Source organism: Diceros bicornis, chromosome 4 (assembly GCF_020826845.1).
Source record: "Diceros bicornis minor isolate mBicDic1 chromosome 4, mDicBic1.mat.cur, whole genome shotgun sequence".
NCBI lineage: Eukaryota > Metazoa > Chordata > Mammalia > Perissodactyla > Rhinocerotidae > Diceros > Diceros bicornis.
Window position 1 is genome coordinate 2,967,890 of NC_080743.1, and position 125,887 is coordinate 3,093,776.

Sequence of the window (125,887 nt, forward strand, 5' to 3'; positions counted from 1 at the left end):
CCTTCCATTTGGGGAGGAGCGGCGGATTTCACTTTATAGGGGATTGGCTCCCGGGGGAGGGTGAATCAGAGAGGCTCCACCCACTTCACAGCAGGCCCGGAGGTAGGCGCGCGCCTTCTCCCTCCCTGCGGATCTGCCCGGAGGTGGGCTGGCGCAGGGGAGGGCCTGTCCCGGTCGCTTTAAGGGGGAGGGCCGAGCGCGGCCCCGAGAACCGGCCCTGCCCCCGCCCAGAGCCGCCGCAGCCGCAGCCCCGGCCGCCCCCGGCCAGAGTCCCTTCGGCCAGGAAGCGTCGCCACCATGGTGAAGATCGTGACGGTTAAGACCCAGGCGTACCCGGACCAGAAGCCGGGCACGAGCGGGCTGCGGAAGCGCGTGAAGGTGTTCCAGAGCAGCGCGCACTACGCGGAGAACTTCATCCAGAGTATCGTCTCCACGGTGGAGCCGGCGCGGCGGCAGGAGGCCACGCTGGTGGTGGGCGGGGACGGCCGCTTCTACATGAAGGAGGCCATCCAGCTCATCGTGCGCATCGCCGCCGCCAACGGGGTAAGGACGCGGGCCGAGCCCCCCGCGCCCCGGCCGCGCGCGCCCGCTGCTCGCCGGCCGCCGCTCTGCGCGGCCCCGCTCTCCGCCCCGGGCTCCGCCCCAGGCTCCACCCCGCTCCCCGCGCCCGCCGGGCCCGCCTGGAGGCCCCGCGGGGTCGCCGTGCGCCGGAGGGTGGCCGCGGGGCCCGCGGAGCTGCGCTCCTGACCCTCTGGGCGGGGAGGCGCGGGCGGCCGGGCTGGGCTTGACCTTGGGCGGCCCGACCCTCCGCTCCTGCTCCCCCTCCCCCCCTCCGCTCCCCTCCCGAGGCCTCTGACATTTACAGTAACCTTTCCCGCCGCTGAAGATACGGTTACAGCGCGGAGCGTAGCCGCCTTCGCCGGGAAAGGTTACGCGGCCGCCGCCTTGCGGGACGCCCCGCGCATCCCGCCCGGTTGCCTGCCATTCTCGTCCGGGGCGGGCGCTCCTGCTGGCTCCGAGCCGACGCCTGGGGGCCGGGCCGCCCGGAAAGGGTGCAGGCCCGCGGGGCGGAGGGCAGGCCCGCGGGGGGCGCAGGCGGCGGCCAAGCCTCGCTCCCACCCCTCAGGTTGCGCCGGGACGGAGCCCCAGCCCCTGCGCGGCCTGGTGCCTGGGGCGCAGCTTTGAAAAGGCTGGTCTTTGCCCGGTGGTGCTTCTGGATGGCTTCCACCGCGGGGCTGGAGCGGGCTTTTCCTGAGAACCGAGGCCCATGCCCGGGGCGCTCTGATGCAAGCAGTCGTGGCACGCCAGGAAATTAGTGCAACACCGTGGTTCCGCCCCCGGCTAAGGATCGTTAACTGACTGAATTGGGCAGGTCCGCTCAAATAGGTGAAACTTTGAGTAGGTTTTTCAGCAAGCCTGATACACGAAATTGGGGATTTATAAAATAGGTAAATCGGGGCTATTTGTTCACTCACTTTCCTAAAATATTTTCTAACAGATTTTTCAAAAACATGCCCACGTTTTCTTTGTGTATTTAAAACAAGATTTGACTTACTCGTCTAGAACGTATTCCCTTTATAATAATTGTATTCGTTTTAGTAGTGCTTTATCTATCGTTCTTGATGGACATATCGAGTGCCGTTTTGCCCCGCCCCATGAGAAGCCCTTCGCTTGCTGTCTGTTCGTCTTCCTGCCCCTCTATGGGGTGGATGCTATTACGGGCGTCTTCCAGTTGCCAACGAGAAAACTGAAGCTTAGGCAGGTTAAAGAATTTACAGGAACTGCAGTGGCAGCACTGCGAATCCAGGACAGACCTGCCAGTTCCAAGAACCTGAACAGCTTCCGAGATGAGGGGACCCTTAAATCTAAAGATCTGTTTTCCAGTAGTCTCCAGAATCTGAACGGGGCCCAGCCTGCTGCTGCCTCCCCGGGTCAAACGTTTATAGGCGTCAATAAGAGCAGATTGTCTGGGTTTGTGTTCTGCACGTCCTGAGTTTTCAGACGACCACAGATCCCTTTGAAAGAACAAACAGTAGCTGTTTTCTGTTAGATTCCTTCGTTTCCCTGTTATTACCTATCTAAATTTGCTTTCATTCATTTGTTCAGCAAACACCTATACCATGGACAGAGAAATGTGTGGCGTGAAAAGGTGATTCAGACGCAAGACTCCTTGAGGCGCTTATGGCATAGTGGGAATTTTAGGAGTCCAAGTGGAAAATTGTCCATTGGGAGTAGTGTGGGGTGGGAAGGAAAAAATTAGTTAAGACTAAAAAAATATGTTCTTAAAACCTCATTGCTTTCCGCCTTTTAGCGGTCTTTGTAAAAGTTGTCTGCTTTCACCATCCCTGATTTCTCACACCCGTCCACTCGCCACCTTGCTGCCGTCTGGCTTCTGCCTCCTCCACCGCTCCGCTGGTACTGCTCTTGCCGAGGTTGCTGATGACTTTTGGGTCGATAACCCCATTGAACACTTTTTAGGCCTTATCTTCCTCGACCTCTCTGTTGCATTGGGCATGCTGATTTTGCACTCTTGTAAAGTTCCCGTCCCCTGCCTTCCTCGCTCTCTCCTGAGTCTACTCCCACTTTTGAGAGTTCCTCCATGACTGCTTGGCCTTCCCACGCCCTGGCTTCCCCAAGGTTTCTGTCCTCATCTTGCTGCTCTGATTTTGTTCTTTATCTCTCTCTGCTCACCAGGGGCTTAAATATGCCGCCCGCTCTCTTCTGGGGTGCTTCAGTGCAGGTAGCATTCAGAAAGCTTTCCCCAGCAACCCAGCTCTGCGGCTCTCCTCCCCCATGAAGTGCTTCTTTCCCCGCAGGTAGCTCTAGAATAGATTAACCAAGTCCCAGTGCAAGTATCCCTTTACACATGACACTCCCCCACTAGACAGTAGGTTTCTTTGACAGAGTCTGTGGTTTATCGGTATCTGCCTACCTAGGACAATGTAGCGTTCAGTGAATCCTTGTTCCATTGCCCCGAACTGTGAGTTGTGAAGTGTGTGGGATACACTTTAAATTAAGTGTATCTCAGCACTGAAGACCCGTGTAGAGTTGGTGACCAATAAATTTATTCTCATTGAACATTTATTATGTGCTTACTTGTGTCAGACGTGGTGCTAAGTTCATGAGATACACACTGTTCCTGCTCAGGAAATAGTGAGTCTGGAAGGGACGGTAGACAGGGGCAGGCCAGGTGTGTGAGGTGTTACAGCAGAGGTATGTGCTGGGTACCAGTGGAGCCTGCGGGCCGCCCTGGGGCAAGCACGGTGAGGGGAGGGAGGCTTCACAGAGGGCTGGTCGCCTGAACTGAGACGGAAAGGAGGAGTCGGAGTCCTCAGGTGGGTTTGTTGAGGGAGGAACTCTGGGCAGAAAGAATAAAAGTCAGAGGAGTTGGAAACTGTTCTCTTGGGCCAGTTACTTAATTTCTAGTCCTTTTTCCCATTTGTCCGTCAAGGTTGGAAATGGTAATATTTCCCAGAGAGGCTCTTGTGAGGATTGAATGTGACATCTAAAGTCACCTGGCAGCCCCTTGTCACCTGGAAGCTGTTGGAATGACGCCTGTGGGGAAGCCTCAGGTGGGCCTGGGCCAGGGCTTCCGTGGTCAGCGCTCTGCTGCCCCGGGGACACTGAGTTAGTCACAGCCACCTGAGGAGATGTTAACCCCTCTTCCCCACCCCCATAGGTGTCAGCATTGTCTCTCCCCTTCCTCGGACCCTCAGTGGCCCCAGCCAGTATAGAGTGGTTCTGCGTTAGTCGCAACGCCGTTGGGTACAAGTGGCAGAAACCTACCTTGGGTTAGCCCAGGTGAAAACAGGACTTATGGCCCCTGTTACAGGAAAGTCTGGGCGACACCTGGGGCAGACTCCTTCGTTCAAACCATTCCTGGTCTCCAGAATCACTCTTGGGCCCAGTGGTCTGCAAACAGCCAGTTTAGGAACTGGGGAGAGTTCAGACTCACAAGTAAATGAATGTTTGGATATTTTGAAAGATAGTTTATCTTCAGCAAAGTGAGATAAATGGCTTCGTGGGGACCTGTGAGTGAGCGGGTTTTCTTTCATTGGTTCACAGGGTTCTTGCATGGTGGGTTCCTGTGTTAAACCTAGGGACCCTTCTAGAGTAATGTTATTTTCAAATAAGTAAAATAAAATACAAAGGATTACAAAGGGAATAAAAATTATATTGAAATACATTTATCAAAGTATTGGCCAAATTTGTGATATAGCAAGATGCTTGCTTCTTTCTTGACACATTAAATCACAGGATTTAGTGGAGAGTCTGGTATGGTCTGACTTGAGTGATGAGTGTGAATGGTACTTTGTGATAACTATTGTCTGATATGAAAATATCTGTGATTTCTATTGCTGATGAAGCCCCAGGCGGTAGTAGTATTAGAAGTGATGATAATAATGATGATTCTGTGGTTTGTTGTCAACATTCATAATGGAAGGAAATGCTAAATTTCATCTAGAGGTTAATGAAAATAAAGATTTTGTTTGTTTGTTTTGCCATTCAAATTTGTGGACCCCATTGAATTCTACCCATGGACCTCTTCAGGTTGGGGGGGTGGTCTAAGGATCTGAGTTAAGAACCCCTGAGCTGAACAGAGGACCCCCTTTCAGTGTCAGGTGCTTCTCCCACCAACATGGGCGTCAAATACATGATGTGAGATTAAGGGTTTCGGGTTCTCAGACCAAACCAGACGGGCTTAAGTGGGGGAACTCCACTGTCTCCCACTTGGGGTGGATCGCTCTTTTCTGAACTTTCATGAGGCCCTGCTGCAAACACAGGTGAAGGGACCTGTTTCTGGACACAGTTCTGAGAAGGAAATGGAAGAACACTGGGCAAGAGGGGGAGCGTTTGGGACTCCAGGCAATTGGTGTTAGGTGGGGCACCTTACTACCCTTACTTAAAAGCTGATGTCCTTAGGTCAGAGACGGCTTGGCAGAGAAGCATCTTTGGGTCACTTTTTAATATGCTGTAACTCCCATGTTAAAAAAAAAAGTCCTTTAATTATGATGGGCTTATGAATGATGGTGCTCCCCTGTTTACACTTCCTGATGTTGATTGGCATTAAATACCAGGATGAATAAGCTATTGTCCTTTTCCATCCAGGATTGTGCAATCTTTTGGGGGAGATTAGACACAAGAAACACACATGCAAAGAACTTAGTGCTAAGTTCAGATAAGGGAGAGAACAATCTGGATTGGGGGAAGAAGAGAGGGAACTTGAATTGTGTCTTGGAGAGTGGATAGTGTGCCAACAGAAGAGGGGACCGCCTTCAGCAGAAAGGTAAGGTGGAGGAATGGGTAAGACTGCTTTTTACAGCCGGGCACTTAGCCACTCAACAATCTTTGTTACGTGAAATATTTAAATCAGATTGTTTGGGAGCTTCTCTTTCTTGGCTTCACAATGCTCTTGCTAAAAATGTTTTTTCCTTTTTCTTTCTCTCTTAACCAAATCTAACGCCCAGGGAACATTAAAGACTAAAAAGAAAAACATTTTCCCTTTTCACAATAAAGCTTCTTTGGGTAAACAGGATTTGATAGGGAAGAGTGACTCATTAATTCGGTAAATGCTTATTGAGCACCTGCTGTGTGCTAGGCCCTGTTTTGGGCCCTACGGGTACAGCAGCGACCTGAACAAAGTCCCAGAGCCGCAGGGCCCTAGGAGGGAGAGATGATGGATGGATACGTGTATCAGATAAACCCTTGAGGAAAGTAGAACACGGTCAAGGAGAGAGCAGTGGAGGGTGGGCTGCTGTTTTTAGTGCGCTGAGTGGGAAAGCCTCTGATGAACCTCGTGTGAGCAGAGACTCGAGTGAAATGAAGGAGGGAGCCATGCCGATGTCTCTGTGAAAAGACTTTCAAGCAGAGGGAAAGTTAAATATGAACGATAAAGCGTTTAGTCATTTCACATTGTACAGTTATGTTCCAAATAAACAAATGTACGAATTTTCATTGTACAAAGGGTCCCAGTATACATATAGTTTAGTATGTTTTATATATAGTATATTACAAATGTTACTGTATTGTAAATTTATCTTAAGATAATAGGTATAATCAACATTGATCAAATATTTAACAATAAGTTTGTTTGCTCTCTTGGACTTGAGGAGGAAAAACTTTTCCTCTAACCTTAGGTTTTTGTATGAAGGCCTGCAAATTAAACTGACAAAAGACAGATCAGCAAGAGAAAAGATAGATTTTTATTCATGTTTTTACAGTGTTTGTGGAAGTTCACAGAAAAATGAGACTCAAAGAGGCAGTTAGAATTTGGAGTTTATATACCATCTTAATAGGGGAAGGGTCGGGAGAAAAGGGCATTTATGGAAAAAGAAATGACTTTTAGGAAAGAGAAATGAGGCCTTAAGAGAATGGTTGGGGGAGGTAAGATAGTTTTATGATAATATCTGTTTAGGAGTGGTGCTGAGTCAATCTCCCCTGGTTTGAGAACCTCTCCCAGGGAAGGGATTTGTGACAAGTGAGGAGGCTCTGCTTTTAGGCAAATAAAGGAGTTCGGAAAAATGCCTATTCTCAAACGCCTTCAGCTCAGAACAATTTTTATGCCACAGTGCCGTCTTCTGGACCCCTTCGGACTTTAGAAGAGCTTTCAGGAGGGTGATTTGCATGGGCTACATCTTTAAGCAGTTAAGCAGGAGAGTTTGAACTGATCCATCCGTTCTCCCTTGAAGTCTGCACAGACTTATCCAGTCCTTCTCTTGCTCTTGAAGCTGTGCTCGAAGTTGGGAGCCACCTTTTAAAAATAGCTGCTGAGTGCGTTAAGTAATCGAAGGCTCACCGAGGGCTTCAGCTGGGAGGATTTGAGGCTTTTCTCACTGGTATCCTCAACGGGGAAAATCTCAAAGGGGCGGTCCCACAGGGTTGTTTGGAAAGGGTGAAAAGAGTGTGCCTTTGCCTTGGGGTATGCAGATAGGTGTTGAGTGTGTGTGTGTGTGTGTGTGTGTGTATGTGTGTGTTTTAACTTCACCTGTGGGAAATCCCCTTCCCAATGCTTCTCCCAATCACTACCCAGCTGAGTCCCTGAGACATAATAAGCTAGAAAAGGTTAGTCGAGCCCTGAATGAACAGAGTGGGACCGCCAATCAAGTCATGCCAGTAAAGATTTGATCATGAATCCGAGACACCTTGAACATTATGTTTTCATAGTGGAAACATTTTCTTTCCTTTTTCCTCCTCATGAGTACCCCAAAGTGTTTCTGAAAAGATGAAATGTGACAGACAGGTGCTGTACAGAAAGATTGGTCTACTTGTCCAACCTGCTAGTGAGTGGTGGAGTTGGAACCAGGACTCTAGTCTTCTGATATTTCATCCAGTTGGTCTTTTCCATAAATAAGTATATCCCAAAGCACGTAGTTCTAGGGGTTGGATGATATCCTGGTTAAAAGTTTGGGAAAACTGCATTGGGCAATGTTAAGTAGGACTTTTCGGAGCTTTTAATATACAAAGGAAGTCCTGTGAGTTTGCGAGAAGACCCCAGGACGATTTTGGGAAATACCAGTTTACACCACCCCGGGTTGGTGTGACCGTCCATAAAATATAAGGATCTTCCCAGATTCCAGTTGGGCTTCTTCCTTTTAAACTGTTGCTAATGGCCTGCAGGGGGGTGAGATCTGTTTTCCTGTAGATATAAACCGCACGGCTCATTTTGGCAACTAATTCGTGAGTCTGTCTTTGGTTGCTGTTGGGCTTGACTGATTCAGCCCGAGGAGTACTCCCTCGGGCCACCACATGGTCGGACTCCAGGGTCAGCATTTGATTCTGATCGAATATTAGTCCCTTACACTGAGCTCCAATGTGCTGACAGGCGCCTCTGCTGCTAAAGAGCGAGTGGAAATGGCTACTCCCTGTGTGAGTCCAGTGGGCTTAGTCAGCCTGGTGAGGAGCCATTTTGGGGCCACACCAACCAGTGTGTCCCTGGGGGGACCTCAGGATCAACCTGTCAGTTAAACGGAACTGTCTCCTGGGATGAAGCAGAGCAGAAGACATGCCCAGTCCTCACCCACCTGGGACTCACAGTCGAGAAGGTTTGTGTTGGAGGCGGGTGGTTACAGGCAAGCAAACCATAACTGCTGCCAGATCAGTCAGAGAGTGACGGCGAGAGCAGACAAGAGGTGCTCCTGCTTCAGGCAGAGGGAGCACCGAGGTGACACCCATGCCCAGACCTGAAGGTGAAGAGGCGAGAAGGATGTTCCAGGCGGAACCAGATGAGAGAGAGCATAGCAGGTCGCAGAGGGAGGCTGGAGACACCCCAACTCTGTATTTCTGTTTCATATCGTACAAGAAGCAACCATGCTAAAGACACCTCGTGTTTTCCATTTTACAAGATACTTTGCGTGCATTGCTTCATTTCCTGTCTACAGCAGACAGTTCAGGAGTCCCAGGCCCACGGTCACAGCGTCAGGAAAAGAGACTGGGAACTGCCCCTTCTGCTCCTAGATCATAAGAGATGTTACAGTGGAAAACAAGACGGACACCCCAGGACCATGTTCCAGATTCCAGGTTCGCAGTTGGGAACCTGTTTGGGGGTGGAACCCGATTGGGAGTGGCCGAGGACACTGCTGGTCCGGGTGAAGTTTTAAGCAGTGACTGAGCGTTTGGAGTGGAGAAACGTGCAGACCTTGCTACTTGGATCAAAGCCACTTTTCTTGCTATTAGCTGGATCACAATGTAAAGGAAGAGGCAAATTCCACATCAAGGCAGGACTGTTTTTCTTCCTTTGATGATTCACGTGAAAAATGAAAACTGGACCAGTGGAGTATAATTCTAGGACCAGCTGGCTGGCCTCCCTTGGTTCCATGGGGGCAAGTCATTAACAGTCATCCAGTTAAGAGAGGGAAGTCACATTTTATCATTGGGATGGGTTCTTGGGTTAGAGTGGAAGGTGAAACTTTAGTATAGTCAAAATCAACCTTAAAATCCCTTAGGAAAGTACCACATTGGCAAAATGTGTAACGCAATATGTATGTTTTTAAATTCCAGAGTGACACTCAGCACAGCAAGCTGCTTATACCTTGAGAGGTGTGTGGGGAGTAAGAGTGACCGAGGGCATGTGGTCATTGAGTGAGATGGTGGCAGAACTGCCCATGCTATTTAAATCGCACTCTTCCCCCTCCTCTCCCAGTCGGTTATATATGGTTAATTTGTGCAAGATAGATACTTGTGTGATGTGGCCACACTGCAAATTCCTGCTGCTGCTCAAGAGTTGCGCACATGAGAAGCATGGCACTCACAGTTCAGCACATGCGATTCGGAGCATGATGCCCTGTGGCTTCTACTGGGCCTGCATGGGCATCTCTGTTAGAGTTCCATGTCAAGGCCTGGCCTCCCGCTGTAGCTCAGTTTTGGCTGCTCTGGAAGATGACATTTTAAGGTGCCTCCTGAGGTGTATTTGATGCACACCACGTAGCCTGTATTTTAAGTCCAGTAATTTATACAAATGCACGCGTTCAGCATTGTAACAGAGACTCAGACCAACAGTGGATTAGACAAGAGAGAAGTGTTTCTCTCTCTTGTGGAACAGTCTGGGTGTAAGCAGGCCAGGACTAGTGGGTAGATCCATGGTGTTGGGACCCCACCTCCTTCAGTCTGGTGGCTCTGCCGTCTGGAAGGTGTTGTCCTTGCCTGCCTGGCTGCAGATGGCTCCTCTCACTACATCCACATTTCCGCCAGGGGGCACGGGGAAAAGATGGAGCCAAGTGCTTTAAACAATGTGGGAATTGCACACCTCCCTCCAGCTCACAATCCATTGATTAGATCTTCCATGCAGGCCACACTTACCTGCAAGAAGGGCTGAAAAGTGTAAACTTTATATTGGGAGGTGTGGCCAGCTAAAAATAGGTGGTTCTGCTACCTTAAAGGGAGGGCAGCTAGAAATCTCTGCCATGGGCCACCTCTTTGGCCACGCAGAAGACCATGCCTGCTCCTCTGCCCACCCATGAAACGCATCCCTCTTCCCAGGGGAGGAACCCCACTTTCCTTCCAATAAATATGTATGGTTATATAAGCAGAGCAGTCACCAACCGTAGTGTTCACACTCTGCTGCTGGCGGGGGTGCAGACTCCCCGCCCTGGTAGTGGGCCAGGTCCACAGTGAGCCGTGTGCCGCCCTTTGGAGAAACTCGCTTGTTTTCCATCCTCATGCTCACTTAGTGCTGGACACTGGGGAGGAGGTCCGGAGAGCCCTTTTGGGAGCTGTGCGGCTTCTGCATCCTGCTTCCTGCTGGTGAAAGTCGGGAGGTGGAGGGCAGGGGTTTCTTTTGCAGACCAAGTTTATGGTTTCTTTCAGTATATAGTTATTTCAAAAGCTTATTAGGGTTCTGGCCTGTTCTGATCAGTTCCAGGTACTGAGAACCATGGTGAAAGTTCTCATCTAGACAGTTTTGAAGCCTGAAAACTTGGGCTTTGATTTTCTGGCCTCTGTGCTCTGTCCCTCCTCTGGTTTCTCCATCCCGGATGGCCACCTTGAGACAGTAGGAAGAGCGGGGCTGGGTGAGAAGGCAGGATCCTTAACTGGATCTTTGCGAGTGGCTAGTTCCCATTGTCTGGTGGGAATCCTGGGAAAGGTGTGAGGCCACAGCCTTCTCTGCTACACCTGCTGCCTCGTGTATAGCCACTTCAGCTTGGCCACGTAAACAGTGGTCGTCTCAACTCTGCAGTGCTGCACATCACTGGACATGGGCAACATGGTTTGCGGGTCACAGTCGAAGAAAATGTCCCTTAGCGTATCTGTCACCTCCATTTCTGTCTGCAGACTGACTAGTCCTTGCCTGAGCTCCTCTCTGTGTTGTGGCAAGCAGCAGAGAACAAACACTCATGTCTCAATTCTCCCGGCCATTTGCCTGGAGCTGCAGGTTTGATTGGCCAGTGGTCTGCCTTCCAGGGTAGCAGTGGTAACAATTTTTGCATGGCCTAAAAAGTATGCCATTGCCACATATTTTAGATTCTGTTTTGGTCCAGAATACCAAATTTTATCATTAGTTAAAATGTAGATTTGGCTGCTATAACAGAGTTCCAAAATAAGTTACTTAAACAAAATAAAAGTTATAGTAATAGAACCCTTTCTGTAACAGACTGGGTGTGGGCAGCCCAGGGCTGGTGTGGTGGCTCTGTTGTGTAAGGGGACCCACGTTTCTTTTCCTCTGTTCTCCGCCTTCTCTATCGAGGTGCCTGTATCTACATGATCCCAGATGGCCGCCTACCACCATATGGTCATTCCAGCCACGAAGAAGAGGAAGGAAGGCACACCTTTCTCAGAGACTACACATAATCAGTTCCACTCATGTCCCTTGGCTAAAACGTAGTTTGAGGCCTCCTCTAGCAGCAAGGGAGTCTGGGAAATATCAGTGTTATTCTGGGTGTTATGTGTCAGGCCAAACATTGGGTGTGTCAAGCTAAATGAAAGGGAGAACTGATGTTGAGGAGCACCCAACAGACCTCACTGTCCTAAACATGGTTTTCAAATTGGGGGAAAACCACTCAGTCATTTTCAAGTGATAGAGTTATGGAGGCAAGACAAACTTAATTTTGTATACGTAACTAGATTTTTGAAAGAGACCTTGACTATCATGTATTCCAACTGCCATCTTAGAAAAGAACCAGGCACAAACATTCCCATTGTGGAGGACTTGTTAAATAAAACTACTTTATTGAGATATAATTGACATACCACACAATTCACCCATTTAAAGTGTACCATTCAGTGTTTTTTTAGTGTATTTACAGAGTTGTACCACCATCACCACAATCTAATTTTAGAATATTTCTATGACCCTAAAAGAAGCCCCACGTGTTAACAGTCGATCCATCTTGCCTTCTCTCTCTGCCTTCTCTCCCTCTCTGCCTTTGGCCCTAAGCGACCCCTAGTCTACCTTGGATCTGGATAAAATTGAGTGGGTGGGTCTGTACATGGACTGAATGGCCGGTTCTGTTTGCCAGGCAGAAGAAGTTACATCTGGCAAGGGAGGTCCCTAGAGCATGAGAAGCAAAGGCAAAGTGTTGAGTCAAGAGAGGAATTAGTGTCCCATTCTTCTGTGCGCACCGTCCTGAGCCCCGGAGACGCAGAGTTGAAGATGTCCCCATTCTCAGGGAGCCTCAAGTTGAATGGGGAAAGATTGACACAAAAAAAGACAGTCTGCACTAGGTATTGTAAGAGCTGATACCCAAGAAAAAGAGATGGCTGTGGACGCCCAGAGCAGGGGCCAAGCCCCAGCCTCAGGGTGGGGGCCGGGGGCTGTGTGGGAGGGGTGGTATGGCCAGCAAAGGCTTTCTGCAGGAGATGAGTCTATTTTTCTCAGCAGGCTCCTTTTCCAAAGCAGACCAGGCTGTCAAAGAAAGGGGGACAAATTTCTCTAGGAGAACAGCTTCTTCCTTTCCATGAGTGTAAGCAATCAGATTTCTTTTTTTTACAAGCATATTTGAACTTATATATCCAAATGAGTATTGTACCTGCCAAATCGCCACTCTGGGAACCGTATACTCACTCCAGTGATGCATCTGGTGCTCAGAGCATTTTGAAACTCCTCTGTGGCAATGATTTTTCAGCCAGTCAGCTTATGGGTCACCTAGGAAAACCAGTCACATTATTTTATAGTCATGCCTCATTTTTCACCTAAAACGATGTAACAAGATTTGATCACCTACTTTATTCATTAGACATGGCTCCAACCAATTCTTGTCTCTTTCCAAAGTTCAAATCTATTCTCAAAGGATGGAATTTGTTATGACTGAAGACTTTGAAAGAAAGTGCCACAGACTGTAAAGACAGTTGCCTGAAAAAGAGTTCCAGAAATGTGAGCGCCATGTCAGCTTGTTTGAATGAATACGTTGGTTCCCAAGGTGATTGTTCTGAAGGAGATAACATTCATTTAGATGAAAATCCTCTGGCACGACTGTTTGGAATGTTACCATATTTTATACTGTTGAGGCACACTGCCATGTGGAGAGGGTCTTAGAAGACAGTTCATGCTGAGGGGGAGGGACTCTGGCCTTCTGCCTTCCTTCTGCAGCCTCCGGGGTGGCCTGGGGGTATGGTTCTTTTCCATTCTGGTAAACATCTGAACGTGCTTTGGTTGGGCATTTGGGAACTGTACACGATGGGAAGGTTTGTTAAAACACAAGGAGACAAGACGGCCCTGACCCGGGGTGAGAGTCTTGTCAGCTCTTAGCCACAGAAACCAGAACCTGGGTGTGAAGCCTGCGCCCACCTGACTCCGAGAGATTGTCCCATGATCGCAAAGAGGCCCGGAAATGGAGCTGGGATGGCACAGTGGGGTGGGGACAGGGAAAGGTCTTTTGCTTCAGTAATAAAGCTGTGTTACAACGCCTCCACGGGGCCCTTGAGAAATGCACTCTGTGGAGAAATCCTAAAAATGAAGCAGAAGGGAGATGAGAGCAGGATCCACCGGGTGGATTGGGAATGAGGTTGGTGCCTGTCATGAAAGGCAGACAGCCTCTCTGGGCCCCACAGCCAGCGCCAGGCCCTCCGTGGTCAAATCCAGGAGAAAACACTTATCCCACAGCTCACCATGGCCAGTGCCCATGTGTAGATTTAGTATAGAAAGAGTAATAATGGTGTCTGCCTTGACAGGGTCATGTGAGGGTGAAGTAGAATTCATGAAGCTCTTATCATAGTGCCTGACACTGTGAGTATTTAGTGAAGGGAAGATTCTCATGATTTTAACTATGATGATGATTCCAAATGCTGAGGCCTTTGGAGGGTGGTGGGGGCGGGGCTTCTTCTGTGTCTGCCACCACCCCCACCACCTACATGTCCTGTCCTGTCTCCATCCACATATTATTCCTTGAATTTGGTCTGTGGGACAGAGGGTCACAGTTGCTATTAAGTCCCAGTCACAGGCCCATTGATTTGAGGCCGTCACTTTGTTGGAGTCATGAACTAGCAGTTGAAGATGGATAGTTGAAGATGGATATTTTAGGATGGATCTGTGGAGTGGTTACCTGGCCCAGGTGGGAAGCTGCAGGAAATGTAGGCTGGCGTGGCTGTAAACCTGGCCTGTATGGATTTGCTCATACACAAGCGCTGTTGAGCACTCTCTGTGTCCAGGCACTGTGTGAGGTGGTGGGGGTACAAAGATGAATAAGACGAAGTCTTTGTTCTCAGGATGCTTGTGCCAGGAGAGGAGCATCTGGAGGTAGTTAAAAGAATATGGTGCAACTACTAGCATATTGGTTTCCTGTGGCTGCTGTGACAAATGACTACAAACTGGGTGGCTTAAAACTACAGAAACTGATTTTCTCACAGTTCTGGAGACCAGAAATCTGAAATAAGGTATTGGCAGAGCTGCGCTCCCTCTGAAGTCTCCAGAGGAGAATTCTTCCTGCCTCTTTCAGCTTTTGGTGGCTCCAAGTATTCTTAGCTTGTGGCTGCATCACTCCAGTCTCTGCCTCTGCCTTCACATGTAGGCCGCCTCCGTGTGTCTGCCTTCTCCTCTTCTGTCTCTTTTAAGGACACTTGTTATTGGATTTAGGGCCCACTTGGGTAATCCAGGATGGTCTCATCTCGAGATCCTTAACTTAGTTACATCTGCAAAGACCTTCTTATCAAACAAGGTTGCATTCATAGGTTCTGGGTGGACATATCTTTGGCGGGGTGGGTGGAGATGGCAACCGATACAACTGTGTGAGAGAAGTTCAGGGGGTCCTGGGAACACAGAGGAGAGCCACCCAGCCACACCTTGAGGGAGAAGGGAAGAACAAGGATGTCTTCTCTTCCCAGATGAGGTGATTTTGGAGGCAAGTGCAGAACAATAAAGAGGAATCAGAGTGAAGTGTGGGTGGAGGTAAGCCAGTCCCTAGTCTAATGCAGAGAGTAATGGGTCTGTTGTCCTACTTCAGTCACACCAGTGGTAGTAAGTGACAAGAAGATCGCAGAGCTCCGTAACCCACAGGGCTTCTGTACACCGGACGCAACACCACATGGAAGACAGGCCCCTTGGCGGCCTGAATCTTAACAGGTAACTGTGGTTCATAGTGATGGGTTGGAATTGAAGATTTTGGTTCAAATCTCAGTTGTACAATTATCATGTATTCTGCTTAACTGATCCAAAGCTCAGTTTTCTCACTTGTGAAATGGGATTAATTCTTTTTTTTTTTTTTTTTGTGAGGAAGATCAGCCCTGAGCTAACATCCATGCTAATCCTCCTCTTTTTGCTGAGGAAGACCGACTCTGAGCTAACATCTATTGCCAATCCTCCTCCTCCTTTTTTTCCTTCACCAAAGCCCCAGTAGATAGTTGTATTCATAGTTGCACATCCTTCTAGTTGCTGTGTGTGGGACGCCGCCTCAGCATGGCCGGAGAAGCGGTGCATCGGTCCACGCCTGGGATCCAAACCCGGGCCCCCAGTAGCAGAGCACGCGTACTTAACCGCTAAGCCACCGGGCCGGCCCAGGATTAATTCTAATATCTGCCTTTTCAGAGAGTTTTATGAGAATTAAATTAAATAGTGGACATGCAAAGGTTTTGGGAACTCTAAGGCGCAACCCAAATGTGAGTTGTTATGGTTGTTTTGAAATTCCACTGTTACTTGGGAAAGTCACCCCACTGGACTAATTTAAGCCTCCTGCCAAAACAAACCTCAGCATGCAGTTTTATCTAGCATCTTTCAAAGTCCAAAACTCAGATGTGTGCTAAAGAGTAACCAAAAAGTAGAGATATCATGCCATTTTGAGGATCTTAGTGGGGTATCAAAATTAGCTCTTTTACATTAGAATGTTGTTGCAGTATAACTTTTGATGTCAGACAGACTTGAGTTAGATTCTGGATATGCTGTTTATTTGCTATTTAATCTCGGGCAAACTGCTTAAACTCTTGTTTTCTATACTCGTTTGTAAAATTAAAGTAACATGTCACAGAGGCGTGTTTAGGGAATAGTAAGATAATGCATAGGAGATTACCTAGCATGATGTCTCACACGTAGCCATAGTAAGCAGGTTGCCGTGCTGGGCGGTGGGGATTGTGATGGGAAATAAGGACACTTTAAAGTTCTCTTTGCTAATCGTCCCCCAGCCAGCCCCCACCTTCTCAGTTTCACTTCTCTTCTTCCCAGCTTTGCCAATGACCCATCAAGATGCTCCACACCTGTCAGCCTATAAATTTCAGAACAGAAGTGTCTGTCTTTTTTTTTTTTGCTGAGGAGGATTCGCCCTGAGCTAACATCTGTTGCCAGTCTTCCTCTTTTGGTGTGTGGGTCTCTGCCACAGCATGGCCACCAAAGAGTGGTGTAGGTCTGTGCCTGGGACCCGAACCTGGGCCACTGAAGCAGAGTGCGCTGACCTTAACCACTAGGCCATGGGGCCGCCCACAGAAGTGTCTTTCTTTTTTTTTTTTTTTTTTTAATAATTTTATTTATTTTTTTTTCCCCCAAAGCCCCAGCAGATAGTTGTATGTCACAGCTGCACATCCTTCTAGTTGCGGTATGTGGGACGCGGCCTCAGCATGGCCGGAGAAGCGGTGCGTCCGTGCGCGCCCGGGATCCGAACCCGGGCCGCCAGCAGCTGAGCACACGCACTTAACCGCTAAGCCGCGGGGCCGGCCCAGAAGTGTCTTTCTTATAGAGAGTAAGTGTTTTACGCCCAGGGCCTGGGGTGGGGTGGGGGACCTTCTCTGTTTAACTTTAGGTTTTCAGTAATGTATTATCGGCCTGATACTCAGTTATCTCATCTCAAAAGGAGGCAGCAGCCAGCCCCCAAAATAAGCAGAATTGTCCTTGAGTAGCTTAAGTCCCAGTCGCAGTGTGCGGTCTGCCCAGGGGGGTTCTAGGGTAGCGGTTCTGGTACGCAGTGGGTCGGGCCCACTTGCTGCAGCAGCTTCTCCTGAGCGGTATTTGGGGGGATGCTTTCCATCCCTCCCACGTTTATTGAGCATTTTCTCAGTGCTCAGTGCTGGGCTGTGCATTTGGGGCAAACACAGTGCACCAGACCGTCTCCAGCTCCCGGCGGAGCTCGCCGTCCTGTGGGCCTTACAGGTGCCTCCCTCAGTGCCATTGGGAGCCCTGGGGGGAGTGTCGGGGAGTGGTCAGAGGAAGCTTCCGGGGGAGATGTATTCGAGCCAAGTCCTGAAGGGTGATGAGAAGGAAGCCCGGAAAACATGGAGATGTTCTACGTAGAGGGAGCAGCGTGGGCAAAACCAGGAGGCCGTTGTGGAAAGTGAGCCCACAGGCTTACACCTGAAAATGGAGCTCGTCCCAACTCCTGCCCGGCAGGAAGGGGGGCAGTGAGGCAGCCAGCGATGAGCGAGCCCCACACTGGTCCTCACCCTGAGCCTTGCTTTCTGTTATACACAGGCCAGTCTAAGACCCAGTCTGAGGATTGTCTGTGCGAGTCTTGGGGACTTTGGTTAGCAAGCCTGAAAAGCTATTTATAAGGGGACCGGGTCACAGTATTTGTCCAGTAACTCATGCCGGCTCTCTCCGTTTGCTGGGACTGTCTGTCTTCAACCAGCAGAGGACGGGACACATAAGCGCCTGTATGTGACCTGGCATTTCATCAGGGCAAGTCTTTAACTTGGATTGTTGATCCAAATCCGTGTTGTAGAAGGAATGACATACAGGTCACTAAGTTAAATGACACATTTACAGACAAACATTTAAGAAAAAACAGACGTCCGGTCTCACTGTGCTGTTTCCTGTAGCTTAGCTCTCCCTCTGCAGGGGAGAGTGGAGGGGCTGGGATGCAGGGTTGGCGGGACCCCCTTTTTCTCCTGTTTGCTCTGGCCTCCGTCTCTCTCACTCAACTTCTTCTCTGTCCCACAGTTCAGTGCACTTTCTGGAACAAGCACCATGAAGACCTCTCTGTCTCTCTGCTTATAATTACCCAGGGCTCCCCTTGGCAGTGGTACAAGCTTTTGGCTTCAACCACACAGACTAACCAGCTGGACTAACCAGCTCTACTTCCTTCACTATTGCAAGTTCTAGTTCTGTTCCTAAGTGTTATTGCACAAGTCTGTGTGCTGTAAAAACTACCTAAAATGCCAGTTCTCAGGCGGAGGGCACTGTGTTGCGAATGCCTTGTGCTTTGGGAAGTTATAGTTGAGGTTGGTCTCAGGAGGGACCACATGGTTGACTACTACCTGCAAGAACTCGCCTCTGTTCATCAACCAGAGTCACAGGGTCGTTTAACTCTCTCACTTCGGCAGGGTAGCCACTCAGACACGTATTGATTCTCTGCTGTGTGCCAAACTTCATTCCAGGTGCTGGTTTGCGTGTACCACGCCATGGCACAGACTTTGTTATTTAGTGAGAAGAACCAAACACTCTGGGGCAGCAGTGTGTGGGGAGGGGTCTCACTCAGACCAGCCACCCTGCTGCAGAGGGATCCGCTGTCCCTGGGGGTGGGCTTGCCTTTTCTTTTAAATTACTCGTCGTATTAGTTTCCTAGGACTGCTGTAACCAAGGACCACAAACTGTGTGGCTTACAACAATAGAAATCGTCCTCTTACAGTTCCGGAGGCTGCAAGTCCAAAATCAAGGTGTCAGCAGGGCCGTGCTCCCTCTGCAGGCTCTAGGGAGAGTCCGTCCCGCCTCTTCCAGCCTCAGAGGAGGCAGCAGCCGCTGGTGCAGCCTCACTCATCTCTGCTCCGTCTTCACATAGCGTTCTTCCCCACGTGTCTCCCCATCCCTGTAAGACCCCAGTCACTGCATTCAGGGCCCACTCTAGTCCAGCATGGCCTCATCTTCATTTGATCACCTTTGCAAAGACCCCTTTTCCAAATAACGTCACATTCACAGGTATCTGGGGTTAGAAACTCAACATACTGGGTTTTTTTGAGGGAGGTGCACAATTCAACCCACAACACCTGTGCTCTGTCTACCAGGTGAGGCGGGTTGGACAGGCACCAAAGGTCTATACCTGGCATGTGGGCAGTATACCTTTGGAAGTCACCTGGAATCTGTTCTCTCTTAATTCTCTCCAACTTCAAATGAGCTTGAGCATCCACAGGAGCCATAGAGCCTAATGGGAAGCATGAGCTTCGGCCTTAAAACTGACGTTGAAAGCTGCCTTCCCAGTTTACTAGTAGTGAAGCCTTGAGCAAGTCACCTGACTTCTCTGAGCCTCGGTTTCCCCGTCTGTAAAATGGGGATGGTGGGAACACCTGCATCAAAGGGTTGTGTACAAGCCTGCACGAGAACCTACATGTAATAGTATGCACTGCGCTCAGCCCTTTTTATGGTCTCATTTCATCTTTTCAACAACTCCTAAGAGATGGGTATTTAGACCTCTGTTTTTCAGATGGGGAAACAGAGGGTAAGTGATTTGCCCAAGATCATCCAGATACTAAAAATGATCAAGAGTTGGGATTCAAACCCAGATTTCCACTGTGCTGAATTCCTCAAGGTAGATGGTTTTAATAGAGTTATCTAGAGCTATGGTCTGGGGGCCCAAACTTTTCGTGTTGAGGTCCAGCATTTATTTTCCTGCAGCCTGGTTCTCACGTAAGCCTTGAGGCTGAGAGAGAGAGCCCTGCGGCTGCCCCTCGGAGCCCCTGTTCCTCCGGGGAATTCCCACAAACCATGCTGAGTGGAGAAAATGCCCACATTTCTTTAGATCGCTGTTTTAAAACTGTTGTTTATTGAGTGTTTGCCGCTCACATGGCCACAGGTTACAGTAACAGGCAACATGGTGTGACGGTGACGGTGGGCTCTGGGGCAGACTGTGGGGTTCAAGACGCATCTCCACAATCCCAGCTGTCTGACCTTGGGCAGACAGCATGAGCTCTGTGTCCCCCAGTGTCCTCATCCCTAAGATAGGGGCTGAGATCCTGGTCTTGATCTTATAGAGTCATTATGAAAACTGAGTCAACGCTGGGAAAGCCCTGGAACCCTGCCCCGCAGGGAGACCTGTGTGAGTTTCTCCTGCTGTATGACAGCCTTTAAAGCAAGTGCCATTGTCCCATCTGACAGAGAAGAAAACTGAGGCCAGAAAGGCCATACACAGGCAGGAGGTTGTGCCTCTCTGCCTCCAGAGCCCTCTGCTCAGAGCAGGGCCTGTCGATCCCCTTCCTCCACCTTTCCCTGCCCATCACAGACGTTTAATCTACACGCAGACCGACCATAGCACGGATTCTCTCCTGCCTGGGCTCACCTGCTTTGGAGATCATGGGAGATGTTAGATGGATGTGATCAGTCCTTGTCAATAGCTCTTTCTATTTTGGGGAGTTTGGATAACATTTATTGAGTGGCTACAGTGTGGCCGGGCGTTGTGATAAGCACTTGACATGGCTTTCCTCCATTACTTTCAGAACCTTTCAAGGAAGTTTTACTGTCCCCGTTGTACAGAAACTCAGGCTCACAAAGACCCCATAGACAAAGACGTCCCTCTGTGGCCACCTTTAATCACTTCACAGCTGGACGTCCTGGTTCAGGCCGTGTAACTGGAAAAATCCTTAATGATGAGCCAGAGAATATCCTCACCGTTCTTCTCCTTCTTAAAAGCCCAGAATCCCGCCACATTTTAATTATTTGATGAAAGCGGACCCCTGTCTGCCGCCACACTTCCGGGGGCGCGGTTCCCATTGTATCCAGTGAACGCCCCGGAGTTGTACGATGCGCTGCGGCCCGGTGGCACGCCGCCTTGTGAGGCTGGGGGAAGTCGTGCTTGTTTGTCCATTTTCCACCACAAGAGGGAAACATACAACCATGAATGCTTTGAAAATAAAGCAATTCTCCACACAGACCTCTTTTTACCGAAGAATTTTAATACATAGTTCCTGGTAATAGCCAGAATATGGGAAAAATCCTGTTAGCTCCAAATGAATATTCTTCAGGGATTTAAATGAAAATTTTCGTGATGATGCTCTAAAAACGAAATGAGATAAAAGATACATATAAAAATTTTATGTGAACCATTCAAATTGTTGTTTTTGTGGGTCAGATGGTTGAATGTGGTAATTTCTCATGAGACGGGAGTCCTCCTCACATGTGCTTCATGTATGAAGGGATCCTTAAGCCCTGTGCATCTTCAGGTTGGAGAGAGAGTTTTTAGATTTAACCACACAGATTAAGAATGGCCTTGGTGGAGATAGGAATGCCCTCCATAACTTCTCTTCCTCCCCTGAGTGCTCAAAGCTCCCTTGTGAGCTCCCAGATTAGCATTTTTTACTCCATTTTGTAGGGATTTGTTGACATATGTATCTCTTCTTTTAGACAGAAAGTTTCTTGACAACTTGAGTCTGTCATCTTCCCGTGGTGCATGGTGCCTGATGAAATAGATGCCATAAGTCGGTTTATATAGTAACTGCTGGGTATGTGATGGGTAAACAGATGGACAACAGACTGACGGATGCTAAAGGATGCGCATGCTCTGAGGCAGCCGTTTTGTTGTTTTTAACTTCCAAATATGCTTCAGGCATCTTTGAACCTGGGAACCCGGAAGCCATTGGTCCTTGTGATTCTTCTGGCCTCAGACCTTCTTTATAGTTCACTGCAATTTCTGCTCTTCTCTAAAGGACCTTCCCTAACTGCTAGACTGCGTAATAGATAGGTAGGAAACACAGCTGCATGTTTTCAGATTGGTCCAGGGCGATAATAAAAGCTAACACGCAGGTTCACGAGGCGCGAGAACCGCCAGTGCTCATTAAGTCATCGTGTCTTTACACAACAAACCTATGCAGTCGGTGCTATGTCCTCTTTTGTTTTTTTTTTTCACTCTCCTTAGATGCATTTTTTGAAAAATTAGGTATAATTGACATATAGCATTCTATTAGTTTCAGGTATACAACATAATGATTCGATATTTGTATATATTACAAAATGATCACCACAATAAGTCTTAAGTAGGTACTATTTTCAATCCCCAATTTAAAGATGAGAAAATGGGGGCACCAAGAGGTTAACTACTTTGCCCAAGGTCACCCAGCTAGTCAGCAGTACTCTGCCTGTCTCCTTGCTGTTGACTGAGGTTGTTCAAAGGGAGGAGGGGAAGAGGTTTCCACCAAGAGGACTAAGGATAAGGCTGGAGAGGTGTCTCCAGAAGGCCAAGGATAGGGGGAGACAGGAGGGCCAGGCAGCTCCTCTCCGTCTCTCCTGTTTGTCTCAGAACATCTGCTTCGTATCCTCTCTCTCTGCTGACTCACCGGTCAGTGCAAGTAGGTTTGTTTTGTGTTTTGGTGATCTTAGTTACAAACTCATTTATTCAAACTCCTATGAATATTTCAAATTTATAAATCAAATATGTTTATTTTCTTTTTAAATTCTTAGTCTAACAAGCAAAACTTTTGAAGTATTCACGTTCTCGTATAATCTAATGATGCCAGCAAGCACTTGCGCAGGGCGTCCCGTACCAGCCCTGGTTTGGCAGGTGCCTGTACATCACCTCATTCAGCCATGGCTGCAGCAGCAAGTGAGGAAGGGGGACTGCTGGTCTCCCCACGTTCACGGATGAGGAAACGGAAGCACAGTGAGGTCACATGGCCAGTGACTGGCAGAGCTGGGGTCCAACCCTGTCAGTCTGGCCTGAGAGTCCATTTCCTGAGATACTACAGTAAACTGCCTGCATCTGATGATTTAAACTTATAAATATGGTACATTCAAAGTTTTCTTGAATGTTCCAATAATGTTTATAATGTTGATAAAATTCTCTTACCCTCTTGAACTTGACGTGCTAAGTCAAAACAAGTTACTCAACTACACGTTATAAATTGGAATTACAAGGCTAATCTCTTAGATAAACTAATATCCCAAATTCTCTTAACATACTTAAAATACCAAATATACGTAGATTTCCTCCCAAACTTACTGCAAAAATATGAATACTGTAAGTTTGATTTATTTTATTATCTGTATACTGCGAGTTTGATTTACTTCATATCTACACTTAATTCTAAATCTTTCTGTGTTTAAAAATGCCCACTTTAAAACCCCTCCTCTCACCCCAAGCAGTTAGGAGTCACCTTTCCAGTTGAATTGGGGGTGATGTTGTTGGCAGGCCAAGGTGCGTGTGGACCGGAGAGCTGGCTGTGGAACCACCCCAGTCCAGACGCCCGGGCCAATAGGGAGTCTCTGGTGGCTTGTGTTCACAGACCACGTGCCCTAATCGTCATGTCTCGTGAGTCTACAGCCTCTACCCTCTTCAGAAGGTTCATCTGACCTATTTTCTGCTTGATTCTGTTCTGAATTCTTTGCCAGTTCTTCCTCTTCATCAGGCCCACAGCTCTTAGAGATGTCTAAACGATCCCGAGTTGGATCCTGCATGGCTCTCATGTATTCTCACGTATCGTCTGGCTGTCCATCACAGTTCTGTGGATAGTCTCATGACACGGCTGTCCCTGCCCTACAGCTCCTGCATTTACCTGTCTGCCTAGTTCAAGAACTAACCGAGTCTGACTATACGCTTTTGAGTCCTAATTCTGGATTCCTAGGAGAGAAAATAGGATTGGTCCAGCTTTGTTCAGGTGTGCATGCTGGTGATCCTGGAGTCCACTCTGGTGGGATGGGGTAGGGGACAGTTCTCAGAGAAGAGAGGGAATGAGTGGAAGACACTATGTGGAGAAGGGGTCAGAGGAAAGAGAGGTTGTTCAGGTAGTGTCTTCATGTTGGAGGGAAGAAGCCCAACAGGGCTCCAGCTGGCCCAAGGACTCGAAGTTGAAGTCCTGTAGGAGGCCGGCAGAAAAGCAGCTCTGGACAAGATCACCTTGACCAGAATCCTCAGAGCCACCCCAGCTGAGAAAGGAATCCTTTTTGTGAGCCTTGGTTAGTCTCTCCTTCTCCAAGCTATTCGATGCACCACTGGTAGCCAGTCAACTTTCCGAAAGCATATTGGTTTGTATTCCTCCTGCTAAAAAATTTCCATAGCTTCCAGTGCCTACAAAATAAACTTTAGCGTGGTTCATGAGACTCTGCTATCTTGCCCCAATGATTTCTCCAGCCTCACCCCGTCACTGCAGCCTCTTGACAGCCATAGCCCTACATGCACCTCCTGGACAGCACCAGGCTACCTCGCTGTGATGGCTCCTCTTTGAGAGGAACTTCTGAAGAACAAAGGTCCATCCACCTTCTTTCTACCTCCATCTCTGCTCAGAATGTGAAAAAACATTCATATCTTCACATGATTTCCTAGTTCGCTAAGGCTTTCATGGACATTTGGTGAGGTCATCTTCACAAAAAACCTTGTGAGCAGGTGTTGTTACCCCACTTTGGAGATGAGGAAATTGGGGACTGAAAGGGTGAGGGGCTAATGTTTACTGATTCTGCTGCGTGCCAGACAAGCACTGAGTGTTTTCACATGTTACGTGATGCAGTTCTCAGAACAACCGTGAGAGCTGTCCCCATGTTACAGCTTCAGTTCAGGTAAGTAACTTTCTCAAGATTGTACCTCTCTTACATTTTAGACAAAGATCTGAGCCCTGGTTGTGTCTGGCTCCTAAACCTGTGGTCTTTGCACTATCCTGCAACGCCTAGCCTGCGGCCGGCGATTACCACGTGTTTCCGTTCTGTTGGTTGGAGAAATGAATGACTCTTTCCCAGCTATGTTCAAACGCCCCGACACTCAGGGGCAGGCACCTGCAGCCGTCGAAGCGCAGGGCCTCAAGCTGGGGCCTGCTGATCCCGGCTGCTTTTAGCCCAGTTAGTAGCTTTCTTTCGAGTGCTTGCGCCTAGAGACGGGGTTGGAGGTTCTGTCCCCTGTGCCCGCTCCTGTGGCATTTACTGAAGATGAACTCTTGGTGTGAAGAGGGGAACCCATTCAGACCCCAGGGCCAGCCCTCACATGACCCCTGGGACACAGTAGTTAACTACCCAATAAATATTTATTGATGGAAAGAAAGAATGAATAAAGGAATGGCAAGTCTTCAGTTTCTGCTGTCTTCTACTAGGAAGGTCTTATTGCGGATCACAATGGGAGCTGGAGTCTTTGCGAGGCCGGGAGCGAAAGGGTTTGTCGTAACTCTGCCATTGTGAAATTGATTGGACCCCAGACCAGCATGAAAGTTCTTCGTCTGAAGGGAGTAATCCTTAAATCTCCCGTATGGTTTAAATGTAATTTGTGTCATTGTGAAGGAGTACTGGCAATGCAGGCGAATTCATGAGGCCAAATTGGGTTCGCTATGCTCGACAGTAGCGTTTCCGAAGATGAAGTTCAACCTTTGCTGGAGAGCTAAAACAAATGAGTTTCTTAATAGCGGCCCCACTTAGTCTGAGCGTCTTAGGAAGCTTAATGTTTTAACGCCTCTTCTTTTTTACCGCACTTCACAGTCTATCTAACATTGCTGCTTCTGGTAATATTTTTATATGGCGTTGACTTCTATAGTGTCCATAAAATTATGTCTCAGGCCCATTTTTAGAATAGAAGCTTTTTTAGGGCAAGGATTATCTTTTTAGCTTAGCTTTGCAGGTTGACAAACACCATGCCAGACGTGTGTAGTTGCTGAAAACCTTACTCTCTGTTTTTGGGTACAGAACTCTCGTCTGGAGCCTTAGATTTGGTGTGCACTCAAACTGCTGGGTGTTCATGACGTGTGCAAGAGCCCTGAGAGGTGGGAGTCTTCCCCAGTCCGTGCCCAGCTGTAAAACTGGTCATACGCAGGAAAGTGCGAAGGTGCGTGTGCCCACCGGATATTCCAGAGAGGGGGCTCTGGGTTCACTGTGACCTGACTCCACAGGTTAGACGTGTATGACTTCTTGATGCTCAAACACAGCTGTCTATTTCCATTTGTGTAAAGCAAATTTTTACATGTGAAGATGTCCTACTGGGGAGGTATGTTTAAAAATCTTGAAGTTAGGAGGCAAACAATCAACCCCAAGAAGGCATGTCCAGTATTTGGGAAGTTGAGACAGGAAGAGCCACCATTGTTAAGTTCACAATAATTCTTTGTAAACTACTTTAGAAATTTTTTTATAACCTTTAAGAATCAGAATACTTGCATTTGGAATACTTTCTGTCCGGTCAGTGTTTAGGTAGTTAGAAACTGGTGCTAGGCCCAAGAGCAGACTTAATTATGGAAAAACGTAGCTTTTACAACAGTTACAGTGTGAAAAAAACAACAAGTTTTGTTCACATGAGCACACACCGATAAGCTGAGGTATTCCAGTATCTGGAGGGAAAAAAGTAAGCATTCGCCATCCTTTGAAACGAGGTCTCTTGGATCTCATGCTGCAAACGAACCCACTTTTATGCTTATATTTTTTGTGTTGAATATCTATTTTGAATTTGCATAGTTATGCCTTGATGCTTCATAATTTCTCATTTTATGGCATTGATTTGCATTCACCATAAACTGTAAATAAAATAAATAAATGTATGGAAAAAACCCCAACAAAAGGTCACTCTCCTAGTTCCAGCTTCAGAAAGAACTTTACCAAGGGAGTGGCAGCCCACCAGCAGAGAACATGCTGGAATGTGTGGCAAAGAAGCTTCGATTGGGGATGCCAGAGCACCCTGTGACAAGTGCCCCTGAGTCTTCCTGGAATTTCAAGATCTTGTTAAGAAAACTCCCAATTATGTGATTGGTTGCTCTGTTATTCCCAATGAAAAGATTATTGGGTTGATATTTCATAAATCTGGATCTATTATTAAATATGTCAAGACACATATGCTGGCCTAATTTGCAGGCCTATCTAAAACCAGAGAAAACTTGGTATTGAACTTAATATGAATTAAAAAAGAATACATTTGTAGTAAGTTGAAAAACAGTGGGTGTGTAAACTACTGTTACTAAAGCAAGCTTACTTTGTAAATTAATTTCTAAAGAATTTTAGTTTTAAAAACTAAATAAGAAGCAAAAATAAGCTATAAAAATCAATTGTCTTTTGGCCGACTGGTTTTCGACTTAATGGACGTGTCTTGTGAACTGTTTTAATGTACGTCTCGAGGTCGTCCCTGCGCGTGGCCAGCCCCGTTTGTCGTTTGAGGAGCCCAGGCTGTCTTGCCAGTGGCCCGTTCTCTGCTCGTGGGCCCGTGGGTCCTGCTGGTCCTGCACAGAGCAGCCCCGAAACACGGGCGTTCTTGCCTCGGAGGGGCAGTCTGCTCCTTCCAGTGCCTTTCGCTTTCAGACCGTGCTTGACAAGCTCGTAGAAGAATGCTTAGATTTGGTTTCTCAAGGGATTATTCACTTTTCCCTTGGAAACCTTGACTTCTCTGTGCACGTCAGACTCCCCAAACGTGTGGTGTAACTAGTCCTGGTTTACTGTTTAAGCATGGCAACAAGTTCAGCGAAACCTTCACATTGGAGCTTCTTCGTTGTTTTTTTTGTGTGAGGAGAACTAGCCCTGAGCTAACATCTGATGCCAATCCTCTCCTTTTTTTCTTGAGGAAGATTGGCCCTGGGCTAACATCCGTGCCCACCTTCCTCCACTTTATATGGGACGCCGCCACAGCATGGCTTAGCAAGCGGTGCGTCGGTGCGCACCCGGGATCCGAACCTGCAAACCCCGGGCCGTCGCAGCGGAGCGTGCGCACTTAACTGCTGCGCCACCGGGCCGGCCCGACATTGGAGCTTCTTAATTGGCAACTTCTGCTGAATCAGATAAAGAACACACACGTACGCATTAAAATAGATAATTAGGGGCCGGCCCCGTGGCTTGGCGGTTAAGTGCGTGCGCTCCACTGCTGGCGGCCTGGGTTCGGATCCCGGGCGCGCACCGACACACCGCTTCTCCGGCCATGCTGAGGCCGTGTCCCACATACAGCAACTAGAAGGATGTGCAGCTATGACATACAACTATCTACTGGGGCTTTGGGGGAAAAAATAAATAAATAAAATCTTTAAAAAAAAATAGATGATTAATAAAATCTCAGGGATCAAATGGGAATGGATATTACATTCATTCACGTAGAATGTTTTTAAATGTCTCAGCTTCTTCAAATGTGAAGAACTTTAACTGCTTCACTAAAAATGTTTTCTTAGGGCCAGCCCTGGTGGCCTAGTGGTTAAGTTCAGCTCATTCTGCTTTGGCAGTCCAGGTTCGGTTCCCAGGTGCAGACCTACACCGCTCGTCTGTCAGTGGCCATACTGTGGTGGCGACTCACACACAACATAGAGGAAGATTGGCACAGATATTAGCTCAGGGCGAATCTTCCTCAGTAAAAAAAAATACATATTTTCTTAAAAGTCGAGTCTATTTAAAACTGAGAACATGAAAACACAAATTTAATCTCATGTTCATACTATTTTTCCAAATAATAATTGGATCAAACCTCATGCACTCAGAAAAACATACTTTCCCCTCTGTTCTGCTTACATTTTCAGGCAGAGCTGGTGCATCTTCATCCCCACTTTTTTGTAAGTTCAGGGGGATGACCAAGGTCTTGGTCCTCCAGGGTGTATTTGTAGCATCTGTTCTTCTAGAACTGAGTACTATTTTGTTAATTCTTTGGTGGCCAATGAATAAATCTATTCTGTTAGGTGATGTTTTTTTCTTCTAACTGGGATTGCATGTGGGAAATAAAAAATCCCTTGGGTATCAAAATGACAGTGATGTAAGGAAAGCAGAGGTAACAGATCCCGTACTTCCATTTTAAGACTGACCTTTAACTTGCTGGATAGCGTGGAACAGCTCAAGCTGCACATGGCCTTCTCAGTGACGAATGCCCGAGAGGCTCAGTTTAAGGGGAGTCAGGAGCGGCGAGAGCCACTCCCGGTGTCTTGTCTGTGAACCTGCTTCTTGGGACCGCACTGCCCCGTCTTCGCCTGGGCTCCGGGAGTGGAGCCTGGCAGCCCTCTGGTGTTTGTAACTGAAGCCCGCTGCTTGCAGCGCATTCTGCAGCCATCTCCACCCTAACGGAGAAATGAGACAAAAATAATTGAAGGGTATTTGGCTTGGTTATGTGGGCAGAAGTGTCCTCATCAAAACAACTTTGAAGATCTGCTTTAGGCGTGGGTGTGGGGGTGTGTGTGGCCCTTAACTTTTTCACAAGGGGCGACAACAACCAGGAATTAACGCAGCTTCCTTGTTGAGAGTGAGTGTCCAGGCAGGACCACTGTCTTAGCTACTCAGACGACACTGGTGCAGCTTCAGGTTGGACGGACTATTTTGGGGACTCTTGACTGCTTTCTGGACACTCTTGCTGAGCCAAGTTTTGGAATGAAAGATGAGTGATTTTGAGGAATGGATTTCTGGGAAATACAGAAAAATGGAAGAAGGTCCTCTCCCTTTGTTGACTTTTGCTACAGCTCCCTACTATGACCAGAAACCAGGAACTAGTGGATTACGGAAGAAAACCTATTGTTTTGAGGAAAAGCCGTGCTATCTGGAGAATTTCATCCAGAGTATATTCTTCTCCATGGACCTGAAAGATCGCCAGGGGTCCTCGCTGGTGGTTGGCGGAGATGGGCGGTATTTTAATAAATCGGCGATAGAAACAATAGTGCAGATGGCGGCCGCCAATGGGGTTGGTATACAATAAGTATTGTTATGTTTCTGGCTCTCCACAGAACCTCTTAATTTTGCAGAAATAGATAAAAGTACAAAGACGTGTATGTTGTATACACCTCAATTCTACTAACATCCAGTTAATTTCCTTGTGACTTCAGAGATGGTGTATTGTGATATTACTCCTGAAATCACATTTGTCACATTGGATGTGGGAATGTAGGTTCAGCTTCTTATGTGTTGTGCTCTGTGCCTGTTGCTTAAAAAAGCACCTGTTGCTTTTTAGACATTTGAAGTGCACCTCTGCCTTAAGCTGTCTTATGTACATTCTAACTGGTTTCGAGGGGCACCCTGTCCTAGGTAAGGAGGCTTTAACGAGGAGAGAGAGGAGGACTTTGTTTCCTTTCAATGGCTTCCTTGTTGAAGTGCATCGCTTGTCAAACAGGAATACAAAAGCCGCAGCGTGCTGCTGTTTGTGGACCCTGGTAGTCGTGCAGTAATCCCGGGAGGGGCTTGGAATGTGTTAGGTGTGAGCCTTCCGAGAGGACCTGTTACGGGGACCTGCGTGTAGTGACCTTGGACACAGAGAAGCCGTGTGTGAGTGAATTTGTGCAGCAGGGTAGAGATGATAACTTCTGTAAGACTGTAGTATAAGGAGGCTCTGCTACAGCTCTGCATCGTGAAAAACTGTTGGCAGAATTAACCAAATCAGAAGGAATCTTGCACCAGAAAGCACTGATTTTGATAATCTAACAATTTACAGAGTCCCACTGGTTTACAGGAAGGTGGCCATCAGGACATTGCTGTTTTTGCTCTGAAAATTCCTCTGCAGGACCAAAAAATATATTTTTTAGTGTTTTAGATTACACTTAGCAATAATTTGGAGCACACAGTCCTTCAGTACTTGAAAATTTAAAAAAGATGTTGTATTTCCTTTCTGGAAGTGATTCTGGTTCTGAGAGCATAAATTTAGCATTGCAACCAAATGTGTTGGGCATTCATTTTCAGTCTATTTTTAATAATACGCCAAGCAGGTGTGATTGCAAAAGCCAAATTAAAAAAATAAAGCACCACAAATTAAATTGAGAAGGGTCCGTGGATCCTATTGTTTATCATGTAAGGTTTCCTTTACACCCAGGATCAGAATCTGAATGCCTCTCACGTGAAAATCGCTGATAAAGCACTCCAATATGAAATTATTACGCAGCATACACATGTTTAAGATAAAATGTGGCATGCTGTAAATTTCACCTTGGAGGAGAGCTGTACAGGGAACGATATTAAGATGCTTTCATCTTTTGAGAGAGAACGTGTGGAACATTATTTCTCCACATATATCCAGACTATTGAGTGGATCTGGGACACTGTCCCCTTTGCTGTGATGTATTTGGCTTCATTTCATTTTCGTCTGGAGCTGAAGGATGTGGAAGAGGTGGTAGGAATGTGTAATTCAGGCAGACCCTGCAGACTCCCTCTTTACGATCTGAAGGTTTGCTAAATAATACATTTGAGTGATAATAATTGACTAAATGTGGTAACTGCCTATTTGTCAGAGCTGTGGCAGCACAAGCAATATTTTCAAGTGTTTTCAAGGACATTTCTTATTAAAAAATAGTGTTGCATTTAAAGCAGTCATGCTACCCAGCTGAATTACTTAAAACATTGAGTGGACCACTTTAATCTGATAAAACCTATCAAATCCCATATAGTTTGATTTCTTCTTTTTCTAACATGTCCTAAATCCTGACCATTTTAACATCTCTTTGATTGTGGGCAGGAGTCAAGGGAGGAATCTAAAGGAAAGCTAATTGATTGACGCAGGTTTTGGTAGAAGTCAGTGTTCCTTCCTTCCCTTTGTCAGTACCCCGCTCCACCCGGGAGCAGTTCCTGCAGAACTTTTTAGCCTAGTGAGCTAAATGGGGATTGTTTCATTTCTTCTCTTTAGTACGCTTTTACCTGGTGTATTTATGAATTATGGACTATAGTCTGCCTTTGTTAGAAGTTTCCCTGTGTTTTTATTTGCATAGCACTATCTGCATTTACAAGAAAATTTAATGTGCAAGATATGACATTGGTGGGGCCCCATTTATAATACTCATACCTCATTCGGTCCCCAGAGCTTAAATTTAGTGATACGTTTAGAAATGAGAATAGAGCCTGTGTGTATGACTAGCAGGGCAAGGAAAATGAAACTTTTTTGTGTGTGAAATATAAAAAAACACCAGGCCCGATTTTCAATTAAAAGGAAGATTTTAAAGTTTGCTCTCTGTCATGTTTGATATAAAATGTTGGGGGACAGTGAGGTATCCAGCTTGGTAGCATGACATGAGTGTGCAGAAGGGAGTGTGGGAGAGGAGAGGGCGGGAAAGGCTGGTGACTGAGGGACTCGCAGTGCCAGGCTGGGAGCCAGGAATGATTTGTCTTTTCTTTTAATTTTTATTTTTCTTGATAAAGTATACATAAAATAAAATTTAGTGTTTTAACCATTTTTAAGAGCACAGTTCAGTGGTATCAATTACGTTCACAAAGTTGTGCAACCATCACCATTATCCATTTCCAGAAATTTTCATCATCCCATCTGAAACTCTGTACCCACTAACAATAACTCCCCATTTTCACCTCCCCCCAGCCCCTGACAGCCTCTGTTCTACTTTCTGTCTATGAATTTGCCTATTCTATGTACCTCATGTAAGTGGAATCATACAATACTTGTTCTTTTCTGTCTGGCTTATTTTACTTAGTATAGTGTTTTCAAGGTTCATCCATGTTGTGGCATGTATCTGAATTTCATTCCTTTTTAAGGCTGAGTAATACTCCATTGTGTGTATGGGCGGTATTTTGTTTATCCATTCATCTGTGGATGGACTTTTGGGTTGTTCCCACCTTGAGCTATTGTGTATAATGCTGTTATGAACATGGGTGTACACATTATCTGAGTCTCTGCTTTCTTTTGTGTCTATACCTAGAAGTGGAATTTCTGGATCATATGGTGCAGGGAAGGTTTTGGGTAGAGGAGGGACACAGTTAGAACTGTGATTTAGAAAGGTGAAATAGGTGGGCCTGAGTAGGGAGGATAGATTCAGCCAGGGTAGAGAAGGGGGAGTCGGGGGGAGAGAGGAGGGGAGACTGAGTCAAGAGCTGTCACAGTGCTCCAGACATCCTTCAGGGAAGGAGGGTGCTGTCTCCCTAATATCCGGCCGAGGGGTAATATTCCTGAAGGTGATCCATAGGAAAGGGTCTGCTCCAGAAGGGGGTGTTTTGGCTGGCTGTACCTCTTCTTGGGCTCAAGAGAAGGAAGCTACCGTGGACTTCCCTTGCTCTGTCTCTCGACTTCCTTTCTTACTCTTTCCCCTGGTACAGTCCCCTCAGTCTTGGCCCATCACTGACTGCACGTCTCACCGTAAGGAATGGTAGAGTCCAGGGTGACTTAGGTGGCAAAGCTTGATATTCATTTATCAGTCTCCCCTTACACACCAAATACGTATAAAATCTAAGTGAAAGTCGATGTGCTTGATGTGCAAATAGAGTTTCCAGATGACTGCGCCGGCCGCTCTGGCTGGGTCAATTGCCATCTCTGACCCCCTCCTGTTGAAGTTATGAACTGCTCAACCACAGACTTTTATGTTCTCAGCAGAACCACACGCGGAACCTGATGGAAGGGTGAGATGTTACTGCTCCCACTGTATTGAGTGAGGAGGTATCAGTGCTTTTGCCAGCTGTGGCCACTAATTTGCCGTGGGACCTTATCATGTCATCTGTCTCGGTGTCCACCACAGCGCCTTTCCGTCAGTGCTTGTTATTATTGCCAGTGGATGAATGAAGAAGGAGTGAATGGGCAGGATCATGGTAACTCTGGACCTCAGCTTCTTCATCTACACGCTGGTACTTGGAGGAGCAAATGTGAGGATGAATTGAAAGTGCTGTGGGTGCAGAAAGCACGCTGCAGCTCAGCAATAGTCATTAATATTGACTTCACACTGTCTGCAGGTTCCTCTAGTCTATACAGGAGCCTACTTACAGCTGGTCCTGTGAGTGGTCCTACCTACAGCTGGACCAGGTCCCTGGTCCTGAGAGAGGCAGGACATAACAAATACATTAGTGTCACAAAAGTTGTTCGGAGACAGACGCGTGAGAGCCAAAGGTGATGGAGTGAACCAGCTGCTTGCCGGGAGGTGGCTGGCAGTGGAGGGTTGAATTATAAGGCAGTCAAGTTTTCAGTGACCTTTGGGAGGAGGCAAAGGAAACAGTCCCAGAAAAACTTTCCCAGGGAATCCAGGATCTTGCTGGCATTTTCAACATTAGAAACACATCTTCCACATAAGTCATTTCTTCAACCATGTTTATCTTGGGTGGGGCAAAAAGAAATAACAAATGGAAAATTTAAAAACATTCTTGTCTCTTCTTTCAGAAGGGAGAATGGAGGGAGGGCACAAACTCCTCATTGTATAAATCTTTTTATGTAGCAGTCACATCTTCTCCAAGGATATCAGAGGAACTTGCTTCTTTTCCAACTTGGGTTATGTTGAAATGGATATAAATTGCTATCATTTTAGTGAGGGGAGATTTAGGCACTGTGCTGATACCATCTGTGAGAGGGGAGGTGAGCTAAGAACTCAACAGAAGTACCCACTCTGGCCTTTCCTGTCTGTAGGTGGTTCTCACTGGTGCCCAGTAATAATTCCCAGCATTCCCTGCCTCAGCCCAGCAGGTAACCTGGGTCACCCACCATGGGTGGATGTGTCCAAGCTATGAGGGACCCCACTATATCAAAACCCAAGCTTGACTGGAAACATACATTTATGAGATATATTTTGTAATATTCTTCATGTAAAGTTTGCCCTTTTTTACTTTTTCAAACATTTTGATTTACAAAAGCCTTCTCTTTGGGTTAGAATACCTTTAACTAGTTAAACTTACGTCTTCTCTCTCAATGTAGATTGAAAGTATGATTGAATTGGATAAAAATGTGGGTTTTCTCACAATTTTTTTAGTGTATCCAAATTATGAACCTGGTCTAGAAAGGCTCTGGAAACAAGAATACTCAACGTTTTTTTGCCAGAGCCTTACAGACCCCCAGATCATACACTGTCCTAAAGCTACAAAGTCCAAAAACTGTCCAGAGGAATGGCTTTGTCAACAGTGCTGATGCTACTTCAATCATAATGTTATTCACAACAACAATAATATTCTACTTTAATATAATAACAACAACCACCCACGCTGTAGACGTTCATTACAGAACATCTTTTCTGATCCAATAGACCATCACTTTGTCCATCTGCCTGTTCTAGTGTTTCTGTGCGGTAGCTCTGCATTTGAAGTGAAGTGTGTGTTCTGGATTTCTCTCCTAGATTGGTCGCCTGGTTATTGGACAGAACGGAATCCTCTCCACCCCTGCTGTGTCCTGCATCATTAGAAAGATCAAAGCCATTGGTGGGATCATTCTGACAGCCAGCCACAACCCAGGAGGGCCCAATGGAGATTTTGGAATCAAATTCAATATTTCCAATGGAGGTGAGTTTGCATCGTTTTGAGGATATGTTATGTTCAGTAGGATGAACCAATCACTGAGGCCTTGGGAGGCCAGGGTTCTGGTTCTGATCCCTAGCAAGGGGTTCTTTATTCCCTTTTGGTGAAAATGAAATGCTTCTCATGCTGCTGTACCTGAATGTGCGGAGCCATGCTTGGATGGTCATTAACATAATATTTTCTTTTAGAAAATCCTGATACTTTGCTGCTTGAGTGATGGAGTGGCAGATGTGCTAGTGAAGAGGAATTGATGAGTTTCGTGTCCTTTCTGTGTCCCTGTCAGCTGCACAAAATGACCACTGTCTGCCGTTTGGTTTCTAGGTCCTGCTCCAGAAGCAATAACTGATAAGATTTTCCAGATCAGCAAGACGATTGAAGAATATGCCATCTGCCCCGACCTGAAGGTAGACCTTGGAGTCCTGGGAAAGCAGCAGTTTGACCTGGAGAACAAATTCAAGCCCTTCACAGGCACGTTGACTTTCCTCCCGTCCTGCCTGCTCCTAGTTCCAGCTTGAGCGATTTCCCTCTGGAGGTTTCAATGACGTGGGTCTGCAGTCTTGGAACGCTTGTCGTCATGAGGCTGTGCGTGCCTGCGTTAGCCCGTCTGGAATGGGGTCTGGGAGTCTAGAGACCTGCACGCCTTGGGCCCGGCCAGGGCTCAGCTGTGTGACCTTGGGGAAAGTCATTTCTAAATCTCAAGGCCTCAGTTTCCACACCTGTGACACAAACGGCCTTGACGAGAAGACCTATAAGATGACCTTCATGGCTAACTTTTACTGGGCTTTTATTATGGGCCAAGCTCTTAGATGTGTTACCCCATTTTATTCTCGCAGCGCCCCTGTGAGGGCAGCACTGTCGGACTCACTTTCTCCAGATGAGGAGACACAGGCCGACCGAGCCTGAGTATAGGCTCCAGGTCACATAGTCAGCGTGTGGTGAGCTCAGGTCAGACTCAGGTGTGACTCCAAAGCCTGGGCTTTGACTTTTTTATTCCTGCATAATATTCAGTGAGGTCAAATTAGACCGTTTTGGGGCTAAATTGAAACTCCCTGTGTAGGCAGTGGTGGTAAACATTTTGTTGTTGAATCCCAATATGTTGAATTAACAGTAATCGGTGGAATTATGTTTATCAAGTTTTTCGTATTAATAAAGCGAGGATGAGAGGGTTGGCAGTGAGACTGCGTTCTAACTTTGCTCTACCCTGTATCTATCCTCTGGACTGCGACCTCATGCAACACGTGTTTTGTCTGAACCTACCCATCGAGAGCTGACAGTCACATCCTAACCGAGAGAGATGGCTCTTTGGTTCATCTTGAAGACATTCTTAGGGTTTAGGAAACACCAGTAGAGAATTTCTTAAACTCTTAGTGTTTTGAAAATGTTCACTCCCCTGAACATCCACAACGACAGAAATACTAAGTTCTCATTTGTTTTTTTCCTTTAGCAGTGCATGTGAGGAGTGATTCATTAAAAAATTTTTTTCCTACGTTTTACCATTAAGTCTTGATGGCAGTGGGCCTGGAAGAAGGGAGGGAGAGGAAAGTAGGTGTTACATTTTCTGTTATTTATGACACCAAAATGCATTTCTCATGGACATGGACGGGGAGTCGATGTGGCAGCGTAGCAGGGCCCACCGTCAGGCAGCCTCCATCGGAATGCCCTTGTGCCCCATCCCGGCCGGGTGGGCAGAGTGCTTGACCTTTCTGACCTTGAGCTCCCTCGTCTGTAAAACAGCACTAAGAACATTTACCTCTCAGGAAAACTGTTAGTATTGAATAAGAGATCATGTCACAGCCCTGGCATGTTGGAGCGGCATGATAATTGTCCTTTCAAAATAGCTGCTGCGTGTTTACAGCAAGATAATCATTTCAAAGGATAACATTTCTCAATGTGTTTATTTCTTCCATCTTTTAATGTTCCTTGTTTTCACAGTGGAAATTGTGGATTCGGTGGAAGCTTATGCTACGATGCTGAGAAACATCTTTGATTTCAATGCACTGAAAGAACTGCTTTCTGGTCCAAACCGGTTAAAGATCCGAATAGATGCCATGCATGGAGGTATGGAGCCATTTCTCTTCCATTCCCTCCTCTCAAAGACATGAAGCTGGGGCTGGCCTGGTGGCATAGCGGTTAAGTTCACGCACTCCGCTTCAATGGCCCGGGGTTCGCTGCTTCGGATCCTGGGCGCGGACTTACTCACCTCTCCTCAAGTCACGCTGAGATGGCATCCCGCATAGAAGAGCTACAACTCTACAACTATGATACACAACTATGTACTGGGGCTTTGGGGGAAAAAAAAGACAAAGAAAAAAGAGGATGATTGGCAATAGATGTTAGCGCAGGGCCAATCTTCCTCAAAAAAAAAAAAATGAGCTAATCCTTAAAGAAAAGATATGAAGCTGCTCTCTACTATGTGTATCACGGTGCTTTAACAAGCCTTTTCTTAAGACTCTCTCTGTTTGACGGTTTTTAAACAGTTATTTGGCAACCATTTCAGAGCAATATTGGTGCAGATAAAAATCTAATTGTGTACAGCAAAAATGGCAGAGGCATTCCTCATGGTAAGGTAGCGTGAAGGTCGGTGTCTCCACTTTAAGCATCATGTTCTGAGTAACATGCAACAAGTTTTTGTGGACACTTCCTCCCCCTCAGAAGATATCTTACATTCTTCCTAAATGCCTCCATCTGTTTCCGAGGGGGGCCGTCATTTGCTAGATGTGGTAAACACGCTCCTGAGCCCCACACCCCCTCTCGCCTGCCCCCGCAGGCACCTTTTCTTAGAAGAGAACAAGAGCACGCTGTGGATGAAATTCAGGAACAGCAGGGTCTGTGTCTCTCCCTCTTCTTCTGTGGGTTGTGGCCAGGTCAGTGGAGACGGCAGCTGTCATCGTGAACCAGAACCCTCATTTTCTTGAATGTAGGAATATAGGAATTCTTGAGCACTTCGGTTGTTTATTGGCTTTGTAATAATTTAGAATTTTAGAGTTCTTGAGTGGCAAGGATTCTCCTGGTGTTGGGATCCAGCTGCCTGCCTGTGCTTGAACCCTTTTGATGATGCTGTCAGGGCCCCTGCTACACTGCAAACCACGATTAGAAAACCTTCTCCTGGGGGGCTGACGTCTTCCGTCCCTGGAACCCAAGTTCTCCCCTTGGTCCTAAGTTGCCTCTGGGGTCCCACAGAACAGGTCTGCTTCTTTATTCAGACAAAAGCTCTTCTGTCCTTTCAAACCATTCAACAGACCGGTATTGAGTGCCTTTGACGTATGCTTGGGGGCAGGCAGGGACTCGGCAGACGACTTCCTTCAAGGAGCTCATGAGGTTTGGGGAGGTGAGGTAGGAGAAGACTAACCACTGCCAGGCCGCACAGTGAGGGTTACACCGAATTTCAAGTGTTTTCTTTGTGGTGGGGAAGAAGGCCTCGTTTGCGTGAGTGTCGAGAAAGGTTTCCTGGAAGAAGTGGCAGCCAGCTCAGCTTTTACGGAAGAGAAGTCTAGGGTGGTGGAAGGTCAAGTGGTGGTCGTCCCAGCCGAGGCAGTGGCTGCAGCAGGTGGGCGAAGACTTAGAAACAAGTGTCCCGTTAGGGGAATGAGGAGAACCTGGGCTGGCGTGGGCTGCGGGCTTGTGATGGGGTATTCGCAGGGGAAGGTGGCCACGAAGTGGACGTCTCTCCGTGGGCCTTTCCGTTCCTCGAATGCCTCGCTTTCTCAGTTCCCTCACAGCCCTGGCTGCCTTGACCTCGTTCTGTCCTTGGCCCCCTCCACCTGTGGCCCTAATGGGAGACACATGTTCTACACTGTTCTGACCTCTGCGGCATATGCGGGTGTCAGGACCTTCCTTGAAGGAAGCGCATTCTCAGCATTTGAGATGAGTGTTCCTGGTGGTTATACTAAATGTTACCATAAAGTATGGGGCTGGTTTTTCCCGTTCGTTGTTGTTACTGTTTTTTGTTTGTTTGTATTCTTTTACTCAAGTTGTCAGAGAGCTGGAGAGTGTAGAAGGACAAGGGCTCTGAATGCCAGCGCCCACTCCTACGAGCTGGATAAGTTTAGGTGAAAGCTTCATCTTACAACTGCCAGTTGGAGGCGATAATCACGATGCCAGCAGTCACAGCCTACGTGCGGTGCAGCTCTCTGTGCTCCATAGCTGTTAACTCGCTTAATCTCACATCATCCCTGTTAGGCCCTACTATTAAATCCTCATTTTGCAGATGGGGTAGACAGAGGCACAGAGAAATGAAATAACTTACGCAACGTCGCACAGCCAGTGATTGGCAGAGCTGGGATTTGAACCCGGATGCTGTGGTGACAGAGTCCAGGCTCTTAGATGCTAAGCTGTGCCACCTCGTGGGCCTTTTCGAAGGATGAGTGAGAAAGTGGTTGAAGGGCACCTGGCACAGCTGTGCAGTGGGGCCTCCCTTCCTTCCCCCACTCTTTCCTTCATCCACCGGCCCCACGCTTTCTAGCCTAATCTCTCGTTATTCCTCCTTGTAAACTTTTCCACTCCAGGCAGACTTGTCCCTCCACTAGCCCCTGGATACAGTTCGCATGGTCTCATTGTTGTTCATGCCGTTCTCATTAGAACTCCTCCACCTCATCCCCCGATCCTCACGTACCTTAGTAAGTTTTATTTTCTGATTCTTCATTTCGTGCTTTATGTAGTTGTGGGACCGTATGTGAAGAAGATCCTCTGCGAAGAACTCGGCGCCCCTGCAAACTCAGCCGTGAACTGCGTTCCTCTGGAGGACTTCGGAGGCCACCACCCTGACCCCAACCTCACCTACGCAGCTGACCTGGTGGAGACCATGAAGACAGGAGAGCATGACTTTGGGGCTGCCTTTGATGGAGATGGGGTGGGTACAGGTGCACTTAAGTGAACTCGGATGCAGGCCAGGCCTGATCCCACAGAGGGGAAAGGTGGGCTGCTTCTGTCAGACCCTCTGGGCCTAGTGGTCCCTCATTGCACCTGGGGTCAGGGCTCATTTACTCTTAGAAGACCCTCTGGAACAGAATCCGAGTCCTCGAAATGTAGCCCAGGTATTTAATTGCAGACATTCACGTGTGCTGGGAGTGGCAGGGTGGTTAGGGCCTGGTCGTGATGTGATGACTGGTGCCTCAGGAGCCGGTGGGTTCTTGATACTCGTCCTAAGGTAGGTTTCTGCTCTCAACCAGCAGCTGGCTACTAATTTAGTTTCTGGAAAGGGTTTTGGACTTATCCCCATTCATTCCTTCACGTTAGCTGAATGATGGAACTTTAATGAGAGAATTGACCTTTATTCCTTCTCTACGATTAATACCAAACTGTATAAACAGCTGACATTCCTCGCTCACTGTGATCGCCCCTCCCCTCTGGGAGACAGGTGGTGGTTCCGGAGTTTGGAAAAGGTCTGGGAGGTTCAAGTCAGCTGGCCGCTGGAGGGAGAGCAGAGTGTTCGGCCCAGAAGTGGTATTCGGCTTGCTCTTAATTCAAAACAGTTTCAGCCCTTGGGCGTGGAGGAGCCGTTGGCCCAGTGGTACTGTACGGATCCAGGAGAAACAAGATCCAGTGTTCAGAACCCAGTATGAATACATGGACCAGTTTTGAATTTTATAAACCCCCATGTAAGATAGTCTGATTGAAAGATCTTCCTTTGAATCCCCTTCTCCCAAAGGATCGAAACATGATTCTGGGCAAGCATGGCTTCTTCGTGAACCCCTCAGACTCCGTGGCTGTCATTGCTGCCAACATCTTCAGCATTCCGTATTTCCAGCAGACCGGGGTCCGTGGCTTTGCACGCAGCATGCCCACCAGCGGGGCCCTGGACCGGTAGGTCTCTCTGTTCCCTTGGCCCTCCCCGGGCCCTTCTCTGTGCCTGGGACACTCGTCCTCTCCTTTCAGCCAGGGCATCTGATGCATAGGAGGTGCTGAATAAGTGCTTATGTTACGACGGATGGGTGAGTGTGTTTCTGGATTAGATGTCCCCCTATTTCCATAGCACCGTGCCCTTCTCCATCCCTGCACTCACCCACCGACCTGAGTGCCTGCTTCCTTGACTGTCTGCCCTCCTTGACTCTAACCTTCTGCAGGGAAAGGACTGTCTTATTCACCGTCCTAAACTCTGCCTGACCATAGTGTGCCTGGCACATAGTAAGGCAGACATACACATCATTTAAAAAATGAATGACTGAATGTTAATGAAGAAGTGAGTGGCTGGCGTTTGCGTTGTAGGGAAGACATGATTCTGGAGAATCCTCTCCTTTGGCAGTGTGCACAGAGCTTGGGTGAAAGAGTAGTTTGGAGTAAAATCATTGTTTCAAACGAACTTTCAAAGAAACATTCCTCATCCACCCCTCCTCGGACACCCATGCACACAAATACTCACTTGTCCAAAATCTACATGAACAGAAGGCTCAAATAGTTAAAAAAAAAATTACATTCAGTTCTTATGAGAAAGAAGGCACCCAGTGACAATAGACAGTTGATATCTCTGCTTCGCTTATCTGTTTATTTGTATCACCTCATTTATATCTAAGACAAATAAAAATATAAGTAATAGATAATAAATGAGGAATAAAATTAATTAGGACATGTTGGGTACCCAGTGAACCTTTGCTGAAGGAATAGATAAAGAATGAGTCAAGGAATAAAAGTAAAGATCAGAGAAGAAAGCAGAATGTGTATATCTAGGCTCTTAGAATAGTAACTCGTGTTTATTGAACATGACCTTGTATTAGACAGTAAGTACTTTGTATGTTTTAAGTCATTGAACTCTCAGACCAGCCCCATGAGGTGAATGCTGTATGTGACCCCACTTTACAGGGGGGAAGACAAAAGGACGAAGAAGTTAAGTAATGTGCCGGAGGTCACCCAGCTGATAAATGGCTGAGCAGGATTTGAACCCAGAACCTCTGCTCCCCACCACAGGCCATGCAGTGGTCTCCTAGTGTGAGGTGGGGTGGGGCGTGTCACAGAATCAGTGCTGGCTTCACTTCAGCTGACAAGACAGTGAGAACTAATGTTCATACAGTGGTCTGTAGTGTACACGGAGCCTTTCCACATTCACCATCTCAACTGATCCTTATTTTAAAGAAGAGGAAACAGAAGGTCAGAGAAGTCAGCAGTCTTGTCCAGGACCCCACAGCTAAATCCGCGCTAGGATTAGAACCCGGTGCTTCTGCCGGCTCTTCCTACATCTGCATTTGTGAGCTGGCTTCCACCACGCTATTGTGCGTGAGACCTATCAGGTCCTGGAATACCTTCTGTGTCGTCCAAGAGCAGGTGAATTCCAATTTCTGGAAAAATTGATAATCCACGTATAGAGTCACAACAGAAATACCTCATTACCCAGATAAAATTTATTGTACTTCCAGTTTTCAAAATCATAAATTAATTTTCCTCAGATATTAAAATGTAAACATGACATTGTCTTACTAGCAATAAGGCGAGGATTCTGGAAAGGAAACCCCACTACAACGGGGAATGAAACGTAGGTTACTTTCCTGTCAGAGGGAAAGGGATCTAAAAAAAGGTTTTAAACAGTCTAAAGAATATGTAGGGAGAAGTAAAAGATGTGTTGGGGGGACCAAGGATCAGCATGGGTGACGTTGGTGCAAACGGGAGGCCCCACGGGCACTGTCCTCAGGGCCTTCTGGTGAGCTGAGAGGAGCACGGACGGGCAGCCGATAGCGGGCAGTCGGTCACCCTGGCTGTGTGACCCTCGGCCGATCACGTAACATTCTAGACCTTGTTTCCTTCTCTGTAAAATGCTGACCTCCTAGACCCAGTATCCTCTGATTCTGTGATACAAGTGCATCAAAACATCCTTTTGCTCTTTATAGAATGTAGTAGTTGCAGTCTGTATCCAACACACGTGGGCTTCAATAGCCTGAAAAACAGCCTGGCACATTTTGCTACTATTGCTTCTTTTAAAATATTAAACTCAGTGATCTGAATTAATTCTTTCTTTCTCTACTCCTCCCCCCTCCTCTGACTCCACATATAATAGCCCATTGTGCATAACTTTTCTCTTACAATATTCCACCAATCTCAGAATTATGTATTCCTCTGAGCAGTGCTAAATGAGACCCTTGGTTACAATAACGGTTGCTATTTTCCATCTCTCACATGGCTATACTAACAGTCCTGTTGTGACGTAACTTTGATTTCATGCCTTCGAAGGGTGGCTAACGCTACAAAGATCGCTTTGTATGAGACCCCAACTGGCTGGAAGTTTTTTGGGAATTTGATGGACGCAAGCAAACTGTCTCTTTGTGGGGAGGAGAGCTTCGGGACCGGTAAGTGGGCAGTCCTGCCCAGCCGTTTCTTCCCTATAAACACGCCTTGCAGTGAAAGCTTAGATGCTAGGGCAGCACTGAAATAGCATTGGGAGCTCATGTGTCCTAATCAGGACACAGGTTATTTATAACAGCTCTGATGACGTGGACACATTTTGAAAAACAGCAAGTGTGTGCAGCCACGGAGGGCTAATTTTACTTCCCAAGGATCCCATCTACCGAGACAGGAAGTTTGAGGGCCTCCTCGGCAGCGTGGTCGTTGAGTCTGTAGGGATTAAACAGAGTGGTAAACATAGTTTTCTTCCCTCAGTGGTCAAGGAAACCTTTATAAATGTTTTCATTTCTGGGAAGAAATACAGTGGAGCGAGTCAGTTTTTCATTTTTCTTGAAGAGGAGGTTTCAGCACAGCATTTAATCTTTCTCTTTAATAGACCCAAGTTTTCTATAGCAACAAATTGTGATTTGTTAGGGTTAAATGAAGGAAGACCATTAGGGTGGAACTGAGTTGGGAGAGGATCAAGAAATTAAAAATATGTCCTTGTCCGTGAGGACGTATGTGGAGGTTGTGGTACAATGCAAGAGTGGAATGTGGGATGCTTTGGGAGATGTCCCAAGACCCCTAGACCCCACTTCTGTGCCGTCCCTCCTCTTCTCTGACTGTCCCAGTATTGACCTGAAGTCCCACCTCCATGGCCTTCCTGATTACCCCATCCTACCCACGTCAGTCTCTCTCTTTATCAAACATCATTCAGGCGTGTAGCCCTCCCCCACCTGTTGGTCTCCAGCCAGGTTGCAAGGTAATTCATGGCCACATTTCTTGTCCTGTCAATAGTCTCTCTACCCAGTATTTTGAAGTAAAAGGATGAGTCTTCTCGGTGCTTCAGTACTCTGCTTCTATCCTTTAGTAAAGAAAAGAAGATCAAAACCAGGCATTCTGTCAGCCTTGCAATTGAGTTGCAGTTCATGTGGGTTAAATAGAAGAGAATCTTGATTTCATTTCTCTTCCAACAAGTCTGGGAGTGGGGTGGGTAGAATGAGTTGGTAAATTTGAGACACCTGTTAACAAAGTTCTAAGCAATTTAATATCCTTGAGGGAGTGGCAGTACTCCTTGGTAATGAATTGACTTGATAGCATTAGAGGGTATTAAGAAAGACGGGTGAGTCTTGGGGTTGAACAATGTCCACAAAGCAGGCTCGATGACTTCCCAAGGTTCTTGTCCTTTGGTCTGAGCATACGAGGCCACTGCTTAGTCCTTTCTGACCTCGTAAAACATGGATGGTGCCACGTAATTCCGTGGGATACTGGATGAATGCCCAATGAACCTGTGAGGTGGTCTCCTCCCATGAAATCCCTCCAGCGTTATCCTGTGCAGTGATACTTGTCCTTCTTCTTTCGGGGTGAAGCTGTCTTTGAAGGCAGGCACCATGTCTTAACCTTTGGTTTCCTAACCTCGTGTACCTGTGTCAGTGCTGAGCCTAATGAGAAAAGAAAAGCCTAGAACAAGGTTTCCCATGGTGTTTGGGTGTGTGGAAGGATACTAACTCCATGAGAGGGTTCGGGGTTCAATGAAAATTGGGAGACTTGGGTATTCACAATGATATTAGCATTTGAAGATTCCAGAATATTCGACTGTAAGGAATCCTGTTTGTACAGTTTTACCTAAGCATGGTTCACTGCATATGTCCTTTTCTGGTGGTCTATCCAGTAACACCTGCCCCACAGACCCGTGTGGGGAGCACTGGGCAAGGTGGGTCCGAGGCCTGGAGCCAAGAAGGAGTCCCCGGTGTTGACCGGCTGGGATCAGCCTGAAGACGGGACAGCCCACGCTGCTCCCCTCTCGCCTGACAGGCCTTCAGATGCTAGCGGCAGCTTGCAGGTCCAGTCCTCTCCAGGCTACCCGCCCCGAGTTCTCCAGCTGTCCCTCGCTTCACCTTGTCTGTGTACCCAGCACCAGCTTCTAGGTGCTTCCAAGTTCACCACTGCCCCTCGTAGAAGATCATGTCCGGAACTGAGCCCAGATCCTCCGGGACTGACCTGACAAGTAAAAAGCAGATTGAGAAGATTATGTCTAGAGAACTGGGCACTGTACTTTTCTTGATAGAACTTTCAATTATGTTAGCTTTTAGGACATTTCATAATACTGTTTAGCCCAGGTAATGTTGCGGATAATAAACCTCTTTAAGTTTTTACTCGAGGAGCATTTGCCAAGAAAAGTCCCCCATGTTACATTTGTGGAGTTGACTTCTCTGAACCCAAGTATTAGACTTTAAACTATTCCTTGTTTAAGTTTCTTCTTGTTTATTTATTTATAAACCCACTCAACAGACACTAAGTGCCAACCATGGCTTTATCTTCCTTCTCATATCTTTCACATCCAAAGAGAGAATGCATCATGAGAATAATCCACAAGCTCTTTCAATCTCTCTTTGAAAAAAGAAAATTGTTCTGTAATGTTTCTGAGATAAACATTTTAAAAACCAGGCTGCCTAGCCAGCGGTCTCCACGGCTGTGGATGAGTGCCGCTGAACTTAACTGCCCTTCTGATCTCCTTATTTATGGGGAGCTCGTTTCCTCTGACTGTGTCCCTCACCGGCGAGTGCTCCCAACGGTTCCTTCACCGAGTTTCTCAGGGTGGACATGAGTGATTCTACAAGCTTTGAAATATTTGAATTCTGCAGCTTAATTGGGTACAGGGTAATTTATTTCTGTATTTTTCCAGGCGAGAGCAGAGGCACTTTCTCAGGAAAGCCTCCCTAACCTTCCAGGGCGGGTCAGGTCCCCTTGTTATTGGGGTTCATGGCACCACACACTTCTCCTTTGTCGCACACGTTGCAGCTGTAATTTTACAGTTATTTGTGATTATTTGGTTAATGTCTGTTGGCTCCATTGGACTGTAAGTTCCATGAGGACAGGAGTCACGTCTGCCTAATTCTCCATTGTATCCCCAGAGCCTCCTGTAAAGCATAGAATAGGTGCTCAGCAAACACTTGTTGAATGAATGAGTGAACACACTATTCACTTGGCACCCTCCATTTAGACCAACTGAATCCTGGTGTTGGAGAGGAAAGGACTTTAAAAGCCATTCCATATAATTTCCTGTGTGTTGCTGGACTCACAGTTGACCATCAGTCTTCTTCTGCTGAAACACCCACCTCGGTGGGGAATTCCCACCTCCCCTCTTGCAGCAGTCTGGGACTTGTGGGGACTCAACACAACTCCCACTGCATAGTCCAGTGCTGGGGACTCAAGGTCTTTTTGAGAGGAGATGAACTTTTATAGAAGAAAAGGAGAAGTTTACTTGCAAAGAGGTGCAAAGGAGTCAGCCTTCAGAGGAACGGGCTCACCAAGTAAAACAAACCACCAGCATTTAAAAGCACAGGGCATAGTATTACTAATGTTCCCAAGCAGACATGAGTCTGTTCGTGGTGAAGAAACGGCAGCTGTCCCGTGATTATCGTGGCCACAGAGGCGAGGACACGTCCGCAGACGTCAGCATCACAAATGCCAGGGAGAAAGGTGTTTTGTTAGACACTCGGAAATGGGCACCAGAACTAGACGGGGGAACCTGTTATTTTTGGTTGATCTCATGGTGCAAAGTTGTTTTTCCCCCTAACTGTGGATGACGATGTACGTGTTTATACACAGTGGGGGAGGGCAAAATGGCCAGTTTTATCCCACCTTGAACTTGTTGGGAAATTGGGAAGGACACAGAAAGTGAAGTCACTGGATAGAGTAGAATGTCACTGCTTTTGAAACTCTTCCTCAGGGGATGGGGGGTTTGGGAAGAGGGATGGGAAACCAGATTGAAGATCAACTTAGTGTCACCAGGAAATATGCCAGCAGATTGTGATCTGGTCGCGTCTAGGGGTCAGCAGTATTTTTTCCTGCCCCGTCTTTAAAAGGTCCTAGTGATTATGCATCTTATGGGAGTGATAACTTGAAGAAGGGCAGATCAATGCTTTGCAGATTTCTTTTCATTTTAATTTCTTATAAAAGTCCTTCATGTTTGTACTTCTTTTCATCAACTCATTCCTCAAAGTTTATTGAACTTCGACAGTATCCCCAACACTGTGTTAGGCTCAGGGGACTCAGTGTGGGGGCGCGACCTCCCTGTGGAGGCTCCGTGGAGTCCACATTTGGGGAAGGAGGTCAGACCCTGGCCGGGTAATTAGCAGTGTGCAGAGTGATGGAGGGCGCAGTGCGGGGGCTCTGGGAGCCTATCCTCAGGCACCTGACCTGGTTCTGGGGTGGGGGTGAGGTTTTCTGTCTAGTTCTGCCCATTCTAATCTGCATAGCTCTTGAGTAAATTTTCCTGTAGGTGAAGCCTCTGCGGGGAGGGTAGAGCATCCCGTCTCTGGAGATTTCCCAGACAGAATACGCCAATGGAACTAGGCTGATGTCCTGATTAGAACTAACTCAGTTAACTGTTACCTGCACGTCTGTCTCCCTCACCCATATGTCTGTGCTCGCCTGTGCGGCAGGTAACCTGTCTTATTCATCTGGGTATTCTCGCATGTGCTTGGAACGTGGTGGGCACAGATTCATATTTGTTAAGTATGAAATGGAGTTGGGGTTAAGACACAGTTCCTGCCCATCAGGCGCTTACTCCCTTCCTCCAAAGGAAACAAGGTTCCAGCGGCAGTCACGACGCAGTGCAGGATTCATTGCCAAATGGAAAGTCTGGGGGTTGCTGGGGGAGAGCCCCCTGAGGGCTGGAGTGATCTGGAACACGCTGCCTGAGGAGCTTACCCTTCCTTTCAGAGTGAAGTCATTTGTGCAGTGGAAGCCACAGAGGACAGGACTGTGGACAGAGCAGGTCTGCTGAACCTCCTGCCAGTCTCCTGGGCTCTGACCATCCTTTGGGCGAATCCTTGAGAGCTGACAGTATGCCAGGCACCAGCTGGGACACACTCATAGTCTAGGGCGGGGTGAGAACAGACAGGGTCTGACAGAATAGGGGTCAGAGCGGAGGGCAACGAGGAAGGTGTGCTGGATGGCGGAGTTGAAAGGAACTGCAGGCTTGTAGGTATATGTGGAGTGGAAATTTCCAGGCAGCCAGATCAGCATGTTCAGGAGACTGAAGGAGAGAGAGGGATAGGCAGAGAAAGAGACGGAGACAGAGACCGACAGACAGACGCTAGTGATTCTAGAAAACTCCATGTTGCTCTTTTTCAGCTGCCACGTCTGCATTCGCAGACCTGTCACCTGGCAGGGGCCCGGGCACTGCCGAGATCCCCATACCGAAAGATGGAACCTAATCCCTAAGCTGTTAGCGTGTGGCTCACTCAGCAAGGGTTGACATTTTTCTTGGCTGAGACCCGGAGTGTGTCCTGACTGAGCCGAGTTTATACTTGTCACAAGGTGCTGATGAGGCCCAAGCAAAGCGACAGGTGTTTGAAGATGCGGAAAGGACAGCATTCCCATGCGCTCAGTTGGTTCCTGAGCTGGACCAAGTATGAAGAGACCCCTGCAAAATCTGGCGCTGCCTTTGTGTCAGCCCCGGCTGGTGCTGCTTGCTGGCAGTGTCTCCTTTTTCTCGTAGTTAAGTGAGCTTGGCTGCTTTCACTTTTTTTAAATTCAAAAGAATGATGCCAGTAATTCATATTCATAACAGGAAAATTAGATAAGGAAGAAGAGAAAGCACTGTAATCCCACTGCCCAGAGAAAAGAGCATATTGGGTTATATTTCATTATCTTCCCCAATATGTACAGCTAAGGGACGTTATTTTTGAAAGCTTAATAAGGTAGTGGAAAGTATTAATTTTCCCTAAAAGTTTTCTATTTTTCCCTTATTAATAGTATCTTGCATCTGTATAGTACTTAACAGTTTATAAAGTATTTCTACTCTATCACAGTAAAGTCACAATTGAGGGAGACAGGTAACATTATTCCCATTTTACAGTCAAAGAAACTGAGGCTCAGAGACGTTAAGTGACTTGTCCAAATTCAAACAGCGTTTAAGTGACAAAGTCTCAGATTCAGGTTTTCTGACTCTTAAGTATAAAGCATTTTCCATTGAACCACAACTGCAAAAACAGCAATAGCTTTAGAAACACATACACACAGCACTGCCCTTTTTTCATTAGTAACTTGTCATCGTTCATCAGAACCCTAAAGAAAATGAGATTTACCCAGATTTCCTGAGTATTAGGCAGAGTCATCCAGAGTTTTGATACATCCACAGTGATTAGTGAGATTAATCAGAATTTCCAAAGAGGCTGGGAATGTGCCGATGGGGTAGAATGTTTGTTTATGTTATCCAAGGCAGATAGAGAGTTTGTTTATAATATTAGGTGTGTGATTTAGTTATCTGCAAGTAACTTGATCAGAGTTGGGTAAGATTTTTAGATTTTATTTTCATTTCCACATAAAGGAAAGCCAAATTCTTTACTTACAGCTGGAAAAACACAAAGGAACAATGCCCCCCCCCATGCTTTCAGTCTAGCCTAAAAAAAGAAAAGAAAAAGGAGGAAGAAACCCTAGGAGAGCGCAGACAAATAATTCCAAGCTGTATATTCTGTCATGAATTCTCAATATATTGGGTAAGCTGCCAGGCCCTTGCTTCTCAGGATGAACTATTGCCAAAACATATCATCATTTGCAAAAACTGTAAGGATCAGAGAGCTAACTTTTTGTTCCTTGAGATAGCAGGAAAGGCAAGTAAAAGTCCATAGATATAAAATAGGTAAACATTTCCAAAATTTGTTATATAAAGCGCTAGAAGTATTGCCTACTATCTATGGTTTTGCCAGCATCCAGGACTGTTTTTCCTAAAAGCAATATCTTACTGAAGAGAAAATCTTTTGAAAAAAAAAAGTTGTATGTTTTTATGAACCAAAAAGAGAAAGAGAAAATGTTGGAGTAGATTAATTCGTTCATGCACTTCTTCGCTATTAGTTATTTACCACATCCCATGTGCTATGTTAATCACCAGACTTAGTCACAAGGATAAATAAGAGATGCCTCCAAGAAATGCACAGTTAGTGAGGTGAAAGGCTCGTAAATAGATGATTGAAGCTCAAGGAGGATGACACTGCACCAGATGCTTAGAGTGGTTGCTGTAGGAGAAGGAGAAAGTAGCTCATCACTGCCCAGGGACGCTGGGCGCTGGTCTCAGAGAGGACGTTTGAGCTGGGTGTGAAAGGATTAAGGGGAAGTAACAAACCTACCTCATGCCCACTGCATCGCCAGCACTGTGCTAGATACTCCTGACAGTTCTAAGGAGACCAAGACCCCGGGGAGGTCGAAAAGGGCCGACGGGCACGTAAAGAAGTCAACGTGTGATAATATGCAAAGCACCACGAGAGAGAGGCGGTACCGAGTCCTACTCGGCAGTCGGAAAGTGGAGCTCAATGTCGGCTGCTTTTTTTTAAAATAGGAGGTTAAAGGGAAAAGTGTGAGTTCTGTTCCACGTCAGGCTCTTGGGAAAGGGTCTCGATGCATGTAAGCACCTCCAGAGGAGCCATCTGGGTATTTTTGTACAGATTTTAGCAAGGACCTGAGCAGCAGGCAGATGAGCCATGGTTTCTTTAACCAAATCCCCATTGGTTAAAGAAAGATGTCCTGGGACTGGGGTGGCTGGATCCACAAGGAGGTCCATTTCTCAGGTTCGATCCTGTTGCCAGCTTGCTCTGCCGCAGGCCGAGCCCTCCCTCCGCAGCGTGCTGGGACCCCACACAGCTCCTCCCATGCGAGGTGTTCTCGGTTTAAACCTGTAGCCCTTCGTCAAGCATGTAGCGGTTTCTTATTGTGGTCTTACCTTTAACTTGTCTTCTTAAAAATAGTGCTGGCTTTTTATCATGTTCATCAGGTGCCTGTGTTTATTCTTAGGAGAATTGCCTGTTTATGTCCTAGGCCTGTTTTTCTGTTGAGGTTTTGCCTTTTTCTTATTAATATATGTGAGTTTTTTTTCTATATTGAGTGTATTAAACATCTACTTTATGTGGCAAATGTGTTTTTTAAAGTTTGCCAGTGGCCTTTTAATTTTATCTATGGTAGTTTTGCTGATAGAAATGCTAATTTTTAACTAGACAAATATATGGATTTTTTTATTTGATGAATTCTGAATTGACATGTACTTGCCATCTCCAATATTTTAAAAAACATTTGTCTGTATCTTCTAGTATTTAAAAGTTTTTAATTTTTACATTTGAATGTATAATCTCTCTGGAATTCTTTGTGGTATGGAATTTTATAGGGAAAAAAACTGAATTTTTTTCCAACTGTTTAGCTAGTTATCCAAATACTATTTAAAAAGCAGTCTGTTCTTTTCCTGCAGCCTTGAAGTGATACCTTTGTCATGTCTTCAAGGCTCATGTGGGTTTGGGTCTCTTTCCAGATGCTCACTTTTGTTCCATTAAGCTACCAGACTATTTTAATTATTGAAAATTTACAGTGGTGGTGTTCTTGTGCTGTTTGTTTATTTAAGATTTATTGTGTTTTTTCTGCTCACAGTCATACTTTATAATTGATGTATCAAGTTCCACCAATTATTCCACAGACATTTTTATTGACGTTTGCCTTCAATTTCTAAATTACTTTGGGAAGCATCAACTTCTTTTCAGTATTATGTTGCCTTTTATTTAATATGTGGTTCCTTCCATGTGTGTATTCAAGTTCCTCAGTGAAGTTTGATGACTCTCTGGGTTGGGTCTCCAAGTTTACTGTTGAGTCTGTTCTCAAGGGTTTTGGAGCAATCATGGTTCTCACAGCTGCTTGTCGTCCCCGACCAGGTTCTGACCACATCCGTGAGAAGGACGGACTCTGGGCTGTCCTCGCTTGGCTCTCCATTCTCGCCACCCGCAAACAGAGCGTGGAGGACATTCTTAAAGATCACTGGCAAAAATATGGCCGGAATTTCTTCACCAGGTGAGTCACAGCCTGGCCAAGGCACAGAGGAAGGCGGGCAGGTAGGCAGAGAGAACTCGCACGCATACAGACTTTCCTGTCTTAAGTGATAATAAAACCCTAGTTCATCCAGCCTCTACCAATTGGGGGTTTTAAGATAGTTTAGTCAGGGTCAAGATGAAGTCAACTTTTATGTTAGCCGTAAAGAATGAGGCTTAAAAAATGTAGTTAACATATTCAAAAGAATAAATGTTTTGTAAGCCTTTTAATTTTATTTATTTATCTATTTTTCCCCCAAAGCCCTAGTAGATAGTTGTATGTCATGGCTGCACATCCTTCTAGTTGCTGTATGTGGGATGCGGCCTCAGCATGGCCGGAGAAGCGGTGCGTCGGGATCCGAACCCGGGCCGCCAGCAGCAGAGCGCACGCACTTAACTGCTAAGCCACGGGGCCGGCCCTGTAAGCCTTTTAAATGTGCCTGTGAGGTGGACATAATAATAGTGTTGGATTTAGATTCAGAAGAATGGATTAGAATTTTATTTCTACCCCTAGTATATCGGAAAGCCCTTTAACTTCTCTCTGTGCTCAGTTTTCTCATTTGTAGAAATGGAAATAACAGTCCAGTTATGAGTGGACTGAATGAAACATGAGTCTGAAAGTGTTTTACAAACTCTAGGCACTAAAAGTATGGAAACTTTTTCTGAAATTATGGAAACAATCATGCCTAGTCTAAATCAACTTTTCTGAGTCATTAAAATAGGTCCCTAAAGGCAGTGTACTTGTCAATACTTCATTCATGGCTTCAGTAAACATTGACTGTGTGTGCCTACTTTCTGCCAGGCACTGGGATTCAGCAGGTTCAGAATACTTAAAATACTTAGTCATTCTTCTTTACTCTGCATACTTCTGTTTTTAAGAAGCATTAACTTTTTTTTTCCAGTAGTGCTTTTCACTAATTTCACTTTGCCTTTCCCCCAGTAAGTGTGAAAATCTAACAAGATTTTTCCTAGACCTCACAATTCTAATTATGGAAAGAAAATATAAGAAAAAGGATATTAGATAAATTATTTATCTGTAAGAAATGTATAGGTGTAATTTCTCTGGACTTCAGTTGCCTTTTCTATAAAATAGGTGAGTTTGACTAGAGAAGTTAAAAAATATATCTCGGATTTAATAGTCTGTGATCTCTGGATAGTCAAGAAAGAATTCAACCTTAAGCAACATGGTCTCCTTATCAGAATCCTTCTACCAACTTTGGACGAGTTCATTGCTGTCTCCCTCCCTCAAGTTATTCTTTTGTGGAAGGCGTAAGCAGTATTGGCCACGGGGTCCCACACAATAGTCCTGGGTACCAGGGTGAGAACCTCCACTTCGTAAGAACCAGAAAAACCTGGGAACTCTGAACAGCAGCCATGAACTCTCTGGAGCCTAGAGTATCATGAAGGCAGGACCGTGTCTGTTTTTGTGCTCCCTGGTGTCCCCAGACACCTTGCTCACAGTGACGCTCAGTAAATACGCTTTGAGCAGCTCAACGAATGCGTCGACCAGTGACTGGGAGCCGAGTGGAATGAAAGGTTGGGAGGGTTTGTTCAGAGAAAGGGTCACTCTTGAATCCGTTGAAAGTCTCCATCTAATAACCGTTTTAATATATTTTTAATAATTTCAAATAACTTCACATTCAAACTTCAAATAATTTCAAATTTCAAGTATTACAAATAAAGTCCTTAGAGCCTGCCTTTATGGCGTTAAGACTCCATTATACCCTCCGTTTATTTAACAAAAGTGCTAGGCACTTCTGCACGCGCACCTCGCCTCGCGTTGTTTCATGGCAGCAAGTAACAAAACAGTTATGGATAAGGCAGCTGAGATTCTGAGAGAAGCAGCAGCTTGCCCCTAGTTGCAAGTTTGTAACCAACCGAGGCTGGATTCATAGCTCGTCTGTCTGATTCCAAAGCCCAGGTTCATTCCATTATACCCTCTGTGCCTCAGATTTATAGAGCATTTCCCTCGGACACCCAGAGGTCACTGATATACAGCCCAAACACCTGGCTGTAATGTCTTGCTGTTGATCGTTTTACCTAGCGGAAAGAGCTGGCTTAAGGATAGGGGACCCTGTCCTTGATTCGTGGAATCCCGGAGCAGAAGAGGTTGGCCTTCATTCCCCGGTATTTCTCAGGTCTCAGAGGTGTCATCTTGCACATATCATATTTGTTTCACTATGGCAAATAAATATAGACTCTGCTATCTTGAGCCTCTGAAAAATAACTCTCTCAAGGGGGTGCGTGCCACTAGGTCAGGAAAAGCCACCTGTGAGAGTCTTGAACCTCGTAAGAAAGAAGTCAAGAGCAATTCTTGGAGGAAAAGTAACAGTCATAGAATTTCATTGTGAGGCACTTTTTTTCTTGGCCCTTTCACACCCACACCGGGCCTCCTCTGTCAGGTGAACCCAAAGCACTTTGGACCAGAATCCACTCTCCCTGAAAGGAGATTTCAGATTAAAGAGTTGGGTTTGGCTCCTTCAGCTGCTCAGTGAGCACTTGGCCTTACTTGAGGAAGCTCCTGTGGGGACTGGAACACTCCTTGGCCAAAACCTTGGCAGCCTCAGGCGGGCCCCAGATGGAGAGCGGTCCCAGCGTTTATCCCGAAGAAGCTCCCGGAGTTGGAAAGAGAAGGGCCTGAGTCGCGTGCTCCCTTCTGCAGAGTTCTCCAGAGATAGCACTGCTTCTAATCCTGCCTCCTCAGGATGTGGCGATTAAATGTTGGATAGTGTCTCTCTAACGCCTTTGAAACTTCTAAGAGCTTTATTCAGCAGAAAAGCCGAGATGGGAGTTTGCTGCTTATTCAGAAGCTCCTAAGCCTTCCCTGAAATCCTCCAAACCCTTCCTTTCATGCCTGGCCTGCTCCATCCCCAGGGGCGGACAAGGCCGTCTTTTACCAGTTTCTTCTGAAGTTAGATTTGGGGGGGCGAGGGGGGGCAGAGACGGACAAACAACATGAAGACAGTGCTGATACACCTGGGCGTGGTCTGGGCCTCAACTCCGTGATTTCTTCCAGGTACGACTACGAGGAGGTGGGAGCCGAGGGCGCAAACAAAATGATGAAGGACTTGGAGGCCCTGATAACTGATCGCTCCTTCGTGGGGAAACAGTTCTCCGAGGGGGACAAAGTTTACACCGTGGAGAAAATTGATAACTTTGAATACAGTGATCCAGTGGACGGAAGCGTTTCAAGAAATCAGGTAGTGGGGCCAGCCTGGTGGCGCAAGCGGTTAAGTGTGCGTGCTCCTCTTTGGTGGCCTGGGGTTCACTGGTTCAGATCCCTGGCACGCACCGACGCACCACTTGTCAGGCCGTGCTGTGCCAGGCGTCCCATATAAAAAAGTGGAGGAAGATGGGCATGGATGTTAGCCTAGGGCCAGTCTTCCTCAGCAAAAAGAGGAGGATTGGCAGATGTTAGCTCACCGCCGATCTTCCTCACAAAAATAAAAGAGAAATCAGGTAGGAACAGAGTTATGTGTATGTGGGAGAGAGGCCTCAGAGCTTCATCTCTGAAATCTCAAGAGAAAAAGGAAAAAGGCCTCTTGGGCATTTCTCCTCTGGTGCCTGTTTTTTCTAGGGTGGCCGCTCTCAGCTGGCTTTCTGCTGAGTCACACCTGCCTCGCACATGTCGGCTAGGGAAGGCTTCTGCCCTGGGTCTGTGCGCTCCCCTATGCCCTCGTTCTGGGATTCTTCACCTAGACTCCAGGGGCATTTTTACACCCTCCAGAATTAGATGCGAGATCCATGTTGAGTGTCTGTGCAGAAAGGAGCCCCAGAATCTCAAAAAGGGGGAGAGCTGCTGTCTTAGATATCATCTCCGCTCTTTTCTCTCAGGCGGTTATAGCAGAATGCCAGCATGAGAGTGGCATTTCAGAGACGTTTGTTTGATATGTTCTCACTTCTAAAAAAGAAGGAAAAATGGACAAGCCATTCACAGACACGTTAACTGTTACTATCTGCGGGGTGTGATCTGCAGCCGAGCCTCACCCAGCGCTGCGGGGAAGACGTCACAGTTGAGAAGGGGGACACTGGCTGGGTGGGGACAGCACTGTCGGGGGTTCCCTCGGTGGGTGCCAGGGACCAAGGCTGCAGGCCAGGCCAGCCCTCCTCCAGGCTTCGCACAGGCACCCAGGGCCCAGGGTCCTCTCTCCTCTGGTTCTGTTGCTGCAGAATGGCTCACCACCTGTAGCCGAGACACGGAGACAGTGAAGAGGGACGCGAAGACCTGCTACAGCTTTCCAGTTTGCTTTGTCCTCATGGTCCCGGATCTGTGGCCTGGCCCTTCTCAGGGCATCCGACGGGCTCTGAGGAGATGGGCTGCGGGATTTATCTGAAGTCTCTCTGGGGAGCAGGTGGTGGGTGGGTGGATGGAGCAGGGCCACAACGACCCTCAGTGCCTGGGTCTCCCTTCCTCAATGTCCTAGCACTGTGGCCTCTCTTCCTTATGCCTTTTCACCACCTCTGAGAACTCGGGTCCAGGTGGACAACTGTAGATTATGTCTGAGAAGAGTAGAAGAGGAGTGGCCTGGGGTGGAGGCGGGAAAAGAGGAGGGAGGGGCCCAGGGCATGGCAGAGCAGAGCAGAAGTTTTGTAGCAAAGCCTTCAGGGAGAGCATCCACGAGGAGGGAGGAGCGGGGAGGGCTGCGTGTGCCCGCGTCCTCCTAACCCCGGTGCTGCCCGCCGCGCTCTGGAGGGAAGAAGTCAGCAGCGCCGTGCTGTAGAATCAGAACGTCTGAGTGTTACATGGAAGACCAGGTAGGAGGGGAAATCTTTAGTGGTGAATATAGCATCTGCAGTCAACTGGAAAAAATTGAGAAGCTTCAAGTTGAAACTGTGGGAGAAAGAGACCAGCCCTGGAAGTTTCTAGAAAGCAGGAAATGGTCAACGGGAATGAACTGTATCCTCCCCGTGATGACTAACTCCAGAATGTGCTCTGATTTCACCTGCCGTCTTCACTGCTGAGTGGCAGGATTCAACACTGGGTGGGTTTGGTGACCAAAAGTAGATGAGGAAGAATGTCTTTCCTTCTGGTCGGCCTTTAGCTTTATGCAAAGTGCTTCATTTTATTGAAGAATTGACAAGAGTCATAAAGACTGAAGGGTCCTCATAACTGTCTTGCACAGCTTTCTTCCCTTAGGCTGCGGAATGTCTACCCGGGAGTCCCCACCCTGAAGTCCCCTGAAGCAAGATTATTGAGGACGAGAGATGCTGCCAGGGAGGGAGGGAAGGAGAGGAGGGGGCAGCAGAGAGGGGGCTGGGGGCTTGGCATTCCACCCACAGGGACCCCGCTCTGAGTCCGCACGCATCGGAGGGCGGGGATTGATCACTGGATCCTGCCCGATAGGTCGGGAATAGCCTGTCCTTCTGGGGCATGTGGCCTCCTGTTCTCTGTTTGAGGCTCTCCATCGGTGTTTTGTGAAGAGTTCTTCTCATCTGCCTGAAACCTCTTCTGCTCTGGTTTCAGCCCATTCTGTCCATGTTTCCCTCCTGATCTGGGGATCCAATTTCTACACCTAGTGGCTTATTTATTTATTAAGCTTCAAACTGGAATGGTTCATCCATAAATCACAGGGAAGTGGGGAGAGGCGGGGAGGGCGGCCTGGTGTCCTGCAGCCTCCCGTGGGATGAGGTTCTCCACCTGACGCAGGAATGCTTCTCCCCATGCGCTCAGCCCCCGTCAACGGGATGCAGTGACAGGTGACTCAGGGCAGATTCTTGGGGCTCAACTGCTGCCGTTGATCAAGGATCTAATCCTCTGATTGATCGAATGTGGATGAAATGAGATCTCCAAGTGAACCTCTTGTCGTTTTCCAGCTTTCAGTCTCCCTTCCAGCATGTGAGGGAACAATCTCTGCTTCTCTTTCCAGGGCTTGCGGCTCATTTTTGCAGATGGCTCTCGTATAATCTTTCGCCTGAGTGGCACTGGGAGCGCGGGGGCCACCATCCGGCTGTACATCGACAGCTATGAGAAGGACATTGCCAAGATCCACCAGGACCCCCAGGTAACGCCCAGCCCTGTGCCCGACTAGTTCTTCCTGTAGGAGGGCAACAGTGGTTCCGCCGAGCCCGTGTGGTCACAGCCATTGCTCAGATGCCCAGGCAGGAGGCTCGCTTTTCCCCGTGTCTCTGTCTGTTGTCCTGACAACAGCAAGAGCTAACGATGGTCTGAACACTTGCTGTTTGCCAAGCTCTGTTCTAAACCCATTACATGGATATACTCATTTTGTTCTCAACTGAGGTGGACTCCATTGTTATCCCTACTACACATGGGGAAACTGAGGCACAGAAAGGGGAAGCAGCAGTTAATAAGTTCATACACCTGGCAAGTTCACACACCAGATTCGGGATAACCAACCTTTTAGTCAGCCTCTCACCTGGTGTCCTATCTGTCGCTGATCATTGGCCACTTTGCTTGTCTGACCACCTGCCCCACAGAACACAAGCTGGTTCTAGACTTGTGGAGGGGGGAAGAGACAGTTTCATGGCCCAGCAAGAAGTGTCTTTACGGGAAGGTCTGTGGCCTTGCAGCCTGGTGGTTTGGGTTCCCAGCCCCACCCAAAGAGTCTCTGGAAGTGTGTCAGATGAGGAAGGACCAGGGAGCCAGGGGTGGGACAGAGAGCTCAGAGGACAGCCACCCAAATGGAGGAGCCAAGGGGAGGCAGTGACGCACAGGGGAGTTTCCCCTGTGCGTTCCTCACAACACTCGACTTGGCAGGTGCCTCCCAAGCAGAGCTCCGTGGCCAAAAAGGTGTAGAAGTGTGGTACGTTAGCCCTTCTTGACGATTCACAATCCACACTGCACCTTGAACACGTGGAGTAAAGATACCTGTTTAAATAGCATTTGCTGTATTTATTTTTCCATGAAGGCTTTTTTCTTCTGACACCTAATTAAAACCTGTGACACTCATTTGGAAACCCCTGAAATAGTGATTTTGAGCATATGTTTTCGAGTTAGAGAGATGTTGTTTTAAATTTGGTTTCCGCCACTTAAGAGCTGTGTGTCCCTGGGTAAGTTGCTTCAGTGTTCTGAGTCTTGGTTTCCTTGTCTGTAAAACGGCAGAATACTACCTACCTCACAGAGCTGGTACAGGGATTTAGGGAGACAACAGATGCAAAATTCTCAACACTGTGCCTGGCATAGAGGATCAGCTTTTGAGAAAGAGTGGCTCTTACCGTTGTTTTTATTACAAGAAGAGGGAGGTGAGAGGATGCTTCACTTTTAGTGTTTCCGGTGGCCGGGCTCCAGCTTTAGTCATCGGCAGACCCGTGTTGTGTTATAGGCACCCCTAAAACTTAAACCAAAGGCAGCGATGTCTACACTGTAGACCCGGGGAATAATAGGGCAAGAGGAAAGAGGAAGAAAGTTGTGTTTCTCTGTCTTAATGCCTGGCACTTGGTAGATGCAAAGAATGAATGAAAGACAAGTTTCTTCGGAACCATAGTCCTCAGGAGGTGGGAGGGCACCTACAGGTGCAGGTGCCCAGGTGTACCAGCATTCCAGCTGGCAGAGCCTTCCCCTCCTTGGAGCCGCTGGGCCTCAGCACTTTGTGGGACTGTGGGAGCGCAAGGGGAGTGGCAGGTGGGGGGCTCAGCACGCAGAGCTGGGTCTCCAGCCCTCACCAGGGATGCTGTGTCAGTGGAGATCTGGGTGAGGGAGAGCAGCAGGGCAGTGGAAGATGTGCTACTCTCTGCTCTGCCCTTGAGTCACTTGGTCACATCACCTCTGGGTATCAGTTTCCTCATCTATAAAATGGGCAGTTCGATAAGTAGTTTTCATTTTTTTTAATATTAAAAACATTTATTTAAGCAACCGCAGAATTGTTTTTTTTTTTTTTTCCCTTAAGTGAGAGGTAGATGGGAAGGCAGTATGGTTGCGTTTTGGAAAGATCTCTTTGAGTACTGTGTGGGGAACACATTGGAGGAGGCAGAAGTGGACGTGGAAGCACCATTGTTCCAGGTCAGAGGGAGAACATTGGTTTAGCAAGATCTCGGCGCTGGGCTGGAGAGAGGGGTGCTGCTGAGCAAGATTTAGGAGGGACAAGTCACGTGCTCGCTGACAGATTGGATGAGGGGAATGCGGGAGGAGATGGTGTCAGGGGTGACTCTCAGTTGTTCATTTGCTGTACCTGATAGACGGTGGTGTCGGCGGTTCGCTGAAATAGGGAATGCTGGGCGAGGGTTTGGGGGAAGGAACATGCCTCTGTTGTTAGGTGTGAAGAGTTGGAGGAGCCTTTGGGAAGTGGGCACAGGCGTCGGACATCTGGGTGTGGAGCTCAGAGGCTGGAGCTGTGGATCAACGTCTAGGGAATGTGATGGAAAAGGTCCTCCTCCTTATGTCTCCCTCAGGTCATGCTGGCCCCCCTTATTTCCATCGCGCTGAAGGTGTCCCAGCTCCAGGAGAAGACGGGGCGCACTGCACCCACCGTCATCACCTAAGAAGACGGGCCAGACCGGTACGTCCCTCCACGCCGGCACCTCCACGTCAGCTGATTGAAGAGATGGACAGAAACGGGGTGTGTTCACCCAGGCTTTTAGGATGAGGTTTCCCACCCACCGGTTGATGATGAACGGCACGTTGTCCGGGCACCGCCTGCTGAGAAGCCCCTGGGAAAGAGGGGAAAGGACCCGGGGGCGTAGAGGCATGTCAGTCCGTGTCGTGCCCTGCTGCACCGGGCCGTGTGGTGCTCGTCTCCTTAGCACCCGTCTGTTTACACGGCAGTGGAAGCCGCAGCTTGAGCCTCAGCTGTGAGGCCGTTTTTCATCCTTGGGATGAAGTGACAGCGCAGGCTCCCTCCTCCTTGGCGATCCCTGTCTCCCGTTTACTGTTTACGTGTAATCCAGCAAAATACGGTTTCTGGTACCTTCTCTCCAGTCAGTTCTTTCCTCAGAGTGAGACGTACTTGTCTGCAGACCTGCCTTGTTTTGCAATGGAGTCCCGTTCACACAAATATTTTCGGGATATTAAAGCAAAATAAGCTACTATTTCTTGATGTCTTTTCTTTCTTAACTACAAAATGCTCTTTTGATTTCAGAAAGAAAACAGACTTTTTTTTTGAAGAGGGGGAGAGTATTGTATTTTGTTTTGATGTCCTCGCAAGAAAACAAAATGTTCTCTGTGCTACGTTTAAAATCCTTAGACTCAAGAATTGTCATTTCAGATCTTAGCAGGGCCCACTGAGCCCTGAATCCCTCCACGGTAGATAAGTTAAGCTTGACGTGGTTAACTTGGAATGAGGGAAAGGAAGATGCTTTTCAGGAGATCTGAGAGAGCAGAGCACTGCTGTGATGCAGACGTCTCAGAATCCAGCAGCAGGATTACTGGAATTTGGCTGGAAATCTTGAGCCCATTGGCGTCTTATTCATCTTAGAACATTTATATTCAATGAGTGTGATATAGTGGTTAAAAGTGTAGACTTAGGAGCCAACAGATCTGAGTTTGAATCCCACCTGAGATCTTGAGTGACCTTTGAAGACCATTCTCCTCATCTTTAAAATGGGGCTGACGGTGGTGCAAGCAGTTAAGTGCTCGCACTCTGCTGCGGTGGACCAGGGTTCACCGGTTCGGATCCCGGGCACACATCGACACACCACTTGGAAAGCCATGCTGTGGCGGCATCCCATATGAAGTTGAGGAAGATGGGCACGGGTGTTAGCCCAGGGCCAGTCTTCCTCAGCAAAAAAAGAGGAGGATTGGCAGATGTTAGCACAGGGCTGATCTTCCTCACAAAAAATAAATAAATAAAATGGGGTTGAAAATAGTTCTAGCTTTATAGAGTGGTTGAGAACATTCTGTGAGTGGACCTGTGAAAAGCAGTGGCACCGTATCTAGTCCATTGTAAGCTGTCAAATAAGTGGAAACTAGGATTATGTTCGCAGTATTGTTTCTAGATTTTATTTTATTTTTTTTTAAAGATTTTATTTATTTATTTATTTTTCCCCCAAAGCCCCAGTAGATAGTTGTATGTCATAGCTGCACATCCTTCTAGTTGCTGTATGTGGGACGCGACCTCAGCATGGCCGGAGAAGCGGTGCGTCGGTGCGCGCCAGGGATCCAAACCCGGGCCGCCAGCAGCGGAGCATGCGCACTTAACCGCTAAGCCATGGGGCCAGCCCCTGTTTCTAGATTTTAAAGTAAAGGAAAAACAAAAACCGTAACACTAACATTTGTAACACATTTCATGGTGTGCAAGGCTCTTCCACAGAGTCACTTGCCCCCTGGGCCATTCCAGAGAGGCAGCCTGCTGTGCACCCTCCCCACCCAGAGAGGAGTCCCTGTTCCAGATGGCAGGGTCTTTGTCTGGGGTGAGATTTCCGATGTTGCCCTTTAACAAGGGAGCCAACCCAGCAAACACAGCGGAGCTTCGGCGACAGTGGGACGGTGATGAGAACTTACTGAGCATCAACCCCACACCAGGCACTGTTCCAGGTGCTCTCCGTGTGCTCTTGAATGCTCCCAAGAACTCGGGGAGGTAGGCACTCTGAATGTCCCCATTGTACACATGAGGTCAGTTAGTCACCCAGGGTCATGGCCCTGGAGAGTGGTTGACATGCCCCGGGCAGAGCCGCTCCAGCCTGCATGGTCTCCTGGTACGTTGTATCGCCGCCTCTGCTGACCGGCTACTTCTCACAGGTGCAGAAGGGTGTTCAGGTGCCCCTGTGTTGTGCTTATGAAAGGTGACCCTGTGGGCCTGGGTGCCAGGGACTCGCTTGGTTTTGGCATTGTTGCCCCCCTCCCCGCCCCAGGAAACCTGCTCTCTGGGGTCTTGGTCAGCCAGGAGACACGTGTTGACCCACATTGGGTGTGAGCTGCCGTGGGAAGGAAAGGATGAGGAGCACACGCTGCTGCCCTCCAGCTGCCTGGAAGACCAGCAGATCCCCACAAACAGAGGCCTGTATGGGAATCGCGCCTTATGCGTTGTGTGGCTAAAGCCTGCTGTTAGGATCCAGATTTTCCAAGCACCTATTCTGTTTCAGATGTTGCTAGATGCTTTCCAGTAACCTGCAAGCCAGACATTATGATGTCCGTTTTAGAGTTGAGGCAACTGAAGCCCAATGGAAGCGGAAGCGTTTTGCACGAGTTCCCAGCTGCCGTGTGCTGGAAGTGGGATTCTGACCCAGAGTCTCACTCGCTCTTCATGACCATTTACTGCCCCCATGTGTTGACCTGCAGACACTCCCAGGTCTGTGGCCCCTGGAATGGCTTCAGAAATTTCCTCCTCGTCCCTCATCGTAATTCGGCAGGTTCCCTTGACCCCACTTGGCTACAGGTTTGGAGCTAAAAGCTCAGGGGAGGAAGAGGGAGGGGGTGGGGCCGTGGGGGTGGGGGTGGCATGGGTAGGGGCCGACTTCCTCCCTCTGTGGCCTCCAGAGAGACCCCAGGAGTGCCAGGGGCGGAACCCTGAGAGGCTGGCCAGGCCCTCGGCCAGGCCTCCCAGCCTCCCAGGGTTGCTGTGGTCGTGAGTCAGGCCTGCTTTCTGTGGGGTGTGGTGAGGATTACAGTGAGAAAATTGGGTTGGAATTGTTTGAGGCCCAACTCTGAAATTTCGCTTTTCCCCACGTTCTTGAAATTCAGCTCTCATTTTGGAGAAGCGGTTTCCTGTTCAGGGATGTTCCCAGACCCAGAAAATGGCCAGGCTCCCAGGGATGGGCCCTGCCCCCCAGAGAGTGACAGCTCAGGCCGAGCTTGTCCCCGGCCAGGCTTCGGGGTCTTGGTCCCTCTGCCTCCTCTGCCCCAGAGTTCATCCATACTCTTGGTGTTGACTCCTTAGACAGAAGTTGGCCTCACGGTCTGAGAATCCTCCAGACACGTATTACAGTGTGTGCGAGACACACCCCTCGTGTTTTCACGTTCTGAACTCCCAGCAGAAGGGGCGCCATGCGAGTCGTCGCAGCCGTCTCGCACGGTCACTGCGTCCTGCCTGGGCCAGCAGAGGCCTCCTCGTGGCCTTCGCTCTTGCCCCCTCTGACCGGTCCTCCACGTCACTGGCTAAGTGCTCGTTCAGATCCTGGTGTAGCCTACAGGCCATGCAGCCTGCCTGCTGCCCACCCACCAGCCCCTCTCCCTCGGCTTCCTGCCTCACGTTCGATGCCTCAGTCGTGTGGAACCCCCTGCAGTTCTCGGCAAACACCGAGCTCTCGAGTCTCCAGGCCTGTGTACCTGCTCTTCTGCTGCCCACGTCAGCTTTCCTCTCCCCCTAGCTCCTCCTTATCCCTCAGGTCTCAGCCTAAACATCGTTTTCCCCGAGAGGCTTTTCCAGAGCCTCCAGTGGGTGGTTAGTGCTCGGGCAGCACCTCCTCATGGCACCCACCACACTCCGTGTTAACAGCCTGCTTACCTTCCATTTCTCCTCCTCCTCTGACCTCCGAGAAGGCGGGAACAGCCGCCTTCACCAGTGTTTGCCCGGGATCTAGCCATGCCCGGCACGTGGTAAAAGTTCAGTGAACAGTCTTTGGGAAGAGGGAATGGAATCTGCTAGCTGGATGGCAGTGGCTTCCTTGCAGTGACCCCCCCAGCCTGTGAGGTCTCATTGTCTTCATGTTGCAGGTGACAAGTCAGTCGACCAATTTTCACAGCTAGTGAATGCCTAACTGACAGCTTTCCAGGTTGACAGTGATAAAACACCCGGGAGAGAGGGTCAGGGTGACACTGGCGGCAGGTGGCAGAAATGTGTCATGGTCACTTTGAATAAAACTTGGTTTAAACGTTAAACGTGTTTTGTCTCCCATGACTACAAAAGTTAATTGTGGTGTGGTTGGGGAAGGTTCTACCAAATTAGCTTGAAGACAGAGGAGTTATTTCTCTTCAAGGATTAGAATCAACAAAGCCAGGACCAAACCTGGGAGGCCCCTCTGAGCAGACTCATGGAAGGACGCCAAGATGGGGCAAGGCAGGCACACGGCCCTGGGCCCCCACTGGCCGGGCACGCAGCATATTCTTCTTGGCTCTTCTCAGTTCCTTTTATCAGAGCAGGAAGCATTTCCACAACTTAGCGTGTTGTTATGCAAAAGAAGTGAGGTCCCTGCCAGCAGAGCACGTCTCCTGTCTGTCTGCTTGTCCTGTGGGGACTTTTGAGGGCTTTGGTTTGGTTTTCACCAAATGTGGAAGCTCTCCTAGATCTTTTGAGTTGGATTTGTGGGTGTGGGCTAATAACTATTTTCCAAAAGTGTGTCTTCTGTGATTCACAGCGCTGCTCTGCGGTTGACAGAAAGGCTGGTTGAGAGGAGCCATCTATTTGTCTTTCCTGACAGTGCTGTTACATAAAAGCTCTGTCTCCACTGGTTTCTGACGTCATTTTTGTACTGTGATAGGAGGGCTATTATTATCCCAGATAAAGAAACGGAGATGCTGAGAGCGTATGTGGCCTGTGCAGAGTCTCACAGTCACAATGAAGGAGAAAGCAGGCCCACTGCCTCCACCGAACCTTGGTGTTTGGGGTTCTTTTTCTGGTTTACCACTGCTGTGTAACAAAGCACCCCAAATCTAGTGGTGTTCAACTTTCGCAGGATCTTATTATGCTCACAGATCTGTGGGTCAGGAAATCAGACAGTCCCCGGTGGACACTGTCTGCTCCACAGTGTCGGGGTCCTTTCCTGGGAAGACGGGAACAGCTGAGAGTGACTCAGATGCCTCAGGGCTGGAATCACCTGGAGGATCCCAGACCAGAAGGCTGGGTTCCGCCAGGCCTGTCGCCTGACCAGGACCCCTCCATGCAGCCTGAGTTTCTCACAGCATGGTGCTGGCTTCTAAGAGGGAGCTTTCCAAGAGCAAGTGTGCCGAGAGAGCCAGGCAGGGGCTGCATTTCCTTTCCTACTCAGCTTCAGAAGTCACGCAGCGTCGCTTCTGCTGTACGCAATTGCCTATGACCAACTCACTCAGGCCAGCCCAGACTCAAGGGGAGGAGAATGCAGAGAAGCATGTGAGGTGGGAGCTCTTGTAGCCATCTTTGGAATATAGTCTGTCACAATTCTTTTTTTTTTTTTAGATTTTATTTATTTATTTTTTCCCCCCAAAGCCCCAGTAGATGGTTGTATGTCATAGCTGCACATCCTTCCAGTTGCTGTATGTGGGACGCGGCCGCAGCATAGCCGGAGAAGTGGTGCGCGCCCGGGATCCGAACCCAGGCTGCCAGCAGCGGAGCGCATGCATTTAACCGCTAAGCCACGGGGCCGGCCCTGTCACAATTCTTAAATTAGTATTTTTCCCCCAGTAAATATACCGTTCTGAATCATGTGGGCATAAGAATGAATTTAATTTAGAAATTATTTTCACCAAGAGCATCCATTTGTCAATTATTGAAGTATAGACACGTGCTATCATCTCACATTCCATGCCTGTGACAGACGTTTCTAATCAATTGCAGCACTGTTTCTACTAAGCCCAGACAGGGCTCCAGAAACCCTGATGAAATGCGCCAGACAAGAACCGTTAATCAGTGGTAGTGGGGATGTGAGTGAAAGCTTATTTGCTACTTCTGAGGAATATTCCTACTTTCTTACTTTTACAGATGATTAACATTTCACATATGGTGTGAGAGCCTATTTGAAAATCAACCAGTCAATCTGTAAACTGATGAAAAAATCTGTGCCCAACATGGAGAAAATTAATGGTTATCGTTAGATGAAATAAATCAATTGATTTCAGACACAGTACAACACATATCAGTAAAATAATTTTACTGACTTTTTTAAACTCAGAAGTGAGTTAGATGCTGATTTCACTGTTTTAAGGTCGCGGCCTCTGCTTTTTTCTCTTCGGCTCTTTCCATCTGCTGTCTTGCAGCCTTGGCCGTGACAGTCCGTCACATCTGGCGCCATGATTCCTAAAAAGCTTGTATAGCACTTTTCACAGCACTTCAACTTGCTTTCTTTCATTTAATCTTCACGACTGTGCTGTGAAGTAGGTAGCTTTGCAGTAAACATGACCTTTAGCAATCAGATTATTTGCCCCAAATCATACAAGTCACTAATAATAGTAATACATATTGATCACCTGTTAGGGACCAGATACCGTTTAATCACTTTACATGCACCGTGTCATTTAATCCTTATCACAACCCGAAAATGGGTGTTATTATCTCCATCTTACAGTTGAGGAAGTGGAGGCTGTAAGAGATTAAGTAATTTGCCCAAGTTCGAAATTAGCAAGTGGTGGAACGGAGATTCAAATCCGAGTCGATCAGACTATACAGTCCAAGTAAAATCTAGAACTAGAACCAAGACCTCAGTTACTTCCTTTGGGAAATAAAATTTTATTCAGATCTAATTTTTCCAAATGATTTTGGCAAGATGCACTGATGATAAAATTTGATGTATAATTTGATGATATGTTTGATCGATGGGTGGTGCTGGTAGGAGGACATAGTGACACTGATCCCTGGGGAGAGGTCAAAGCTAGTTTAAAATAGAAAGTTCAGGGATCCCAAGTGTCATCAGTAGGTAACCCTTGCAGTGTGGCTGACCTATAGAGGGAGGCAAGCCTTGGGGGTCTGCCCCATGTGCACCGTTTCTCTGAACCCGTCTGGTCCTGGTCACTCTGCTGGGAGGTGCCTGGCATCCTAAGAATGTTCCTCCAGGACCCCTAAGTTCATGTTTGTGTCCCATCTCCACGCTCAAGGCAGATTTTCTTTTCTGTCATATAGCAATTTGCAGAGAATGAGGGATTACCTTCAAAATGTCTTTTTTTCGGGTGGGGTAGGGTGGGGTGGGGAGGTGGGGAGCAGACTTCTGTCTAGGGATTCCCACTCCCTGCTGAGCATCCCTGATCAGTGGCCACAGTGAGCCTCTGAGGGATGATGGCTCTCACCACCATATCCTGCCCTGCAGTGAAAGGATGTCCTGACGCCCAGGGCAAGGGCACACGCCCACCCCTGCTGGCCCTGCCATCCTCCTTTCCATCTTTATCTCCAATCACAGGCCAACTCCTCCACCGTCCACCCTCACCCCACTCCAGTCCCCCAACTGCTCATGCTTCTCCACGTTGGCCTGATGTTGCACACGCTGTTAACACCTGTTGGAAAGTTTCCCGGATGGACTAAAGTCGTGTGGTCTGCTCGGCCCAATTCTTCCTTAGGGAAACGAGCTTCTGCAGGGGGAGGGGTATGGCCATGCTTTGAACCATGAGCCCCCACAGCATTTCCCAGCCACAGCTGACTGGACCAGGGTGAGCACATGACTCAAGGGCAGCCAATCCACTGGCTGGTCAACAACCTTTAACTTATGACCTATGGCTTGGTTCAAAAAGATAAGCTGCAATAATCAGGCTCTCTCTTGGGAATCTGAGGTAAGACAAGAACAAATTTGCTTCCTCTACCTCGCCAGGAGGAAGACTGTCTCTCTGGATGACCGTGACACTACATACCTCCTTCGGTGGTCCTGGAGGAAGAGAATGATGACTCACACTGTATTCCCAGGGTCTGGTTCAGTGCCTGGCCCACAGTAGGGGCTCGGTAGATGTATGCTGAGTCCACAAACCCAGATGGGCAAGAAATATTCACATTTCGTTATTGTCTTAAAGCAATTTTGTCCTGGCTCTGACTCCCATTCCACCTGGCTGTCAGGATTATTTTTTTAATTGGACACTTTATACGTTTTAGCACTCACAACAATAGAGGCAGTATGATTTTTATTCCCATTTTCTAGATGAGAAAGCAGAGGTGCAGAGAGTCCAGGGAACTTGCTCAAGGTCACAGTGCTGCTAAGTGACAGGTCTCAGATAAGACACAGGAAGTCCAGTCCTGCCTCTTGGATTTCATCTCCGTCACTGTGATGCACCGATGAATGAATGACTAGAGTGCTCCTCTGACCCACAGCTCCTTCCCAGCATCAGCTGGTGCCTCTCTCTCACGTTTCCTCAGCTCTTGTTTGCTCCACATGTGACATGTCCATGCCTTCGACAGAGCGCTTCCTGCAGCGAGTGTGACAATTAGAGCTAACAGTGCGTGCTCGGCTATTCCAGGTGCTGTCCTGGGGAATGTGGAGAAAAAGGGATCAAACACGGTCGGAAGTTATGTATATCAAAATTTTGTGTGTGTGTGTGAGGAAGATCAGCCCTGAGCTAACATCCAAAGCTAATCCTCCTCTTTTTGCTGAGGAAGATTGGCCCTGGGCTAACATCCTTGCCCATCCTCCTCTACTTTATATGGGATGCCGCCACAGCATGGCTTGACAAGCAGTGCATCCATGCGTGCCCGGGATCTGAACCCGAGAACCCCGGGCTGCTGAAGCAGAGTGCGCACACTTAACCGCTGCACCACCGGGCCGGCCCGTATATTGAAATATTAATTCAAGCTGCTGTTAGTTCAAGAAGGGATTCTATTTTGAAGCCCAGACGCTTCTCTCCTTCTGAAAAATTTAACTTCAGAGTAAAATGTTCCAGATCATCGAGTCAAGCTCTCGCTTGCTTTCCTTTGGAAGTTAGAGCTGAAGTTATGGAGTCGTATAGGCTCCCAATACTCTGGACATTTTCTATAGATCATGGGAAGTGGGATGTGACAAAACCTAAGCAGTGCGTTTATAAAAGTTTTTTTTTTTTAATGGATCGTACTCTTGTTATTATTGCTTCGTGATTTGGAATTATTCTGTGATGCTGCAAATCACAGTCACCTGGTGAACTCAGCATAGTGAGGGAGCTGTTTCCTCAGTGCTCTGTGAACGATTATTACTATCCCCGTTTTACTGATGAGGAAATCGAGGCCCAGAGAGGTTGTGTGACTTGTCCAAGGTCGGGTAGACGTAAGGGCCAGGCAGCCAGACTCTAGAGCCCTTTGTAAAAGAAACTGAGTTACAGCTCACATACCATGAAATTCACCCTTTTAAAGTGTACGATTCATTGGTTTCTAGTGTATTCACAAGGTTGTGCAGATTGTGCAACCATCACCACTATCCAATTCTATAACATCTTTTTTGCCCTTAAAGAAACCTGGAATCCATTAGCAGTCGCTCCCCATCCCGCTCCCTCAGTCCCTGGCAACCACGAATCTACTTTCTATCTCTATGGATTTGTTTGAGCTGGACGTTTTCTATAGATGGGACTGTATGACATGTGGCCTTTGGGTCTGCAGAGCTTTTATTTAACACAAAGCAAACGCCCCTTGACGATGTGCTCCTCCAGCGTGAAGACTGTTCTGTTCTTTTTTGTCTTCCCAGTGCTCTGGATCCACGGTGCTTATTAAATGAGCGGCAGAATGCACAAACGAATTATGAAACAAATGCATGTTGACACTGAACAAACTCGGGGTCTGATGTTTGCTGAGCACCCACGATGGGTCTGGCACATGCTGAGTGCTTTGCAGAGGTGACCTCACCTGCCCCTCGTCACACCTTCACGAGATGGGTGCTGTAATGTGCTCACTTCACAGATGAGAAACACAGAGGGGTACATAACTCGCTGCAGGTCCTAGATAGTGGATGGTGGAGCCAGATGAGCTCCTGTCCCTGGTCTGAACCTGCACTTCTGAATTATATGCAAAGCAAAGTCCTTCAGAAGTAGGGCCAGCCTCCTGTGTCTGCAGCAGGAAAATGGGGTCTCTAATGCGTCTGCAGCTGTTCACTGAGCCCACACCTCGTGGCAGCCACAGCACCCATTGGAGGCCGTGTGCTAGTCAAGAACAAAGGCGGTTAAGCCGACAACAGCAATTCCCTGCGGCAGGCACTGGGGCGGAGGTGTGTGTGTGGAGAGCTGTGGGAACAGAGGGGTGAAGCCACCTGTGCAGGCGCACAGCCCAGGGCCTGAGCTGACCTTTCCATCCTCGTGCTAACAAAGCACGTCTCCATGTATGAGTCTGTGGGCTCACAGTCACCCCCCTCGACACCAGAGGGGCTGCTGGGAAGGGTAGCCCTGGCCTGTCAGGGGGCAGGTGGAGCTCCCTGCCCTGCGGTGGCTGTCGGGCTCTGCCTTGTCTCAGGAAAGCTGGCGGGGGCCCTTCCTCCTGGCTGCAGGGCAGGGCCGAGCTGCCAACCACTCCCTTAGCGCTCTGGCTGCTCCTGGCTTTTCTCTTCTCACAGACTGCCGTGTTGCATGTGTTTTCCTAAGTCGGACTGATTTCCACTCGGTGCCAGCATTCCGTGTTGCAGTCCTCTCCGCCCTGCGGGTCCTGGGGCACAGTCAGAGACTGCACTGCCCCGGCAGGTGGGCGGCACAGAGAGGCTTCCCACACTCACTGGGCCACGCCACCTCCACGAGATGCCACAGGCTGGGATGAAGACCTGCCCCGATTCCCTTCTCCTTTCCCCCGTTCCCTCCGTCCTGGTCCAGCTTGCAGGGTCAGGGCAAGCTGAGAGGGGCATCGTGCATGTGGAGTCATGCCAGGATGCAGGATCCCAAGGTCAGGCTGGGCCTAAGAGGTGGAGAAATATCGTCACTGGGGGCAGCCAGGGGCCTCGAAACTAAAGGAAACCCCCAACTAGGTTGAGATGGGGGCAGAAGTTCCATGCTAGGGAAACGATGCAAATATCAGGGCTACGGCGGTCTCAGTTCAGGCCACATGCAGGAAGAGGAATCACGGGGACAGAAACCAGGAAGGTCAGACACAGGTTGGGAAAGGGTCAAGAATGCCCTAGTGGCTGGTGGCCAGTTAAAGGTCCGTGTGGTCACCACAGGGGAAAAAAGATGGCTGAAAACCTCAGCGTGGGGTGGGAGCACGTGCCCAGTGGGGTTTTCCTCTGGCGCATCCTGGACTGAGGGTCTCCAGAGCAGCGTGGTGTTTGTTTCTCCTGGGTACTCCAAGGGCACAGCGAGCCTGGAACACTTTTTAAGGTTGAAGATTTCAGGATCATGCACGTGGAATGACTTTCAACCCCAACCCAAGGAGAAGACTCATGCTTATAGAGTCTCAGAGGGGATGGCTTTTTCCACCCGGCTCCCAGCCCAAGACATGAACGCTTCCTTGTGTCTCTCCATGGCGATGGGGCGTTTTGTTCTGATCCGCTATTTCACGGTTCACTGAGGTGCAGCGTTACGGGGTGTGGGGAGGAGAGGAAGCTTCTCAGATCAAATCCCCACCTCATTCAGGCCGGAGACCTTCTCCCCTCTCCCCACGCGCTGTAAAATGTGCGTTTCCCGGTGAGCTAGGACTGGAAGACCTGGCCCAGGAGCTGCAGCTGCGGCGGGTCACTGATCCTCCGTCTGTCAGCGTCCTCCTTGTCTGCCTGGGGGCGTTTCTCAGACTTTCTCGCAAGTCCTGCTGTGCATTCAGAGGGATCTCTGCTACGGTTTATGGAGCATTTCTGGATGATTTCGAGGTAGGCAGATGTGTCAGTTTGCCGGGAATCTGCAGCCCTTTCTGCCTCCACTCCTGCCCCCTCCACTCCAGTCTTACAACAGCCGGTGTGAGCTTTTAAAAAGATAACCCTCATCTTGGTTTTCACTTGCATTCCACCCTTCAGTGGTTTCTCATTGCTTTCTGCTGATTATGATATTGTTTTGTCAGTGTTTTGTATATCCCACAATCAGTCCCATTTCTCTTCCATAATCAGCCCACTTTCCCCCATATTCCATACGGCCCTGGGGCTGGCAGTCGTGGTGCCTCCCTTTCTCCTTCCTTCACCTCCACCCCCATTCTAGCCACAGTGGTAGGAACGTGGCCCGCTTAGGCTAATCATTGTCCCGCATCCCTGTGGACATAGTGATTGGGCCAACGAGTAGGCACGTGACCCAACCTGGGCCAATCAGAGTCTTTCCTTGATTTTTTTTTTTCCAAATGGTGATAGGGGGTAATTTTCTCTGCCTTTTGGATCATAGGTTGTAAAGATGTAGGCCTGGTGAATATCAGATACTATTTTCCTACTAGATTGACAGCATCGGTCAGTGCAGGAGAAAATTAGGCCAACTAGTAGGAAATGCAGAAACAAGCAGAGAAATTACTTAGATGAAAAGAAAGTCTTGAGGATACTATTTGAGCTCCTGGATCCAGCCATACCTGAAGCTTTGACTCCAGACTTCCCAATTAGATGAATTAATAAATTGCCTTTTCACTTAAACTAGTTTTCATTAGGTCTTTGTCAGAGGTAACAACAGGAGATGAGCAATATAGGGCCAAATACTTAACATGGCGTCTGAGGCCCTGTGTGATCTGTCTGCTGCTTACTTCCCCACCCTCACCTCGCACCACTCTTTTTCTCTCTCTTGCTGGCCCATCAATACAGAACTTCCTTCAGTTCTTCAAATGTGCCAGGCTCCTTCCTGCCTCAGGGCCTTCACACATGATGTTCTCCTAAATCACTTTGCTTGGCTAATTCCTACACATCCTTCAGGTGTCTGCATATGGATCGTGTCCTTAGGGAAGCTTCCCTGACTGACTGGCGAGGCCGGGGGCCTCCTCTCCCTGTCCGCATTACGTGCTCCCACAGCACCCCGTGCTTTTCCTTCTAAACACGCATCACGGCCATGACGAACAAATTCTGTTTACAACGAGACAACTCCTTGTTTACAGCCCATCTCCTCTGTGGACGATGAGCTTCATGAAGTTGGGGACCCTTTGTCTTGATCGTCAGTGTGTCTTCAGTGCCTGGGACAGAACAGGTGCTGAGTAAACATTTGTCGAATAAAAAAATGAAAGGTTCAGTGTTTGCCTTGGCAGGCCCCGCTCTCCATCTCCATGGGCTCTGTTAACTGTAAACACTGGCACTGCCATTTGTCACGTGACTACGGAAGCTCCTGGCGGAAGCAGCGAGCCCAACCATGTGATTTGGCTGGGTATCCTGAGCCGGCTTTCTGCCCGGCCAGACCAGAGTGGACCTTGCTCCCAGGAGATGGCAGTGTTGCACAGTCTCTCTCTGGCCAAGGCTCCCAGACTCACTTCTCCGAGGCCCTGGGAGCTGCAGGGCCGGACCTTGACCCTCGCACCCTGGCAGCCAAAGTCCGGCCCTTGGAAAGAGCTGTGTGTCCAAAGCAGCTCAGAGGCAGAGCTTTTGCTTCAGAGACCGGCAGCTCCTCAATCCAAGACGAACAAACTCCCAGTGGATCAACTGATGGATCTGGCTCGGTCCTCTGTTCAAGAAGCCTGTCCTTCTCAGGGTGGCTCACAGGCTCCCCGTCACACGTGGTGCTCTGTGGTCTCCTCGGAAAGAAGACAGACGCCACAGTCGGTACCTCCTGAGCCGTGTAAGATTCTCCCACTCATAATTTCTCTCAAATCCCGAGGCTGCTCCTGATGGTGCAATATAGCAGGACTACCAACGTGGACCCACACGTGGACAGTCCTCTGCTCAGATCCCGGCTCTGGCACCTCCTGGGCGACCCCGGATAAACGCCTCACCTTCTCTCAGTAAGAGAATAGTCATGCCTACTTCTCAGGCTTGCGCAGAGTGGTCGAGCCAACGGTGCCATCGGAGACCCCCTGGCACCCTGCCCGGAGGCTCATGGCTGCTCGGTCAACATCAGTTCCCTCGCTCTCCCTCTCCTGCTCCCTCCACTGTGCACAGAAGAGAGAGGGAGGAGCCTCCTCAGCAGGTGTTACTGGCAAATGTCTCAAAACAACAACTTCCTTCACCTCCCCGGAGCACCTTCCCATCCCCAGTGTGACTGTAAAGCCAGATTAAAAAGTGCCCACGGTCATTGGCTCATGTCCCAGTCGGATCATCCGTGTCACGGGTCCCTCCACGTGAGCCTGGCTCCTGCTGCCCCCGGTGGGGAGCCAGGTGCTCCTGGGGACCCTGAGGTCCCACGGCCTGGGCTCCTTCTCAGTTCCTTTCTCTCTTTCCTGTGGAGCGTTTGTTCACAGCACTGGAAGGGTTTTGGCCCCGGTGCTGGGCCCTTATCTCCAAGCTGTGTGAGCCCCGTTCCTGCCACGTCAGAACCCATTAGAGGCCACTCTGCTGAGGCTTTTGAAGGAGTAATGGGCTTGTAGAGGGAAGGGGCCGTGCCAAGCCAGGCCAGATGGAGTAAGTAATGGAGGCCCAGACGAATCTCACTGGTCTCTGTTTTCCAATAGACAGGCTGAGCCCAAGGGCTTGGCAGTCTCCAGACAAATTACACTTGTCAGCTTCAAAGCACACGCTCCCTTCCAAGTCAGAATGTTTATGCTTTCTCTCTCTCTCTCTCCATCTCCTTCTCCCTCTCTCTTGAAATAAAAAAACTGGAATGAAAAATGGGGTGCGTATGAAATGTTGTGACATTTTTGCATCGTGTAATAAGAGCTTCCATCGGGCATTTACTGTGTACCCGGGGATGTGCTGCATCCTCTAAGAGCATCCAACTCACTGATTTCTCACTGTCACCCTACAAGACAGGAAGATACTAGTGTCCCCATTCTACAGATTAGGAAACCGAGGTTTAGAGAGGACCACTGACTCGAGGTCGGCAGTTAGTAAACTGTGGAGCAAGGATTCAGATTTAGGTTTGTGTTACTCCAAATGCTACACCTTACACATTCTTTAGTCTTCAGAGTGGTTAATCCCTCTGATTTAAGTCTTCGCCTGAAAGGTGAGTCTGTCTCTGAAGCCAAAACAGTTTCCTGCTCCTTCCCATTGTTAGCAATCCCCCTGTGGTCTTGGGCCAAGATCAAGCGGTGAGGATAGGGCACCCAGAGAAGCATTTCCCGAGGTTATGCTGTAGAAAACCCTAGTCTCTGAGATATGTGGGAACAAAGACCTGTGGTTAAATGAATTCGGGAACCACCACACGTAATCGATCCCTCTGAGAACCACAAGGCGTGTGAGCAGGCAAGAAGTCCTGAAAGTAAGGAAACCCAGGGAACTTTGTTTTACCCACCGTTTCCCTACATTATTTGACCCAGTTATGTTTTTCAAGGCACACCTAGAAACATCCATGGAGCCCAGTCCTCAGAAGCCAGTCTGCTCCCTAGCCTGCTGCTGAGAGCACTGTGGGCAGCAGCTGGGTGCTCACCAGGAAAGCGGAATCTAGGCCATGCTCCCGGCCTGACACCCAGACCCTGGTTCCCCAGTGACCTGAAGGCACCACTGTCTGGGGAGCCTGCTCCAGATTAGAAAGAGGCCAAGCAAAGGCCAGCAGACCAGGCCTCGATCGGACACCCTCGTCTTGAGTGACACCAGCACCAGGACTGTACATTTGGAAACTGACTGAGAAGGAAGGGCCAGCTCCTCCCTCGTCCAAGCAGCCCCAGACCTGCACCTACCACAAACAGGACCTGGAGAAGAACGCCGTAGTTAACCGGCCCCGGCCCGCCTTCGCGTTTTGGGAAATTCCTCACCGAGGAGAATCGGCTCTATGAACGATGGTTTCCTCCTTCATTTCGCACATGCTGCTCAGAACTCAGTGCCCATCATTGGTTAAAAATTCCCAGATGTCTGGGCTGAGCCAGTTCTGGCAGCCCCACCATCTGCCTCACTCACAGCTCTGCCGAGCGGAAGTGCCCCACCCGTAGTTCCCGAGGAGGACAGTCCCATATGCTCTGGCGATGCACAGGGCGCTCCTCCTACATCTCTGTTGGGCAGGGGCAATGGGACCACAGATGGGCACTTGGCTCAAGGGCAGCCAACCTCTACTCGGTCCAGCAAATGGATGTGCCTTGGGGCAAAATGCCAACTATAAAGGCAGTGGAAGGAGCAACGGCTGCCGAAGCTAAGAGGTCCTGGTACAGACAGGAGCTGGACAGGACGTGGACCGGCTCAGGGTGAGCCACCGTAATGAGAGAGCAGGGGCTACTGGCTGGAGAGATGATACAGCAGAGGATGGGAAGGAAGGGAGAGGAGAGACAGGGCTGCAGTGTGCTCCAGGCCGAGCAGCGGGCAAGGGGTCACACCTTGTATGAGCTTCCAGCGGCTGCTGTAACAAATGGCCACAAACTTGGTGGTTTAAAACAACAGAAATGTATTCTCTCACCGTCCTGGAGGGCAGAAGTGTGACATCAAAGTGTCTACAGGCCACGCTCCATCCAGAGGCTCGAGGGCAGAATGCCTCTCCTGTCATCTGGCAGCTGCCAACTTTCCTTGGCTTGTGGCCGCATCACTCCAATCTCTGCCTCCGTGGTCACACTGCTTTCTCCTCCATGTCAAATGTCCTTCTGTCTCTCTCTCACTAAGACAATTGTAATTGCCTTTAGGTCCCACTTGGATAATCTAGAATAATCTCCCCAACTCAAGAGCCTGAATTTAGTCCTATCTGCAAAGTCCTTTTGCCAAATAAGGTAACTGCTATGAACGGATTTTGTCCCCTCCCCCAGTTCCTATTTTGAAGCCCTAACCCTCAACGTGGCTGTATTTGTAGATACAGCTTGCAGAGGTAATTAAGGTTAAATGAGGTCATACGGGTGGGGTCCTCCTCCGATAGGATTGGTGGCCTTACAAGAGGAAGAGAGCTCTCTCTCCATGTGCGTGCACCGAGACCAGCCCACGAGAGGATACAGAGACGGTGTCCGCCTGCCAGAAGGACGAGTGCTCTCACCAGGAACCAAACCCACCAGCACGTTGACCTAGGACTCTCTAGCCTCCAGAACTGTGAGAATTAAGTTTCTGTTGTTTAACCCACCTGGTGTGTGGCGTTTTGCTCTGGCAGCCTGAGCTGGCAAGCACAGTAACATTTACAGGTTCCACTAGGACCTGATCCCTTCGGGGGTCGCATCCAGCCCACAGCACATGTCAAGCCCAGGGTCCTAGCCTGGGGTCTACAGTGGCTTTCTGGCATCTGCTCATGCTGAGCCGGGTCAGCTACTCCTGTTTTCTCCTCGTTCTGATGTAGGGCTCACTGGGAGCGAGTCTCTGTTCTTTGTGACCCAAGAGCCCTGCTACCAAGAAGACGTGCACACCAGCAGACGTGATCCTCTCTCCTCTAAAGTACAATCCTGGTGTTCGTTCTCCTGCCATACACGTGGCCCTCAGCCTATACTTTTCTCTAAATGAGTATACCCTGGGAAGATAATGGATTAAGCCTGTATTAATCAGAGTCCAGTCAGGAAATAGCACTCGATGGGGGAGATTTAATCCCGGGAATTTGTTACAGGGGTGTCTGAAGGGCTGGACGTGCTACCAGGAAGGCAAGGTGACCCAGAGACGAGGGAGTTTGGGAGGAGACGGTATTACCCAAGCCCAGGACCAGAGTGCCTGGTGGGAGCTGGGGCCCTGGAGGCGGGCTATCTGGGGCCACATGGCCACCAGGTAAGAGCCCACAGCAGGGCTGCCTGACGAGAGCCGAGACCACCGAGAGAAGGGTGTGCACTGGGAGGTGGACCCCAGGGGATGTGTCCACTGCAGGAGCTGCTGCCTGGAGCTGAGAGAAAGGGAGCAAAACGCCCCAGCTCCTCCTGAGCCGTGCCCACCACTTCCCAGTAGTGTCTCCCAGTGGCTGAACCCGGCCAGAATTCTGTGGACAAAGGAGCCCAAGAAACAGTCGCAAGGATGGCCATGAGATCCAGGGTAGGGCAGGAGGAGGGTGGGACTGGATCAGAGAGCCAGCAGGCAAATGACCGGCACAGGCCACTAGACACCCCCGAACGAGGGCACCAGGTGTTGCCTTCCTTGGGAACGGGGTCACCAGGGCACAGAGCGGGTCTGAGGGTAGAGGCCGAGAACACTCACGAGTGGAGAGGAAGCACAGGTGGAAAGGGAAGAGCCTGCGCCCCTGCATTGCCCGGACCCCAGCCTGACTCCCATCTCTGACCTCTACATGCTTCCAGCCCTCCAGCTATTACGCTGCCAGAAGCACCTGCCAGCCCTGCTGGGGACCGTCCACCTCCCCTGCACTCTAGAGACCCACCTGCTACTTATTCCTACCTGCTGCCTCTCTGACCCCCTGATTCCAGAGCCGCTGGCTCCTGACGTCCACCTCAGGGGGCTCTGGGTGCAGAAGCTGAGCATGCGCCTCTTGGCTTGGCTCCAGGCCTCCCCTGGGCCTGGGGGCAGTCGTCCATCACTCATTTCCAAAGAGTGGCGCAGGGATGCTGCCAGAAGGAGGGTCACTGTCCTGATTCCTGTAGGAAGACCTGCAAGACGGTCTCTTTTGGAAATTTTAAGTCTTGGTCGTGCATGGATACCTAGGCATTCTAATGACCTTCACTGGCGGGATGAACAAGCAATCACTGAGTGGCTACTCTATGCTTTTTGCTGTATTTGGGATCACGTGGAATGTATGTAGGCATGTGACCTTTCTCAAAGGTCACTGAGAAATTAACTTCCCTCCTTCTCTCCTTCCTTTCTTCTTCCCTTCCTCCCTTCCTCCCTTCCTTCTACACGCCATCAAATATTGATGTGTCAGCCGGGGATGCGATGGTGAGCAAGGAAGGACATCGTCTCCATCCTTAAGGAACCTCCGTTTGGTGAAGGAGCAGGAAGTACAATTACAGTTCACGGAAAGAGGCCTGGGGCAAGGCTGTCAGGAGAGGCGCTGGTAAAGGGTCCCTGGCAGGGTTTGGGGCAGAAGCAAGAGTCTGCAGGGTTCAAATGGCGTCACCAGCTTCAGCAGTAAGAATACAGGACGCCCAGTTACATTTGAATTTCAGATAAACAATGGACAATTTTTCAGTGTAAGTGTGTTCTGAATATTGCATGGGACATACTTGTACTAAAAATGTATTTGGTGTTGATCTGAATTCCAGATTCAGCTGGGTGTCCTGTATTCCGCTGGTGCCCCCAGAACTGTTACGAGAAGGGGAACAGGAGGTCCAGGCAGAGGAGGAGCTTGTTAACCCCAGGAGGTAAGACAACACAGTGTGCAGGACCATAAAATGCTCCATGTGGAGAAGAGATGCTCCTGTTTCCTAGCCCGGCACAGGGACCTAAGAGCCCTCAAGAAAGAACTGAAGTCTTGTTTTTGTGACTATCCTTCTAGAGCATCTAAGTGGATACCCGAGGGCGTAAGGACTCCTGCCCATTTCCACGCCCTCACCCCTTCAGGGCCTGCCCAGCTCGCGTCTCCCAATCACTCGCCCTGCACCCACGCCCTGTCACACAGGCTGAAACTTCAGGGTCATCCGATCATCACAGAAGGCTAGGACGGGATGAGCCTTCGTATCTTAAGACGAGTCAAGAGCGGTTCAAGAAGAGGAAGTGGACTGTGTCAGGACCCCTGAGAGTTAGCGGCAGAGCCCGCGTGTGACTCCATCCAGGGGTCCTCTCCTGCTCCCCTCCACTGTTCCTAGAGTTCTGCTTTGCCCACTTTGTCTAAATCTCTCTTGTTTCTTCATTGCCTCAGGAGCCATTAGACCATCCATCCAAAACTTTGTCTTATTAACTGTTTTTTTCTTAGTTTAGCTTCTTTTTTAGGTATTGTTTACAGAAATAAATTGCACAGATATTAAGTGTTTGGTTCAATTAGTTTTGAACAATTTTACACTATCATGTAATAGCCACCCCAAACAAAATATAGGTTACTTTAATCAACCTGGAAAATTTCCTTATGTCCCCTTTGAGTCAATCCCCCCACCTCAAATCAACCATTTCCTAACTTCTCTCGCCACAGATTAATTTTGTCTTTTCTTGTACTTTATATAAATGTAATCACACTGTATGTCTTTGTGTGGGCGGGGCTTTGGGCTTTTTCTGCTCAGGACAATGTCTATAAAACTCACCTATGTTGTTTGTATCAGCAGTTTGTCCTTTTTTATTGCTAAATAGTATTTCACTGTACAAATTTATGTTAAATGATGACTGTGTTTTCTCACCCTGAGTAGGTTGCTAGCCCTTCTCCTGGGAACTTGGAAGGTGAGGTGAGCTGATGTCACGTCTTGGGTCCCAGAGGTCAGAGTCAGGCACAGAATCCTCACCACAACCATCAGGAGTACAAGTCACCAGCAGAAGGGCTGAGCCAGATCCTTGGTTATCCAAGGATCTAACCGCAGAAACCACCTCAGTGGTGCCCTGAACAGGAGCAGGTGGGGTCAGAGTCTGGGCAGACGTGGGATAGAACAGGGCAAGTCCAGAACAAAGAGAAGAGAAAGTGGGAAAGCACGGTGTCATGGGTTGAATCATGTCCCTCCCAACAGTTGAGGAAGTCCTAACCCCTAGTACCTCAGAATCTAACCTTGTTGGGAAACAGGACCTTTATAGAAGTAATCAGGTAAAATGAGGTCATTAGGGTGGCCCTAATCCAATATGACTGGTGTGGTGGAGATGTGGACACAGACCCACGGGGAGAATGCGTTGTGAACATGAAGGCAGGGATCAGGGTGCTGCATCTACAAACCATGGAATGCCAAGGATGCCAACGAACCCCCAGAAGCAAAGAGAGACAGAACAGATTCTTCCTCACAGCCCTCAGAAGGAACCAACTCTTCCAACACCTTAATCTCAGACTTCCAACCTCCAGAACTGTGAGACATAAATTTCTGTTGTTCTAAGCCACGCAGTTTGTGTGCTTTGTTACAGCAGCCCCCAGGAAACTAACCCACATGGAGGATGCTGGCATGCCCCTGGACTCTGTCACAGACCCTCGCTCTTCTCTAACTTGGTGGCATCATCCAGTTCTTTGGCTTCAAACTGTCAATAAACCAATAAATTCCAAATTTATATCTCCTGCCCTGGCCTCTCCCCAGAACTTCAAGCTTCTTTATCCCACTGTTCATTTATCATTTACTTGGATGTACTTTAGGCATCTCAAATTAATGTGGTTTAAACAGAAACCCGAATCCCATGCACCGTTGTGACCATCTTATTTCTTCTCTGCTGTGATGGTTAATCTTATGTGTCAACTTGACTAGGCCACTGGGTGCTCAGATACTTGGTCAAACATTATTTCTGGGTGTGTCTGTGAGGGTGTTTCTGGACGAGACTAACATTCGAACCAGCAGACGGAGTAAAGCAGATTGCCCTCCAGTGTGGGTGGGCCTCATCCCATCTGTTGAAGGCCTGAATAGAACAAAAGGCTGGGTAAGAGAGAATACTTTTTCTTTTGCCTTGTTGCACCCCTGAAAGCAAGATGGGTCACCAGCAGCCCTACTGGAGTCACCTGCGAAAATTCAGCTAGAGTTCTTGCTCTTACTGTGTCTGCACAAACCGGCATGGTCAGATCAGGAAATACCGCCTCAATATCTGCCTCCAGTGTTTCCGCCAGTGTGAGAAGGACACAGGCTTCATCAAGCGGGACTAAGTGATCTTCCTTGAATGGATCATCCAAGACGCCTATCTGACGAAAGAAACAGTGCTAGCTCTCCGTACATTAAAGAAGAAAACACGAAACAAAAAAGTTGAAATAGTTAATTGGTTACAGAAATCTCTTTTTTAAAGTTTACTGTTATCTTCCCAATAGAATCATCTTCAAAATATATGGCTTATTTTCCCTCAGTTATATAAAAGCATTCATGCTGAAAAAGAAAGAAAAGAATTCTTCCTTTCTGCCTGACTGTCTTCCAGCTGGGACTTGGTCTTCTTCTGTCTTTGAACTTGGACTCAGCCTGGAACTGCACCTTCTGCAGACATGGGACTTTGCAGCCTCCACAACCCACGTGAGCCAATTCCTTATGTAAATCCCTTTATCTCTCTCTCTCTTTATATACATATCCTGTTGGTTCTGTGTCTCTGGAGAATCCAGACTAATGCACTTGGTTTTCCCCATCTCAATAAATAATCCCCAGGCATCCCGATGCTCAAGCCAAAAATCTAGGAGTTATCCATCACTTCTTTCTATCCAGTGCATCTGAAGTGCTGTCAACTTGAGCTCAGAATCTTCTCCTGAACCCTCCACTTGTCTCCCCGGCACCATCACCCCACCCGGAGTGCAGCGGTGGCTTCCACGTAGTGACGCTGCTGCTGCTGTTACTGCCTCGCATGATTCTCCACAGAGCAGCCAAAGTGGACTCCTAAAAACAAAAGCACAACACAGCCCTCCCTGTTTAAAACCCTCTGAGGGCTTCACGACACACTTAGAATAAACTCCAAACATCCAGCCTTAGCTTGTAAACCCACGTGATGGCTCCCTGACCACCCCCTAACCCTCCCCCTGGCCTCTTCTGAGTCCTCACACATTCCAGCTTCCTTCTCTGCACTAGCTGCTTCCTCTTTCCAGAATCTCCTCCATCCCCGGCCCCTGCCAATACTCTCTTGAGGCAAATGCCGCCTCCTCAGAGAAGCTCTCCCTGACCACTCGTTCTGAAGCAGCTGCTTGGTCACGGTCACATGACACACTGCGACTGTCAGAGGGAACAGCCCTCATCGCTAGAGAAGAATTCTAGTGGTGTTGTTTGTTCATTTCTTTCTTTATTGCCTCCCCCTGACCAGAGTGTAGCTCTCATATCTGCCTTGTTCACCACTCTAAATCCCGTTCCTGAAACAGCTGGGGCCACGGTGGGTGTGCAGCAAGCATTAGTTGAAGGACTCTACGCGGCTTCGAGACGTGTGTTCACGCCTCTTTGGAGCACGTGGACGGATAAGCCTGGTTAATAAATATCGAGTTAGACAGATGTTGGCTCCTGGTACGCAGTTGACGTTTGCAGCGAACACTTTCGGTGCCCCATGCCACGTCCCTCAGCCCACCTCTGACTTCAGCTGCAGCTGTGGGGGCAGTTCTGCCACGTGACCCCCTAAGCTTTTCTTAGGGCTTCTGCAAAGAGCGGGAAAGGGAAGGGAAGGAAAAGGAAGGGCAGGAGAGGAGAGGAGAAGGAGAAAGTCCCACCAGAGCCCAGAGAGCGGGAAGTTCATGCAACGCAGGGGAAGCGGGAGTTGAGGGATAAAAGGCATCCAGTCTCCCAGCGGGCCTGTGCTGAGGCGGAGCCTAGAGCAGCATCCAGAAGTCCCGGCAGAAGGGGCCAGAGCTGCTCCTGGTGGTGACTAGTTCACACCCACTACTGGCTTCTCCTCCTTCTAACTCCCTGCCCCCGTGCTTTCTGCTCACCTCCCGCTGAACTCCCCGCATCTGGGTCCTTGTCCTGGGCCCTGCTTTCAGGGGAACCCACACGAGGATTGTGCTCCATGGTTCCCAAGGGAGCGAATGCTGCCATTGTGGTAATCAGTTGCAAAGCAACTTGAGAAACAGTCCCTCCTGCATTCTTGGAAAATGGTATTAAAAGCTATTCTCAAGTGCTTGCGTAGCCTATAGATTTATATTTTTGTTGTGCTTTCCCCCTATTTATAAAAAATAGATTCTGATTTGTATGGAAAATAGCCATTTATAAGAGGATAACTTAGGTTTGCACCCTGCAGTTCCCGAGGTGCTTTCTCTCCCCTGGGACTCATTTGACTCTTAGACTTGTATGATTCCAGTCTGTGTGACCTTGACCAAAACACTCCAATTTGGGTCTCCCCGCATGTAAGACGAATGGGCTAGACAGACACGTTCTGAGGTGCGTGTCAGTACTGAGGTCCTGCGGCCTGGATGCGAGACTAGAGAGCATTTGCGGAGGGCAAACACAGTTCCCCTTAGAGGCAGGGCACACCGCCTCTGCCAGAGGCGGACACTCCGTGAAGCTAAGGATGCTTAAGCTTCAGGGTCCCTCACTTGCCGTGGCTCCTCCAAGGCCCTGGGAGGGACCCTCCAATGCGCTCATGTGGCCATATGCTTTTGTAAAATGTGCAGTAGTAACATAGTTTTGCATTGTTTTTCTTGAAGAGGGTCCCTGATTTTCATAGGCTTCAGGCTGTATAAGGCTGGATCCGCCCCGGCCGCAGCCTGTGCCCTGGGTAATCTTGTCTCAGCTCCACACTGTGGGCGCACTAGCTGCGCCAACCCAGCCCGCGGGGTTAGCGTGGACAGATGCAATCCTCTCCCACTCTTAATGCACTGGCTTGCGTGGAGGTAAGCCACAGGTGCACTCAGATCTCAATGCCTCGACTTTCAAGTCTCCGAGTTTGAAATCTCTGCACTGCTGAACTGTCTTGGATTTTAGAAGCTGAGTACCTCCCAATTCCGTTTTCTGGCCTGTCGTGTGTTTATTTAGAAGCTTTAATTAGCACACATTAATCTAGACTACTTCTGTCTCCCTGAAAATGTTTTTAACAGATGATGGGTCTTGCTTATTAGGTAGGCTTCTGGCCACATCAAGGCCCCAGGTTAATCAGTCCCACGGTGTTTATTTGTTTTTAAAGTTTATTTACCATTTATTGAATGCCAAATTGCTCCTTCTGAGCCTCTGGATTCCTCATTTGTAAAATGGAAACAATAATAAGAATAGTAATAATGATAGTATCTGCCTCATAAGGTGGTTGGGAGATTAACTGAGAAGCTGAATGTGAATCACACAGCAGATTGTAGATGCTTAATGAAAGCTGTCTCCTCTCCTCTCCTCGCCGGCCCTTCCTCTCCAAAAATTGCACCAGTAGTCTGTGCTACAACTGACTCAGATTCAGGTGGTTAATTGATTGTTTAATATGTATAAATCATTTCCCTGGTAAGAAGCCTATAAATTCCTCAAATGCACAGACTACATCTTCTCCACCTTTAGCATCCTTCTGTCTCCACGGGGTTTCACATGGTGTAGGGGCAGAGTAGGTTGTCAGGTCAAATTGAGTCAGTGTTCTACCCATTTCTCTCAGTTGTCGAGGAAAAAAAGAGTCAGGAGGCTGCTCAGAAGGCCCTCGAGGCCCCTGCTGCAGACTGTGCTCCCACTTGCCTGCCTGCTCAGGAGCCCAGCAAGCCTGTTGATGCCGGGGGTTCTCTCCATCACTGTGACTCCTCCAGATTGTTCTGGCAGCACTGTAGCTCCCACTCAGGGTCTGGGGAGGCGGTAGGGCTGGGGCGGAGGGCAGGCAGCCGCGGGAGCCATGTCCTGGGTCTGAGTGACGTGCAGGGCTCACCTGGGCATTCGCCCTGGAGCCCCAAAGCTCGTGGCGGGCAGGGTCTCTTAAGGCCAGAAGTAAGGACGCCTAAGGGAGGGCGGCGCAGCCTGAGCAGCACGGCGCCGGCGGCGTGAATTGAGGGGCAGGCCGGGCAGGCGGCCCACCTGGATGCTCATCTACACAGGGGATCAAGACAGCGCCTGACGAAAGAGGCAGAGTACAGATTGGTCCTGCCCCCGCTGAGGAAGGCGACACTGTCGTGGGGAAGGAAAAACGCTCTTTGCTAGTCCCACCAGTCTCTGTGGTGTTTTTGTGAAACTCACAGTTGGTCACAATCTGACGAAGTTCTGAAAACCACAGCACGATCGCACGGTTGGTGCTGTTTCCTGGGAACTTATGACGTGTTTTATCACCTAAATTTAAAAATCCTTGAAAGTGCTTCCTTAAGAAGCCCACTTCAGAAAGTCAGCAAAGAAAACTGAAGAGAGAACCAGAAATTCTGAAAGGAGGGAAATTTTGTCAAATTTTCCTGAACGTTGATTCTGCTGCAGCCAGTAGACCAGACTAGTAATTAAGTTGTTTCTGGAAATAGTATTTATTCATAGGAAATCAGTAGTTATTCATAATATTCATCCATAGGAAATGGGAACCCCCACTTAGTAACTGTTACGCAAATCATGGGAGAATAGTGATTTGAAGGCACGGCGAGAGGTTGCCGCCTGGGTGTGCCCCCCAGGGTGGGGATGGGAGCCTTGTACACAGCTTGCCGTGATTGGGGTTCCCCCAAAGGCCAACTCCGAGCCCAGGAGAGCGAGGACAGGTTGTTGAGGAGATTCCCAGCCTGGTAGGGGAGAGGGAGTGAGACAGGGAAGGGAGGGCAGCAGAGGAAGGAAGCATTTCCAACCATCTTTCGTTGCGGGACACCCACTGGGAATTCTGGGAGCCAGCCTAGGACACCTGCCTTGGAGTCAGCCTGCCAGAGGAGGAGCCGAGAGCTGGAGAATTCAAATACCAACTCCCCCAGCTCCCACTAGAGGGCTGCCCCAAGGGGTGTTAATGCTAGGACTTGTCTGTCCTGCCCTGTCTGCAGGCAGAGCAGGTTTCCTCCATTAAAAAACAAAACAATGGGCCGCCCCGTGGCTTAGCGGTTAAGTGCGCGCGCTCCGCTGCTGGCGGCCCAGGTCCGGATCCCGGGCGCGCACCCACACACCGCTTCTCCGGCCATGCTGAGGCGGCATCCCACATACAGCAACTAGAAGGAAGTGCAGCTATGACATACAACTATGTACGGGGACTTTGGGGGGAAAAAATAAATAAATTAAAAAAAAAAGAAGCTTAAAAAAAAAAAACAAAAACCCGGAGCAAAGAGGTGCAGATGTTAAGCATCTGTTGGGCCAGCTCACCCTGACATGGGAAGGCCTGGGTCACACAGGCACCAGCAGCATCTGCTGCTTTGCAGGATTGCTGGCCCTCAGCACAGTGCTGGCGCTCAGCACTTTTCCACTAAATCCACAACTGCAGCCGTTTTAGAGAGGCCACAACGGAGGCTGAAGAGGGAGCCCATGGTGCAACACGCAATGGCAGGGCCTCAAGAGCCGTGGCTTCTCCAGGCCACAGGCTGTGGAGACAAATATAAGACTACTTTGACTGGGGTCTTGGGACTCCACTGTGGTGGAGACGAAGAAAGGACTTGAAAATGGTACAACCAGCTGAAGCTGGAGGGGAACAAGATACTCACCGAGGTTCACAACGCTTTCCACGGATCTCCAGGAAATGCTGCCAGACTGATGCTGTGTGTGAGGCCTAGACCCAGAATTACAAGTCGTCCCTGGTTTAGGAGCTAGGCCATTTGGGGTGGGAGGCAATGTTTTATGAAATTAGAATCGGATGTCGGAAAAGGTGAGCGGGGTGGGGCCGGGAGAAGGAAAGGAGTTAAGAGAAGACCTCAAAGCTCCCATGGGCCTAAGGAAAGCTTTTGATCCACCACGTTGACGTATCGTGGCAGCTGAGCACACTGGTTAGCTAACCCTGTCTGGATTCTAAGTCTAGTTTCCTCATTGACTGGCTGCTGGCCTTGGACGTTTGCTAGACTCTCAGCCTTTGTTCTCTCGTTTACACAGGGAGCTGATTCCCACCCTGTGGGTTTGTGAGAGTGGAATGAGAGGGTGTAGGTAAATGACTTTCCTCTCCGTACGCGGGTAACAGTGCTGACTGTATGGCCGAAGTCATCCTCTCCCAGGGACTCTGTCTGTTGGGCTCCTCTGTAACCTCAGCATCTAGCGGAGTGACTGGCACAGAGCAGATGCATGAGAAATGATGTTAAATTGAAATAAGTCAATTAACTCATCACCTTCTCCTTTTCTGTCCTAGAGCTAATTCCAATGTCCTGAGTGTGTTCAACTTGAATTGAAAAGATTCTGCTAGAACTTAGGCTGCAGACAGGTTTGCTGACCTTACCCTGTGCCAGGCTCTGTGGGATGCACTTTCTATGGATAATTTTCTTTAATCCTAAGAACAAGTATTAGGGTGAACCATATGGAATTGTTATTTCTATAGGTCAAACTGGTCAAATATCGACAACTTCATAGCTTCTACCCTATCCATGGGTTTGGTCTTGTTGTTGTTACTCTCATTGTACAGATGAAAAATCTGAGACTTGAGAGGGTAAGTAACCCAACCATGGTCTCACAGACCCGTGAGTCTCAAGGCGTCCTGCACGTGTGAATCACTGGGGACCTCGTTAGAGAGCAGACTCTGATTCAGCAGGTCTGAGATTCTGCATTTCTACAAGTTCCCAGGTGGTTCCTGCTGGTCTGTGGACCTCATGCTTTAAGTAGCAAGGAATAGTTTATAGCTGGTTTGAGTTACCTCAGAGCTGAGATGGGGACCAGTAAAGAGACTACAAAACAGGCATCTTATATTCTATATTAATTTTTGTAAAGAGACTTTCCCCACATTCAACTTTATTGAGTGCCTCCCATGCGCTGAGCATGTGCTGGACACCCACCCACCAACCAGAAGAGGGCTCCCCTCCCACGTCCTTCCTTCCTCCCTCCCTCCCTCTCTCCCTTCCTTTCATTAATTTATGCATCCATGTATTTAACGAGCTTTTACTGAGTACTTACTATGTCTCAGGGCCAGTGCTAGGTGCAGAGGAAACAAAGATGAACAGAATTCCTCGGGCGGACCTCTGAGAGAACAAGCTTGTGGATATGATTATGGTGAAACGAAAGTGAGAGATATTGTAGAGTTAGTCCTGGAGGGCCCTGAGAATCGGGGAAAGCTTTTTATTTACGGGAGTAAAACGTGTCTGCCTCTGGCTGGCAGAGTTACTATTGAAATCAAAATGTTCATAGCTGCTAAGGCCTCCCGATGTTTTCAAGGCGGGAAGCTCCCAGCCCTAATCTTGCAGAGCGTCACCCTCCATTTGTCACCAGTGGGGGGCGACAACGTGAAGGCTGAAAGCCGGTCCCTGAGCAGGAAACCTGCGGGAAACATCTCACGGCCCTGTGCAGGAGCTGGAAAAATAAAGTCTGGCAGTGAAATATAAATATAATTTTTCTTGTAGAAAGCTGTTTCAAAACTTTACAGCCTGTTCTCAGGGAGTAGGTCCTTCTGTTAGTGAAGGAGGAAATTCACATAAAGAAATCAGGTCCAGGTAAAATCAATGGGATTTAGGCCATAATAACAGGAGTCTATGGAACCAAAAACCGAGCAAAAACACCCCTCAGCATTCAGATATAATGTGTCTTTAGGGACCTATCGATAGAGCAACTACTTGGTGGTTTCTAGGGACTGGGATGGTGCTCAGAGAAGGCAGCCCACCTTCAAGAGAAACGCAAATGTCAAGATTTTTCTTTAAATTGAGCACACGGTGACGACCTGCATTTTGTTCTGGGATCTACTCTAGGAGGGAGGCAGAGTAAGTGGAGTCTGTGCCTGCTGCTCCTGCAAGCTAGCCGCGCGTTGCTGGCTTCCACAAACCTCTCCATACGCGGGAAAATGCAAGATTATGTCCATCGTTGAGTTGCCTTATTCATCAACCAATTAGTCAATAGTGCACACACACCCTTCTGCTGGTGGCCCTTGTTGGGGTCCTGAGGGTTACTGAGGTCTCCAAGGCGTACTCTCTGTCCAGAAGGCACTGCAGCCCAGCCAGGAAAACATGGGAACAGCCATCTATTTCACAAGAAGAGGAAGAGCCAAATGGGTGGTCGGGGCACACAGTCGGGGTGACGGGGTGAAGTGCGGGCTCTCAGGTCAGCTGGCACCTTGGCTCTGCCTGTGCTGGGGGTGACCCTGGGCAAGTCCTCACCTCACCAGGACACCAACGGGGCTCTAGAGACAGAATCCTGGGTGTGATCCTGAATCTAACCCCTCATTTCTGGGGTTCACCTCTCTGAGCCTCAGTGTTCTCAGTCAAGTGGAAATTACAGTAACAGTGCCAACTTCATAGCTGTTGTGTGGCTAATCTTGGTAATTCATGAAAAGTATTTAGTCCACTGTCTGGTGCCCTGTTGGCTTTTATTATACTGATGGTGCCTCAGTTTCCTTTTCTGTAAACTGGAGATAACAATGGTCCACATTTCATAGGGCTGTTGTAGGAATTAAGTAATAAAAGATGTAAATTGCTGAACACAGTTCTTGGCTTGCAGTAAGTATTCCAGAACCACTGCGAGTGAAGAGAAGATTGCTGAATGCCAAGGTAGTCAGGGGAGGCTTCCTGGAGGAAAGAGCCTTGAAAGAAAAGAAAAGAGCCTTGAGGGATGGATAGTCTTTGGAAAGGATACAAAAGGAGGCATTTCAGGCAGGGGCACAGACAGAAGCAAGGCCTGCGGTGGAAATAGGAAGACGTAGAGGGTCGGGTCTATAAACGGAGCACCTGATCAAGTCAGAACCCAGAAAGACCGTCAGCCTCAGGGATGGCCACCTGCAGCAGCGGAGTTGTGTCTGCGTCGTGAGAGAAGTCACCGCGACCAGCTGCTTCCCTCTCTGGCCTCGGCTCCTGGCGGGAAGGATGGGGCAGGACGGATGGGGCAGGACCGATTCCTCATAGGGGCTCTTCCAGGGCTGGATTTCCGTCTGAGTCCAAGTCTGCGCAACAGCGGATCAGAGCACATACGCGAGCGCACGTGTTGACACAGCCCTGGAGGACTTTGAAACCCACGTATGAGCGTCTCAGTGCTCACACCAGAAGGCAGAGTCTCCTTCAAGTTGTTGTTCAAGTTGTTCGTTCTTTCGTTCCTCCATCCATCTGTTCACCCATCCAATGTCTACTGAGCTCCCGCTGTGTGCACAACACTGTTCAGACCCCAGGGATTTCTTTCTGAAACCAAGATCTGACCACAGCACAGCCCTGCTTAGGTCCTTCCAGTGGCTTCCCATCGCCAAGGGCAAACTCCTGCAAACACGCAGACAGTATCCTTGCCCACCAGCATGCTTCTGTGTGTGTGGTTCCCTCTCTGATGGTCCCTCCTAGTGACCCAGATGCTTTTGAAATGTCCCTTCTGCTCTGACGTTGTCACCAACCCTGGCTCGGTTCCCATCCCTGCCCCAGGCTGGCATCAAGATCTCTCCTCTGTGCTCACTCAGCACTCTGTCACCTCTGTTCCCTGCACTTGTCACTTTTTATTTTAGTTCATTGTTCGGGTGGCTTTCTCTCCTGCTACGTTTTTAATTCAATGAGGCAGGGACAGTGTTTTATTCATCTTTGTAAGCTCAGCACCTAGCGTCTGCCTGGCACATGAGAGATAATTAAATTATTTGATGAATTCACTTGTTGAAACTTCGGAAGTGGATGAGAATGGTGATATGAATAGTAACGACCATAATAGTAACTGCCTTATATCGTGTGTTTCTTACGTGCTGAGCTCTGAGCTAAGAGCTCTAAACCGTGATCTGTTCAGTTTTAATCCTCATACCGCCCTGTGAGGTGGGGCGCAGAGGGCTGGCGAGGGGCACAGCGTCTCTGGAGGCAGAGAGCCCAGGTCGCATTCCGGCTCTCCAAGTGCCCTGTACGTTCCTGCACTTTGTGCCCTGAATGAGGGGCTTGGCTGAGGGGCTAGTGGGCCGGATGCTCCCACTGCGTGCTCAGCCGAGTGTTCTGCAGTGGGGCCGTATCTGCCCGGAGGAAGGGGGCACCTTTCCAAATGGGGAAAGTGACACCCCATGGGCAGCCACTGGCCTCATCTGGCTCCACCCCTTGGCAGCTGTGGCCCTGCAACGATCCTCCTCAACTCTGCTTTCTGCCTTGACTTCCTCGTCTGTAGAGTGGGTTACAGCACCACCACCCTTGGCGGGCTCTTGTCATGGTGAGGTGGGGTGATGAGGGTGATAGGCCTGAACCCCCACGGTCCCCGGCTGACATGTGGATTCAACAAATGTTAGTTATTGTTAGTAGTAGTAGTAGTAACAGCCCTATTTGCCAAACAAGAGACTTGTGAGAGAAAAGAGTTGGCAGAGAGCAGAACCTGGAGCATTCGTCCGTTTAGGGGCATCCAGAAGAAGGATTGAAGAGCCGGGCTGAAAACATTGAGCCAGCGTGAGTGAGGGGCAAGGCTGGTCAGGCGACAAGTGCTTCCGAGAGATCAAGCTAGAAGAGGCTGAGCGAAAGCCCCTGGAGTCGACAGTTAGAGGTCATCAGTGACCTTTGAGTGAGAAGTATCAGGACAGCAGCGGGAGAGGAAGCCAGATTGCTGGGGGTTATGGGATCAATGAGTGATAATGTAGAAATAGTAACTCCGGCCTAGTCATCAGAAATTAGTTACGAGTCAGAGACAAGTAGGTCGTTGCTTTAGGGGGATGCAGGATGGATAAACAGCCCCCTCCCACATACAGTATTTAAGGAGACAGGTATTCCCTTCAAAGGGCCATATCAACAGGGCCCTCAGGGAACATGGACCCCTACCTCCGCGCCTGGACCCGAAATCTGTTTGGAGAATCTGACAATCTCTCCAGACTCCTGGGATGACAAGGAGATGACTGGTCTCAACTACCCAACTTCTAGATGGGACTCTCTTTTATTTCAAGAGACGAGAGTTGAATATATCTTTTTTAGGCAGAGGACAGTCAACAGAATGCAGGTGCGAAACAGGGTAGGGGGTCCAGCACCCAGGGGGATGGATTCGTCCTGGGGGTGTTGGGGATGGAGAAAGGAAGGGGGAAGACACACAGACAAGTCACAGGTGTAGCTGAAGGAAGGAGAAGGACTCTCTGGGTGGCCTGTCTTTCCCGGAAGAGAAAGAGGCCAGGTCCGCTGAGAGTGTGCTAAGTGGTGAGCAGCAGTGCAGCCATCAGGGCAGGTTCAACGCTGCAACAAGCAACCCCTGAATTTTAGTGGCTTAACACAGCGAAAGTTCATTTCTCCTCCATCAAATCCAGTCAGCATGGGGTTCAGAGAGGCCTCTATTCTGTGCAGTGATCAGGGACCCTGGCTCCATACATTTTATGCCTTTCTCCATCTTCTGGCTCCTGTAGGATCTCAGAGCCCTTTTCTGGACCTTCTACATCTGCTGGTAAACAGGAGAAGAGAAAGACCGTGGAAGGTTGTGCGGGAAACTTTACAGGCCACGCTTGGAAGTGCTGCACGTCACTTTTGTCCATGTTCCATTGGCCAAACTTCCGTCCCATGGCCACTCTTACTGCAAGGGAGGCTGGGAAATATCATCAAACTGTGTGCCCAGTACTGTCTTGTCTGCGTCCTCGGTGTCTAGCACAGTGTCTGGAGTAGAGTGGGTGCTCAGTAAGTGTATTGAATACGCGCACGGGTGAACATTACCTTGTTTGCTCCTCATCACTGTTCTCTCCGCCTGTGCCCCCCTGCTCGAGGCTCAAAGATGGCCTAGGCCTGATGTGCTAGATGTGAGCTCAGGTTGGGCTTGTGCTTACAGCTGCTCTCCCTGAGATGCTGAGGTGGTGCGGGGACCACTCACACTCTCGGCACCTGTGTTTGCTACCTGGGGCAAAGCCTGAGGTCTGTGGTTAGTGAACCTGGCAGAGCGATGCTGACTTGCTCTCAGGGAGGTGAAGATCAGGGTCTTTCTTCCAAAGCCCAGAGCTGTAACAAGTTGAGCTAGTCACCCAGAAAAACACATTAACCAACCCCTGAGCCACAATTTCCGATCCAAATATGAGTCAACCAGCCCATGATTTTGCTAACCAGATTTCCCCTGAGCTATCCAGCCCCTTGCTAAACTAGCCAGTCCCAAGAGGAATAGACAAGTCACTGAGATAACCATCCTCCAGTTAAGCTAACTAGTTCTGAATCAAACTAATTGGCCACACGTTACCACTGATTCAACTGTGTCCTGCAGAGAATGTTTAAAACCCAGTACTGGGATTAACTTCTCCACGACCTTTCTAATGGCCCTTTTTATGGATACCATGAGCTCTAGAAAGGGAAGGAAGGCTGGTGACATGAGTCATAGCTTCCCTAAAGGGCGAATAAAGGACTCCTTATCAGGCTGGCAGAGCTCGCCTGCGGCGGAGCGTGACGCGGGACCGAGTCGGGCAGGGAATGCCAGGGATATTTTTATAAACAACTCCAGAGATATCAACAATGTGGGGCTGGTGCAGAGATGCCCATATTTGCAGATGATATTTCATGAACAAGGGTGCTCGCTAATGAGAGTGAGTGCCAATAAGCCTGAGAAGGGAGAAGGAGGCAGAGGCAGACAGTTAAAAAACAAGTCTGCGTTTCAGACTTGGGGAGACCAGAGGTCAGGGCCAACGTCTCTGACTCAGCCAGCCTGGAACGTGGCAGCAGAGGCGGGTCTGGGTATCCGGGTGCCCAGCTGATGCAAAGAGGGACAGGGTGCCCAGGGCCAGAAGCCCTGCCCAGACCGAAGGGACCACAAGCCTGAGAGCCCTGAAGGCAAGGAGATGGGCACCCCCTTAAAGAGCCAGAGCAGTGGAGCCCTCGGGGAACACGGACCTCTCTCTCCTACCGGGACCCCGAATCTATCTGGAGCATCTGGCCATCTCTCCAGACTCCTGAGACCACAAGAAGGATGACTTGCCTCAGCTACCCAAATCCAGACAGGACCGCGTTGAGCTGCTCATGATAAAGGAACTCCTTTTGAAGCAATAGTCGTGGTGTCCTGGGAAGGGGCCAGGCTTTGGAGTCAGTGGGTTCTAATGCCCCCAATTACCTCTTAATAGCTAGGTGACCTTGGGATCTCAGCCTCTCTGGACCTCTCTGAACCTCAGTTTCCTCTACTAGAGAACAGGAATTCTATTTTGCAGGTTAGTGAGGATTTAATGAGATTGTGCACGAGAAGAGCCTAACCCATTGCCTAGAAAGCAGTAAGTGCTTAACATAAACATCCCGTTCCCTTCTCCCCAAGCTCTACTCAGTGGTCTCCGGCCAGGCTTACTCCTTCCCTCATCACAGTGGTGCCCTGGGCCGGCCTATGGCATCATTTCTACCTCACCCCGACTCCAGTCTACCTGCCAGAGGTTCCAACCCCTCCCAGGCCACGGTCAAGTCTCAGGCCCAGCACACTTACACTTCTCTGATTCTTGGAAAGGACAGGTAGACAAGATACTGGCAGGCAAGGGATCAAGACTGGGGACCTCTGCCAGACTTCACGTAAAAAAGTAAAGGCAGTAGTGGCTGGGCTGCCCAGCCCGCATGTCTCCAACTGTCAATGTCCAATCACTTTCCAGTTCCGCAGGCGCAATATTCTAAAACACGGTGGCTTGACCTAAAAAAGGGCTAGAGTCAGGCACATTTATACTGTGTGATTCACCTGAGCTGAGCTGGTGAGAACGGAACGTGTTTGTGGGCAGCCAGAGGGCGTTCTGCATTCTGGGTTGCTATGGTGTTGATTGTGGTCTAGGGACCCCTTTGCACATGTGCATCTCCAGACCAGTGTTTATTACGGGGGATCTCTGGATCACCCTTCCCGGCACCTCCAGGGATGCTTACGCACGTCGAATTGTGGGGAAGCCCCTCGTCCCTCCTTGACCCCATCTCCCCTTCCTCTCTCTCACCGCTCCAGCACCTGGTCCTCCTACTTGAACACTCCGAGAATCACCACTGGAGCCTTGTCCTCACTCTCCCTCCCGCCGGGGACCCTCTTCCCCCACCTCCTTCAGGACTCATCTATGGAGAGCCTCTTACTGACCACACTTTAGAAAACGGCAACTCACCCCCTTACCCTCTATTTCCTTCTCAGGATGACTTTTCTTCTTAGAACTTAGCGTCAGACCTACTACTTATGTTCTGTTTATCATCTGTCTGCCTCCTGCTGGAATGCAAGCTCCAGAAGATGAGATTTCGTTTTGTTCACTGCTGTCTTCCTGTTCCTGGAACAGCCAGGCCCCAGCAGGCCTTCGATAAATACTCGATGAATAGATATTGGACTTCACCTCCAATCTGGTCTGTTGTCAATACAGCGAATTAGGTGGAATATCAGTAGTCACACTATACAGACAAGGAAACTGAGGTTCAGAGAGGTTGAGTGACTTGCTCAGGGTCACCAGCTAGTTAGAGACAAGGTCAGAACCAGAGCCCAGAGATCCAGAGTCTCAATCTGCTGCACGTTCTGAGACCCCCTTTAGGAGACTGAGAGCCCCTAAGGAGACTGAGAGTCTCCTTAACTCTTCAGCCCATTTCCCAAAGGAGAGCGTGCTGCATTGCCGTACAGACCACCCTCACCCGGAGCACTGACTCCATTTAAGCTGATGGATTTTGCTCATGGACTTGTCAGAAATTGGAATCTAGAGGTAATAGGCAGAAACCAGGCTTTTTTAGTACAAACCACTTTTCAGTTTACCCAGCCTCTACTCTGAGCTCTGTTTATTCCAGGTCTAATGCAGAAACTATACACGCTAAAAAACAAATTAAAAATAAGCGATAAGTGAGTTAGAAACTGCCCAGGGCTGTCAGGAACTTACGTGCCACGCTATGTGGGTTTTGAGTAGATACGTGCTCTGCAAGGCAAGAAGCAACACGCATCTACCGCGGCGGCCTCTGGGTCTCCGGCGGAAGGGCACATGCGCTGCTTCTGGGATCAGGCAGTTTCTCCAGCGAAGTGCGAGCACGGGTCCAAGCACCACCGCATTCTGAAAAGGCGCCGGGAGCCCTGGGCTCCCGTTTGAGCTCTGCCCTCTCTTCTTGGGTAAACTGAGGCAGCTTACGGCCCTCTCTGGACTCTGTTGCCTTTAGCAGCAGCCTATGACTTCAGGAGAGAATATCAATAGTTTTCTGACCAGCAAAGGACTCGGATGACAGAGAGAGAGAGAGAGAGCAAGAGAAAGAGAGAGAGTTGTGGGTACTTGAGCTGTCTCTTTCTTCTGTCTTTTCCATGGAGTCAACTCTTTGCTTTCTTCATTTTTTCCCCAACTCTTTCTCCAAAAGCTTCTAACCAGTGCCAGAACCTTCTGAGGGCTGTTGTTCTGTTCTTCAGCGAGGGCTGGTACCAGTGCCCAGTACCATCTGGGCTTGTGGAGTCAGTGGCTGGCCTTGCGGGGTGATGGGCCTGGGGCTGAGTGGCTCCTCCGTCTGAAGACATCAATCATCAAATCCCACGACGGGGAAGCCGTTCATTGAACATGTTCATTCAGCGACTACATTGATCTCCTGCCCCAGGGACGAACTAGGAGCAAAGCTCAGTCCTCACTCTCGTGAAGCTGAAGGTCTGGTGACGAGAGATGGAGACAGAATCGGCACATTCACCTCCCGTGACACAGCTACAGGGAGCTGTATCCATAGGAGGGCTAACTGACTCAGATTTCAGTCTTGAGGGGGAAGATTCTGGCAAAAGGTCCCAAAGTAGATGACATCTAAACCCAGATGGGAAATTGGGAGAGTAGAAGGTTTTCAGGCAAAGGGGAGGCCGAGGGTGTAAATGGATGTAAGTGCAGAGGCCAGTGGGGACGGGGTAGGTCTAGCCCAGAGCCTTGTGAGCCACTTGAAAGGGTTTGGAGTGTGTGCCCAGGGCAGTGGGGGTTTCTGGAGCTGGGGAATGGCACATTCAGATTTGCATTTCGGAGAGACCACTCCCTCTGCAGAGTGAAGCCCCCTCTGGTGGGAGGCGAGGCTGAGGACCAGAGACGGGATGGCTGGGTAAGAGAGAAAATAGCGCAGAAGGGTCTTTGACTCCAAGAGCAGGTCCTGGCTTTGGAACTTCTAGAACAAGTTTTGGCTCCTGTCTCTTCCCAGACCTCTGTTGTTCCTTTTTTCCATGCACCACAGCATTCTCAAATTTGATTTCAATAAATTCTGGGGCTTTTTTCACATTAGAACAATGGGATCCAACACTTTTGAGCATGAGAACCTTTTGTTAACATAAAAGACTTCACCCCCCGTCACAGTCGTGTGCTTTTGGTATCTAATTGAGAAAATACCTAAAGAACAGAGCCTCCAGGAGACGTATGCTTGCTTGAAAATTATGCCATGTCTACGTGGCAGCCAGTATTTCGCCAGTCTATTGACGTGGCTGTTGTAACATATGGATCCCCAGAGCCATCTGAAAGAAGTCTGCGTCCCCCCAAGGGGCCGAGAACCACTGCCCTGGCACATGTGCATTAAGAAGCCACATAGACATCTGTCCCCGGAGTGCGGTGCATGGCTGCCTGCTTCATCAACTGTGGGGTGCGTAAACTCAGCTGGTTCTAATTGCACAGGGCACGCCATATTGTTGCCCGATGCGCTGTCAATTTCTATTTATTTGTGTTTGTGAAAAGCAGGGCTGATTAGACCACTTAAAACTACACAGGCTAGTTAGAGCTAGGCTGGCGTTAGCGATTTCGGCTGCCCTCCCTACAGGCATCGGCGCTCCCAGCTCTCGGCCCCCCTTTGAGAATGTAAACTTGGGGCCCCGTGCCATCACGAATTCTAGTTCATCCTGACTCTTATAAACTACCATATAAAAAGCAGTCGCTGAAGGTTTTTTTTTCAATTTCATTTTGAGGCTTGGAAAATCACAAAATAAAAATAGCCCTGAGAGTGGAAAGTTTGGGGGAGTTTGTTTAGCTTTCTTTGAAATGCACTTTGTGAAGGAATCAGTAAGTCAGAAGATCCCTCTTTGTGGAGTGCTCTACCATCCACATAATTTTTTCACATCCCTTTCTCCCTTTTGATCCTCGGGGAGACCCTGTGAGGTGTGGATTATTATTGTCCTCATTTTGCAAATGAGACAGGAGCTCCGGGAAATTAAAAGACTGGCCTGGATCAAGATTACACGACCAGGGAATGGTAGACTTAGTCCAGGTGGATCCTTACCCCAAATCCTGCCCTCCGCCTGCACTCCTGTCTCTGCTAGAGTCCCCTCACCCAGCCCGCTCCTGCCTCCTCCTTCCTCAGGGCCATTCTCACGGAGGGGAGGCCTGTCCTGACAAGCACAGGCTCCAGGCTGGTCACCCAGGGTCTCCCTTCCTATCATGGGACCTGCGGCTCAATGTACTATTTACTCACAGCCCCGTCTGAGCCCCCTCACAGGCTGCCGACGACTGGAGAGCAGGGCCTTCTGCCTTCGTCTTCTCTGTGTCCTTAGGGCCCAGAACAGGGTCTAGTACACAGAAGACACTCTGGAAATGGTTTGCAAATCGAAATGTCATTGCATAAGAAAGTCTTTTATCATCCTTCTATTTCATCCCATTTCTGTCCTGACTTGTGTGGGTTGGCCATCGGAAGACTGATTAAAGACTTGAGGTGATTACTTGGCTCATCATTTCCCAGACTGTTTTGAGTAGTGTTCTGAGACATGTCAGTAGATATTCCAGAAAAATTAAAAGTTCCATGGTCATATAAGTTTGGGAAACACTGATTCAATAAGTTTAACAGATTTTTTTAATTGAAAATTTTCTCAAAGCATAGATTCTCTTCCAGGTCTGGTTCCCTTCAAGATCTCCCCATCTGTGTGAATTTCAGACATACTTCTCCATTCTCACGCTTGTTTAATGAGTAACTTTTAAACCCACACATCTGCGCTCATACACAGAACTATTTTCCTGAATGGTCCATAGTTTCCAGGGCTGCTTCTCTCATGGAGTCATCAGTTCTCAGCAAAGGGAGGGGAGAGCATCTTCCTCTCCTTTATAATCTTCCCTGCATCCCACCTGTTGCCAGGCCGTAGACTTGACGGCTGAAAAACCCCCTTTACTCTAGTTCTTCCCTTTATCCTAAAAAGTGCTAATGCCTTTTTCATTTAAAGAAATCTTTCCTTGACCACACCACATCCTTGAGTTGTGGCTCCATTTCTCTCCTCTTTGACTTGAAACTTTTGTGAACAATGGCTATCATCCAGGGTCACACCCCCTTCCCGAGGGCGTTCTGCATCCAGTGAGTAGTGAAGGCATGGGAATCTAGTCCGCCTCCTTGCCTGATTCTCTGCAGGTCCGTCCAAGCTCCAGTGCAGTGCCTGGGATGAGCTGAGAATTTTGCTGTCGGTGCTTCAGCACCCTGACTTCTCCCTCTGTTCAATTCTGTTCCTTCATGTCTTTCAAGGTGTTCAGTCTGAGAGTATTTCCCAGTAAGTTTTGTACGTGTTAATGGCCATCCCAGAGTTTGCTTCCCAGGAAATCTGACCATCTCTGGTAGTAGACGGAATGTAGATGGCTTCTGGCACAAGCTAAGATTCTCACCACGGTGAACTGGGAAGATATACAAACATATTCCGTACAGCAGCGGGTCAGGTGTTTGGGTAATATGGAGGAAAGAAGCTATAAAGAGAATGGACTTGGATGGGTGTGGTTGGGAGCAATTGATGCTTTGGAGAAAGATAATAAAAGGCTGAGGGTGAATATTCAGCAGCATATACAAGACTCGCATCTCCTGAAGTCCGGAATAGAAAGAGCTGAGGGTGAGGCCTAGGATTTCATCATAAGAGTAGCAGAGCTTCTAAACCCAGGCAGGTTACTCCACCAAGATTGAGCCCTGACTGGGAGGGATGGGACCCTGAGATATGGCAGGAGGACACCTGGGTTGATGCACTTGAAAATCGTGAGTCCCCAGATTGCCCTGAATCTTCTGAGTCTGCAGAGTAGGCCACTAGCCCCTGTTAAAGGCTGGTGCTCCCCTTGCTTGAAGACAGTGCAGAGGCCTCTGCCTTGCAAGATAACACGACACCCCTATTGCCACCCTCTTGGCCACCAGACAAAAAATTGGATTAAATCACAATATAACCCAGCCAGGGAAGTGCTGGGCCTGGTGAAGGAAGAAAAGAACTATTTCCCAGAGGAGCTGCAGAACCGAGCCAACAGGTACCGAGAGAAGCCGGGAGAATGTGTGTGGAACTGATCGAGAGAGTACTCAGTCAAGGCAGGACAGAGCATGAAACCGGACAAGGGAAAGTTTATAGGTATGGTAGCACGCTCCTGATGGGGACCCTGGAGGACAGTGCTAACACACTTCCAGGATGGCTCTCAAAAGCCATGGAGAAGGCTGTAACCCACGGTGACGGATGTTGGAATACCACAGTTGCTGTGCAAGATATTGGAGGGAGAGATCAACTGGCTCCGAGAAGTGTGCAAACTAGAACAAATTCACTTAAGGCTAGAAATCCACCAGAAGGCTATGTTGCGCAGGTGGACTCAGAAGACACTCCACTTGCCAAAGCAATAAGGAATGCGCTGACGGGAGCATGACCGGCGTCAAGGAGAGGCTCAGAGCTGGCTGTTCTCTGCAGGCTGCAGCTCGTGCTAGGAGAATTGGGCTCCTAATAACAATGGAGATGATATGATCCCAAAAATAGAGGCTGGATTTCAGCATTTATCTCTCGGAATCTAGGTGGTTGCAATTATAATGAGTAGTGAGGCAGAAGAGCCTGATCTGCAGAAAGCGATGGAGATGGTGTGGTGTCCCCGGTGGGTTGAATACATGGGTCTGGAAACCAAGGGGTTTATGTAGGAGCAGCCCCTTACCACCATTTCCAGTTACTCACTTGGGGCATTTGTGCTTCATCCCACAACTCTGGGCTCTACAGGTTTAGAGGTCTTAGCTCACAGAGCGGGAAATGCTTCCAGAAAGAGTTCCTTTAACTTTTCAGCTACATGTTGCTCTCTGGTCCCTTCAGGCTCCTGGCGGTGGTAATTAATGCTGATTATCAGGAAGGGGTGGAGTTGATGTTGCATAATGCGGGCAGGGAAGAATATGTTTGGTGCCCATGTGATTCATTTGAGGGTCTCTTGGTGCTTCTTTACTCAGTTTTGATGGTAAACAGCTAAGTGGAGCAGCCAATGCCTGAAAAGATCCCTCAGAGATGAGAGTCTGGGTCACCCCTCAACGTCAGCCACCTGCACCTGCAGAGGCGCTAGCTGAAGATGAGGGGTCTGAGTGGCAGAGGAAGGAGATGCTGAGTATCTGCTTTGTCCCTGAGACCAGGCACAGCAGTCAGGTAGTAATTTATTCCTTTGCCTTCCTATTTTTACATTTCTCCAGAAAAAGATGTCCACGAGAATCCTGAAAGGTCTGCTTCCAGGACGTATACCAACAAGTGGATCTGAGCAGCATGAAAGGTGGACTGTAGTGGATGCTGTGGTATACCAACCAAATTCTGCCCTTACCCAGGAACAAAGCACTCATCCCCCAGTTACAAGAGTGTTGGCAGTTGACAAGGGACAGCTGAGTCTACTCCCAGAGTTCTCCCTCCGTTGAAGAGAGCTGTCTTGCCCAATGTCACATACTTTTGTCGAGGGCATCCTCAGCCCAATGAGTCATTGCTACGGGGTTATAAAGGCTCAGCCCCATCACCCCAACTTGGGACAATGCTTCCGGGCCATCCAAGCGCCAGAGTTCCCCATGGGATGCACTAACGATGCCGTTTTTGTGACTGCATTCACCCAGCTTCACCCTGTCTCCAATCCTACTCATTTACTTCCTCCACAGACCTCGATCCTGAGAGCTCTTCCCGGTAAGCTTTCTGCATGATAATCTTTTACTCAGTCTGTTTTCCAGAGAACAAGGCATACAACAGAAACCAATCCTCAGATCCGAAACAACAATAAATTCCAAGCTGGATGCTTATCTATCTATCATCTATCTATCCATCTATCTATCCATCTATCTATCTATTATCTATCTATCCATCTATCTATTATCTATCTATCTATCTCTCTCTCTCTCTCTCTCTCTCTCTCTCTCTCTATCTATCTATCTGCCTATCTATACAGAAATACAAATAATGGCAAACTTCAGAAAATCAAAAAAGATATTTGGAGGTGGGGAGAAATAGAAGATAAGTCGGAAAGAAAAGATAAGACTTTTCTCAAAAGATCAGCAAAGTGTCTGATCACTGACTTCTCTAGAGAAAATATTGAAGCCAGAAATGACATCTTCAATGTGCTGAAATAAAATAACCTAGAATTCCATAGCCAGGAAAACTATCAATCAGTCAAGAATAAAATACAGAAATTATCAGAAAAATAAAAACTGAGAAATTTTCATAAAAATAAAAATTGAGAAAATTTACTAACAGCAGACACTTATTAAGGAAAATTTTAAAGAATGTACTTCAGACGGAACGGCTGGAATGTGCAAGGAGATATCATGAGTAAAGGTTTTGGTCAATTTGTAGATAAAACTAAGAAAACATTTAATTTCTAAAATAATGATATTGTCTAATGTCTGTTTGGGGCAAAGAGCCTAGAGCTAAAATATGGACAAAATAGTATACAGGTTTGGAAGAGTGGGTGATCAGATTCAAGGCATTCTAAGGTCATGATATTTTTTTAAATTTTTGGTGAGGAGGATTGGCCCTGAGCTAAATCTGTGCCAACCTTCCTCTATTTTTGTATATGGGATGCCACCACAGCATGCCTTGATGAGTGGTATGTAGGTGCACACTTGGGATCTGAACCTGCAAACCCCGGCCAGCCATAGCAGAATGCGTGAACCTAACCACTATACCACTGGGCCAGCCCCCATGATATTTTTTGAGAAAAAGGTGAAGATATTACTCAGACTTTGTTAAAAAGAATGGATATAGAGCATCTAATTTCCAAACAAGTAGAGGGAGAAGTCTGACAGGTAAGAGAAAAAACACAGTGACTCCAAAGGTGAGGAGGGGGGCGAGAAACAGTGAAGGCAGCATGAACAGAAAAGGCAAGGACAAATACGACAGTAGAAATAAATCCAAATCAGTAAGCAATCCAAATAAACGTAAGCGGCTTAAACTCTCCTGTTAACATACAACGACTCTCAGATTATATAAAAACAAATCTAGCTGCCTGCTTGCTATGAGAGACTCAACTACAACATATGAACACAGAAAGTTTGAAAGCCAAAGGCTAGAAAAAACACACCAGGAAAATCTTAACCGAAAGAAAGTAGGTATAGCCAAGTCAATGCAAACCAAAACAGACTTGGAGGAAAAAAGCTTTAAAAAAGATAAAGAGAATCACTTAGCATCACACTAAGAGGTTCAATTTATCAGGAAGATAAGAATTGAAGAGTTATATTCACCTAATAGCATGGCTTCAAAATATGTAAACTCTACAAAGAGTTTTTATTACCGAATCCTTCATTATTTTAATACAGCTTTTTCGGTTATGGATAGAGCAAGCAGAAAACAACATAGGCAAGGATATCTGAGATTTGAACAGCACCATCAACAAGCTTTTAGGACAGTGCCTTGGTTTACTACTGTCCCCACCCCCAGTTCTCGCCTTCACTCCACATACACTCCCATCGCTCTTGCTCATGATTCTTTCATTTGCTCATCTCAGGGAAGCTCTTCATTTGTGCTCTGTGCCTCAGTTTATTATTTGCCTCTGGTTTGAGGCTCTACTCATACTCCCAATTTGGCTTTCCCAGCCTCTTAAGCAAGATCTCTCTCTTCCAGTACCTTAGCCAAGAGAAGCCCCTATTAGGCAGGACCAGACTTGAACCCCTCGCCTTCCTCACATTTCAAAGGGAGTGAGGGTTCAGACACCACATAAGTGTTAGTGTTGACACGTGTTAGGTAAGTGCTCATAAATGTGTGCAGAATAAAAACTATACACGGGAACTTATTTGAAGACTTGTCTCTCCACATCTTTTACCTCCAGACCGAAGTGCTTAGTTGTATCGTGGCCTAATCTCTAAATGCAGAGAGCTTTATCAACCCTCACTTTCCCAGCCCTGCATCCCTACACAGTCCAGGCCTTTCTCTTTCTTCCCGACTTAGCCCATATTGCCTACCTCCTAGTGCCAACTGCGGGATGAGAATCTGGGGATGGTTTCTCCAGTAGGGCTTGTGATAGGAACAGCAGCGGCAGACGGACACTGCCGCTGTATCTACCACGTACACTGGGCTCCCCCAGCGGACAGCCCTCTTGGAAAACGAGCATCCATCTGCAATAAGTAACAAAGGCCTCAAAGCTACTCCTACTCCTCCACCCAGTAATTCTACTTCTGGGAATTTACTCTAAGGAAATAACTTAAGGGGGAAAATGTCATCTGTCTAAAGATGTTCACAGCAGTCCAATTCATAAGAAAGGAAAACTGGAAACAATCCAAATTCCCACCACGGGAAAATGGCAGAGCAGATTATGACATTATCACAATGGAATACTCTATAACTATTACAAATGACAGATGTACCCACTAGGCCAATTCTTGGAAATGGACTTGTGAAGTGACATTCAGTGAGAGGCAGCAGACCAGAAAACATTTATGGAGTGTCTATTCCATGTAAGACACTCCCAGTCTAGAAAGGGGACGGGATCATCTGGTTCTAAGGATGAGGAAACCAAGGCTCAAGGGTTTAGTGCCTGGCCTCGAGAGGAACTGGAATTCCAGCCTGGATCGCTCTGGTTCTAAAGTCCAGTCTTCCTGTAAATGCAGCTCCAAGCCTTGTCTAATTTTCCAGCAAAGATATAAAGGGAACAGAGAGTGATCCAAGGAGATTAGAGTTTATTTTTAATTGTCTTATTAATAAAAAATGGTTTAAATTTGAATTAGAAAAAAGAGAGAAATAAATGAGATCTGTCCCATGGAGACCAGGCCTGATACAGTTTGACTAGACAGTCCTCTATTAGGGTCTGTGTCATGTAGGAGCCCATACAAATTCTCTCTCCATTATGCATCCAAATCACCTGAGGGGCTTGTTCAGTCCACACACGCCTTCTTGCCACCCCCATCCTCCCAACCCGCTGCATTGAAACTTTACGTCTGTGCCATAGTGAGTTACCACTCCTGGGGAAAATGTAAGTATTTATTTTTGGTTTGTTTGGAGCCAAAAACAAAGACTGAAAATCACTGGTTAAAGCATTGTCCTCAAAACATCTCTACGAAATCCCAGGAACTTGTATCTCAGATGAAAGAATAAGTGTTTTCTTATTCTAATCATGTCACCCACGCAGGTGACATGGGATAAAACGGAGGATGGGTGATGTTTGTGTGGATTTTGGGATAAGGGTAATTTGGGTTCAAGTTTTGGCCCAACTGTAATTGTAGGTAAGAACTATTTTAAACACACACACACACACACACACCCACCCACCCAAACCCACGCACACATCCCTGGCTTGTCCTTAGAAACTCTTAGAATGGCATGTTTACCTTGCCCTTTATCCTAATAGAGCTGAATTTTGTCACCAAAGAAATGGCCTGGTTCTTGGGCCAGAGGTGTCTCAGCAAAAGATAAGGACTAGAAATACTTTGTTCCTAAAAATCTTTTGTTCCTTGGCTGCTATAGACTGAATATTTGTGTCCTCTCAAAATTCATATGTTGATGTGGAAAATAAACAAACAAACACATAGATACAGAGAACAGATTGGTGGTTACCAGAGGCAAAGTTGGTTGGGGGAGGACGAAAGGGATAAAGGGGCACATATGTATGGTGACAGGTAAAAACTAGACTATTGGTGGTGAACATGATGCAGTCTGTACAGAAACTGAAATATAATAATGTACACCCTAAATTTATACAATTTTATAAGCCAATATGATCTCAATAAAATAATTTTTAAAAAATTCATATGTTGAAACCTAATCCCCAACGCGGTGGTATTAGGAGGTGTGGCCCTTGGGAGACGGGGCCCTTGGCAGAGCCCTCATGAGTGGGATTAGTGCCTTTAAGGAAGAGGCCCCAGAGAGCCCCTCCTCCCTTCAGCCGCGTCAGGTTACAGCAAGAAGGCACCATCTATGAACCAGGAAGCCAGCCCTCGCCAGACACGGAATCCACCAGTTCCTCAATCTTGGACCTCACAGCCTCCAGAACTCTGAGAAACGAACTTCTGCTGCTATAAGCCACCGGGTCTGTGGTTGTGTGAGAGCAGCCTGAACGGACTAAGACTCTGGCTGGTGCTGTGTCTTCACTCTCCGTCCTCCCCAGCACACCCAACACTGCTTGGCCAGCAGTCCTGACGGCTCCTGAGGCCCCTGCACCTGCAGTCCGGCTGGCTGGCTTCACGACCTCCTCCTTCATTGCTCCTGACTGGAGAAGCAGCTGGACCACATGCTTGAACTGACCAGTGAATAAAGGGTAGGGGCCATTTGGAAGGAGCAGCCTCCTGGTCTTATAGTTTAAAGAGTCTATAAAACCAACCCAGGCAGAGAAGTGATGGAGGTCTCCAGGCTCCAGGGCAATAGGCCCAGGAGACACCTTGCCGTCAGAGCACCGGCTTCTGCCTTACTTGGGTGCCCGTCACAGCCAGAGGCTGGTCCCTTACTGACTCTGCAGAAGCGGCAAGATGAGGCTGGTGGGAGAAGAGGGAAGACACAAGGGTTTGTGCACCCCTTTGCAGTCAGCCGATCTACCTGCCCTGCTTGCTTCCTGCTGCCGTGACCACGTCCTTCTAGTTAAAGTAATACTTTCTGGGGCTGGCCTGGTGGCGTAGTGGTTAAGTTCACGCACTCCGCTTCGGCAACCTGGGGTTTGCGGGTTCAGATCCCAGGTGCAGACCTATGCATCGCTCATCAAGCCATGCTGTGGTGGCATCTCATATACAAAATAGAGGAGGATGGGCACTGATGTTAGCTCAGGGCTAATCTTCTTCAGCAAAAGAAAAGTAATACTTTTCTTCTTATTTAGTGGCAGGCGGATGGGATTTTTTACTTTGCTATTACAAACACATAGGAAGGAAATTATAACCATCAGGGTCAGGAGCAGGCAGAAGATCTCAGATATTAAAGTCAGGAGCTTGGTCACTGGGCAGGCCTAGGAGAGGAGGCCCGTGCTGTACAGACTCTAAGAGCCGCTAGCGGGTACAGTGACTTACTGGTAGTGTGACTCTGGGCCAGGTACTTAACCTCTCTAATCTTGAAGTTCCTGATGTGTAGAATGGAGCTAATTCTTCCATGTCGCAGAGTTCTTATAAAGATTAGAGAGAGCGTGTCCAACATGCTTGGCCATCAGCAGGCACCACACGAAGGCAGTTCACTTCCGCTGTCGCTGTGCGTTGGTCCGCTGGCTTTGCCGCCTCTCCTTTTTGCTCCCAGAGGTGAGCTGGCTATGAGTCCATGGGAAAGCAGGCAGGACAAGAGTCACCAGCTGTGATGGTGAACGTTACGTGTCAACTTGACTGGGCCCGCGGGGTGCCCAGGCATTTGGTCAAACGATATTCTGGGTGTGTCTGTGAGGCTGTTTCTGGATGAGATGAACATCTGAATCCGCAGACCGAGTAAAGCAGGTTGCCCCCTCTAGTGTGGGTGGGCCTCATCCAATCCATTGAAGACCTGAAGAGAACAAAAAGGCCGAGTTGGAGGGAGCTTCTCCTGAGTGACTGCTTTCAGCTGGGACATCAGTCTTTTCCTGACACATTGGCTGTTCCTGGGTCTCGAGCCTGCCAGCTTTCAGACTGGAATTTATTCCACTGTCTCTCCTGTTGCTCAGGCCTTCAGACTTGGACTGGAACGACAACACCGGCAATTCTGGGTCTCCAACATGTGATTGCAGATCGTGGGACCTCTCGGCCTCCATAATCACGTGAGCCAATTCCTTGTAATAAACAAATAAATGAAGAATGAACAAATAAATAAATAAACAATTGGTTCTGTTTCTCTGGAGAATCCTGACTAATACAGCAGCTCAGGGCTCTGACTTTAGACGACAGGCCTAGGGGAGGACCTGCAGAGCCCGGGGAGGCCTTACCCATGGAAAGTGGAGCCAGGATGAAGAGCCAGAGCATGCGTGGTGAGTAAGGAAGGGGAACCGCCCCCTTTCCTTGTTTGCTGCTTTATCTGCCAGAGACGGTCTGACCGAGGGCTCTTGGGAGTATTCTAGGAGCAGGCCCTGGTAGGCTGGGCCCAGAGTGACCTTAACACAGAAACAGAAGGAAGTGTCCACCCCCTGGTGGCCTGAGCATGTTGTCCATGGTGGGACCATGACTGTCGTATTTGACAACATGCCTGACTCCCACTGGTCAGTGAGCTCTGTGAGGACAGCACTGAGTCAGATCCATCCCTGTGCCCAGGGCCCAGCTGGAGACCCGGCACCATGCCTGGCTCATTGTGGACACTTCTGTCCTTTGAAATTGTAGATTAGTATTTGGGTGGTGGAAACATCTCATTCTTTCCCTCTTTCCCCCACATTTGCCTGTTCCATTTCTCAGATGTAAAGGAATTTGAACACAATAGGCTTTTTTGGATGAGGCTGGGCAAGGCTGTGTGGCAGTAACAGCCCCCTCTGAAGTCTCAGTAACTTAACGAAAGTTTACTTCTGACTCATGCAGAGTCCCCTGTGGTTACGGGCGACTCTCCAGGGCAGCTGCTCTCCAGACATGGCTCAGCAACCCCATGCTCCTTTGATTTGGTGTCTCCATCGTCTCAACACAAGGCAGGGCAAGAGCTGGTGGAGAAACACACCCCGCAGCTGTGCGTCAGCCCAGGGGTGCTAGCCGACTCTGCTCCTGGAGCCCCTGGGCCAGGTCTCCTCAGGGGACCACACCTCACTGCAGGATCGCTGGGATGAGAAGTTTGCTGTGTGCCCAGCAAGAAACAGGGAACCCGACGCGGGTGTGTACTAATCAGGCCTACCGCAGGGGCCCACGCTGAAAGGCAGGACCACCCAAATTAAAAGTGGGAAAACTACCAATGCTTGTTGTTCTTGTTCTAATACACACATTCATTTATTTATTCATCCAACAAGTATCTGTGGAGCACCTATGAGGTATCAGGCATTGTTCTTCGTCCTGGGGCACAACAGCGAATACAGCAAAGCTCTGACATCACGAGCTTACGTTCTCTTGGGGAGAGACATACAATAAATAGGTATATGAACTCTCTGAGGGTTATACGTGCCAAGAAGAAAAATAAAAGAAGGTAAAAGGATATAGAGGATGGTGGAAGTTGCTGTTTTGGGTACAGTGGGAGAGGAAGTCCTTGCTGGTAAGAGATTTGGTGAGGGAGGGAGACGTGCCAGTGCATGGGGCAGGGAGGCAGTGTTGTAGGCAGAGGGAAGACACAGTGCAATGGTCAATTCATTCATTCAGTTCATTCATTCAGCAAACATTTATTGAGCTCTTACCACCTTGCCAGGCCCTCCCTTACAGAGCTGGTGATACGAACATTGATAAAACCCAGATGCGGCCTCCAGTGGTTCACAGTCCACTAGGGGAGACAGACGTGCAAACAAACATGCACAATGAGAAGTAAGGGGTCAGAGGTGACACGAAAGAGAGAACTGCAGTTTCCATTTGGTTGGAGAGAGGTGAAGGAAGATGTTATGCAAGAGGTGACTTGAGGTCTAAAGTGGAAATTAGGAAAATTAGCTGTTAAAATAAAAGTGTTGTATGCATTATCTGCTGCTGTGTAACAAAATAGCCCCAAACTGTGGCTTAAAACCACATTTTATTATTTCTCACGGTTCTGTGGGGGGGCCGGGCTCTGGGGTGGTGCTTCTGGTGCACGTGTTGCTGACCAGTTCACTCAAGCGGAGGCACTCAGCCGGGAGCCTGTGTGTCCACACTGACTTCACTCCCACGTCCAGTGCTTCCCTGAGGTGGCTGGAACATCTGGGGCTCACCGGGATCCCCAGTGGGATCTCTCAGTAGTCTAATGTGAACCTCTGGTGGCTGGTGGCTGGATCCAAAGAGGGTGAATGGAGCTGCAAGGCCTTTTAAGGACTAGAAGTCACAGTGTCATTTCCACTGCATTCTGTTGGCCAAAACGGGTCAAAAACCCGCTAGATTCAAGAGCAGGGGAAACAGACTCATGCGTACCTGTCCCAGGCTGGGAGGAATCGGCGGAGGCCGTGTTTTCAGACAGTCTACCACAGGCTTTAAGTAAAGGAGACACATCCGTGTGCTCCCACGCTGCCCCCTCTCCACAACAGGAGCCGAGTGGAAATCGCTCTCTGCTCCCAGAGCACTACGGGCTGAGCCGAGGGCCTTCTCAAGTCAGCTCCCCAGGCAGATCGGCCTGAGTCAGCGTAAGAGATGAGACCCGTTGCCACTCCAGCCACGAAGGAACAGAGCAGCCACCAGAACCGTGTCTGTGACATGATGGGGCCAACTCTATAGCCAGTGTGTCTGACATGAACTCTGGATGGGGACAAGTGGTAGGATTGCGGATGGTGCCTTTTGTCATATTTCTGTAACAAATAGGCAATTTTAAACACCCATGGGATTTAAAAATTAACGAATAATTATACCGTAGAAAAAAGAAAAAGAAAACCTGTTGAGAGGGGTCTGAGTGAACAGCAAGTGCAGCTGGCCCAGAGAGAGGGGATTCAGAGGGCTCAGGAAGGAGGCAGGTGACAGAGGCGTGTCAAGGGGGCTCTGGAGGGGATGGTTTTGGTCTGCACTCAGGGACGGCCCTTGGTTTCTTGCTCAGCACCCCGAGCTCTGGCGCTCGGGGACGTTGCCTGGCAGACTGAGAGGTGTGACAGGTTGGAGAGCAAAGGCAGCTTCACGCGTCCGCCTCTGCCGGCTGAATTCTACAGCGACGCTCGGGACCTGAATCGGACCTGCTTAGGTGGGGGCTAAATCCCCAAATGTACCAGAATGTGTGAACACCAGTTCTGTGCTCTAAACTGCCGAGAGTGTTATGTTTCGGGCACCTCATCGTAAAAGAAGGCTACAGAACGAGGACTGTGCTCACAAGGATGGAGGCCTTTGGTCTCCAAAGAGGAGAAGTCGATGTTATTGCCTTTGGTGGGGATGGCAGCTAAATCAACTAGGCACAAAGCGAGGGGCCACGGGGTTTCCTGAGAGATCGTGTGTTTATGGCGTCTCCTGACCCTTTACATTATAGATATTTTAGCCCTACCCCTTTAGCAAAGCCAATCCCGACGTGGGGGCCCTGTGTGTGATTTAAGGCGGGAATGCCTTCCTTCCCACGGGCAGCAGTGATGTGGTGGGAAGTGTGTTGATCTAGAGTCGGGGGTCGGTACCCTAAGGGGCATCTGCAGGGCATGCTGAGTTTTGGTGTCATCCAGACCTAACTGGAAACCAGACCCTGCCATCTCCCGCTGGATGGCTGCCTGCCTCAGCTGACGAGTTTGTAGGGTGGTGGTAATGATGTCTGCTCTTCAGCGTTGCTGTACAGATAAGTATCCTTGAAGCACCCGTGGTGAGAGGAGCAGGACCCGCACGGCACTTGTCACCCGAGCGCAGCTCTCACGGTTTCATGAGCGTTCATCTGCCCGCGGGCCTTCACATGAATACATTGTTTTCTTCGCAAAAGAATTTGAATTCTGCTGCAACTTCATGAAAGGAAGCTAGTCCAGTTGCTGCGTGGTCGCAGAGGGAGTGGTCCAGGACCCCCTCCCCAACAAGCAGGAAGAGATCCTCTCGGGTTGAGGTTTCACATCGATTTTCTATGATGCCAGATCACCATAGGTCCTGGAACTCAGGGAAAACCTTTTCCCCATACAAAATAGAAAATTGCGTTTCCTGACATCTCAGCCGCCATCTGGGTTTCCTTCTATGTCAAGTATCATATTTTGGCTACTGTACCCTGTTAAAGCATTTACCATAAGCTCTCCCCCAGGGTATTTCAAGGCCCTCCCCATAAAATTTCCTAAGCAGAAAGATCCTTTGGGAATACAAGGGATGGTCATGGATTAGGAAGAAGGATGGAAACACTTCAGTTCATCACCTAGGAAACCGTCCCTGGTGGGGCCTTCACAAGGGTATTTTATTGGGGGATTTCTTCTTTTGTTTCATTGTAAGTGTAATGTCATTTAAGTCCAAAATATTTCCATATTGCCATCTGCTGTAGTGTTTGTTGAGTTTGTCTGGCTGAGAGAGGCTTAGTTTGGATTCTCTCCTAGACATTTTAGAAATACCCCGTTTCTAGTTTCAAGATATTTGCCACTAAGTTTCGGTCCTGCGTCCACCCACTGTGTTCTGGTGGCGAGGAGGACTGGGGAGCTCACCCACTCATGAGCACATATTGGGTGTGTCCTGCGGGCCAAGCACCGCGCTAGACACGGGGATGCAGAGAGCAGGGACAGCTCCAGCCCTCGAGGGCAGTCTGGTGAAGGCGGCGCTGCTGACCAAGGCCTTTCTTGTCCTCAAGAGGCCGATCACGCTATACATATGGACCTCACTGATTCATTGACCACCTGCAAGGTGGAACAAATTATCTCCCACGACAACCAGAGCCTGACACTTGGGCCCCATCGGCCACATTTAGTTAAGGTATTGCTAGACGCTGGAACAAATAAACCCCCAAATGTGTGATGGACCAGGAGAACAGAAGTTCACTTCTTGCCTGCATCAAGCCCAAATGTGTGTTTCTGTTACCCAGCTGCTCTCTCCTAGCAGGGATGCAGAGATCCTGTGTCCGAAGGATCCCCCACTTTCTACCAGTTGATGGGAAAAATGGGCGTAGAGAAGGCACACCCACTTCTTGAACTCTCCGACCCAAAAGTGACAAACATTCTGTTCACACTCCATTGGTGAGAACAAGTCATGTGGCCACATCAAGACGAGGAAGGAAAGTGGGCCCCTGGCTCGGCAGTCACTTCCCAACAACGTCGCCCCACCACACGAGGGGGACGAGAGGCTTTGCTGGAGGCCGGCTGTCTTATTCCAGTCAGCCTCATGTCAGTAGGTGAACAACGTCACCTTCCCATTGTTTTGCCTGTCTCACTCCTTTTTGTATGTTTGCTTTGCTCCTTTTCCTCCATGATCCTGTAATTCCCTTTCTAGTGTGATGGGATTAAAAGAACTCTGAGCTGGAAGTCAGAAGATCTGGGTTCTAGAATTATTAACACTATCTCACAGGATGATCCTGAGCGTCATTTTCCTACCATGTGCCTCAGTTCCCTTATCTGTAGAACAAAGATAATAATACCTACTACACAGGGGTGTTTTGAAGATTAAATGCTATTCACAACCAAAGGGCCTAGCACAGGGCCTGACAGATGAGAGAACGTTAACATATGTTTACTTATTATTAACTGAGTGAATGATGAGAGAAATTTTTATCAGCCATTTCCCAGCTAGCTTCCACTGGTTCTCGTGGCTGTGTTTTTGGTATCATTTAGGTAGGAGGGTGGGGGGAGATGATGGGAGGGAACTGGAGCTTTGCCAGTGCTTCAGTAAAGTCGTTGAAGGCAGGGACTGTGTGTGAGCCCCCTCATGTGTGTCATCCCCCGGGTGTGTGTGGAGTGGACGCCCAGTAAACCATGCTGGGTGAACGAGTTCTGTTGCATTATGGATGAGTGACTGCACCATTGCCCCCGAGGGGCTGAGCACTGAGGCGACCACAGTTATGGCCATGCACCAGGGCTGGGCTGCCAGCCTCCAAGAACCAGACTGTCGTCCTGGTTCCACGGTGGGAGGCGACGTTTCCAAGGCAGGCTGTCCATGCTGGTCCCTTCCCGACTGGAGACGTGAGAGGATCCTTCTGTTTGCCAGGTAGATGGCTTTTGGCCTCTAGACTGACTTAGGTGGCCGAACTGCCCCCTTGGGGCCCCAAAGCAATAAGTCTTTCTAGCAACTAAGAGCACTGTGGCCGGGCTGGAGGCAGAGGTTAGAAGACTTGGTTTCGAGTCCTGAATGTGCCACCAACTCAGCAGGGCTGAGGGGCGGAGTGGAAGGAACACGGGTGTTGCCAGCCAGCAGCCCTGGCTCCAAATGGGGGCTTGGCAGGGCAGCCTCAGGCACCTTATTCAACCACCCTCGGCCTCAGTTTCCTCATCTGCAAAATGGGAACCATAATCCTGCCACCCTCCTTTCCGTTCTCCTTCCCTCACGGGGCTGTTGAGAGGAGATTAGTGTGAGGGTGGAGAGGGCAGGCCCCAGAGGCAGACTCCCTAGGCTCATGTGACTGCGGGCAAGTTATCCAATCTTTTCGTCCTCAGTTTCCCCCTCTGTAAAATGGGGATAATAATACTTCCCACCGTACATGCTTGTTGTGAGGATTAACTGGGTGAATTTATGTGCCCAGCACAAAATAAGCAATCAACTACGATAAGTAATAACAGCTGTTATTCTTATTGCTATTATCAAGAGAATTAAATGAACGTAGGATTGTTTGATAACTCTAAAGCTGCAAATTTTAGGTTCATTACTAAAGCAATAGCCTTCCCTGTCCCCACCCAGCCCTATTTTCTGGCCTCTTTGGAGTTGTCGGAAATTTCTCAGCGTGGAGGGGGCCCTCCCCGACTTTTATGCTCCGGTTCTGGTGGCCAAGAGCTGGCGGGCTCCTCCAGGTCAGGCCTGTGCTCCGGTGTTTCTGCCCTGTCATGTTGGGAATACACGTTCCCTTCAATGCGACTCCCAAGTGCCCTGACTGAGCCGTCTCCCACCGTGTGTTCGCACTGTCCCTGGACTGGGAGGGAGCTGGCCCCAGGCCAGCACACAGGTGACGGACGCAAAACCGGGGATCCAGGGCCTGTCCCCGTGTGAGCCGTCTGCTGACCCCCACCCTGGGAAGCGGGTCAGAAATGGAGGTCCGACAGACCAAGGGCGGAGGCTGAGTGTGGGGTCGTGGTCCGACTCCGCTGCGTCTGAGCCTCGGCTTTCCCCTCCCATGGCTGCGGTACGCTGGGGTGCTGACCCCGCTTTGGCAGCATCAGTATCTTCACCCATCAATGGGGATAATAACACCTACTCCCTAGAGTCGTGGTGAGCACGGGTGCGGTGGTTCAGTGTCTGGAAATAGCAAACATCCACAAAATGTGACCTAATGCCGGCGGGCAAGGGGTCCTCAGAGCTAGGTCCCCATGAAACGTCTGCCACTCTATTCTGCAAGCATCAGGTAAGTCACTGACCTCGGGGCCTTCGTGTTCTCCTCTGTGAAGTGGGTGTGATGACTTTACACCAGGCCAACTCGGCGGAGCTGGGATCATGCTCCCAGAACTCCCCGCCCATGGGGATACCATGTAGAGTCGGCTACACGGCAGACTCGTGGGAGATGTGGGAGGCAGAAGTGAAGCAGGCGGCACGTCCAGGCTGCGGCGGGCACTGTGGCGGCACACACACTGTCACTGGCCTGCCGGCTCAGCTCCGGGCCCACGCTCCTGCAGCTCCAACGAGGTCCTCCGGAGCTTTTCAAGTCCGGGGCCAGGGCGTGCGCCGTCGCAGTTGCTCCTGCAGGTCACCCGCGACGCTGCGGTGGGAGGTGGTGGAGACAGACACAGGTTCCAGTTTATCTTCGTGGGCTCCACCTTTTCCACGTGGGTTCCAGCTCGTGGTTGCTCTCTATCACGTCACAGCCAGCTCTGCCTCCCGACGTCCAGCTGCCTGACCCGTACCAACCCAGCACAGACTCGTGCCCAGCAGCTCACACAGCTGCAGGTCTAGTTCCCACAGCAAATCCCGTACTCTGCATCAGTCGCAGTGACTCCCCTTCTCTGCTCAGACCCAAACGACACCGACGGGTCAGCAGCAGCAACCTCACAGCCTGCTTTATGGATCGAGTGAGATAATGGACGAGAAACTGCTCTGAAAAGTATCTTGTGTGTTATGTATATATGCACCTTTTCTTTTTTTAATCACATATGGAAAAATTTCTTAACCAAACTCAAAAGTATAATTCTTTCAAAAAAAATTTTTTTTTTTTTTTGAGCTAACAGAGATGTTAGCTCTGAGCTAACATCTGTGCCAATCTTCTTCTATTTTGCATGTGGGTCGCTGCCACAGCCTGGCTGACCAGTGGTGTAGGTCCACGCCCAGGATCCGAACCCATGAACCCAGGCCACCAAAGCAGAATTTGCCAAACTTAACTACTAAGCCATGGGGCCAGCCCCTGAGATATTTTTTAAAGCAGAACTCTTGGTCTCCCCGAGACCTGCTCCTTGTCTTCCTTCCAGTGTCTCAGGCCAAACCCTTGGATCATCCCTGACATCATTCTCTTCTGCACGTCCCCGTTTACATGCAGAGCCCAGTCCCTCTCACCACCCCCAGCAGCCCCCCCTGGGCCATGCCGCCATGCCTCTCGTCAGGATTATGGTCTCCTCACCGGCCTCTGCTTCCACTCTTGCCCCAAAAGGATCCAGATCAAACGTGAGTTAGGTCATATTCTCTACCCACAGCCTCCAGTGGCTTCCTTCCCTGTCAGAGGAAAAACCAAGCTCCTCTCAGCGCCCTCACCATCCTGCTTCTCTGAGCTATTTCCTCCCACGTTCCCCTCGCTCACTCGGCTCTGGCCACACTGGCTTCCGTGCCACCCTCCAAACGTGCCAAGTGTGTGCCATTTCTTTAAGACAGGACGAACTCCTTCAGAGAGAAGGAATCGGACACGGGAATGGTGGGTGCTAGTGTTACCATTGGCTTGGACACATCTGGGATGTCACTTGCCATCCGGGCACAAGCATTTACCAGTAAACTATACGACCACAGACCGAAGCTGGATGTCATTCTGGAAAGTGCTTTTTACCAGGACTATAATGCAAATCGAGGTTACTGTTAGTATTACGGCTAACAACAATAACTTAGATTTCAGTTGTTACAGCCCACAATAACATCTCAAGTCTCTGTGGCTATGCAGGGTTTTCAAAGCGCTTCCCCGTGCATTGTCTTATTTAGCCCTCACACCTGCACTAGCAGCTGGGTATCATTTCCCCCTTGTTACAGAGAGGAAGACTGGGGCTCAGAGGACTCAGCCGACCGCCCGGAGTCAAAGAGCCGGTAGCTGACAAGGCTGCATCTCAGAGGCAGGATCGTCTTCTCACCTTCGTATGACACCTAGGAGCTCCTTGTAAGCCCAACCTGAGGTGTAAGGAGGGTCAGATGGAATGGAAGAATGTTTCCTCCCCCTAGGTCCAAAGTTTCCAAAATTTACACTTCCTTTTTAATGCAAATATCTCTGGGGTTTGTGCGCTGGGCCAGAGAGCGTCTGCCCAGAGGAAAGGGCCTTTCTTGTTTTGTGGAAATTAGGAGGAGAGAGGAGGAGTGCTGGGAAGCAGGGTTGAATAAGATATTACAACCCTGGTTTATGAGTGGCCAGTGTGACTCAGCGTGCTCTGAGCAGCAAGTGGGCAGGGAGCAGACCCTCCCCTCACACATCCCTTGCAAACAAGTGGTGCTGGGTTAAATACCACTCAGTTCTCTTCTGACACGCCACGCGCCCATCTTGCTGAATTTTGCAACAAAGCTGCGACAAAGGGGCCACAAAGAAGTTTATCCTTTATGAAAAATTAGAAAAGGCACACATTTCTGCAAGTATGCCCCATAAAAGCAAACAAACCTTTCAAAAATCACACGATTTTCGGTCACTCACGCGGGAACCCTGACTACGTGACTGGGATGTTTGTCACAGCCCTGGGAGTGCAGTGTTCCTGGCACCACGCGAAGGTGCTGGCACTGGGAGCCGGTGAGGCCTAAGTGTGCCTGGTGGTTCTGATCCTGACTGTTTGTTACTAACACGCGTGGCCTTTTATTGGACCCTGATGCCCCGGATGGTGCTGCACCTGAGTTCTCTCTCTTAGCTACCCCTGAGGACCCCATTAGGGAGGACTGATTTTCCCCCAGTGTCTATACGGAGAAACTGAGGCTCCAGAGCACACGGCTGCTATGTGCAAGAGCTGGGGTTCCAACACAGGTCTGTCCCACCTGAGATGCATGTTCTTTGCCATATGGCGCATTAACGCAGCAGTGAAAGAGCACAAAACCCAGGGGGTTGCCTTAACTGAATTGAAAGACTGTTGACAAAGTCTCTTTGACTCCAGAAGGTTACTTAGTACTACAAGATACGGCCTCCGTCGCAGGGCTGTTGTGAGATTAGAGAAACCTGGATTAAGGCCCAGCCGAGTGCCTGGCGCGTAGTGGGTGGGGGTACATGGTGGTGTTGGCGGGGGTGCAGGACTGTGGCCAGGAGCCCTGCTCTGGCGTGAGGCCGCCTGGCTCCAAACCCCACCTCCTCCACGCAGTACCTGTGCGACCTCGGGCAAGTCGTGTGACCTTCAGAAGCCTAAATTTCCTCATGTGTGAAACCGGGATAATAACTAACTCATTCAAGGATTAGACGAGCTGATCCATATAAGGGACCTGATACAACATGAAGGAGCTGGCTCATTGTCACCGTCAAGAAATTTTGACTGTTGTTATTAATATGATTATCTTTTCAGCCCTCAGGTGCGTTGCTTTCGCCCTAAGAGCAGGACCGTGATGGGAGCGGCGGTGAGGGAGGAATGGGGAAGGAGGTGGGCACCCCCATTTCCTCGGGACCCCTCCACTCAGTAAGCCCCCACACAAGGCGGAGGCTCCGAGAAGTCTGCTGGACCCTGTTCTCTCAGCTCAAGGTCACTCCTGTGGTTGGGGGGGAGCTGATGGGGGCGAGGAGGGCGGCCTCGTGGGGACCAGAGAGGGTGAGGGGAGGTGAGGGGCCAGTTCCCGCGCGGTGGGAAGGGGCCAGGCGCCGCGTGGGCGGCTTCTGCGTTTACAGTCAGTGTGGGAGGCGCAAGACCCGGGGGCTCGGGGGCGTGGCGCGCCCGCTGACCGTCCCGGGCCACGGGCGCCAAGCGGAGGCTGCCGCCTTGTTTCTCCCCGGGGCCCGGGGGCAGAAGAGCTCTGTGCTCTCTCCTCGGGACCAAGCGTCCCAGGCCTCCGGGTCGCCCCAGCCTCAGGTCAGCGGCGGGGGGCGTGGAGCGGGGGGGCTGCTCCTCTCGGGGAGGGCGCCTCTTCCCCGTCAAGGGCCGGGGTGCGACTGGGGCCGTGGGCCTGCCTGGAGACACGTGAGGGCCGTGTCTCCACGCAGCTGAGGCAGCCCCCCCCCGGGCCGAGACCCCCACCTCCGGGCCGAGCGCCCCCCCCAAGGCCGAGCCCCCTCCTCCGGCCGAGCCCCCTCCCCCCCCGGGCTGAGACCCCCACCCCGGCCGAGCCTCCCTCCCCGGCCGAATCCCCCCCTGGCCGAGCCCCCCCCCCGGGGGCCGAGCCCCGCCCCGGCCGACCCCCCCCTCCAGGGCCGAGCCCCCCTCCCTGGCCGAACCCCCCTCCCTGGCCGAGCCCCCTCCCCCCCCCCCCCGGGCTGAGACCCCCTCCTGGGCACAAACGGATGAGAAACCACCAGACTGCAGGGCCCCCGTTACTTCCCACACTGCGGATACCCCAAGATGCCCCCAGAACATCCCCTCGGGCTTGGAGGACGTTTCCTTTTGAGGGTTTTGATGTTGCCTTTTCTTTGCTAACGCTAGAAATATAAGCGGCTGACGCTCTTCAGTGACGACGGGGGGAAGGTGGTGTTGACCCCCACCGCTAGCGCCGTGGAGAAGCAGGCGCGGTCGCACACGTCGCAGTCGCGCAAATATTTGTGAATGGATGAATGAAGCTCATACAGAGGGAAAAAGACTTGTAGGAAAAAACAAACCCTCTAAAATGCTGTTTTTGCTTGGTGATGGGATTAGTGGTGATTTTTATATTTTCTCTATCCTCCCGAGTTTTGTATTGTGGTAATAAGATTATTATAATAACAGGTAATTATGACCAAGAGGAAATGAGAGCCAAAATCAAGGGGTCATTTTCCTATGAAGCGGAAGCCTGTGCAGCCAGCAGTGCCGCTGCGGAAGGGGGGCCTGTGGGGCGGGGATAGTGTCTACATCGGTTTCACCTCTGCTCCTTCTCCTCAAAAAGCCCTAAAGCTCTCCCTTCTCCCCCAGATTCGTTAGTGCCATCTTGAGTCCCGCCACTTTCCAAAGAGGCAGGATTTTGTAGTAGTTGATTAAGATATGAGGCTTTAGAAGAGACAAATCATTTGAGTGCCTTAAAATATACTGTTAATTCTGAAAAAAATCTCCTTGTGGTATATATTTTTTCAAAAAGCATTTTCTCCCGATTTTAACAGCGAGTGGGTTGAGAACTGGATAAAGTTTACAGAAAACAGTTAGCCTTTTTGCTATGAACTGGCACGGTCCTAAAGATTGACTGTGGCCCAAACAGGGACAGATCAGATTTGGGGAAATCCTCTCACAGGCCTCCCTGGAGGTTCTTTTATGAGGAGCTGGTCCTAAAATATTTACTCATTATCTTCTAACCCCATAACCCTCCAGGCTCAGATAAAGTCTGCCAGAGGAGCAATGGCCATTTTAGGATTACGCCAGAAGAGCCTGGCCCCTGTGCTGTCGGGTGACAGGATTCGAGGACAAGATGAGATGGTCCTCTTCGTCTCCTGAGACCTGGTGGCAGACTCCACCGGGACTGCGATTGCTGTGGCAATAGGCTGACCCAGGCACCCCATGAGCGAAAGTGGCATTTAAAAAAGAACTCCACTCCTTTTCCTTAAATGACTCAGACGCCCTCTTGGTCACAGGGTCAGGCGAGGTACTGGAACTTTTGGGTAAAGAACAGGTCTGAGATTCCTAATATAGGAGGTTCTCGGGGTGCGTCCTCCACACCAGGGAATTCCCATTCCGTCCATATCGGGCAATTACCATGGGATCTGGGTTTTACTCCTGGCTCTGCTACAAACTTATGGGGTGACTCTCAAGTCACTTTGCTTCTTCGGGCCTCAGTTTCCTCATCTGCAAAATGGGAACAATAATTCTCGCTTCATAGGGTTGTTGAGCAGAAGAAATGAGATAAGGCAGGTGAGGGTGTGCCCGGCTGGGGGTGCCCAGTCGTCTAACTCCCTTTCTTCTTTCTCTACAGAGAATCAGGACAGAGCCTGGCGCACTCACGGTTGTCAGCCGCTGGGCCAACCTACGCCAAGTCCCTCCACCTACACCCCCTGCGTTAGAGCTTTCAGCGAGTGCCAGGTGGACTCCGGCCCAGCCCCAGCAGTCCAGAACCCCGAGTCACGTGCATCGGGGATTTAGTGCAGAGCACTTCGGAAGGGCCCACGCTGCTCTGGGTGCCTGGGGCCACACCCTGGGGCTGGGGAGTTGGTGGCCGGCTGGGGAGTTGGTGGCCGTGGTTGCATTTCATTGTTGGTTTGTTTGTTTTAAAATATCCACATCCTGTCCCACAGCTGGGGCATAAAATCAAGCTTTAGTTGTGGGATTTTTGTTTACTTTGTTCACTCGCTGGGCTGGTCAGGAGTTGAACCGAGGTCAATGCCTTTGCGGTGCTTGGGTTCTGCAAAGAGACTCCAACGGTTTCTGGCTACTAAATCTGCTGGTGTAAAAAAAGGAAGTTAAAAAAAAAAAGTTGACCCATACAGTCCAGTTGCTGTTAGGATAAATTCATTTTTGTTTTGCTTAAAAAACAACAACAAACTTCTAAATGTTTATGTTTTCATTTTGCACAGGCAGCTTTGGCAATGGGGATTTTTGGTGAAAAAAATGATTAAATAAATGTGGCAGCTCTCACAGCTGCAAATCATTGATTCAGCTCCACTTACAAAGGAGAGAGAGAGAGAAGAAAAAGAAAATGAAAAAGAAGAGAAAAAGAAAAACAGCGATTAGCCTGTAGCCCAAGGATGGCTGCCTGTCAGTTCCCATCAAGTCTTCCTCATGCCTCTTCTCTTGGAACGTCGCAGAGGTATGGAAAGTATTTGATTTGTAAAGGCTGAGAGTAGACAAAATAGAGCTTCTCAAAAATATCTTCCAAGATTTAATAACACTGTATGCTGCCTATGTGATAAACATAATGCATCTTCATTACAGGAAAATGAGAAAATATTGAAAAGAAGAAAGGGAAAGAATTCCTGGCAGTCCAAACACAACTATATTGACATTTTCGTGTAGTTTTTAGCAGTCTTTTTACTTGACACGTGTTTCTTCCTTTGTTTCTCACGGATGTAATGATGGGGTGTGGATGCTGTGCCTTTCACATAACAGATAATAGCAGTTATTGCAGCCTTGCTGTGTGCCAGGTACTGTCTGCCACCACTCAGCGTCTCCAAGCCGGCCTGACATCCACGCCTGCCCAGCAGCAGCAGCTACACAAACCTGGTTAAGTTCCTGTCTGCGTCTTTGGCATCCCATCATGTGAAACAGCTGGAGAGAGTTTCACCCAGTTGAAGGGTATTTGAGGATGGTCTTCCTTCAAACATGAGCTCCATGACATAAAATTTTCGCCATGGGAAGCCTCAGGTGGAGGGGGCCTCAGCCCAGAGAGAGCACTGTGACACGCCATTCTGAAGATTTCACTGAGTTGAGTTCAGACATTTATACTTTTAAAAGTTTGCCATAATTTTATGGATGGGTTCAATATATTTCAAAATAACCATAAATTTTTCCCGGTGAGTACATATAAGAAATTATACCTAACCTAATGCCCTGTAAAGGCATTAATTCAATGTCGGGAAGAATTTTCTTAAAAAGAGAACTTTGAAGAGTCTAACGTGTCAGTCAATGGGATAAATGTTTGAAATCCAAAGAGGAGACCCGCAATGGGGCTTCTTGGAGCAGGTGTCCAAAAGAGGCACACCTGTCCCAGGGAACCGGAGGGGGAGGGGGTGTCCCACCTGGGAACGTTGACAGGTGTTTTCCTTCCGAGCAATGAAGCTGAAGGCACACAGAGGCATCTGGGATGTCTGCTGGGAGAGACAGCCCGTTGGATTAAGCTGCCATGGGTACAAAACCAACAGCGGTCTCTAACACGAGGCTTACCCCACAGTCCTGTGGACAGACCTCCAGGGTATAACGATGAAGCTATTTCTCCCCCGGCAACTCCACGTGATGTTGATTCAGGTGAGACATGAAGATGTGTTTATACACATCCCAATCCACGGGACAACAAATGTGTGTATAAAGACCTTTTTGTTTTTTACCAAGTTGAAAATTATTAGAGGTTTGTTTGAATTATTACAACTCTAAACATTAATTTTCCAATAGCTTCCATTAAACTTAATGATTCTCCTGAGCAATTTCAGATGCTGCAACCTGAAATGATAAGGAGGGCTATACTCATTTGGTTGAACATTCTAATACTCAAAGAGAAGTACGCCAGATGGCACAGTTGGTACCGCATGTGTCATTTCCAATAATCCCCACAACGTCTTGTGAGGTGGACACCATTATTATCCCTCCCTACTTTATGGGTCTGGGTCAGGGTTAGGGTGAGGCAAGTGAGGTGCTCAGGGCACAAAATGGAAGGAGGCATACAGATTTCGGAATCTTTTGTTTTTCTTGCCAGTTTTATTGAGATATAATCGACATGTAACGTTAGTCCAAGGTGTACAACATAATGACTTGATATCTATATCTATCTACCTATATGTATAGTTACACATTTTTTTTCTTGTGATGAGAACTTTTAAGATTTACTTTCTTAGCAACTTGCAAATATACAAGACAGTATTGTTGACTATAGTCCACATGCTGTACATTGCATCCCCAGGACTCATTTATCTTATAACTAGAAATTTGGACCTTTTGACCCCCTTCACCCATTTCCCTCACCCCCTACTTCTGGCAACCACCATTCTGGGCTCTGTATTGATGAGTTCAGTTTTTTTTTTTTTGGATGAGGAAGATTGGCCCTGAACTAACGTCTGTTGCCAATCCTTCTCTTTTTGCTTGAGGAAGATTGTCCCTGAGCTAAGATCTGTGTCCATCTTCCTTTATTTTGTATGTGGGACACCACCACAGCATGGCCGATGAGTGGTGTATGTCCGTGCCTGGGATCCAAACCTTTGAACCCTGGGCCTCCGAAGCAGAGATCGAGAACTTAACCCCTATGCCACCAGGCCAGCCCGAGTTCAGTTTTTTTAGATTCCACATATAAGTGAGATCATACAGTATTTGTCTTTCTCTGTCTGACTTATTTCACTTAGCATAATGACCTCGAGGTCTATCTATGTTGTTGCAAAAGGCAGGATTTTCTTTTTTATGGCTGAACAGTATTCCACTGCAGACATACACTACCACTTTGTCCGTTCACCTGCTGATGGATACTTAGGTTGTTTCCATCTCTTGGCTCTTGTAAATAGTGCTGCAGTGAACTGGTGGTGCAGATATCTTTCTGAGATGGTGATTTCGTTTCCTTGTTCTCATTGAATTATGCCATCCCTGTATTATCCTCATTTTGTAGATGGGGAAACTGAAATACAGAGAGCTTAAGTAACCTGTCTAAGGTTACAAAGCACACATGACAGGGCTGAGTTCAGATCCAGGCAGTCTACATGAGAGTGGCTGCCTGACCACAATGCTCCTTTGACTTCAGCACCAGCCAAGTCTTCTGATTCCAAGCCCACTGCTCTTTCCAATATATTATATCAGCCAGTTCTTAGCATACAAATGTCAAATATCATGCCAATAATTTCATATGTAAGGGATTTCAAAGGTGTACCTCTGGGCAGCCTATGATCTCAGCCACATGGTAGGAAATAAATTGCTGGAGTTTAGTGTCTGAAGTTCAGATCACAAACACAGTATCAGCAGTGGGGTGGAAGTATTAGTAAAAATTCATCTTATTAAATGAACATCTGTTTCCTGGAATTTGACAGCATTCCCATTCCTGATCATGGCTAGGCTGGGATGGCTCACCGAGAATGTTGAAGTACGTTTTCTAATGCAACTTTCTTAGTTATAAAAACTATAGAGATGAAGTCAGTGGGTAAGCAGTCTGAATTTTAGTACCCCTGAAAAAAGAAGGCATTCTTTCATCTGCCCAATTCTAGAGTCATTGTATCTCTTCCTTCCCAGTCTGGTGCCAACAAAACACAGAAAGACTGGACAAGGAAACAGCGCTTAGTGGCCCAAAGGCAGGAAAGAGGGCATGGTCCAGAATCCTGGAAGACACCCTTGCCTTTCATCTCCTTTTGGGATTGGGTTGGGATCCCGTGGTGGACTGACTGCAGCAAATGTCTGCGGCTCTTCACGCACTTCGCAGTGTGACTTCGCCAGCCATCAGGAGGTGGAGTCTATTTCTCTACCCTTGAATCTGGGCTGTCTTCTGATTTACTTGCCAGAGAATGTGGCAGAAGAGATGGTGTGTCTGAGGTTGCACACTTGTACTCGCTCTCTTGTTCCTCTGCCTTCACCGTGAGAACGGTGTTGAACTAGCCTGCTGGGGGATGAGACACCATGTGGGGCAGAGCTGAGCATCCTG

At 48.8% G+C, this 125,887-nt stretch overlaps 1 protein-coding gene, 1 long non-coding RNA gene and 1 pseudogene across 2 annotated transcripts; all 3 read left to right on the forward strand.

The window, feature by feature from the left end:
* Positions 1–208: 208 nt before the first annotated feature.
* PGM1 (phosphoglucomutase 1) lies at positions 209–61,002 on the forward strand. Its single transcript, XM_058538213.1, has 11 exons — positions 209–543; positions 34,687–34,849; positions 35,186–35,332; positions 36,797–36,922; positions 39,523–39,713; positions 40,512–40,666; positions 43,019–43,134; positions 51,868–52,003; positions 55,037–55,220; positions 57,888–58,022; positions 60,367–61,002. Exons 1-11 carry the CDS (start codon positions 298–300, stop codon positions 60,454–60,456), a joined length of 1,689 nt encoding a protein of 562 aa, XP_058394196.1. The 5' UTR covers positions 209–297; the 3' UTR covers positions 60,457–61,002.
* A 20,842-nt stretch (positions 61,003–81,844) lies between these two features.
* Positions 81,845–82,015, forward strand: LOC131402060 (small ribosomal subunit protein uS14-like; annotated as a pseudogene).
* Positions 82,016–121,543: 39,528 nt separating this feature from the next.
* On the forward strand, positions 121,544–123,924 carry LOC131402070 (uncharacterized). Its single transcript, XR_009218245.1, has 3 exons — positions 121,544–121,647; positions 122,139–122,371; positions 122,497–123,924. It is a non-coding gene; the product is annotated as an uncharacterized LOC131402070 (long non-coding RNA).
* Positions 123,925–125,887: the final 1,963 nt, after the last annotated feature.

What these genes read in the sequence shown, in the direction of transcription:
- PGM1 (XM_058538213.1), top strand. Translation starts at nt 298, where the DNA reads ATGGTGAAGATCGTGACGGTTAAGACCCAGGCGTACCCGGACCAGAAG. An exon ending in AATAGATGCCATGCATGGAG is followed by an intron (nt 36,923 to 39,522) that starts GTATGGAGCCAT and finishes TGCTTTATGTAG; the next exon opens with TTGTGGGACCGTATGTGAAG. An exon ending in ACCAGCGGGGCCCTGGACCG is followed by an intron (nt 40,667 to 43,018) that starts GTAGGTCTCTCT and finishes ATGCCTTCGAAG; the next exon opens with GGTGGCTAACGCTACAAAGA.